Source organism: Pan troglodytes, chromosome 19 (genome assembly GCF_028858775.2).
Source record: "Pan troglodytes isolate AG18354 chromosome 19, NHGRI_mPanTro3-v2.0_pri, whole genome shotgun sequence".
Taxonomy (NCBI): Eukaryota; Metazoa; Chordata; class Mammalia; order Primates; family Hominidae; genus Pan; species Pan troglodytes.
In genome coordinates, this window is record NC_072417.2 from 23,195,230 (window position 1) to 23,338,101 (window position 142,872).

General features: G+C 46.1%; 3 protein-coding genes and 1 long non-coding RNA gene across 15 annotated transcripts; 3 read left to right on the plus strand and 1 right to left on the minus strand.

The window, feature by feature from the left end:
- The first annotated feature begins 9,738 nt into the window (after positions 1-9,738).
- LOC100613381 (uncharacterized) lies at positions 9,739-12,068 on the plus strand. The gene is given in 4 exon segments (XM_054671379.1): positions 9,739-10,454; positions 11,289-11,418; positions 11,489-11,634; positions 11,637-12,068. Coding segments are annotated over 4 exon segments (1,155 nt in total). The 5' UTR covers positions 9,739-9,748; the 3' UTR covers positions 11,810-12,068.
- On the minus strand, positions 12,067-58,071 carry MEIOC (meiosis specific with coiled-coil domain). 7 transcript variants are annotated; one of them, XR_010152827.1, is made up of 15 exons: positions 57,657-58,071; positions 56,995-57,129; positions 51,777-51,931; positions 48,772-48,876; positions 46,028-47,885; positions 44,738-44,872; positions 40,716-40,896; positions 40,168-40,286; positions 37,177-37,313; positions 35,208-35,314; positions 26,465-26,563; positions 26,190-26,359; positions 25,920-26,035; positions 24,769-25,301; positions 23,878-24,596 (listed from the first exon to the last, which is right to left on the minus strand). XR_010152827.1 is itself a non-coding variant. In XM_063798461.1 (10 exons), exons 3-10 carry the CDS (start codon positions 26,207-26,209, stop codon positions 12,459-12,461), a joined length of 912 nt encoding a protein of 303 aa, XP_063654531.1. In that variant the 5' UTR covers positions 26,210-26,359; positions 26,465-26,563; positions 35,208-35,297; the 3' UTR covers positions 12,372-12,458. The 7 variants fall into 7 exon arrangements, 4 of the variants coding, with proteins under 4 accessions (XP_024206018.1, XP_063654531.1, XP_511553.3 ...); XR_010152829.1 differs by lacking the exons at positions 51,777-51,931; positions 56,995-57,129; positions 57,657-58,071 and adding an exon at positions 49,123-49,226; XR_010152828.1 differs by lacking the exons at positions 23,878-24,596; positions 24,769-25,301; positions 25,920-26,035; positions 26,190-26,359 and having other exon boundaries at positions 26,435-26,563.
- CCDC43 (coiled-coil domain containing 43) lies at positions 24,222-36,823 on the plus strand. 2 transcript variants are annotated; one of them, XM_001149581.8, is made up of 5 exons: positions 24,222-24,659; positions 30,283-30,370; positions 32,119-32,254; positions 33,614-33,672; positions 35,214-36,823. In XM_001149581.8, the coding sequence occupies exons 1-5, from the start codon at positions 24,222-24,224 to the stop codon at positions 35,399-35,401; spliced, it is 909 nt and encodes a 302-aa protein (XP_001149581.2). In that variant the 3' UTR covers positions 35,402-36,823. The 2 variants fall into 2 exon arrangements, with proteins under 2 accessions (XP_001149581.2, XP_016787134.1); XM_016931645.4 differs by lacking the exon at positions 30,283-30,370 and having other exon boundaries at positions 32,091-32,254.
- LOC107969061 (uncharacterized) lies at positions 57,046-67,913 on the plus strand. Of its 5 annotated transcripts, none has more exons than XR_010152830.1 (4): positions 57,046-57,307; positions 65,377-65,498; positions 66,891-66,992; positions 67,573-67,913. It is a non-coding gene; the product is annotated as an uncharacterized LOC107969061 (long non-coding RNA). The 5 variants fall into 5 exon arrangements; XR_008540519.2 differs by lacking the exon at positions 57,046-57,307 and adding an exon at positions 58,072-59,370; XR_008540520.1 differs by lacking the exon at positions 65,377-65,498 and having other exon boundaries at positions 57,049-57,307.
- The last annotated feature ends 74,959 nt before the right edge of the window (positions 67,914-142,872 follow it).

Here is a 142,872-nt window from a genome sequence, read left to right on the forward strand (position 1 = left end):
GATCTCCAGAACTCTGTTTCTTTCTTTTTTTTTTTTTTTATTGATCATTCTTGGGTGTTTCTCGCAGAGGTGGATTTGGCAGGGTCATAGGACAATAGTGGAGGGAAGGTCAGCAGATAAACAAGTGAACAAAGGTCTCTGGTTTTCCTAGGCAGAGGACCCTGCGGCCATCCGCAGTGTTTGTGTCCCTGGGTACTTGAGATTAGGGAGTGGTGATGACTCTTAACGAGCATGCTGCCTTCAAGCATCTGTTTAACAAAGCACATCTTGCACCACCCTTAATCCATTTAACCCTGAGTGGACACAGCACATGTTTCAGAGAGCACAGGGTTGGGGTAAGGTCACAGATCAACAGGATCCCAAGGCAGAAGAATTTTTCTTACTACAGAACAAAATGAAAAGTCTCCCATGTCTACTTCCTTCTACACAGACACGGCAACCATCCGATTTCTCAATCTTTTCCCCACCTTTCCCCCCTTTCTATTCCACAAAACTGCCACTGTCATCATGGCCCGTTCTCAATGAGCTGTTGGGCACACCTCCCAGCCGTGGTGGGAGACATGCACCACCACACCTGGCTAATTTTTGTATTTTTAGTAGAGGCGGGCTGGCCAGGCTGATCTGGAACTCCTGACCGCAAGTGATCCACCCGCCTTGGCCTCCCAAAGTGCTGAGATTACAGGCGTGAGCCACTGCACCTGGCCCATTGATTGAAATATATATATATATTTAGTTTTAATGTATTGAGGGGGTATAAGTACGAGTTTCTCACATGCCTATATCGCATAGTGGTGAAGCCTGGGTAGTTCATTGATCTGGGTTATCAGAAAACTGTGTTCAAGAGGACCTGTTAGAGTTTTCTCCATGCAAAGCAAATTTGGGGGAAGGACGCAGTGGCTGACTGCTGTAATCCCAGCACTTTCGGAGGCTGAGGAGGGCGGATCACGAGGTCAGGAGCTGGAGACCAGCCTGGCCAACATGGTAAAACCCCATCTCTACCACCACCAGTTAGCTGGGCGTGGTGCTGGGCGACTGTAGTCCTAGCTACTTGGGAGGCTGAGGCAGGAGAATCGCTTGAACCCAGGAGGCAGAGGTTGCAGAGAGCCAAGATGGCACCACTGCACTCCAGCCTGGGTGACAGAGCCAGACTCCATATCAAAAAAAAAAAAAAAAAAAGGTATTTACTAAATTTTTGTATCAAAATAACAAATTATGTATGTTTTGGGGAAAGAAATCTGGTTATTAAATCTTCATTTCGATTGAGTTCTATGTAAATTAAAATTCACTCTAAGAACTATTTTTTGGTATAAAACTTCATCTGCCCAAGTGTTCAGGAGATAACCTGAGATTTTAGAATAGAAATGTAAACAATCAAAACCAAGAAACCAAGTTTCCTGAAACTTGCATTAAAATATTAGAAATATTAATAATTCTAAAATGCCATTTTGCCACTGTTATTCATATTAACCAAAATATTAGAGAAGTAATATTTCAGACTAGATCTGAAAAAATGTCTGAATACAATTCAAAAATAATCATTGATAATTTTTTAAAAAGTGGGTCTATAAATAGTAGTAATTCCTCAAAATGAAGTGCATAATTGGCACATCAAATATTTTGTCTGCAGGCAATTCTGTGCATTTTAGGTAAAAAATGTGGTCCCTTTAAGAGAGTCCTTGACTTCTCATTTCTCCGGGGACCCTTCTGTGGCACTGGTCCCCTTTGTATATAAAATGGTGAAAGCTGACTTGAATGTGCCGTCACCGCTCTGCTGGGAAAAACAGATGAAGGTGGCCCAGAGAAAACCACAGACTCCAGCGTAAGCTGTTCTCCATTGAACAGGAACAAGGCTGAAGTTGGTTAGCTGGAACAGGGAGAGTGAGTCCATTAGGGCCACATGGAAACCAAAGCCCTGAGTTCATATTACTGAGCAGGCGGAACTCACCTGTACAAAGGGCCAGTACATCAGTCCGCTCTGGAATTAAAAAAAAAAAAAAAAAAAGCAACAACTTAATTAGAATGCCTTTTATTTTTTATTTATTTATTTTGTTTTTTATTTTTTGAGACAGGGTCTCACTCTGTTGCCCAGACTGGAGTGCAGTGGTGCAATCTTAGCTCACCGTAACCTCTGCCTCCTGGGTTCAAGCAATTGTCGTGCCTCTGCCTCCTGAGTATCTGCGATGACAGATGCACACCACCTCACCTGGCTAAATTTTGTATTTTTAGTAGAGACGGGTTTTCACCATGTTGGCCAGGCTGGTCTCGAACTCCCGACCTCAGGTGATCCGCCCACCTCGGCATCCCAAAATGCTGGGATTACAGGTGTGAGCCACTATACTCGACCTAGAATACCTTTTAGCCACACAAAACAATTGCACAGTTCATTCCATAAAAGAGTAAGAAATACTAGGCCAACAAGATGCCAAGGTAGTATTATATTTCAGACTAAGCTGATTAAATTAGAGTACTAAGGCCTCTAGAGTGAGGGGGTTGGGGAGTTGTGGGGAAAAAAGCTATTAGGTACAAGACATTTCTATTAATTATATTTTTAACATCAGAATGAAAAGTCTACTAGAATCAGTACCAATTCTGGAAGAGAGCCGCTTTGGAAATGACAGCATGTATTTATGCATTGCAATTTCCTGGTTACCATGAACAAATGATGCAGGAATATATTTGTAAATACAGAATCATCAATGAATTCTCTTTTTTAAAATTAATTATATATATATTTTCTGAGACATGGTATCTCTATGTTGCCCAGGCTGGTCTTGAACTCCCAGGCAAAAGCAATAGTCCCACCGCAGCCTCCCAAAGTGCTGGGGTTATAGGCATGAGCCACCTCATCCTGCTGAATTATTTTATTTATTTATTTTGTTTGAGATGGAGTCTCATTCTGTCGCCTAAGCTGGAGTGCAGTGGCAAGATCTCGGCTCACTGCAACCTCTGCCTCCTAGGTTCAAGTGATTCTCCTGCCTCAGCCTCCTCAGTAGCTGGGATCACAGGCGCCTGCCACCATGCTCGGCTAATTTTTGTATTTTTATTAGAGACAGGGTTTCACCATGTTGGCCAGGCTGGTCTTGAAGTCCTGACCTCAGGTGATTTGCCTGCCTCCTCCTCCCAAAGTGGTGGGATTACAGGCGTGAGCCATTGTGCCCAGCCTTGAATTGTTAAAACTATATACCAAACCATTGTTTATGGAATGATTTTCAATAATATATTCAAACCATGGGATGCTATAGCACAAGTTTAGCTGAAATTTTCATATATTACAAAATATCTTAGACATTTTAACAAGCTTTATCCTATACAGTCCGATAAAAAAGTCACCATTATGAATTTTTTTTTTAAAAAAAGTCTTGGTATGTAAATTATATCTCAAAAAAAAGCTAGAGGTTTTTAAAATAGTTCTTAAAAGTGGTATTACAGACTTATTTTCTTCTTTTTACTAATTTGTACTTTCTGAAGTTTCTAAAATGAACAATTGCAATAAAAGCTTTATAATATTTATGTTTATATTTAAAAGTAGATATTACATATAATGTGTGTATATATATATATATTTTTTGTTTTGTTTTGTTTTGTTTTATTTTGTTTTGTTTTTGAGGTGGAGTTTCGCTCTTGTTGCCCAGGCTGGAGTGCAATGGTGCGATCTCGGCTCACTGCAACCTCCACTTCCCGGGTTCAAGGGATTGTCCTGCCTCAGCCTCTGAGCAGCTGGGATTACAGGTGCACACAACCACGCCCAGTTAATTTTTTGTATTTCTAGTAGAGACAGCGTTTCACGATATTGGCCAGGCTGGTCTTGAACTCCTGACCTCAGGTGATCTGCCCGCCTCGGCCTCCCAAGGTGCTGGGATTACGGTTGTGAGCCACCATGCCTGGCCATAAAATATATTTTACATATATTTTTGAGACGGAGTTTCGCTCTTGTGCATTTCAAATTCTCGAGCTCAGGTGATCCACCCACCTCGGCCTCCCAAAGTGCTGGGATTACAGGCGTGAGACACTGAGCCTGGCCCTTAATTTTTAAATATACTTTAAATATAAAATATACCCCTGTAATCCCAGCACTTTGGGAGGCCAAGGCGGCCGGATCACCTGAAGTCGGGAGTTTGAGACCAGCCTGACCAACATTGAGAAACCCCATCTCTAATAAAAATACAAAAATTAGCAGGGCGTGATGGCAGGAATCTGTAATCCCAGCTACTCAAGAGGCTGAGGCAGGAGAATTGCTTGAACCTGGGAGGCAGAGGTTGCAGTGAGCTGAGACTGCACCATTGCACCCCAACCCGGGCAACAGAACGAGACTCTGTCTCAAAAAATAATAATAATAATAATTTAAAACTTTAGCAAAAATAATCAGAAGACTAAACTCATCCAAACATGGCTTTCCTTCTTTCTTTTTTTTCTTAATAGAGATGAGGGCTCACTATGTGGGCCAGGTTGGTCTTGAACTCCTGGCCCCAAGCAATCCTCCTGCCTCCGCCTCCCAAAGTGTTAGGATTACAGGAGCCACTGTGCCCGGCCATGGCTTTATTTCTTATGGCTGTGTTTTTTCCTGTCAGAATGTAGTATCATGTAGTAGTATATTTTGTTCTCAAACCATTCCCCCACAAAAAGGAATCAGGACGCCTCAGAGAATTGGCTGATTCTAGGGCCAGGGCAGGGCAGGTGCAAGGTACAAGATGGTCCTGGAACACACTGTCATGCCAGGAAGGAAGTGGCTTATGAAAGAAGAAAAGGAGAAAGAAGATGGGTGATGTCACAGGACACAGGAACCAGCGTGGAGGGACTCCAACTGGCCGAATCTGGGACATGAGAGCACTAAAAATAATTAAACCCCGTCATGAACTCTCCTCTGTGCTTCGGCAATCTCCCTCTGAATAGGCCAAAGGCATCTGGCATTCAACATTTCCCAAACTGAACTCACCTCATCTTTTTTTTGAGACAGAGTCTTGCTCTGTCACCCAAGCTGGAGTGCAGTGGTGCAATCTCACCTCACTACCATCTCTGCCTCCCAGGTTCAAGTCATTCTCTGTAGGGACCAGCCCCACAGGGTCGGTGGGTCTCTCCCTATGTGCAGCGACGAGAGAGTGTAGAAATAAAGACACAAGACAAAGAGACAAGAGAAAAGGCAGCTGGGCCCGGGGGACCACTACCACCAATGTGCAGAGACTGGTAGTGGCCCCGAATGTTGGGCTGCGCTGTTATTTATTGGATACAAGGCAGAAGGGGCAGGGTAAAGAATGTGAGTCACCTCCAATGATAGGTAAGGTCACGTGGGTCATGTGTCCACTGGACAGGGGGCCCTTCCCTGCCTGGCAGCCGAGGCAGAGAGGGAGAGGAGACAAAGAGAAAGACAGCTTACGCCATTATTTCTGCATATCAGGGACTATTAGTATTTTCACTAATTTACCACTGCTATCTAGAAGGCAGAGCCAGGTGTACAGGATGGAACATGAAGGTGGACTAGGAGTGTGACCACTGAAGCACAGCATCACAGGGAGACGGTTAGGCCTCCGGATAACTGCGGGCGAGCCTGACTGATGTCAGGCCCTCCACAAGAGGTGGAGGAGCAGAGTCTTCTCTAAACTCCCCCGGGGAAAGGGAGACCCCCCTTTCCCGGTCTGCTAAGTAGCGGGTGTTGTTTCTTGACACCTTTTGCTACCGCTGGACCACGATCCGCCTGGTAACGGGCGTCTTCCCAGACGCTGGCGTCACCGCTAGACCAAGGAGCCCTCTGGTGGCCCTGTCCGGGCATAACAGAAGGCTCGCACTCCTGTCTTGCAGTCACACCTCACTATGTCCCTTCAGCTCCTGTCTCTGTATGGCCTGGTTTTTCCTAGGCTATGATTATAGCGCGAGGATTATTATAATATTGGAAGAAAAAGTAATTGCTACAAACTAATGATTAATGATATTCATATATAATCATATCTAAGATCTATATCTGGTATAACTATTCTTGTTTTATATTTTATTATACTGGAATAGCTCGTGTCCTCTGTCTCTTGCCTCAGTGCCTGGGTGGCTTGCCGCCCACAGAGGAAGCTCTAGGGCCTGCCTGTGCTGTCTCCCTGCCAGCCAGCACCCTTTGTCTCACCATTTTCTGCTGTGACCCCCAGCCTCCACCCAGTGGGCTCCTCTCCCCAATGCTCCCCTCCTTGAGCCCCTCAGGCCCCTCACATGTGAAAACCTCCCAGGACGGCCAGGCCTGTGATCCACCTGCCCAGCCACAGTCCATCTGGGCTCCAGGACAAGCATGGTCCATTGAGCAACTGAGCTGGTACTGGGGGCCAGAGCCTGGTGTGGGAATGAACAAAACTCTGATGATTCCGCAGAATGAGGAGGGGACACCATGGCTCATGCCTGTAATCCCAGAGCTTTGGAGGCCCAGTGGGGAAGAATCACTTGAGCCTTGGACTTTGAGACCAACCTGGGCAATACAGCAAGACCCCATCTCTAGAAAAAAATATATTTAAAACTGAGCTGGGCAGCCAGGTGTGGTGGCTCACACTTGTAATCGCAGCATTTTGGGAGGCTAAGGTGGGGCGGATCACCTGAGGTCGGGAGTTCAAGACCAGCCTGACCAACATGGAGAAACTCCTTCTCTATGAAAAATACAAAATTAGCAGGGTGTGATAGCGCATGCCTGTAATCCCAGCTCCTTGGGAGACTAAGGCAGGAGAGTCGCTTGAACCCAGGAGGTGGAGGTTGCAGTGAGCTGTATCATGCCACTGCACTCCAGCCTGGGCAACACGAGCAAAACTCCGTCTCAAAAAAATAAAAAATAAATTAAAAATAAGTTTAAAAAATTAGCTGGGCATGGTGGCTCTCTCCTGTACACCCAGCTACCAGGGAAGCTGAGGCGTGATTATCATGTGAGCCCATGATTTTGAGGCTGCAGTGAGCTACAATTTGGCCACTGCACTCCAGCCTGGGTGTCAGACCCAAGCCTTGTCTCAAAAAAACAAAAATAAAAAAGAAAGAAGGGAAGCCAGGCTGGAGTTCCCCTAGTGAAACTGGATATCTGTGGGGAAACAGCCAGTATGGCAGAGGCCTTGGCTGCTGGAATGTTGGCTCCAAAAGCTGAGCAGGGTGAGGGCGCCCTGGGCCATTCCACTCTGGTACTCACCTGAGCTTTCTGGAATTTTGCTCCCTTGCCCTGGTGGCTGAGTGTGGGGTGTGTGGAGCTGTTGTCTGCCCTGAGGGTGTGGTAGGTCTAATGTGGGAGGGATCCGGAGTCGGGACCAGACTTGGGTTTGCTCCCGGAAGGAAGGGGTGGGGTTGAGAGCGAGGGAGCTTCTCCATTAGCCTCCTCAGCACCACAGCTGCAGCCAAGCTTAGAGTGATCTGCAAAGCCAAGATGTGAGTTTAGTGTTTAGTTGTGATTAGAAAGCACAAGAATAAAAGGCAAAAGAGCCCAATGTATAATTTATTTATTTATTTATTTTGAGATGGAGTCTTGATCTGTCGCCCAGGCTGGAGTACAGTGGCACGATCTCGGCTCACTGTAACCTCCACCTCCTGGGTTCAAGCAATTCTCCTGCCTCAGCCTCTTGAGTAGCTGGGATTACAGGCATGCGCCACCACACCCGGCTAATTTTTGTATTTTTAGTAGAGGCGGGGTTTCACCATGTTGGTCAGGCTGGTCTTGAACACCTGACCTCAGGTGATCCGCCTGCCTCGGCCTCCCAAAGTGCTGGGATTACAGGCATGAGCCACTGCTCCTGGCAGCTTTTTTTATTTTTTGAGCTGTCACCGGGCTCTTGAGCTGCCCTCTGAACTCCACCCTGCAGGGCAGGCCAACAGAAGAGCTTTTTCTAATTGACCCAGCCAAGGGAAGTGAGCCGGTGAGTGGGGAAAAATGGGTACTCACTAGACAGAAACAGGGCAGGTCATGTTTCCCAGGGCAGTCTTGAAGGCACCAATGCTTCTAGTCCAGTGCAGCCTGCATGCAAGCCCCCAGCAGCCCAGGCATTCCAGGCTCTGACTACAGGGCCAGTCTGGAGTAATATGTGTGGGCAGAGTTGAAGGGGCAGCGGTGGAGCAGAGCATGGATGCATAGAACAAGAAAGAACAAAGACGCTGGAGTCCCATCACCCTGGGAGCCAGCCCCAGTTTCATGGCTCTCAGGGGAAGTTACAGAGCTTCGCTAGAAGATCCTAGAAAAACAGCAGCCCGTGGCAGGTGCTTTTGTTTCCCTGGGTTTGAAGGAGGCTCCACAGACAAGAGACCAGAGGAGGTTGAGGCTTGGAAGCCACAGGGCCCTGTGGAAGGAGGGCATCCCCCTACCCTCCTCATTCTTTGTCTTCACTATTTAAAGTTCAAGGTCAAGCTGGGGCCAGGCATGGTGGCTCACGCCTGTAATCCCAGCACTTTGGGAGGCCAAGGTGGGCAGATCACGAGGTCAGGAGTTCAAGACCAGCCTGGCCAACATGGTGAAACCCTGTCTCTACTAAAAATACGAAAATTAGCCAGGCACGGTGGTGGGCACCTGTAATCCCAGCTACTGGGGAGGCTGAGGCAGGAGAATTGCTTGAACCCGGGAGGCGGAGATTGCAGTGAGCTGAGATCACGCCACTGCACTCTAGTCTGGGTGACGCAGCAAGACTCCAACTCAAAAAAAAAAAAAAGGTCAAGCTGGGCACGAGACACGAGACAGGTAACCATTTGAGTAAAGGTGAGTCTCCCAAGGCTTCCAAGAATTGTGTGAGTTCAGAGGCAAGCGGGCAGGTGGGAGTGTGGGAGAAGCTGAGGCATCCGGCTTCCAGGCAGAGGAGAAGCTGCTCACATGCTAGGGCCACAGGCCCCTCCTCCCTCCTCTGGAAGCCCCTTGACTGGCAGGACCACAGGCAACTAGCTCTGCCTCCGCCCTCAGCAACCAACAGAAGGCACCCTTGACTCAGACTTTGTGTTGCATTCCAGTAAAAAGCCCCAGACCTGCAGTGGGTGGCATAGAAAAAAGGTGGGAGGGGGGTTACACAGCTCAATCCTGTGAGGCAGGGGCGACTATTATTCACATCTTAGAGATGAGGAAATGGAGGTGGGGGGGGTAAAATCCTTGCCCCCAGGGACTAAGCTGGCCAGTGTCCTGTGAGCATGAGCAGTGATTGACTGAGTCACAGCCTCACCCCTGCAGCCAGATCTGAACTTCCTCATAGCTCAGCAACCCCCGCCAGATCACTGAATCTCTGCAGGGCAAGCCCTTTACTCACTCACAGTAGAGGCCAGGACCATCGTCTGTTATTTCATTAACTGTTTCTTGGCCATTGGCTCTATGTGGGACTTTGTTCTACAGCAGTGACAAGAGCTGCCCCCAGGCAGTTTAGTACACAGGTTCGGAAGGGGTTTAATGAGATGCATAAAATTTGTAGTATGGCAGAAAATAATAAGGGTTCAGGAAAGGGGGGCGGGCAGGGAAGTGCACAAGAAAGAGCCGCAATTTTATTGTATTTTATTTTTTTAGAGACAGGGTCTTGCTGTTTCCCCCAGGCTGGAGTGCAAAGGAGTGATCATAGCTCACTTCAGCCTCCAACTCCTGGGCTCAAGCGATCCTCCCACCTCAGCCTCCCCCGTAGCTGGGACTACAGGCATATGCCACCATGCCCGGCTTCTCAGAGCTGCAATTTTAAATTGGGAGCCAGGGAAGACCTCCCTGTGGAGGTGGCAGGTTATCAAGACTGAAGATGTAGAGAAGGACCTTCCAGTCAAAGGGAAAAGGCAGGTCCTGCTGTGCTCAGGAATGGCCAGAAGTACTATCATCCCCATCTTAGAGATGTGGACAGGGCCGCAACAGTGTCAGGGCGTTTCCTGGCTCCTCAACAGCAGGATCCGAAGTCGTCTGGAGGATCTGGAGGATGTGCCGCTCTGCTTGGGGCGGACCTCCCCTGGAGCGCACCTCCCCCTGGAGCGCGCGGGCGCGCAGGGTGCACACAGCCCTCTTGGACCCCGGGACCGGCTCAGGCTCAGGCTCGGCGTCAGCAAAGGGACCTGCGCGGCGCCCTGGGGCGGAGGAGGCCCGAAGGTCAGTGGCCAGTGCCGTGCGGCTGACGGAGGTCGGGGCGCAACGGGACCGGGAGGAGCGCCCAGGGCGGGGGTGCCAGGCCCCCTCCAACCGCGGCGGGGTTGGAGTCAAGGCGGCTCCGGGCGGGGGTCGGACCCCAAATCCAGGCCACAGGCCGCCGCCCGGTCTTCTTCTTTACCCGAAGGGCGGCCGCGGCGGATGGGAAGCCGTGCACGACGAGCACAATCTCCATGGGGAGGAGAACAGGAATGTTCCTGTGAGCCCCGCCGCGCCCTACCGCCAGCGCAGCCCAGCATCGCGGGTCCCCTCCTATCCCACCGGAGAACGGGGTCCTCACTCCCAGCTTCAGCCGAGCCCTGGCCCCGCAACTGCCTGAAGGCACGCCCCCTGCACCTGCCCACCTCAGGTCCCGCCTCCAGCCCAGGTACCCACCTGTTCTCATTCCTCTCCCTCCTGCGCTCCACCCGACCCCAGCGTGCCCACCAAGACCCCTGCGCTGGACCCCAGCCTGGATCATCACCCTCGCCTCAGCCAGCTGCTCTCCGGAGTTCCACCGCCGAGATTCCCAGGGCACCGCCTCCCCGTTAGGCTCCTCCCCTGCGACAGCCTCCCCCCACCAACCGGCCTCGCCCGGGACGTCCCGCGCACGTCACAGGCCTAGTGGGTCCCTCTCAGCAGGCTTGTGCCCCCCGGTTCCGCCTCCTCCAGGGAGCCTTCCTCCGGGCACAGAGACCCTCCCCCTCTTAACAGGGACCTCGGCCAATGGTCCGCCAAGCCCCGCCTTTTTTGCGGCCACCATTGTGCTGCTGGACGAACAGGGTTGACAGTGAGCCCCACGTAGACAGGGCCCGGGTACCAGGGATTCAGGCAGTAGAGCAGCTGGACGCTGAAGAAGCACCCGGCCTCGCCCCGATTCCCGCGGGACCCTTCGAATTTTAGGAACTTTTCACTAACGAAACACACTTCTGTGTCAGCACCGACATCAAGAAGAGAACCTCACCAGCACCTCAGAACCCGCTTTGTCCCTCCCTGGTTCCTTCCCCTGGGTGCCTGGTGTGCTGCCGTCTCACCCATATGTAGTTGAGCGCCCCAGCCCCTGTAGGACACCTGGCAGATCAGGTCACAGTCCTGCTGTGCCCTCGGGCTCACTGGGGAGCTGGGGGCTCCCAGGTGCTCCTCCAGCAGCTCAGTTCAGCATGCTGGGGGGTCAGGGCCAGCCCCTGTCCCTGGGGCCTCAGGCCTCCCTTTCTTCCCACAGTGGCCAAGATCACGGGTCTCTACAATGACTCGGAGCCACCCCGGAAGACCATGCACAGAGGGGTGCTGATGACCCTGCTGCAGCAGTCGGCCATGACCCTGCCCCTGTGGATTGGGAAGCCTGGTGACAAGTGAGGGCAGCAGCTGCGAGGGAGGGGCTGGTGCCCAGGGGCTGGGACTGACCCTTTGTTCCACTCACAGGCCCCCACCCCTCTGTGGGGCCATCCCTGCCTCAGGAGACTATGTGGCCAGACCTGGAGACAAGGTGGCTGCCCAGGTGAAGGCCGTGGTTGGGGATGAGCAGTGGATCCTGGCCGAGGTGGTCAGTTACAGCCATGCCACCAACAAGTGAGTGACACCAGCCCCGGGGCTGCTCTCTGCCCTTCCTGCCCACCTGCCCCACAGCCCCAGGAGGACTACTCTATCCTGTTTGAAGACACCTCCTATGCAGACGGCTACTCCCCTCATCTCAGTGTGGCCCAGAGGTACCTGGTAGCTTCTAAGGAGCCCAAGAAAAAGTGACACTGCCCGGCGGACTCGATGTCCTCCACCATCTTGGGGCAGGACAGCAGAGGATGTGCTTGGATTAAACAGACATCCCCCCTCCACACATCTCCTGGGTTTTACTTCTCCAAACCCTTCTCCCCTCCCCAGATATGGTGACCTGGGGAGCTGAAGGCTGAGGGAGAGGTGACCATATGTGGCCCCACTGGGCATTCACTCTTTCAGCTCAGAGTTTCTCTTCCTTTCCAATACAGGCTCTACATGAACACAAATCATATTTTATTTTAATTGAGCTTTATTTTCTTTGGAGGGAGGGTCTTGCTTGTCATCCAGGCTGTAGTGAATGGGCATGTCATAACTCACTGTATCCACAACCTCCTGGGCTGAAATGATCCTCCAGCCTCTGCTTCCCAAGTAGCTGGGACTACAGGTAAGTGCCAGCACATGTGGCTAATTTTTTTACATCTTTGTAGAGATGAGGTCTCACTATTTTACCAGGCTGGTCTCAAATTCGTGGCCTATTGTGATCCTACCAGCTCAACCTCCCAAATCGCTGGGATTGCAGACATGAGCCACTGTGCCTGACTCAAAAATCATACTTTATTCTTGAGCCCATTGGTCAGGGTAGATTCGCACACTCCCTCTGCAGTGACTCCAGGAGCCCCTCTCACAGCTCAGAGCGGAAGCTGAGGCTGCAGCCTGCCATCTTCTCCGCATAGTCCGCATCGAAGCGCTCATTCTGCGCCACGGTGAAGGTGGTCTTCCAGTCCCCAGCCATGCCTGGGGGAGGAAGGCAGGGAGCAAAGCTGGAGTCTCATCCCAGGGGAGGCCCCGAGTGCCTATGGGGAGGCTGCAGCTGCTGCTCCCACCCGCCCCAAACCCCCGTGCTGGCCGGCACCCACCTTTCCTCATGAAGGGGGAGGTGCTGTGGTCCATGAGCTCCTGGGGGACGGTGGTGTAGTTGGTCATAGGGTTCTTCTTCATCTCCTTGAACGACGTGTGCTGAACCATGAAGTCCATGGTCTCCTCTGGCAGGGAGTGCCCCACAAACTCCAGGATCTTTTGAATCTCCCTTTTGGGGTTCTGAGCAGCAGAGGGCTCCTCAGTGGAGCAAAACAAAACGGGTCCCCCTCTCTAACCTCAGAGGGGATCTGGCCACTTCCCCTAGAAACCCCAAAGAGCCTCAACCCCTGGGGCCCTAGTCTCTGGAGTAAAATGAATTGATCTCTGCCCTGTGATCCCATCATGAACAGGGCTTGGCGCCTATGGGTGAGGACCGGGATGGTCTTCTTCCGTGACTGTGGCCCTGGGTAGCACACCCTTTGGTGAGGATAAGCAATAGGACTAAGTATCTGATCCGTGGCCACCCATGCAGCTGACTCAGGTGCAGAAGATGAAAGCTGTGCCGAGCCTGCTGCCAGGTGGGGCTGCAGTGGGGGGGCCTGGGCCAGGGAGGTAGGATGGGGAATCTGGGCTTGCTGTGGGAGCCGCCCAGGGACGGGGCTGGGTGGCCTTGGTGGGTCCCTGTGAGGTGCCTGCCCCCAGGTGTCACATGGGGGGAAGCATCACAGGCGGTCTCACCTCCTTCATGTCTTCATAGAAGAGGTAGAGAACAGGGTGGGTGCGGCTCAGCTCCCACCACTCCTGCATGTGCTGGTACCAGGACCCGTAGGACACTAGAGAAGCGGGCAGGGGGCACCGACACAGGGTTGCTGTACGTTATAGCCACCACCCCTCGGCTTCACACCCTCCTTCCTCCAGTCAAGCCCACCTTCTCCAGCCATGAACTTTTCCAGGAAGCTGTCCCAGGTCCCAGGCTCAGGGTGCGCCTTTTCCATACGGTGGAAATGGTAGTAGGAGACCGCCACGTCCTTTGGGTTTCGGGCAACATAGACCACCTGCAGGGGCAGAGGACCCAGCCCCAGCACCATCACCACACAGCCCACCCCAGGCCAGCTCATCTGTTGAACTGGCAAAGGAGGAACCTGAGGCTTAGAGGCTGACTTGCTTGAGATCTCACTGCACAGGTAGGGCCAAGCTGGGATCTGAACCCTGCTCGGAAGCCAAAGTCCTGCCTGGTTCCTGAGACCATATTCTATACTAATATAATCTGCACCAATGCCATCATACCCTGATCTGGAGCAAGGCATGCCTGGTCCCCACCAGCTCCCCGTCCTCTGCTGACCTGTGAGCACCCACATGCTGCCTTTCTTAAGTGTGCACTGTAGAGACTCACTATCCTTGCATCAGACCCTCATCAGAGCAAGAGGCAGACAGTGTCCTCTCTCAAGATGTGATGAAGGCTGGGCGTGGTGGCTCACGCCTCTAATCCCGGCACTTTGGGAGGCCAAGGTGGCCAGATCACCTGAGGTCAGGAGTTCAAGACCAGCCTGACCAACATGGTGAAACCCCATCTCTACTAAAAATACAAAATTAGCCGGGCGTGGTGGCAGGTACCTGTAATCCCAGCTCCTTGGGAGGCCGAAGCAGGAGAATTGCTTGAACCCAGGAGGCAGAGGTTGCAGTGAGCTGAGATCGTGCTATTGCACTCTAGCCTCGGCAACAAGAGTGAAACTGTCTCAAAAAAAAAAAAAAAAAAAAAAAAAAGGGCCAGGCGCGGTGGCTTACGCCTGTAATTCCAGCACTTTGTGATGTTGAGGCAGGAGGATCACAAGGTCAAGAGTTTGAGATCTGCTTGACCAACATGGTGAAACCCCGTCTCTACTAAAAAGAATACAAAAATTAGCCGGGTGTGGTAGCGCACGCCTGTAATCCCAGCTACTCAGGAGGCTGAGGCAGGAGAATCACTTGAACTGGGGAGGCGGAGGTTGCAGTGAGCTGAGATCATGCCACTGCACTCCAGCCAGGGTGACAGAGCAAGACTCTGTCTCAAAAAAAAAAAAGATGTGATGAGCCTGGCAGAAGCGAGGAGGCCCTTCCAGAAGAACAGGAACATGGCTGAGAGGGCACCTGAGCCCCCCTTCCTGGCTTTCCTTGCCAGTCAGTGGGAACTTTTTTTTTCGTAGAGATGGTTTTGCTGTGTTGCCCAGGCTGGAGTGCAGCAGCAGGATCATCAGGGCTCATTGCAGCCTCCTATTTGCATAAACAATCCTCCCCGCTGAGCCTCCTAAGTAACTGGGAACAGTCTATGCCACCATACCAGGTTGTTAATTTTATTTTTGTAGAGATGGGATGTCATCTCTACAGCAATGTTGCCCAGGCTGGTCTCCATCTCTCGCCTTCAAGGGATCCTCCCTCCTCAGTCTCAAACTGGGATGACAGGTGTGAACCATTGAGCCCGGCCTCACCTTGACCTTCTGATCCAACAGAGTCTGAGGGAGCAGAGCCAGGGGCAGGTGTGACTTGATGAGCCGTGGGGGCGGTGTGTCTTTCAGAGTCTCCAGCCCTGAGTAGTGGGTCAGGGAAGGTCTGGTGAGCTGAAGCCCCAGCCCTGTCTTCCTCCACTTCCCTTACCCCCAGGACCCAGCCATGCACCTGAGGGTTCCCCTGGATCATTGACCTCAAGGAAGGGCACCCGTACGTAGATGGGAACCCGGTTACACTTCTCTAGGTCGCCGCCCTGGTAGATCATGTCCAGTATCTGGCTCACCCAGGTGGTGCCTGGAGAGGGAGGGAGATAGGAGGTGAGCAGGCTGAGGGCACGACCTTGCTGACCAAGGTGGGGACTGCCGCCTGGGAGAGGGTGGGTGGCCCTCCTCACTTACCAGACTTGGGGTAGGTGTTGATGAGCAGGTCATCAGGTCGGGCTTGGAAGCTCTGCAGGGGCCCCAGTGCCTCTGCAAAGTACTTGATGAGCGGGACCCCCTTCACGTACTCCAGTGGCGGGCGGGAGGTGTCCTGGATCAGCTCCATGTTCCTGCGTCAGGGGCCAGAGCCAGGCCCGTTCCCTTACCACCATCACAACAGCAAGAAAGCGGGATTCTCTCTTTTTTTTTTTTTTTTTTGAGATGGAGTCTCACTCTGTCACCCAAGCTGGAGTGCAGTGTGGCACAATCTCAGCTCACTGCAAACTCCACCTCTTGGGTTCAAGCAATCCTCCCGCCTCGGCCTCCCAAGTAGCTGGGATTACAAGCATGTACAACCATGCTCAGCTAATTTTTTTTTTTCTTTAGTAGAGATGGGGTTTCACCATGTTGGCCAGGCTGGTCTAGAACTCCTGGCCTCAAGTGATTTGTCTACCTCAGCCTCCCAAAGTGCTGGGATTACAGGTGTGAGCCAGCACCCAGCTGCCCCTTTGCAGAGTTTTTGCTTTCAGGGAAGTCACTGAGGCCTAGGGAGGCTGAGTGACTTGCCCGCACTCACAAAGTCCGTCAGTGGCGGGGCTGGGGCTGAAACCAGGTCGTTCCCCAGCCTGGCCGCACCTTTCAGTCACCTGCAGAGCTGTTCAAAATCCCAGGGCCTGGGGCATAGTGCAGACCAGTGAAAGCACCCTCGTAGCGCGGGGCCCAGATATCAGGGTGTGTGAAGGTCTCCAGGACAGTCCAGCTGTGCTGAGGAAGCTCTAGGGCCTGCCTGTGCTGTCTCCCTGCCAGTCAGTGCCCTTTGTCTCACCATTTCCTGCTGTGACCCCCAGCCTCTACCCAGTGCGCTCCTCTCCCCGATGCTTCCCTCCTTGAGCCCCCCTCATGCCCCTCACATGTGGAAACCTCCCAGGCCGGCCAGGTCTGTGATCCACTTGCCTGGCCACAGTCCATCTGGGCTCCAGAACAAACACAGCCCATTGAGCAACTAAGCTGGTACCAGGGGCTAGAGCCTCGTGTGGGAATGAAAACTGTGACTCATCAAAAGGAGGGGCCCAGGCAGGGTGACTCCCGCCTGTAATCCCAGAGCCTTGGGAGGCCAACGGGAAAGGATCCCTTGAGCCCTGGAGTTTGAGACCAACCTGGACAACAAAGCAAGACCTCTACAAAAAATATTTTTCAAAATTAGCTGGGTGTGGTGGCTTGCTCTTGTAACCCCAGCTACTCAGGAGGCTGAGGCGGCAGGATTGCCTCAGCCTAGGAATTTGAGGCTGCAGTGGGCCAGGATCCCACTACACTCCAGCCTGGGTGACAGAGCAACACCCTGTCTCAAAAATACACAAAGGAAAAGAAGGAACGCAGGGGGATTCCAGCCAGGCTGGGTTGTCTAATTGAAATGGAATATCCATGGGAAAGGGCAGGGATGGCAGAGGCCTCGGCTTCTAGAATGTTGGAGCCACAAGCTGAGCAGGGTGAAGGTGCCCTGGGCCATTCCAACGTGTCACTCACCTGAGCTCTCGGGAACCTGACCTGTTCTCTCCTTGCCTGCAGGGGCTGAGTATGGGTGCGGTGTAGGGAGTGTAGGGCTGCTCTCTGCCCTGAGGGTTTTGAAGGTCCAATGTGGGAGGGATCTAAAGTCAGGGCTGGGAACTCCAGGAAGGAAGGGGTGGGGTTGAGGGTGGGGAAGCTTCTCTATTACCCTCCTTACCACCACAGCTCCAGCCAAGCTTGGAGTGATCTGCAAACCCAAGATGTGAGTTTAGTGTATAGAAAACACATGAATGAAAGGCAAAAGGGGCCAACATTGGTATTTGGGTTTTTTTTTTTTTTTTTTTTGAGCTGTCACTAGGCTCCTGACCTTCCCTCTGAACTCCACCCTGCAGGGCAGGCCAACAGACAAGCTTTCTTTCTTTCTTTTTCTTTTTTTTATATGAGATGGAGACTCGCTCTCTCGCCCAGGCTGCAGTGCAGTAGCACGATCTCCGCTCACTGTAACCTCCCCCTCCTGGGTTCAAGCGATTCTTCTGCCTCAGCCTCCCGAGTAGCTGGGATTACAGGTGCACACCACCACATCCGGTTAATTTTTGTATTTTTAGTAGAGACGGGGTTTTGCCATGTTGGCCAGGCTGGTCTCAAACTCCTGAGCTCAGATGATCCGCCCGCCTCGGCCTCCCAAAGTGCTGAGATTACAGGCATGAGCCACCATGCCTGGCCAACAAGCTTTCTCTAATTGACCCAGGCAAGGGAGGTGAGTGAGTGGAGGGGAAAGGTGGGATAGGCAGGCCTGGGAAAAGTCACCTACCTGCTGGCTACAGGCCAGTCTTGAAGGCGGCAGGGGTTCTGGCCCAGTGCAGTCCACAGGCCCCCAGCAGCCCAGGCATTCCAGGCTCTGACCACAAGGCCAGTCTGGAGTGATGTGTGGGGGCAGAGTGAAGGGGCAGAAGTGGAGCAGAGCATGGACATATAGAACAAGAAAGAGGCTGAGCGTGGTGGCTCACGCCTGTAATCCCAGTACTTTGGGAGGTCGATGCAGCAGGATCACCTGAGGTCAGGAGTTCGAGACCAAGCTGGCCAACATGGTGAAACCCTGTCTCTACTAAAAATACAAAAATTAGCTGGGCATGATTGCGGGCACCTGTAATCCTAGCTACTTGGGAGGCTGAGGCAAGAGAATCACTTGAACCCAGGAGGCGGAGGTGTCAGTGAGCCAAGATCACACCACTGCACTCCAGCCTGGGCAACAGAGTGAGACTCTGTCTCAAAAAAAAAAAAAAAAAAAAAAAGGAAAGAAAGAACAGAAAGAATAAGAAAGGACAAGGACACTGGAGTCCCATTGCCCTAGGAGCCAGCCCTAGCTTCATGGCTCCTGGGGGACCTCACAGAGCATCAATAGAAGATCCTAGAAGAAAAACAACCCTGGCAGGTGCTTTTCTTTCCCTGGGTTTGAAGGAGGCTCCGTAGACAAGAGACTAGAGGAGATTAAGACTTGGAAGCCACAGGGCCCCGTGGAAGGAGGGCATCCCCCCATCCTCCTTGGTCTCTGTCCTATTTGAGACAGGGTCTTGCTCTGTCACCTAGGCTGGAGTGCAGTGGCGCAGTCTTGGCTCACTGCAACCTCCGCCTCCCAGGTTCAAGCTATTCTCCTGCCTCAGCCTCCTAAGTAGCTGGGATTACAGGCGTGCGCGACCACGCCCAGTTAATTTTTGTAGTTTTAGTAGAGATGGGGTTTCACCATGTTGGTGAGGCTTGTCTCAAACTCTTGACCTCAGCTGATCCGCCCGCCTAGGCCTCCCAAAGTGCTGGGATTACAGGCATGAGCGACTGCGCCCGGCCCAACATGGGTAAATATTTTAAACGACCTTGAGTGAAAAAGCACATTGCAGAATGAAAAGTACAGCATGCACACCAATGTGATATATTATGGATACATCCATATGTTGTAATATGTATTATATATGTAGCAATGTGTACTATGTTTAAAAACATTCAAGAAGAAAATAAAACACCAAATTCAGGAATAGTGGTTACATCTGGGGAGAGAGGGGAGAAAATGAGGTTGGAGAAAGGGCTTCAAATTTGCTTTCTTTTACAAAAAGATACAAAGTAAATACATATAACAGTTCAAAACCAGTCTCCTTCAGTTCTCCTCCTCAGTGGACAACCATTCTCACATATCCCTGGTGTATCTTTCCAGAGATAGCCTATGCACATACAAGGACACATATGTACATGTATTCCCCTACCCTAACTTCTTTTTAAATAGTGATGGTGGCAAGCATTACACATTGTTGATCTGTACTTTTTAAACAATGTATCTCGAACTTTGATACATGTCAGTGCATAAAGAGCTTCTTTGTTCTTTTTTTTTTTTTCCGAGACGGAGTCTTGCTCTGTAGCCCAGGCTGGAGAGCAATGGCATGATCTCCTCTCACTGCAACCTCTGCCTCCTGGATTCAAGCGATTCTCCTGCCTCAGCCTCCCAAGTAGCTGGGATTACAGGTGCTTGCCACCATGCCCAGCTAATTTTTGTATTTTTAGTTGGCCAGGCTGGTCTCGAACTCTTGACCTCAGGTGATCCACCTGCTTTGGCCTCCCAAAGTGCTGGGACTACAGGCACCAGCCACCGCGCCCGGCCTCTTCGTTCGTTTTTTTTTTTTTTTTTTTTTTTTTTTTTTACAGCTGTGCAATACTTCTTTTTGTGGCTACCAGAGTTTTTGAACCAGTCTCATATACATAAAATGTAGACTATTCTTTTACTACAAAAAGCTTCACTACAATGAATATCCTTAGAAAAATGTGATTCTACACAAATGCACAGTTTTATTTTTTAAAGACAGAGTTTTGTTCTGTTGTTCAGGCTAGAATGCAGTGGCATCATCATAGCTCATGTAACTTTGAGCTCCTGGGCTCAAGTGATCCTCTTGCCTCAACCTCCTGAGTAGGTAGGACAAAAGACATGCACCACCACTTTTTTTTTTTGTAGAGCTGGGGTCTCATTATGTTGACCAGGTTAGTCTCGAACTCCTGGCCTCAAGCAATCCTCCCTTGTCAGCCTCCCAAAGTACTGGGATTACAGGTGTAAGCCAGTGTGCCTGGCCATTATACAAAATATTAAATCAAAATTTTTTTCTTTTTTTGGGACAGAGTCTCACTCTGTTGCCCAGGCTGGAATGCAGTGGCATTATCTCAACTCACTGCAACCTCCATGTCCCGAATTCGAGTGATTCTCCTGCCTCAGCTTCTCAAGTAGCCAAGTAGCTGGGACTATAGGCATGCATTACCACACCTGGCTAATTTTTATATTTTTAGTAGAGACAGGGTTTTGCCATGTTGGCTAGACTGGTCTTGAACTCCTGACCTCAGTGATCCACCCACCTTGGCCTCCCTAAGTGCGGGGATTACAGGCATGAGCCACCATGCCCGGTTTAAACCAAAAATTTTAAAAATAATTAATACTTAACACTGTTAAACCGTATACTTAAAAATAGTTAAGATGGCAAATTGTGTATTTTACCACAAGTAAAGATAAAAATAAATGAATAACTTATGAACAAATTCCCAGAAGCAGAAATGCTGGGTCTTTTCAAACAAACAGTCCTCCAACAAGACCAGATCCATTTACTTTCTGCTCTAACATTTTCCAATGTCTTTTACCCAAGCACAGTTCAATACAGCATATTATCAGACTTTTTTGATCTGAAAAGCGGACGTGGTATTTCACTGCAATCTTAATTTGCATATTTTATTTTTTGTAAGCTTTCAATTTGTCGCTTATCCATTTATATAATTTTTTCTTTTTTTTTGTTGAGACAGAGTTTTGCCCTTGTTGCCCAGGTTGGAGTACAATGGCGTAATCTCAGCTCACTGCAACCTCTGCCTCCTGGTTTCAAGCAATTCTCCTGCCTCAGCCTCCCAAGTAACTGGGATTACATGCGCCTACCACCACAGCTGGCTAATTTTTTTGTTTTTTTGGTTTTTTTTGAGATGGAGTCTCACTCTGTTGCCCAGGCTGGAGAGCAGTGGTCAGATCTCGGCTCACTGCGAGCTCTGCCTCCCGGATTCGCGCCATTCTCCTGCTTCAGTCTCCCTAGTAGCTGGGACTATAGGCGCCCGCCACCGCGCCCAGTTAATTTTTTTTTTGTATTTTTAGTAGAGATGGGGTTTCACTGTATTATCCAGGATGGTCTCGATCTCCTGACCTCATGATCCGCCCGCCTCGGCCTCCCAAAGTGCTGGGATTACAGGTGTGAGCCACCGCGCAGGGCCATTTTTTTGTATTTTTTTAGTAGAGATGGGGTTTCACCAGTTGGCCAGGCTGGTCTCGAACTCCCGACCTCAGTTGATCTACCCGCGTTGGCCTTCCAAAGTGCTGGGATTACAGGCGTGAGCCACCGTGCTCGGCCTTATATAATATTTTTTAAAGCATGAGCTATGTTACTTTTGTAGTAAAATAGCCATTGAGGATATTCTTAAAATTTAGGGTCTGGAGAACCTTGATTCAGTTTTTGAGAAGCTTGTTGATGCTTTCAAAAAACCTTATTGCATTATGGCCAGGAGCGGTGGCTCATGCCTGTAATCCCAGCGCTTTGGGATGCCGAAGCAGGTGCATCACCTGAGATCAGCAGTTTGAGACCAGCTTGGCCAACATGGCAAAACCCTATCTCTACTAAAAATAGGAAAAAAATTAGCCGGGTGTGGTGCTGGGTGCCTGTAATCCCAGCTACACGGAAGGGTGAGGCAGGAGAATTGCTTGAACCCAGGAGACGGAGGTTGTAGTGAGCCGAGATCATACCACTGCACTCCAGTCTGGACGACAACCGTGAGACTCCACCTCAAAACAAAAACCAAAAAAACCTTATTGCATTATACCTATATCAATTTCCTGATTTACTATTATACTGTCTTTATGTTTGATGTTACTATTGGGGGAAACTGGGTGAAGGTGTGCAGGACTCTATGTACTATTTTTGAAACTTCTTGTGAGGCTGTATTTCTAAAAAACAAAATTTTGTGATGTTTTTCTGGTTTGGGGGCTCTGCACTGACCAGCTATCATCCTTGAGCCATGATGGCACCCAGGTCTGTGAACTGACAAGCCCTACCTGCAAGACAGCTACTAGATTAGAAAGAATAACTGAGGACTTGAAAAAGAGGCAAGCTTTTGGAGGCTGACTCTGGCCTCTGACTCTGTTAGTGTCACATTCTATCTAACTCAGCGAGCACACAGAAGCCACGCAACTAAAATTCACACTCTGCCATATTTCTTACATTTGTATCTGTGCCATTCATTTAGTGTCCATTCATTTACATAATCCCAATGCCACTAAGGGTAGACCTCTGCAATAAGAGGACCTCTGCAAGGTATACAAACTCCTTTCCTTCTTTTTTTGTTGTTATCCCCTGAATATCTTCTATTTGAATCCTGTAGCTCAAGCCATACATGACTCTCTGGAGGCCCCCTAGCAAGCCTTTGAATTCACAGTTCCCCTGCATCTGGATCTACCCCCTTTTTCCCTCCAGTCCCTTTATGTAAAGAACTCCTACCATTCTTCAAGAAAGTTCAAGCATCATCTCCACTGGGAAGCCTTCCTGGATTTCCTATGACCCTCTCCCCACCTGCTTCCAACTCCACTCCAACAGGTAAAGTTAACTCAATCTTCTAGGCATCCTACTGCAACCTCCGCTAGATAAAGCTCCATTAAAACATTTATATCACTATATTGTCATCATTTGTTTAAACATGTCTGTTCCTAATGGATTAAAAACCCCTGAGGACATATATTTTGTGACATTCATTTTTGTGTTTTCAGTGCCAGCAACAATGCCATACTGAAGGTACTCAGTACATATTTGAGGAAGGAGTTAGCCAGGACCTTGCCAGCTTCCTCTGCACTTCAGCTAAAGCCAACCAAATTCTTGGGTAATTCATTCCAGCCCAGAGCCAGGTGTTTTGACGTCAGCTGAAGCTCTCATAACTCTGCCAAAGAAGAGTTCTTGCCACTGGTTAGGCGCCCTCTAGTTGTGTGACTCTCTCCATATCTGTCTCCTTATCTTTAGTGTTTTTGTTTGTTCGTTTGTTTGTTTGTTTGTTTGTTTGTTTTTGAGATGGAGTCTCACTGTCGCTCAGGCTGGAGTGCAGTGGCGCGATCTTGGCTCACTGCAACCTCCGCCTTCCGGGTTCAAGCGATTCTGAGTAGCTGGGATTACAGGCCCGCGCCACCACACCTGGCTTTTGTTGTTGTTGTTGTTTGTTTTGAGACGGAATTTCGCTCTTGTTGCCTAGGCTGGAGTGCAATGGCACGATCTCTGCTCACCGCAACCTCCGCCTCCTGGGTTCAAGCGATTCTCCTGCCTCAGCCTCCCACGTAGCTGGGATTACAGGCATGTCCCACCACGCCCGGCTAATTTTGTATTTTTAGTAGAGACGGGGGTTCTCCATTTTGGTCAGGCTAGTCTCGAACTCCCGACCTCAGGTGAGCTGCCCACTTTGGCCTTCCAAAGTGCTGGGATTACGGGAGTGAGCCACCGTGCCCGGCCTTATTTTTGTATTTTTACTAGAGACGGGGTTTCACCATGTTGGCCAGGCTGGTCTCGAACTCCTGACCTCAGGTGATCCACCCGCCTCGGCTTCCCAAACTGTTGGGATTACAGGCGTGAGACATGGCGCCCGGCCTGTCTCCTTATCTTTAAAATGTGGACAATAAAAGCATCTCCCCACAGGGCTGTAGGGAGGATTACAAGAGATAATGCATGAAAAGCTTTTGGCACAGTGCCTAGCAGAGGGTGGAGTACGCTTCTCAAAGAATAGTCCCGTGCACGCGTTGAATCAATGAGTGGAAGAAATAACTTGAGGTTGCCTGTTTATTTACTGAGTGCCTACCATGGAATCAGGGAAGGTTTTCTGCAACCTTTACTTTGACAGGGAAGGGCTTGTACAGGTGAAGGTGGTAGCCGTCGGTAGCGACGACGAGGGTATTCCAGGCTGTCAGGAGGTTCTTGCCAGACAGCTGTGTGGGAGTGGGCGGCCAGCATCCCCCGAAAGCGCGGGGAAGGCAGCTCGGTCGGGTGGAGGAAGCGATGGAATCCACGCTGAGCTCCAGTCCTGGGTAGTTATTAGCCGCGTGACTTTGGCCAAATTACTGCACCTCTCTCAACTTCCCGAACTGTAGAATGAGTCTGTTAAGAATACTCACATGCCAAGCATCTTGTGAGATCACGCGACCGCACGTATGCGAAGACGCGCTTCATCTAGAAAGCACAAAACTCTCAAGCCGGCCGACACGGCTGCGCTCTTTGCACTTACGGGCCTGGGCTCCCTCTTCAGGCATGCGCGGTGGACCTGCGGCGCGGCCCGTCAGGCACTGCGGTAGGCGCCCTAGGGGCTTGCAGGACCCTGACCCCAAGATGGCGGCGCCCAGCGAAGTGGCCACGATAGCCCCTGGCGAAGGCGATGGCGGAGGCAGCGGCTTTGGCTCCTGGCTGGACGGACGGTTGGAGGCACTGGGAGTGGACCGAGCCGTTTATGGAGCCTACATCTTGGGTATCCTGCAGGAGGAGGAGGAAGAAGAGAAGCTGGACGCTCTGCAGGGGATCCTCTCTGCTTTCCTGGTGAGTAGCCTGGACACATTCCTTCAGCCTCTGGCCAGCATCTGAGGACCTGTCAGTACTTTGCACCCTCCCTCCCCTACCGGGTATCCCAGAGGCTCAGTGGTCTCACCTGGGAGAGGTATACTCCTCTGATATCTGGGCGGCGGGGGAAGGAGGTTGCTCCCCAACCAGGTGTGGGAAGCCTGAAAGCTGCAGGTACACAGAGAGGAAGGGCTTTCTCGTATTCTTGGGGACAAGGCCCTCTCCGATGCTTGTGAGTGAGCCGAGGAGGGTTCTTCCGAAGGCATTGAAATGTCAGAATGGGAATGTTATCATAAATATCTGACGACCAATTCCATTTCCATCCGTTTACAGTGTTCACTGGGGGTATTAAAATGCACTTGGGAGGTCTGTGCCTATTACAAGGCAGTTCCCAGGGCTGTCCCATGACAGAAGCCTGCAGGAAGTGCCCTTTTGATTCTTATATGGATGTAGGAGTCCATAAAAGGTAAGCTGGTGGTAGAAGTCTTTTCATGCCCACGCAGAACTGAAGCAAACGTCGTGCTTGATCCATTACAGTATTTACAGTAATCATTGGTGGTGGGAAGGAGGGTATGAGAGAGATCAGAGCTTTAACGAAGAGAGATAAACTTAGTCCTTAGCCTGTTAGAAGCAAGGTATTCAGAAATGTGTACTTTAAGCTATGTTTACATAGTAAGTCACCCAGATGTCCACTTTTTCAACCTGATCATTTCTGCTGCCTTCATCTTCACTTCCCACACCTCCAACATACACACTTATTAGACTGGTTATTACAGATTAAATTGGTTGCAGGTGCTACCTGTGGCTGTCTAACAAATTGTTTCCTTTTAAATAGAAGCTTAAAAATAAAATTTACTTGAATCATCACTAAATGCTGTAGAAGCTAGAGTTGTCTCTGCATTCATGGATTAGAGGAGATCCTGGATACCTGACTGCTACTGTGAGAGCCACCTGTCTGTCCATCAAAGGCTTTATCCTCTGGCATTTATTACAATGGACAGGTTAGGAAAATGGGTTCTTTGTTATTCTCAAAACCAATTTTGAAAGGCTAGTAATAGAGAGAATCAAAATGTACCATGAGGTGGGGCACAGTGGCTCATGTTTGTAATCTCACCACTTTGGGAGGCTGAGGCGGGAGGATTGCTTGAGGCCAAGAGTTCCACACCACATTGGGCAACATAGCAAGACCCTGTCTCTACAAAAAAATTTTAAAAATTAGCCGGGTATGGTGGTGCATACCTGTAGTCCCAGCTACTCAGAAGTCTGAAGTGGGAGGATCACTTGAGCCTAGGAGGCTGTGGCTGCAGTGAGCCGTGATTGTGCCACTGCACTCCAGCTTGGGTGCCAGAGTGACCCTGTCTCAAAGAAAAAAAAATTAGTATAAATATATATAGATATAAATGTACATATTCATATCTCATTTTTTTAAAAGGGTAGAAGGCAGAAACATTTTCAAATCCAAAAGTGTTTTGTGAAAGCGGAAACAAGTGCTAGGAAAAAATCACTCACATTTGGTGGAAGCAGTTCATAGATTGGGTACATGGTTGAAATATAACACTAGTGCAGCTGTCCCAGATTCTTCTGGCAGTAACCCATTTGCGTTCCAGAGCCTCTTCTGGCAAGATTGGCTTATAAATGGGAAAACTTTAACACAGCCTGTGAGGAAGCTCGGAAGTTCACTGGAAATACAAGACAGTGGAATCAGTTCTTTTTTTGGACCACAACATTACAGATTATAGGGAGAAAGAGTAGGAGGCAGGCAATTTAAGGTAGTTTTTATTTACAGCTGGGAAGTTTCCAAACACTCCATGAAGCTGTTGAAATAACTTCGAGACTTCTTGGTACCAGCTTCTTGATCAGTCCATCATTATTTGGAGCTGTTTCTGTTGATAAAGGTAGACATTAGTTTGCCTTTTTTTTTTTTTTAAGAGAGTCTCGCTCTGTTATAGTAATGTGATCATAACTCACTGTAGCCTTGAACGACTGGACTCAAGCAATCCCCTCTCATCAGCCTCCCAAGTAGCTAGGACTACAGGCACCTGCCATCACATATCATGCCTGGCTAACTTTTTTTTTATGTTTTATGTTTTATTTTTTGAGACAGAGTCTCACTCTGTCACCCAGGCTGGAGTGCAGTAGCAAAATCTCGGCTCACTGTAACCTCTGCCTCCTGGGTTCAGGTGATTCTCAGCCTCCCGAGTAGCTGGGATTACAGGCATATGCCACCATGCCTGGCTAATTTTTATATTTTTAGTAGAGATGGGGTTTCACCATGTTGACCAGGCTGGTCTCAAACTCCTGACCTCAAGTGATCCACCCATCTCAGTCTCTCAAAGTGCTGGGACTATAGGCGTGAGCCACCACACCCAGCCATGCCTGGCTAATTAAAAAAAAAAATTTTTTTTTTGTAGAGACAGGGTTTTGCCATGTTGCTCAGGGTGGTCTTATGCTCCTGGGCTCAAGACATCCTCCTGCCTTGGCCTCCCAAAGTGCTGAGATTACAGATGTGAGCCTCTGTGCCTGACTTGGGCTAGGATTTAATATGAGGAATTTAGAAGTTTGTTAGCAATAATCTGAGGTAAAATTCAAGAACAGTGGCATATAGTTAGGAGCAAATAACAGTAAACAAAAACTTCCTATCATCCTTCTCTTCAATAGTACTTGCATTGGTTGATTGATTTATCAAATTTTTATTGATGGATTACCGTATGCCAGGCACTACCCTAAGTGCTTGGGGCACTTCAAAGAATAAAACAGATAGAAATTCCTGCCCTCATGCGGTTACATTCTAGCATGGAAAAGCATCACTAGTAAATTATATAGTATGTTACAAAGTGATAAGTGCCAGGGAAAAAGGAGCATTGTAAGTAGGATAAACTTTCCTCTTAGTGCCTTGAACATAGCAGGCACCTTCTGTATAAATAAATGAAGGAATGGATGATTGAACTACATTGATTTGGATGAGGAGACTGAGGAAATAAACCACTTTGTCCTCTTAAGAGTTCCCGTTCTCTTTTGCCTCTCTGCTGCTCCTTTTCCTGCCATTCTTTTTCTTTTGGTGGGGGATTTTAAAAGAGCTGTACCACTTCCTCATCCTTTTTTCTTTTTCTGTTTCTTTGCTTTTCTTGCTGGTGGGGGTTGGGGGAAACCCATGAACTATTGAAACTCTGGACCAAGGAAGTTCTGTGTGTCTAGCATATATGCTAAAAGGATGCAAGGTAGAGGAAGAAATCCTTTGCTGGGTACAAAATAAGGATATACATAATAAGTCTGTGTTCTGACTCTCCACTTTTCTTTGGGAGATGGTATATATAATGGTTAAGAACATGGGCTCGGCTGGGTGCGGTGGCTAATGCCTGTAATCCCAGCACTTTGGGAGGCCAAGGCAGGCGGATCACGAGGTCAGGAGATCGAAACCATCCTGGCTAACATGGTGAAACCCCGTCTCTACTAAAAATACAAAAAATTAGCTGGGCGTGGTGGCGGGCGCCTGTAGTCCCAGCTGCTTGGGAGGCTGAGGCAGGATAATGGCGTGAACCCAGGAGGCAGAGCTTGCATTGAGCCGAGATCGCGCCACTGCACTCCAGCCTAGGCAACAGAGCGAGACTCCGTCTCAAAAAAAAAAAAAAAAAAAAAAGAACATGGGCTCTAAGCCAAACTGCTGGGGTTCAAATTGTGTTTAATCCATTATTACTTGTAAGACCTTGGGCAAGGTAATTAACCTCTGTGCTTTGGTTTCCTCTTCTATAAATTGAGAGTAAAATAGTACTTAATGGCATTATTTTAATAATTGAGAGTTCTCATGTAAAGCTTTTAGAGCAGTGCCTGGCACATGGTAAATGCTTAATAAATGTGAATGCTGACAGCTTGCCCTGAGAGGTAGAACGTGAAGGTGGGGAATGCAGCCGTAATGAAGATGGAGGGAAGTGCTCGTGTTTATTAGATGCTTGTTCTTTGACAAGTAGGGTAGGCATTTATATACATTTTCATTTATCCTCAGTAAAATCCTGGGAGGATGTGAAGATCAGAAAGTTAAGAAACTTCCTCACAGATCTGGGATTTGAACTTAAGTATCTCTAACACTAAAGACAAGATTTTTGTTATATCATGCTGAGGAGGGAGATTGGTTGGTATGCAGAATATGTATGCTTCTCTAAAATGGACAGCGGGATGGTTGGACAAGAGACCATTTTGTCATGTATCTCCTCTTTATTATGTGTCAGCAAGCTAATGGATATGATCTAGCATGAAAGTTGATAACCTTAGGGAAGGTTCTGAATTGTATACATCAGCCAAGGAATATTTCACAGAGGAGTTTTGACTTAGGGAACAGGTTTTTGCTCCAAAAGAATTGGGGGAGGTGGATGGGAAAAGGGAAGATTGTTGATCAAAGGGTACAAAATTGCAGTTAGACAGAAGGAATATACTTTAGTGATCTGTTGCATAGAATGGTGACTATAATAAGTAATAATTGGCTGGATGTGGTGGCCCAGGCCTGTAATCCCAACACTTTGGGGGGCCAAGATGGGAGGATTGCTTGAGGTCAGGAGCTGGAGACCAGCCTGGGTAAGATAGTGAGACCCCATCTTTTAAAAAAAACAACAAACTCAATTAGCCAGGTGTGGTAGTACATGCTTGCAGTCCTAGCTACTTGAGAGGCTGAGGCAGGAGGATTGCTTGAGCCCAGGAGTTTGAGGTTACAGTGAGCTGTGATTGCACCACTACACTCCAGCCTGGGTAACAGAGTGAGACCCTGTCTCTAAAAAGTAATAATAATAAATAAATAATAATGCATTGTATACTTCAAAATTACTAAAAGAGTACATTTTAAATGTTTTCTTTCTTTCTTTTTTTTTTTTTTTTTTGAGACAATTTCTCTCCCCTCTCCCAGGCTGGAGTGCAGTGGCGTGATCTCGGCTCACCACAACCTCTGCCTCCTGGGTTCAAGTTATTCTTGTGCCTCAGCCTCCCGAGTACTGTGATTACAGGCGTGTGCCACCACACCCAGCTAATTTTTGTATTTTTAGTAGAGATGGGGTTTCAGCACGTTGGCCAGGCTGGTCTTGAACTCCCAGCTTCAAGTGATCCGCCCTCCTCAGCCTCCCAAAGTGCTGGGATTACAGGCATAAGCCACTGCACCCAGCCTTAAATGTTTTCACCACCAAAAAAATGAGAAATATGTGAGGTGATAGATTTGTTAATTAGCTTGATTTAATTATTCTACAATGTGAACATAATATTGAGACATCACAGGGTACCCTACATATATATAATATATACAGTTATTATTTGTCAATTAAAAATAAAATAAATATTTTAAGAGAGAATGAGGAAGGCTGCCCTGAGTTGGTATGAATCTTCCCTTGGAGCTTATCAGGATGGAGTGGCTGTTCTTGATGTAGGAGGTGTGGGTTCTGGGACACACAAGCAGGATCAATTCTGTGTCCAGAGCCTCAGAAAAGAAACATACTCTATTGTGGCTCCCAGACCCTTCCATAATTTCACAGCATGGAGAGCTGTGCTTTCTTCATAGGCTTTTTTGAGGTTACTATTGTTTTTGAGGGCTCCCTCAGGAAATTAATTGGTCTGCTTTTCCAACTAGGAAGAAGATTCCCTCCTTAATATCTGCAAGGAGATTGTGGAACGATGGTCAGAAACTCAGAATGTTGTCACCAAAGTGAAAAAAGAAGGTAGAGTCAGAGTTTCTGTGTTTAACTTCCTGAGCCTTTTCCGGCAGCCTTGACTGTATAGCTGTTAGGAAGAGATCTTTTCATTTTCCCCTTGGATGCTCATTTTCCCGAAGATAGTGTACACTGGCAAACACCCAACAGCCTGTGTTAACTTTACTGAACATTGGCTTCCTTTTCTTTTTTTGCATTTTTCCATTTCGACTGACCACAGTTTTCTTCATTGTGGTTTTTTACTTTTTCTTTTTCATCATCTTTCCACTGCTTCTTGTAGATTTGCATTGCAGGTATGGAGTCAACTATATTTTTACCACTTCCTACTTTTTTCATGTTGTCTTTTTTTTTTTTGAGACAGAGTCTTGCTGTGTCACCCAGGCTGGAGTGCAGTGGCGTAATCTCGGCTCACTGTAACTGCTGCCTCCCAGATTCAAGTGATTCTTGTGCCTCAGCCTCGTGAGTAGCTGGGACTACAGGCTCATGTCACCATGCCTGGCTAATTTTTGTGTTTTTAGTAGAGATGGGGATTTCACCATGTTGACCAGGCTGGTCTCGAACTCCTGACCTCATGTGATCTGCCCACCTCAGCCTCCCAAAGTGCTGGGATTACAGGCATGAACTACAGCACCCTGCCTCATGTTGTCATTTCATAACACAAATTATGGTTGGTATTTGGCTTTATTCAGCTAAACACTTTACCCTTTAAAATGGAAGAGAAATGGGCGAATATACCCACCACTAGGATGGTAAATTAGCTACAGAAAACTCAAATCATAAAAGCCAAATTTGGAAAGATTCTGAACTCTGTACACTGTTGGTTCTCAGTTTTGGCTGTATATTAGAATCACTTAATGTACCTGGGTTGGGGCCCAGGCATTTGTATTTTTTAAAAGCTCCTGTAGGTGATTCTAATGTGCAACCAAGTGTGAGAACTACTATTTTACACCATTGTTTCCTTTTCTTGAGACTGGAGAACTTACTAGTTGATTTTATTTTATAGCATGGCAAAATATTCTTTTTTTTTTGTTTTTTTTTTGAGACGGAGTTTCGCTCTGTCGCCCAGGCTGGAGTGCAGTGGCGTGATCTCGGCTCACTGCAAGCTCCGCCTCCCCGGGTTCACGCCATTCTCCTGCCTCAGCCTCCCGAGTAGCTGGGACTACAGGCGCCCGTCACCACGCCTGGCTAATTTTTGTATTTTTAGTAGAGACGGGGTTTCACTGTGTTAGCCAGGATGGTCTCGATCTCCTGACCTCATGATCCACCTGCCTTGGCCTCCCAAAGTGTTGGGATTACAGGCGTGAGCCACCGCGCCCGGCCAAAATATTCTTAATCTAAGAATTCCACCTGGCATAATCAGAAACATAAACAGGACCAGCTTAAGTTGATTTTAGATTCCTGCTTAGGTTTTTGGGATGCCATGGGGAGGAAGTTGAGTGTTCAGAGGCTTAGTTTTCTGTGGTTCTAATGCAGTGCTTTTCAACCTTTTTTTTTTTTTTTTTTTAAGGCAGCAGAACTTCAGTATATAAAACAAGTAAAATCAGGGCTGCTCTGATTGAAGATGGATACAAAGCTTGGCCTGCATGGCCTTTCCTTTCCTTTCTCAATGGCCCCCGAGCCATGTCCTTTGAACTGCCGGGCTCTAAGGAGGCAGCAGATGCCAATGTCTTTAGTACAAGTGCTGCCTATGTGGACTAGTGGTTCAGTGAGCTTGTTCTCTCTCATACAGCCTTGTTCTTCCTTCCACCACCTCCCAGATGAAGTACAGGCCATTGCCACCCTAATTGAGAAGCAGGCACAAATCGTAGTAAAGCCAAGGATGGTGTCAGAAGAGGAGAAGCAGAGAAAAGCTGCCCTCCTGGCCCAGTATGCTGATGTGACAGATGAAGAGGAATATCCTTTCTGGAGTCTCGGCACCATTCCCTAAAGCTCAAGCCAGACATATTTGTGGGTTTACAGTGACCTTTGGCAAGTTGCTAATCCCCCTCTGTAGCTTAATTTTCCCCTCTAAAATGGCAGTAATCTATGGCCCTTTGTGGATATGCGGAGTGATATTGGATTAGTTGATACTGGACTTATATTTTTCAACACATAATCAGTATATTCCTGAAAACTTTGGTGTAAAACAAATAATGTCTTAATAGTCCATTTATATTATGCTTTCAGAAAATACAATATAGCTGTAATTCTTTATATTTGTATAATGCTTTTCTATACAGTGTAGTATAAAGTATAATCCATCTTTATGTTCTTTCCCAGTCAATAAGGAAACTGAGACACCAACAGATGAATGGGTGATCAGAGGCATTCAGAAGATTAGTGGCAAAACCAGGACTAGAACCTGGGTATTTTTGGGTGAAAGATTCTCTAAATTTAGAGCAGTTTGCATCTTTTCTTTCTTATGTGACCAGGTAGTTAAAAGTAAGGCTGAACCTCCAAAGCAATACCAGAATAATTCTGGACAGAGTCTCGCTTCGTTGCTTAGGCTGGAGTGCAGTGGCACAATCTCGGCTCACTGCAACCTCTGCCTCCCGGGTTCAAGCCATTCTCCTGCCTCAGCCTCCCGAGTAGCTGGGACTATACGCACGTGCCACCACGCCCAGCTAATTTTTCGTATTTTTAGTAGAGACAGTGTTTCACCATGTTAGCCAGGCTGGTCTCGATCTCCTGACCTCATGATCTGCCTGCCTCACCCTCCCAAAGTGCTGGGATTACAAGCATGAGCCACCGCGCCTGGCCTCTCTTCTAATTTTTTTTTTACGAGTTTTCTTGCCAGGGTTGGCAGAGCTATGGTTCCGGTGACATAATTTCTCATCTTGGGCTAGAAAAGGACTTTTAAAGCAGTGGTTCTCCTGGAGGACTTGTTAAAACACAGATTGCTGGGCTTCACCCACAATTTAGTAGGTTTGGCATAGGTCCCAAGAATGTGTATTTCTAATATATTCCTGGGGGTTTTGTGAACCACACTTTGAGAACCACTGTTTAAAGGTCATCTGGCTTCCAGGTAATGTGGCAATCCACCCAGACCAACTTAAGTTTCTTTTCAGCCTCCAAGAAAAGGATCTTATAGAAGATATATCAATCTTTCCTAAGTTGAGGTTTCCAAAGATGGATCTCCTGGGTTTATCGCCATATCCCTGATAATGTGCTCCCTCCATTCAGTGTGCTTTTCCTACTTACCAGTCTATTGAATGTTTTCTAATGTTAGGTTGGGATGTTGTTTTCCATCTGACTTTCCTTAACATCACTTACTGAAGCAGATGAGAAGGATGATTCAGGTGCTACCACAATGAACATTGGTTCTGACAAACGTATCCTTCTGGGTCCCTCCCTATGTGTTTCTCCATAGAGTCCTCTTGAGATCAGTTTTTATTTTGCTGTCATTGCTGGCGGCTCCCCTTTACCTTCAGGAACTCATGTCATGCTAACATTGGGAGCCCTATTCCTAGGACAGCCCTAGATAGTCAGTTTAGCAAGAACTTTCCCCAGAGAAAACAAGTTAACAAGTACTGTAAAGGGATTAGTTTGGAGGAAGGATTTCTAAGGGAAAAATAAAAATCTATACTCTGAGTTGCCCAGCATTAGGGAGAAAATTAAAATAATATTGAGGTCAGGCGTGATGGCTTACACCTGTAGTCCTGGCACTTTAGGAAGCCGAGACAGGTGGATCGTTTGAGCCCAGGAGTTTGAGACCAGCCTGGGCAACATGGCAAAACCCTGTCTCTACTAAAAAAAATACAAAACACTAGCCAGGAGTGGTGGCATGTGCCTATAGTCATAGTCCCAGATACTCAGGAGGCTGAGGTGGGAGAATCACCTGAACCCAGGAAGTCAAGGCTGCAGTGAGCCGAGATCTTGCCACTGCACTCTGGCCTGGGATATGAGAGTGAGACTGTGTCTCAAAAAATAATAAAATAATGTTGAAATTTTCTCTTTTTCCTCAGAAACCTTATAATTTGTCAGAGAATACAAACACCAAACACTTTTTTTTTTCTTTTTTTTGGGACAGAGTCTCGCTCTGTTGCCCAGGCTGGAGTGCAGTGGTGCAATCTCGGCTCACTGCAGCCTCCGCCTCCTGGGTTAAAGTGATTCTCCTGCCTTAGCCTCCCGAGTAGCTGGGACTACAGGTGTGTGTGCCACCATGCCCGGCTAATTTTTTGTATTTTTAGTAGAGACGGGGTTTCACCTGTTAGCCAGGATGGTCTCGATCTCCTGACCTCATGATCTACCTGCCTCAGTCTCCCAAGTGCTGGGATTACAGGCATGAGCCACTGCGCCCAGCCTAAACTCATTTTCTATCTCTTATAAATTCAGTGTGTATGGTTATTAGAATGTGGTTTTCACTTCAGCTTTAGTAGTCTAGGAACAAAAGCAAATTGATAAGGTTTAATAACGTTAAACATCTTATTTAACTCTTTTAAGGCATTTTAACAGAGCCAAGTACATAAACATTTAGTCAGTTACATTACTACTCTGTTCACCAAAACTAGCCTAGATTCTCTAATATTCTGCCATTGAATGATATAAGTACTTATTCTAGAATGAAATTTCATTTTGATGAAATATTTTGTTTTCTTATTTTTTTGTTTCTTTGGTAAAATATTTTAAAATTCAGATTTAGGTAAATCTGAATAAGAGTTTTATTCCAAAGGACATTTTAAAACTTTTGTAATATAGCTTTAGGATTTCTCTGTTAGACCAAGGATAAACATAAGGGTTTTTTTAAAAAAACCAGGAATAGATAAAGACGATTCAGGACTCAGCAGGTGGAGAGAGGATAAGTAGAATGAGGAAAGGCAGCAGTAGGTGTGATCTGTGTGACCTGTACCCTAATCCCTTAACTCACCTGTAGTTCTGTTCCGAAACACCAATGTGGAAGATGTCCTTAATGCCCGAAAACTGGAGCGAGACTCACTTCGGGATGAATCCCAAAGGAAGAAGGAACAGGACAAGCTGCAGAGGGAGAGAGACAAACTAGCCAAGCAGGAGCGCAAGGAAAAGGAAAAAAAAAGGACACAGAGAGGGGAGCGAAAGCGATAACCTTGGCCTACACTATTCTTTCCTCCCATGAACTTATCAAAGGGAGAACTGGTTGTGTATTTAAGAGAAATGAGAGTGCATTGCAAAGTAGTTTCCCAAGGCATTTCCCCTATTGTTTACATGGTCAAAAGGAAAATCAAAATCACTTCTAATTACAAAATGTGCTATGTTTTGGTGGGGTGGGCAATCAGATTATTATAGTTGATGACTGTACCAAAGATCTGGAATGGGGGCCACCTTTATATTTTAATACTCAAGTCCTGTGCTCCTTTTGGCCACTTTAAAAAGTCTTCCCTCACCTTGGATAAATAGGAGGATTCAGAAAGCTAACAGTTTTCATTCTGAAGGAGCAGAAACATAATCAATCCCTCCCTGAGATAAAATGTGGGCATGCACATTGCTTTGGAGTCAGTATTCAGCTGTAAGTGTAGTATTGTTTTATGGCTGAAATAGAAAGCTAATGAAGAGGCCTACCTGGATCCAGATTTTATGTTAACATGGCAGCAAAACTAGGAAAATGGGAAGAAATTACTTGCGGGGTGTTCTAGATCTGATTTTTTTTTTTTTTTTGAAAGTTTCAGCCTGTGGGAGGAAAAGAGGTATCTTTTAAAATAGAGATAGTTACATATTTTTCCTCATCTAGGCTGTGTCACTATTGGGTGCAAGGATATCATTGTTGGCTAGATTCATTTTGTATAATCATGTATCCTCTTGAGTGCTGGTAGAGATTTTAATCCTGATTTTTCCATAAAACATGAGTATTAAGAAATAATTCCTGGTTTGGAGAAACTGGAGAAATCACCCTTTTAAGGAAGAAACACTGGAAATTTCTGCTAACACCAAGATATTTAAGAGTGTACATAGTAGGTGCTCAACAAATTTATTGAATGAATGAGTGAATGGAAAAACTGGGAGAGTCAAAAGTGAGCAGAAGCTCTCCATTTCTACTTCTGTCGCAAACCACATTAAATTGTAAATAAGGCCCTTCTCCACTTGACTTCAGGCAGCAGATTGTCTAGAAGCCTAAGGACAGCAATTTCTCTGATAAGACAAAGTAGATATTTTATACCAGGGGTTGGCAAACTACTGCCCACGGGCCGAATTTGGCCCAGTCTGTTTTTGTATGGTGCAAACTAAAAATGATTTTTACATTTTTAAAGAGTTATAAAAGAAAAAAATATGTGGTCTGTAAAATCTAAAATATTTACTACCTGGCCTGTTGGAGGAAAGGTTTGCCAATCTCTGTTTTATACCATTAACTATGAGATTAACAAAAACTTTTACCTTTGTGCAGAAGGTTAAAAAAAAAAAACATGGTTAAGGAAAAGGAGACATGTTACCTCTTCATACACTCCTATAACCGTGGCATTGCAAAAAATAAAAATAACCACCTTTAAAAAAAATAAATCTTATTTAAATTGCTGTCTTCTGACTTATTTTGATTGCTTCTACGTACCCATGGAAATGAAATATGTGTGAGTAGTTACTTAGGAATGTGTTGATTTTTATTTTATGCTTTGTTTTGATTCGCCCTATAATTTACATTCCACTAGTGGAAGCTCTTCCTGGAATCCATAAATCCTCTTTCTCAATTTTCCTTTTTGTGAAGTAGGAATTAGATCAGAAAGATTAGCATGTTTTTTGGAACATCAGGAAATTGGCTTAGAGGTCCTTACTATTACAGTCTTAGTCCTTTATGTGGTGGTAGCGATAGGGTATGATAGAGCCTATTTTAATTTAGTAATCCTTATTTTGGGATTTTGGGTTGTTCTCACCTTGATTTTTGTCACTGAAGGAGTCAGGTTATATCCACGGTCCCCTGAAGGGTACTTGTTTCAATTTGTTAGTAGTCAGTTCTTTCTTCTGGGACTCTGCTATGTATGTCACAGTTAAGTATACTCTCAAACTAATGCTTAAACAGAAAATAGAGGATCAGCTCATTAGGCTTTGAGTTTAGTTATCCACTTGACTCAGGTGCTAATAAATCCTTTACATCTAAAATGTTCAGTATTGCAAAGGGCATATTTTTTTTGTTTGTTTTTTGAGACGGATCACTCTGTCACCCAGGCTGGAGTGCAGTGGCGCCATGTTGGCTCACTGCAACCTCCACCTTGCGGGTTCAAGTGATTCTCCTGCCTCCCCCTCCCAAGTAGCTGAGACTACAGGCGAGGGCCACCACACCCAGCTAATTTTTTGTATTTTTAGTAGAGATGGGGTTTCACCGTGTTAGCCAGGATGGTCTTGATCTCCTGACCTCGTGATCCACCCGCCTCAGCCTCCCAAAGTGCTGGGATTACAGGTGTGATCCACCGGCGCCCAGCTGCAAAGGGCAAATTTTAAACAACCATATCTTCTATGGTAAGATTGAGTTTTAGGCCAGATTTTGGATTTCAGTCATAAATTCTCAACCCTCTAAAACTTTATAGTAGCAGATTATTCAAGTGAGAAGGGCACTGATAACAACTCAAGGTAATTTTGCTTTTTCCATTAAAAAGAATGAGTACACCAAGTTCTTTCAGATTAGAAATGGCGGGAGCATCAGTTTTATCAATTTCACTGCAAATTTTGTAAAAGTTTTATAATGTTTTCATAGGTTGTAATTCAGAAGTACAATGTTTTATAGGTTGTAATTCAGAAATACAAGTACATAAGAACCATCTGTTAGAGGATATGCCACTGAAAGGGACAACCAACTAATTTAAAAATTATCTATTGGGTGATATGATTAACAATATTTCAAAGAATTTTTTTAAGTGTTTGGTTCTTATTAACGGACTGGTATTTCATTTCTGACCAGTATCATGTAAAAGCTTCCCTAAAATTTTTATTCTGGTTTACATGGATTAGCATAAAGATAGAGCAAAAATTTCATCTTTGAAGGAGATCTGGTTAGATCCATGGATATCTGAATGGCATTGATTTATAAACCAACATTATTACTTGTGCGTTAATAATGAAATCTAAAACTTAGTATAAGTTCTTAAATGAAATTCATTTGACTTTCTGATATGAGTGACTCTTAAGGTTAGAAACTAATATGAATTTAGAAAAATGAAACCAAATGTTTTCAACAAAGTAATTTATTTTTTTCCTGAGACTAAATTCAGTACAGTATTTGTTTTTATAACATCCAACATGTCTTATATTAAACTTAACCACTTTCTATGCAGTGACTGTGGTGAGATGATCTATTTTATTTGACTACCCTCAATGTAATTCATTTGGGTAGTTCTAAGGCATATCAGTGATCAAAATGTTTCTCCCTACAGTTACTCTTGCATTCTCAATCAGTTTCTTCTGCACATCATCTAAAGAAAATTTATGTGGTATGATTACACTCTTTTTTTTTTTTAATACCAGAATTTCTAAAACTAAGAAAAACACTAACATTTAAAACATCAGTGTTTCTAGTCAAGGATATTTCAATTAAATTTCATCAGTACATTATAGTTTAACTCATGCTAGAAATGTTAAAACCCAAGATCTTCTGAGTCACATAATACCAACATTTCATATTAACGAATAAATTACTCAAGTTCCATACAAAGATACTAAGTGATGAGAAACAGAAAAAGTTAAGCTTTCAATAGTTTTAAAAAAACACAGAAGCAAACTAATGAACACAACTACGCAAAATATAGGCTAACCAATTGCAAGCTAAACTAGTTAGAGATTAACCTTTAAAAAAATACATTTTAGAACTTAGAAGCAAACTAATGAACACAACTACACAAAATATACACTAACCAATTGCAAGCTAAACTAGTTAGAGATTAACCTTTAAAAAAATACATTTTAGAACTTCGTGACACCCTCATAAAAGGCAGCAAACTAAGGGTATTAAAACAGTAGTCATTATTTCAGTTACTGTGCATCAAGTCTAAAAGATCCAGATAAAGGGAATGTTTTGTGATTCAATTTAAATAACTTTAAAATTGGAAACATTTAATAATTGATAATATAATTAAAATTTAAAGAATATACACAAATGATCTGAATAGGTTTTATATTCAGTAACTTGCATGGTTTTTACACTGGCACTTTTATCATTAATTTAGGAGAATCAGATGCATTTCCCTCCATATACCTAGGCATTAAGATTTCAAATCTATAAATATGGTAGTATAATATTTTAAATATTAAGTTTGTACATGAATATTGGGTTTATCCGTATTTTCCTTTGTTTCCCAGGTATTATCCAGTTTTGTAAGGAAAACACTTTGATATCACAATCAAAACTTGTCTTGGTTACTAGGCTGTAGCCGTAATTGGGTTACAGTCACTTAGATTCATATTTGGAATTATACTTAAGACAAACCTAAATGAAATTTATCTCCTAGAAGAATTTCACATTTGCATTTACCTGCATGGCAGAATGAGTTTAAGCACATTTTAGCTGTTAGGAAATATTTAATTTACTTAAACTTGTTATCTGACTACTCAGAACTCTGAGTAGTCAACTGTACCTTTGCGTTTACTTAAAACTATATCGGATTCACTTCAAATAGAAGATTTTTAAATAGAAGTTAGACTTCATTAAGGTACTGGTATTAACTTTAAATCTGAAAGAAAACATACTGAAAGTTTGACAAGTTCATTAAAACATTTTTAGCATGTCTTGATATATTTATCAGCTTTTTATTCTTCTTTCTGCTGGCATTTCCTTAATGTTTGTTTGTTTCACCTCTCTGGTTCATTGGATTGCTACTATTTATGCTTTCATGGACTTTATCTTCACAGTTTACTGTATCTTGTAAAGGCTTTACCACATCAGCTGTACTGGCTGTTTTTGGCAAGGTCATCTGCAGTGCACACCACAGGGCAGTGCGTGTTTTCCGAGTAGCCACACACATCTCTTTAATTGCTGAAGCAAGGGCAAAAACATCTGTAAAATAAACATTCAGGGTCATTTCATATTAAATGCCATTTAAATATCTGTTAAATCTTACAAAACCCAGTGCTTTTGCTACTAAATGATCAAATGTTATTTTTGTAAAAAAAGGATAGTTATTGATTGAACCAAAGTCCTGTCCTTTATCATTAAAATATTTAAAAGTATTGATACTTTATTTCTGACTTGTACAATAGTGACTATAGTTTGAGTAGAACACAGACTGTCTTGAAACAGTTATAACAGACAAAATTAATAAAATGGAAATACTTTTGGAGTAAATAATGTGGAGATTATTTACCAATTTATTCTGTAGGTAAGTGTTAATTTTAGAAATCTAAGCTTTCAACCTGAGAATCTGATTTTATCAATACCTAAATTATCACACTGACTTATCACAAGAATATGCATTAATATTTGTACCTCTGTCATCTTGGCATCTAGGAACTCCTTGCCTTTGCCGATTGGAAGCATTAACAATTTCATCCTTTCTACGTGACTGTACAATGTGAATAGACTCCAAGTGTCTATCAAGAGCAGTAGAGATACTGGCATGAAGAAGAGAACTCCGAAGACGTTCCATTTTGCCTAGTAAAGTCACAACCTGAGGGAAGCATTTTAAATTTTGATAAGACATGTCCTGCCATTAACTTAAGTAAAAACAAATCTTCAGTGAAGCAGAATAGAGATGACAGCAATAATATTCATTCAATAAATCAAAGAATGCTTACTGTGTCCTGACACCATGCTGGGGGAAACAAAAATGGAAAGTGTTTTCTATCTACTTGTCTATGTTAATTCTAAAAATATGTGGTAGTTGATTACTGAAAATAAGCATCAATGAAAATGTTAAATATTCAAACATTACCATGTCATTAACTGCAAATACAAGATCTGATACTGTTTTTGACAAATAAGAGACCAGCCTGCAAACAGCATTGTTAGGAAGTATTGTAATCTAATGGAAAAAGTTTTGAGCTAAAAAGAGAAGTGCTTGACTGATTAATCCTGACCTCAACAAGTCTTTAATTTTTCTGGGCCTCCAATGTTCCCTTTTTGGAAATCAGAAATATTCAGATAGTAATACTGACTAGTGATAGCTTTAAGGAATCCATAATACAGAAAATACTGATTTAAATTTACATTAAAATAATACAAAATGACTCCTGTAACTGTCAAAACTGCTAAAGAAAATTAGGATGCTTCTCAATCCTCTGGATGATGAAACTTAAAAAAGGGCACTGATATATTAGGTCAGTAGGGGGAGTATGTTTCATATGCCTAACTTGTTTCAAATTCTAAACTTGGAAAGTATATGGAAAGAGAACTTTTTGAATAATTGCAATTTGAAGATCAAGTAAATACAGTAATTGTCTTTGGGAGTTAAATGATTTAACAATTGATAGCAGAACTTGGTGTTCACTGATTGGAGAATATAGGGGGAAAAAGCTTCTCAAGAAACCAATGGCACTGGAATTAATGTTTCTCTAACCTCAAACTCGTATTAAGTTTCTTCATAATAAGTCTATTCCGTATGTTAAATATTTTCCTCTCAACTGTGTATCAGCCAGATCCTTCGGGGAAAACAAAACACACAAAAAAAACCTCCAGGGAACTACTAATTATTTTTAAATAAGACAATAATTTTGAGCAAATGATAAAGAAAGAGTAAAGAAATGTGCAAATTGGGGCTGGGCACTGTAGCTCATACCTGTAATCCCAGCACTTTGGGGAGGCCGAGGCGGGCGGATCATTTGAGATCAGGAGTTCGAGACCAGCCTGACCAACATGGTGAAACCCTGTCTCTACTAAAAATACAAAAAATTAGTCGGGTGTGGTGGTACACACCTGTAATCTCAGCTATTTAGGAGGCTGAGGCAGGAAAATCACTTGAACCCGGGAGGCAGAGGTTGCAGTGAGCCAAGATCTTGTCAGAGTGAGACTCCATCTCAAAAAAAGAGAAAAGTCTGCACAGGTGATTTTTAAATAAAGTTTAAAAAATATTTTTTTTTTCAAAATTCTACAAAGCTAGCAAACTAGAAAATAGTAATTTTTTTTTTTTTTTTTTTTTGAGACAGAGTCTTGCTCTGTCGCCCAGGCTGGAGTGCAGTGGTGCGATCTCGGCTCACTGCAAGCTCCGTCTGCCGGGTTCACACCATTCTCCTGCCTCAGCCTCCCGAGTAGCTGGGACTACAGGTGCCTGCCACCACGCTCGGCTAATTTTTTATATTTTTAGTAGAGACCGGGTTTCACCGTGTTAGCCAGGATGGTCTTGATCTCCTGACCTTGTGATCCGCCCACCTTGGCCTCCCAAAGTGCTGGGATTACAGGCATGAACCACCACGCCCGGCGAAAATGTAATTTTTAAATCCTCTGTTAATGAAATAATGTTGCTAAGTATAGATAAAATGAATTTTTTTTTTTTTGAGACAGGGTCCCACTCTGTCCCAGGCTGGCATGCAGTGGCATCATCTCAGCTCACTGCAACCTCTGCCTCCCAGGCTCAAGTGATCCTCCCACCTAAGCCTTCCGAGTAGCTGGGACTATAGGTACATGCCACCATGCCCAGCTAATTTTTGTAAAGAAAATAAAATTATTGTAACAGGCATAAACATATCCTTCTAAATTAATGTGAAGCATAAGCAAAGCTGGGAAAAGTATATCACTAACCACAGTATGTCATCCTTCATTTCCTAGAAATGTATTACTGAGATAAAGAAATTTTAATTTGGAAGTTTTTTTTTTAAATAATAAAAGATTGAAGTTTGTATTAACATCTGGCTGTACCTCATATGTTAGGCTCTGAATGTACCATGGATAAATTCCATTGTACAGATTTACAAATTTGACCCATGTTGATTTTTCTAATTCCTAAAATGGTTTTATTCAATAAAAGAGGTAATCCGTTTTGCTGCATTTTTTTTTCCCAGGAAGAATCTTTATCAAATTTTATTTGGAAAACTAAGTTTTTAAGAGAGGAAGGTCAAAAAAGGAAAAGTTTACCTACCCTAAGTTGCTTAGAAAATTCTGAAATTATAAAGAAGATAATAGGAATAATCATTAAATTACAAAATGACTTAACGAGGATTCTTTACAACATTTGACTTGAAGTCATATCCTACTTCGCCAAAACAAAAGTATTTTGTTGACTGGTGGTGGCTCACACCCAGCACTTTGGGAGGCTGAGGCAGGTGGATTGCTTGAGCTCAGGAGTTTGAGACCAACCTGTGCAACACGGCGAAACCCTGTCTCTATAAAAAATACAAAAATTAGATATGTGTGGTAGCGTGCATCTGTAGTCCCAGCTATTTGGGGGCTTAGGCAGGAGGATCTCTTGAACCCAGAAGGTCAAGGCTACAGTGAGCATAGATCATGCCACTGCACTCTAGCCTGGGTGACAAAGTGAGACCCGCCTCAAAAAAAAAAAAAAAAAAAAAGGAAAGATAGTAATTCCCTATTAAGTTACCATCTTATGTAAGCACAGCTTGCTCATCAAGCTGGAAAACAAATGTGACAAAGAAATGAGACTTTCTCCATAAATAATACTCAAAATGATTTTTGCTTTTTAAAAAATTCTTTCAGTTGAGGATTAGCTCCACTGCCAATTTGAGCTTCAAGAGGAACCATTTAAATTATGAAAATTACTTTTAAAATGATTGAGTGGGACTATTTTCCCTTTCCTTTTTCTTTTTTTTTCTTTGAGACAAGATCTTGCTCTGTTCCCCAGGTTGGAATGCAATGGTGTGGTTATGGCTCACTGTAGCCCTGACATCCCAGGCTCAAGCTATCTTCCCACCTCAGCCTCCTGAGTAGCATAAGCATGTGACACAATGTCCAGCTAATTTTTAATTTTTAGTAGAGACAGAATCTCCCTATGTTGCCCAGGATGGTCTCAAACTCCTGGACTCAAGTGATTCTCCCACCTCCACTTCCCAAAGTGCTGGTATTACAGGTGTGAGCCACTGCACCCAGCCCCTTTCCTAAATATTATAGTTCTAGGACCAAACATGAAAAAAATATATTTCAGAGAGTTAGATGTAAATGTGATTTTAAAACCCTTCAAAGCTCTAAAACTTGATGAGAGTTTTATTTATTTATTTATTGAGATAGAGTCTCGCTCTGTCACTCAGGCTGGAGTAGAGTGGCGTGATCTTGACTCACTGCAACCTCTGCCTCCTGGGTTTAAATGATTCTCCTGCCTCAGCCTCCCGAGTAGCTGGGACTACAGGCGCATGCCACCACCCCCAGCTAATTTTTGTATTTTTAGTAGAGACGGGGTTTCACCATAATGGCCAGGCTGGTCTCGAACTCCTGACCTCAGGTGATCTGCCTGCCTCGGCCTCCCAAAGTGGTGGGATTACAGGAGTGAGCCACCACGCCTGGCCTGAAACTTAAAAAAAATTTAACAAAAAATCCATCCACTGTTATCTATTTTTACAGCTTACTCTGGCTAGTTCTCGAAGTTCATCCACAATTAAGCGATCAACTCTAGATGGGTTGGAAGTCAGCCTTGGAACTGGAGTGTTGTTAGTACTGGATACTTTTTTTCCAGGATAATTCTTGGCAAGGGCTAATTCAGTCTGTAAAAAATTACATACTTTTTAGATGTAGAATTTTCTAAATATGATTCAACCATGAATAATAGTTTTCGTAAGCCTAATAAATAGAGTATTACCACTTTAAATGAAAATTCTGTTTTGGTATCAAAAGACAACAAATGTAAACCACAATACCACAGTATTTTTCTATCTTTTTTTTTTCAGATGGAGTCTCACTCTATTGCCCAGGCTGGAGTACAGTGGTGCAGTCTCGGCTCACTGCAACCTCCGTTTCCCGGGTTCAAGCGATTCTCCTGCCTCAGCCTCCCGCGTAGCTGGGATTACAGGCGCCTGCCACCACGCCTGGCTAATTTTTTGTATTTTTAGTAGAGACTGGGTTTCACCATGTTGGCCAGGCTGGTCTCCAACTCCTGACCTTGTGATCTGCCCACCTTGGCCTCCCAAAGTGCTGGGATTACAGGCGTGAGCCACCGCGCCCAGCTATCGTCTTAATACAAATAAAATACCTGAGTATACCAACAGGTTAACACTAAAAAATTCAAAGAAATAAACTTGTAACCACTAAGGGGGTAAAAAATCTACTTCAGGGCAAGTCAACTTAGAATAACAATAACTTTAAAATGTCAAGCATTTTTCGTCTTCATTTATTTAAGCTTCCCATTGGCCAACCCCATCCATTTTTAGTTTTTAAGTAACCCACTTAATTCCTTACAGTAATGAACTTACAGCAAATCCTGGACATTATAGAATTCAGCTCAGAAATAAGGCAAGTTAGCCGGGTGCAGTGGCTCACACCTGTAATCCCAGCACTTGGGACATCAAGGTGGGAGGATGGCTTGAGGCCAGGGGTTTGAGACCACCGTGGGGAACATAGTGAAACCCAATGTCTACAAAAAATTAAAATTAGCCAGGCATGGTGGCATGTGCCTGTAGTACTAGCTACTCAGGAGGCTAAGGAGGAAGGATTGCTTGAGCCCAGGAGTTTGATTACAGTAAACTATGATTCTGCCACTGTACTCCAGCCTGGGCAACAGAGCGAGACTCTGTCTCTTTAAAACAACAACAAATAAAGCAAAAAGAAATAAGGCAAGTACTCTTACACTACACTAAGGTAAACAGAATGAAGACAGGCAAAAGGAACATACTGTTATTCCTAAGTGGTTAACTTTGTGTTACCTTTTTTCTCTCTTTTTCTAATGCTCTCCATTGTTCACAGCACTCTTCTAGACGAATATGAAGTTCACTGGCTGGTCCACTACGGGTTTTAATTGGTCTTTGAAATCCAAAAGTTGGCATGAGACCAGAAAAAGAATTATCACCATACATCATATTAAAATAAGGGTACAAATGGCTTAAGTCATCATAAGAAAGTAAGTCATAGGAATCCAACAGTGGAACAACTGAATGGCCAAATGGGTGGGTGGATCTTAGGGGAAACCCATTTGAACCAAGTTGTTGAAAACCCTGATTATGCCTTAAATCTCCCATCATATAATTATTAGAAAAGCATGACACTTGTGTGCGATTCACACGGCTATTGTCTCCACCTCTCGTTCTGTGGCTATTAGAATGACCCTGTGACTCCAGTAGATCTTGGTATGTATTTTGTGATAAGCCATCTAAATGCTTTGGACCTTCCTCAGGATCATAATGTCCACTCTGGGGCTTGGCTTGAAAATTATGTTTGTTTACATTTTCAATTATCCCATACTGCTGAGCTGAATAGTTATCACAAAATCCATTTGGCTGCTTTATTTTTTTATCCGTGACCAATTTGAAGAGATTTTCTTCTCCAGGCTTTGTTAGTCCTTCTATGTGATTGACAGATTGGATTCTTTCTGCACCACTGTAACTAAAATCAAAACTAGAAAATGCTGAAGGGTTTTCTTGGCAATATTTCTGAAATAAATTGCTATTTGGGGTTAAGTTTGTGGATGATAGTTGGGGGAAATCTGAAGAATGGTTAGAACCTTTTGAAGCTGCACTTAAATGACTATTTAATTTCATGAAGTTACCTTGATTTCGATAAGGAATAGGAGTGTTATTTTTTGTTTGAACATTCATCCAAGTTGGTCTGTTTAAATTGATACCTCCTGAAGATGTTGCTGAGTTTGATAATAAATTCACTGATTTAAAATACTCAGAATGTGGGGGATCAGGTTTAGCAAACTGTTGCTTTTCTGTGACGTTAGCAAAATCATTAGCGGGACAAGCTGTGTGCGGTTTTAGTCCATATTCTGATGTTAAGCCAAAATCAGCAGTGAATACTGCTTCCTTTGCAAACTGTTTCTCTGTCAGATGTGGCGTAGTTTTTGGAAATGTGAAATTCTGCTGATCAGGGATTGTCTCCTCCATTTTTTTCTGATTCGCTGGCTTAACCTGAAATAACTTTGTGTAGGTGTCTGCTTCTACAGTTGGTGTTTCAGGTATGCCATTGGCTAATTTTTTGCTATCTTGGACACTAAAATTTGAACATTTATTAAGCTTAGCCTTATTAGGATGAACATACTCTGGGTCTCTACAATAATCTACATTTTCATTGTATCTATTAAATTGAGAAAGAAACATCTCTGCCCTTTTTTGCTGTAGTGGTGCTTCAAGACCTTTAGTACATATTCTGTCTCTTCCATAAGGGTAGATATCAACTCCTGATTCTTTCATGATATCAGACAGACCAGTTTGGGGTGTAAAACAGTTTTTGATAAGTGGATATTCTTGGAATATTGTCTTAGCTGTATCATTTGTCTGAATATTGTGACAGTTAGAATGATCACTTCGTGAGGGGTACATCCATTGTTCTTCAAGATCTAAACCAGTAAATCCATGATAAAGTTCATCTATTTTTTGTTGTGGTGTGAGATTACTGTTACGCAGGTATTGCTTTTCCATTGCTGACACAGATTCACCACTATAAAAAGCTTGCTGAGAGATGACTGTATCTATTGGCCTTTTGGTTTCTGTTAAGAGGTCATGGTGATCTGCAAATCTGCTTGTGTTCATTGGCCAAACTGACTTTAAATTGGAGGAGCAGGTCCTAGAACAAATAAATATATTTAATTACAACTTAGGTTTTAAAGACTTTATTTCCTCAGTGGAAAAGGGAGAAAAGGTCTTCAAAAACATTTATCTTGCCCCATGTCACCATTCTCTAATCCCTTTCAACTCTGCTTTATAAGCTACCATTAGCTCCAGATAATTGTCTGTCACATGAAATGTGCTGTATGTTACATAAATATGCATTTTAATGTCTTCACTGTACTTTCCCAAGAGACAATAACTAAGGCCTAATATGTGACTTCATGGTCTTAGATGAATTATTTATCTATAGTAAGCAGAAAATAAGTTTTTCCTTTGCTTAGGTTATTACATAAAAGCATTGTTGACCACAGTTTTTTTAATGAAAAAAATGTGTTTTGCTTAAACTTTGTGAAATTAAAATATTTTAATTGGTTATATGTGTGCTACATACTTCCCTATTTATGAAATAGTATATTTGGGTAATATAGCTTCCACACTTCAATAAAACAATTGAAACATTACAAAATTTTCTAACACATGAATAAAATCCATATGTATTTCTGCATAGTAGTAATGAGTTTTATTCTTTGGGATCTATGTATAAAAGTTCCTTTGAATTTATATTATTTAAGCCAATCTTTAGTTCATGAACTCAAGGGAAATAGCTCTGAATTATGCAAGAATAATTTTTCAATGAAAGTCCTTATACAAAACCTTAGACTGAACTTCCAATTATATAGCAAATACTTCAGCAAAATCAAGTCTCCTTGAAACAATATTTGAATTAAGATACCTACTGTCAGATGATCCACTATTAAGTAAAAATAAAAGTTAATAAACAGGGTAAACTAGTGTATGTTAGTTTAAAAGCCTGTTATATACTATATAGATTATATACTAACCCTTCAGCAAAATATGGCTGTGACTTATCTTGTTCTTCCAAAATGTTAGACACAAGTCCATATAAGTCTGTTTCACTGCCATAGTCATTTCTTTCTGTTTGAATCCTAAAAATAAATGAATTCATGCTGAAATACAATATATTGATTACTCTTTCCAGACTTATCCTACCTTACCATCTTTATCTATAAAATATGTGGACTGAATCTACACCATCATTTCAAATAAAGAAGAGACTAGAACTCAAGAATATTTTCTTTTCTACATAAATATTTTTATGTGGAAATGTCTTTTCCACATAAATATTTCTCCTTCATTTCAAATCCTATATCTAACTTACAGTGTATGCTTACCTCTTATTTCTCCACAACACATGGTTTTCATTTTAGGTGACCAAGATATAAATCTCTCATCTATGATGTCACAGACATGCTTGGTATCATAGCTGCTCCTGAAAGCAAGTCTTGTCTTATTATACATTATTCCATCAACACCTGCTCAGCTTCCTCATTTGCAATTTGAAAACCATATGAACCTGATACTCTATTCTATTTTTGTGACTCTATATTAATATTGGATAAAAAAGTGAAATGCGATATGGTCATCCTAGACACCACAGCAATTTTGCAGTTGTCACTTAAATGTAACAGATTTGGGAGCCATCCCTAATGCTTGCAAAGCATGACTGGATGGAGTTCCTTTTATCCCAGAAATCCACCTAGTGACTGATACTGACTAAATACAAAATGTAAAAACCACAAGCACGTGGAAGACTGGTACCTTTTACCTGTTACAGTTTTTGGGTAATTTCTTCCTTGAAGTAATACAGGTTGAGTATTCCTTATCCAAAATGCTTGGGATCAGAGGTGTTTTGGATTTCAGGTTTTTTTCTTGGATTCTGGAAATATACATTATACTCCAAATATATAATGTATACTTGTATATTTGGTTGAACGTCCCTAATCCAAAATCTGAAATGCTCCAATGAGCATTTGTTTTGAGCATCATGTCAGCGCTCAAAAACTTTTGGATTTTGGATCAGTCTGGATTTCGGATTTTCAGATTGGGATGCTCAACCTGTACGTCTATTTGTTGGTTTGTTTGTTTGTTTATTTATTTATTTATTTTTGAGATGGAGTCTCGCTCTGTTCCCCAGGCTGCAGTGCAATGGCGCGATCTCTGCTCACTGCAACCTTCGCCTCCCAGGTTCAAGCGGTTCTCCTGCCTCAGCCTCCCAAGTAGCTGGGACTACAGGCGCGTGCCACCATGCCTGGCTAATTTTTTTTTGTATTTTCAGCCTGACCATGTTGGTCAGGCTGGTCTCGAACTCCTGACCTTGTGATCTGCCCACCTCAGCTTCCCAAAGTGCTAGGATTACAGGCGTGAGCCACCGATCCCGGCCCTGTACGTTGTTTTATAATAAATTGTAACTTCCGGTTTTTTCATATTTCAACATTTCATAGTGTTGGGATATTTTCGAAATAAAATACCTTATATTTGCATAACACTCATATTTAATTGATCTTCATAACATTGGAAAGGTAAGCATTAGTAATCATTCGTTATTATCTGTTGAATAAATGAATGATCATTTAAGATATTAAGAAACTTGTATTTTGCAAGGGTATATGACTTGCCAAACTACTACATACTTGCTAAATAGTCTCCCTGTAAGTCCAATACCTTTTCTACTACATGTGTTATCTCATAAAAGTTCAATATAAAAGCTTTTTTGTGTAATTATGTATTAGTATATATCTAAAAAAAATTCAATGTAATATATACCAAACTGCTAGCAGCTGTTATTGGGTGGTGGGGGGAGAAGGTTAAGACAGACTTTCACTTTTCTTGATATATATTTCTGAAAAGTTTGAATTTTTTCACTTGATCTTAGCCAAAAGCGAGAATAGGCTTGAATTTTTTCAATAGCATGTATCAACTTTAAAAATATTTTTGTTTTTTGTAGAATTATATATTACATAGACTTTCTAATAAAATTATTTTAGAGAATTTGCCAAGAATTTTAATTTTTTAACACTTTTCTAATAAATACAAATAACTATTTCCTGGTTAGACTAATGAGGCATCAGCCTCTATAAATAGCTCCCATATATAATTAAAGATAGATGTCACTCCCTTAGGGCTCCTCTTTGCAATAGGCTCCCATAATATCCTAGTTATCGTCGTCATCATCATCATCATCATCAAGATTATAAAGGCAAGGATAATATTTGCCATGTTTAAATTCTGGTATCCCCCATAGAAAAGCATCTGATGTACAGGGGGCCCTTATTATTTGTGGAATTGAACAGAAAAATAATTTAAAATATCTTATGTTTGATAAAACCCTGTTTGTTGTAGAGTTGTGAAGGAAAAAAATGGAAAATTTAGAACTGGATGACAAAAACATCTAAAAGTTTTAACTCATTCATATATAAGTCATCTTTAGAAAGAAGAACTTAAGATTTATGCACTAAATGTTCCCACTAATGAATTTTTTTAAGTAATAAGCTAGCTGGGCAGAGGCTCATGTCTGTAATTCCAGCACTTTGGGAGGCCAAGGTGGGAGGATGGTTTGAGGCCAGGAGTTCAAGACCAGCCTAGGCAACAAAGTGAGACCTCGTTTCTTAAAAAGAAAAGGCAACAAATTTTTTTAAAGTTAGCTGACCACCGTGGTGCATACCTGTAGTCCCAGCTACTGTGGAGGCTGAGGCAGGAGTATGGCTTGAGCCCAGGAGTTCAAAGTTGTAGTGAGCCATGATCTCGCCACTGCACTCCAGACTGGGTGACAGAGCGAGACCCTGTCTCAACAAAACAAAACAAAACAAAACACCGTAAAAACTATACACAAATAACTGCCCAGTTTACACTTTCCTAAAAGTTTGAAAAACACAAAATGCCACAATAGTAAAATCATGATGTAGGGAACAGAGAGCAAATAAACCTCAGTTCCTATGTAATTAAATTTAAAAATACCTCAATTACCTTGAGAAATGAATTAATTTACCTGTTCTTTATACTGATCTGAGAATTAGAAGGTTGTTTAATGTCATCTCCATAAGTAGACCATGGTGCACAGAAAAGTGAAGAATCTACAGAACTTGAATATTCTGTTGAAGAAAATGGAGTATAGGTCTGCCTTAGGTCTACATTGTCTTCACTCTGAAAGTTTTAAGAAATGTTTATCAGACACATCAAAACTTCATTTGTTGTAGAATATGAGAAAAATAAGAAAGCGGAAATAACACAGATGTAAGAGTTGGGAGAATTACATTCAAATGCAGACTTAGTGACTTAAGCTTGCTTTATACCAGGGATTGGCAAACTTTTTCTGCAAAAGGCCAAATAGTAAATATTTTAGGCTTAGCTGGCCATTAAGGTTGCTGTCAAAACTCTTCAACTCTAATGCTGCAGCACTAAATCAACCATAGACAATAAACATATGGGTTTGGCTGCATTGCAATAAAACTTTATTTACAAAACAGGTATCGGGCAGCTCTGGCTCCTTGTTGCTGGTCTGTGGTATAAAATACCTATAATTATTGTAGTTTTTTGTAATTTTTTGAATAGATAAGCATTATGTGGATACTAGCAATGTTATTTTTAATACATTATATATAAAATTCAGTCTTGGGGCCAGGCGAGGTGGCTCAAGCCTGTAATCCCAGTACTTTGGGAGGCCGAGGTGGGCGGATCACGAGGTCAGGAGATGAGACCATCCTGGCTAAACCCTGTCTCTACTAAAAATACAAAAAATTAGCCAGCTGTGGTGGTGATGGGCGCCTGTAGTCCCAGCTACTTGGGAGGCTGAGGCAGGAGAATGGCATGAACCTGGGAGGCGGAGCTTGCAGTGAGCCAAGATAGCACCACTGTACTCCATCCTGGGCAACAGAGCGAGACTCTGTCTCAAAAATAAACAAATTAATTTCAGTCTTAATGTCTCCAATCTCTGAAAAAAGTTAATGTATATTTATATGGAATTTTACACTATTCAAATAAATTTCACATATATTATCATATCCAGTAAACCTTGTGACATGAGTATTATCTCTACTTTAAAAACAAGGAAACTGAGGCTGCAAGTCACTCAGCCAATATGTAACAAATCTAAAACCAAAACTGAAGGTCTTTTTCCTCCTATTTGAGGACATTTTATACACTATCTTTTTTTTTTTTTTTTTTTTTTGAGACAAGAGTCTGGCTCTGTTGCCCAGACTGGAGTAGAGTGGCGAGATCTCGGCTCACTGCAACCTCTGCCTCCCGGGTTGAAGCGATTCTCCTGCCTTAGCCTCCCAAGTAACTGGGATTACAGGCACCTGCCACCATGCCTGGCTAATTTTTGTATTTTCAGTAGAGAGTTTTAGGGTTTCACCATGTTGGTCAGGCTGGTCTCAAATCCTGACCTCAAGTGATCTGCCCGCCTTGGGCCTTCCAAAGTGTTGGGATTACAGGCGTGACCCATTGCACCCAGCCTCGGTGAATGCTTCTGTAATGAGCCTGAGTAAACAAAAACTTTGGGTGTTAAGTTTCTTTTTTTTTTTTTTTTTAAATAGAAATGGGGTCTCACTGTGTTGCCCAGGCTGGTCTTAAACTCCTGGCCTCAAGCGATCCTCCTGCCTTGGCCTCCCAAAGTGCTGGGATTACAGGTGTGAGTCACTTTGCCAGGCCTTGGGTTTTAAGATTTTAATGATTTAAACCCTGCCTCCTTCCAAAAGGGACCATGTAGGGAAAGTGAATTTAACAAACAAAAAAAGATTAAGCTAATTTATACATTGTTTATTCTAGAAAATGCTTCCTTAAAGAAGACTGAAAGTATAAATTCAAAATTTTTAACTCTCCAGATAAGTAACTATTAAAACCTGAGATGCAATAACTATAAATACCCAGACATAAACACAATGAAAATAGTATTTTCTTATAAATACAGAAGAGATGTAATTCTGGCCGGGTGCAGTGGCTCACACCTGTAATCCCAGCACTTTGGGAGGCCTAGGTGGGCGGATCACCTGAGGTCAGGAGTTTAACTCCTGATCAACATGGCGAAAGCCCGTTTCGACAAAAATACAAAAATTAGCCAGGTGTGGTGGCAGGTGCCTGCAATCCCAGCTACTCAAGAGGCTGAGGCAGGAGAGTCACTTGAACCCAGAAGGCGGAGGTTGCAGTGAGCCAAGATTGAGCTATTGCACTCCAGCCTGGGCAACAGAGGGAGACTCCATCTCAAAATAAATAAATAAATAAATAAAATAAAATAAAATAAAGAAAAAAGGAAAAGATATAATTCTGGCTAAAAGTATTTTCTAATTGCTTTTATTCTGTTAATATTTCTAAATTTTTGTTCCTAATAGATATGATCACTGAAAAACATTTAAACTATACAACGTTATATGATACCAACAAAATGTGAACATTAAGAAATACCTTCCAATCATCCATCTTCAAGAATCTCAAAATATTTTACAGCCATTTGTTTAAGTTCTGGTTATGATTCTATTTAAAACCCACACATTATAATTTTTCTGTTTATAGTTTATATTACGACTATTCTCAAGTTGAGGAAATGGAAACACAGAAGGGATTTTGCTGAGAGCTAAAACTAAAAACTACCTTTCCAGAATTTGTTGGTTAGCAGCAACTTTTACAAAGGCTTTTTATCTTTCTTTCCTAATTTTATCCTTTGAGTTCTAAAGTTATCATCATAGGCCCACTCTTATGTGTGAAGTATCCAAAGTGACATAAATAATTGTTCATCTTTTTGAAATAGTTGCTTAAACAAAAGGAACATTTTCAGATTATGTAATGTGAAATGAATAAACAGTATTGGAAATTGAAAATATTTTGGGAGTATTCTTTCAAGTACATTTTACATTTTAAAATACATTTTGAATATTACAAATAAAAATCCTTTTAAAGGACTGACCTAACTTTTGTATTCTTGGGTTAAAACAACTAGAGTAATGTGGTGGATTCAAACAATCATACTTGAAATATCTGCATCCCTTTCGTTAACAGAGGCCAGGAAATATGCAAATATTTGAGTGGGTATATTAACTGGATTAACTTTAAAATGTATCACTTATATCCTTAACATACTTAAAACAGTGAACTGAAATTAAATCCAAGTAAATTTTAGTCCGGATGTAAACACTGCAGAGAGCAGTGGAACTATGGTCTGGGTTCCACTTGAGCTTTGTCATTTAGGGCACAAATCAAGCTCTCTGAGGCTCAGTTTCTCAATCTGTACAGTGGCATAATAATATACAAGATTCTTAGTGTGGATTAAATAAAATAATTTATTTCTAGATACTGTTATAATTCAAAGTACAACAATATCAACATTGATGTCCTGGTTAAATAATTTCAAATGAAAATTACTTACATTACCCAAGCTTTATTTCCTTTGATTAATAAATCTAAATGTCTTGGTGAGGTAAGTGGTAGCATATAATTTAAGACATTGTTAAAACCAGAAAATAAAGGAGTAAAGTGAAATTTTCACCTTTAAATTATCAAAAATATGTTTGTACCAACTTGCAATAAATGCCTGAAGGAAAAAAAAACATATTTTAATCTTACTAAATAATGGATTTTCTTACATTTCTGGCATTATGTTATGCTAAGGACAAGATGCAAACGAATCAATGAAAAATCTTATTCCTCAATTTGTTTTCTTTTTTCTTTTTCTTTTTTTGAGAGGGAGTCTCACTCTGTCACCCAGGCTGGAGTGCAGTGGCATGATCTTGGCTCACTGCAACCTCCACCTCCCTGGTTTAAGATTCTCCCGCCTCAGTCTCCCAAGTAGCTGGGATTACAGGTGCCTGCCCCCACACCCGGCTGATTTTTGTATTTTTAGTAGAGATGGGGTTTCGCCATGTTGGCCAGGCTGGTCTTGAACTCCCGAACTCAGGTGATCCACCCGCCTCAGCCTCCCAGAGTGCTGGGATTACAGGCACGAGCCATGGCGCCCGGCCCTTAACTTATTTTCAAAGCAAAGTATGTATTCTGCAAACACTGTATTTAAAAGATTGTAGCCGGGCGCGGTGGCTCACGCCTGTAATCCCAGCACTTTGGGAGGCTGAGGCGAGCGGATCACGAGGTCAGGAGATCGAGACCATACTGGCTAACACAGTGAAACCCCGTCTCTACTAAAAATACAAAAAATTAGCCGGGCGTGGTGGCGGGTGCCTGTGGTCCCAGCTACTCGGGAGGCTGAGGCAGGAGAATGGCGTGAACCTGGGAGGTGGAGCTTGCAGTGAGCGGAGATCGCGTCACTGCACTCCAGCCTGGGCGACAGAGCAAGACTCCGTCTCAAAAAAAAAAAAAAAAAAAAATTGTTCCTGGGCTGGGCGCTGTGGCCTGAAATCCTAGCACTTTGGGAGGCCAAGGCGGGAGGATGGCTGGAGCCCAGAAGTTCGAGACCAGCCTGGGGAACATGGTGAAACCCGGTCTCTAAAAACAATACAAAAATTAGCCGGGCATGATGGCAGGTGCCTGTAATCCCAGCTACTGGGGAGGCTGAGACGGAAGAACTGCTTGAACCAGTGATACAGAGGTTGCAGTGATCCGAGATCGCGCCACTGCACTCCAGCCTGGGCAACAGAAGGAGACTCCGTCTCAAAAAACAAAAGAAAACGGCTGGACGCGGTGGCTCATGCCTGTAATCCCAGCACTTTGGGAGGCCGAGGTGCGCGGATCACCCGAGTTTGGGAGTTCGAGACCAGCCTGACCAACATGGAGAAACACTGTCTCTACTAAAAATACAAAATTAGCCAGGCGTCGTGGCGCATGCCTGTAATCCCAGCTACTCCGGAGGCTGAGGCAGGAGAATAACTTGAGCCCGGGAGGCAGAGATTGAGGTGAGCCGAGATCGCACCACTGCACTCCAGCCTGGGCAACAAGAGCAAAACTCCATCTCAAAAACAAAAAACAAAAACAAAAACAAAACAAAACAAAAACCAGCCGGGCGTGGTGGCGCGTGCTTCAGGAAGCTGAGGCACAAGAATCGCCTGAGCCCGGCTGGCGGAGCTTGCAGTGAGCCGAGATGGCGCCACTGCACTCCAGCCTAGGAGACAGAGCAAGACCCTGTCTCAAAAAAAAAAAAAAAAAAAAAAGTTGTCCCTGGTTTTCTCTTCCTTAACTGTGGAGCCATTAAACACCTATGAATCGGTGGCTCGAGTAAATCAATTTGAGAATAAATCGTCTAACAGAGGCAGAGTTTACTAAAGGACCTGCGATGTGTAGCAATCGTAGAAGGAAGCGGAGCCAGTCAACATCACGCTGCCGAAGACGTCGGTTAACCTGCTGCCGGCGTCGGCGCCGAGGTTCCAACAGCGATTCGCACCTCCGGGGAACGCGACTTTGGGCTGCAGCACACGGGAACAGGAAATATCAGAAAGCGGTCACGAGGGTGACGCCGGAGCTGAAACGGCCCGACACCTGTTCTACCTCGGCTGTTCGGCTCAATTCCGAACCCTCTCAGAGGACACGAATTTGGGGGCCCGCGCTTCCAGCCTCGGGATTCTCACTCTCCCCTCGGGCCCCGTGAGTGCTGACCCCGAGGGGCGCCCCTCCCCGGCCACCGCCTCGGCGCGACGGCTGCTTCCCGGGAATAGCGGCGACCCCTCAGTGCCGACCGACCCCGAGGTGCGCCCCTCCCCGGCCACCGCCTCAGGGCGACGGCTGCTTCCCGGGAATCGCGGCGACCCGGGCTCCGTCCGGCCCGTCCAGTCAGCCCGCGCCGCGCCCCCGCCCGCCCGCCCCGTCCGGCCTCCCCACCGACGACCCGCCTCTGCCGCCCCGTCTAGGGACGCGCCCCCTCCTCAGCCTCTCCTCCTTGTCGCCTCTTGCAAGTCTGGCCGCCCCCTGGACCCTGCCCTTCCTCATCCATTACCTCAAGTCCTTCCTCCCTCAGGCCTGAGGAGTGAGGGCGCGGGCAGGTGTCTCCGCGTCTCACCTCCATGGGGCGCCCCCCAGCCTCTCCTGGACTAGGCACAGCTCCTGGGGTACGGGGGTGATGGGGGGGGCGTCCAGGCCCGGCTCCCTCAGCCCGCACCCCGCCGTCTCCGCAGCCGCCTCCGCCGCTCGGGCGCTGCCTGGAGCCAGTGTGCGGGTAGGGGAAGCCCGAGCGGGGAGGGAGGGGCGGGGGCAGAGGCCGTTACCTGGCCTGACTGGGGCTCGCGGCTCGGCACGCGACACGGCACAGGCGCGCCCCGCCCCGCTGTGAGGCCCGCCCCTCCCGTTTCGCACCCCGCCATTGGCCCGATGCCCATCCAATGGGCGACCACTCCAGGCTCCGTTACCCCCCAGAGACAAGGAGAGGAAGGGGCGGTTAGCGGACCACGCTCTCTCGCCGCTTCTGAGCTTTTCCCGCTCAAAGTAAATGTGTTCGGGATTGGCCCGGACTGGCAGGCACCGGCCCGATGATTTGCTGATAGGGCAGCGGAGAGGCCGGTCGTGGAAGGTTGAAAGAGCTAAAGAGCGCAGCCCTACCGGGTGGGAGAGGTGTTGGAGGCACTTGGAAGATTTGAGAAGTCGCTCAGCAACTGGCTTATCCTCCAAAACCTAGCCGTTGCGCACATTTCATTTGTCCGACATTTCATATTTGTTCCTTAGTCCCTCCCGTAGCTCTCAGAATCCGTTGGAGCTGCCCAGAGACTGATACATCTTGTACCGGTTTGGGGAGGGCGAGGAGCAACTTGTGGATTGGGTGTTGTTGGGAGACCCCTTTTTGAGGGAGAGCTGCCCTGTGTCCTAAGCCCGGGCTTTCAGTCCGGGTTAAGGCATTTAAGTGTTAATGTGACTTTTGAACAAAGTTCGCTGTGACCTTTTTGTTCGTTTTTGTTTGTCTGTGTAAAACAGGGTCTTGCTCTGTCGCCCAGACTGGAGTGCAGTGGCGCTATCATAGCTCGTTGCAGCCTTGAACTCCCGGGTTCAAGCGACCCTCCCGCCTCAGCCTCCCGAGTAGCTGGGGCTGCAGGCACGCGGCGCCACCACTCCTGGCTAATTTTTAAATTTTTTTGTAAAGCTGAAGGGCGGGGGGGTTGGGTCTCCTTATGTTGCCCAGGCTGGTCTCAAACTCCTGGTCTCGAGCGATCCTCCCGCCTCAGCCTCCCGAGTAGTTGGGGCTACAGGCGCGTGCCACCACTCCCAGCTAATTTTTTTTTTTTTTTTTTGGTGAGACGGAGTCTCACTGTCGCCAGGCTAGAGTGCGGTGGCGCAAAGGCTCACTGCAACCTCCGCCTCCCAGGTTCAAGCGATTCTCCCGCCTCAGCCTCCCGAGTAGCTAGGACTACAGGCCCACGCCACCACACCCCGCTAATTTTTGTATTTTTAGTAGAGACGGGAATTTCACCATGTTGTCCAGGATGGTCTCGATCTTTTGACCTCGTGATCCGCCCGCCTCGGCCTCCCAAAATTCTGGGATTACAGGCGTGAGCCACGGCGCCTGGCCCTAACTAATTTTTTAATTTTTTTGTAGAGCTGGGGTTGGAGGTGGGGATGGGGGTGGGGGGTTGGATCTCCTTATGTTGCTCAGGCTGGTCTTGAACTGAACTCTTGGCCTGAAGTGATCCTCCGCCTCGGCCTCCCAAAATGTGGGATTACAGGTGAGAGCTTACATAAACAAGCCATTCCAGGCACCCAACAAACCATTCACATAGCAGTCAGATTGGGGATGTGATGGTCTCAGAGAAATGCTAGTTTTTGTCCCCAGACACTGCTAAAAAATCAGATAGTTGAAATATAAAAGAAGTAAACACAGTAAGCACCTTTAGGCTGTTTTTATATTTAAAATCAAAACTTGAGAAATGAGCACTTAAATGGAAGATACTGTTTCAACTCAGACACGAATGGAAGTAGGAGGATGAGTTTTATTGACCCATATTGTCCTGATAGTTACTTCAGGTCTCTACTCAGCTTTGAGTTCAGAAAGCTCACCAAGGCTGGGCGCAGTGGCTCATGCCTGTAATCCCAGCACTTTGGGAGGCCGAGGCAGGAGGATTGCTTGAGCCCAGGAGTTGCCCAGCCAGGGCAACATAAGGAGACTTCCTCTCTACAAAAAAATTAACAATTAGTTGGGTGTGGTGGTGTGTGCCTGTAGTCCCAGGTACTTGCACTTGGGAGGCTGAGATGGGAGGATCGCCTGAGCCGGAGAGTTGGAGGATGCAGTGAGCCATAATCACTCCATCGCACTCCAGCCTGGGCAACAGAGCAAGACCCTGTTTCAAAAAAAAAAAAAAAAAAAGGAAGAAAGAAAAGAAAAAAAGCTGCTGGACTCACACTTGTAATCCCAGCATTTAGGGAAGCAAAGGCAGGAGGATAGATTGAGCCCAGGAGTTTAAGATTTGCCTGGGCAATATAGTGCTCCACGAAAAGGAAAAACAAAATGTGCATGCACACACACACGCACACACACTTAAAAAAAGCTGACCAGGTGGTGTGGCTCTAACAGTTACATTTCTCTGCCTCAGCCTTAAAGTTGCTGGTGTAGGGCTCATTGCATTGAGGACTACTGGCTTTTCCCCCCTCTCCTATACTCCCTAGAAGCATTTTGAAAAGCTGTGAATCCCCTTATGTATCTTTATAGTAAAATATACATAAGATTTGTCGTTTTTAAGTGTTTGGTTAAGTGGCATTAAGCACATTCATAATGTTGTGTAACCATGACCGCTCTACAGTTTCAGAACTTCATTAATCACAATCAGAAACTCTGCAGCATCCCATAAATAATTATTCCCCATGCCCCACTCTCCCAGTTCTGGCAACCACCATTCTACTTTCTATCTCTATGAATTTGACTACTCTAGGTACCATATGTAAGTGGAATCATACAATATTTATCCTTTTGTGCCCGTCTTATTTTACTAAGGTAAGATAAACCTTGTCATCAAGGTTCCTTCATGTTATAGCATATACCTGAATGTCATTCCTTTTTATGGCTGACTAAGGTTCCGTTGTATGGATATACCACATTTTGTTCAAGCATTCATCTGTTTATGGACACATGGGTGGTTTCCACCTTTTTTTTTTTTTTTTTTTTGAGTCAGAGTCTTGCTGTGTGCTGCAGGCTGGAGTGCAGGCACAATCTGGGCTCACTGCAACCTCCCCCTTATCGGAGGAATCATTCAAATGATTCTCCTGCCTCAGCTTCCCCAGGAGCTGGGATTACAGGCATGCGCCACCAAACCTGGCTAATTTTTTTTTTTTTGAGACAGAGTCTTGCTCTGTCACCCAGGTTGGAGTGCAGTGGCATGATCTCAGCTCACTGCAACCTCTGCCTCCTGGGTTCAAGTGATTCTCCTGTCTCAGCCTCCTGAGTAGCTGGGATTACAGGCATGAATCACCATGCCTGGCTGATTTTTGTATTTTTAGTAGAGACAGGGTTTTGCCATGTTGGCCAGGCTGGCCTTGAACTCCTGACCTCTGGTGATCCGCCTGCCTCGGCCTCCCAAAGTGCTGGGATTACAGGTTTGAGCCACCGTGCCCAGCCTAATTTTTGTATTTTTAATAGAAATGGGATCTCACCATGTTGGCCAGGGTGTTCTCGACCTCTTGACCTCAAGTGATCTGCCTGCCTTGACCTCTCAAAGTGATTACAGGCATGAGTCACCGCGCTTGGCCCTCAACTTTTCACTATTGTGCATAGTACTGCTAGAAACATTGGTGTACAAGTATTTGATTTATTTTTTTTCCAATTATTTTGGGTATATACCTAAGAGTGGTATTGTTGGGACATATGGTAATTGTATTCGATGTCTTGAGTAATTCCAAAATGTTTTACACTGTGGCTGCACCATTTTACATTCTCACCAACAATGCATGAGAGTTCCCATTTCTCCACATCCTCACCAACACTTGTTATTTTCTTTTTCTTTTTCTTTCTTTCTTTCTTTTTTTTTTTTTTTTTTTGAGACAGAGTCTCCCTCTGTCACCCAGCCTGGAGTAGAGTGGCACAATCTTGGTTCATTGTAACCTCTGCCTCCCAGGTTCAAGGGATTTTCGTGCCTCAGCCTCCCGAGTAGCTGGGATTACAGGCACGCACAACCACGCCTGGCTAAATTTTTGTATTTTTAGTAGAGACAGGGTTTTTCCATGTTACCCAGGCTGGTCTTGAACTCCTGAGCTCAGGCAATCCGCCTGCCTCGGCCTCCCAAAGTGCTAGGATTACAGGCGTGAGCCACTGCACCCAGCCTATTTTTCTTTTTAAAATTTCTCTCTCTATAGATATACATATAGATAGATATAAATAGATATAGAGAGATCTATCTCTGTATATCTATCTATATATATCTATATCTATATATAGACAGGGAGATATATCTATAGATCTATAAATATCTATATATCCCTGTATAGATCTATATATAGTAATCTATGGTAATCTGAAATTACTATATATATATGTATTACTGTATGTGTGTGTATATATATATATATGTATACACACACACACACAGAGATTGAGAGAGAGAGATGGGATCTTGCTCTGCTGCCCAGGGTGGACTGGTAGACCACAGTGGCATGATCATAGCTTACTGAATACTCAAACTCCTGGCTTCAAGTGATCTTCCCCACTCAGCCTCCCAAAGTGCTGGGATTACAGGCACCACACCCAGTCTCTTTTTCTTTCTTTTAAAAAATATATATATATATATATATATTTTTTTTTTTGTAGAAACAGGGTCTTTCTGTGTTGCCCAGGCTGGTCTTGAACTTCTGGCCTCAAGCAATCCTCCCAAAGTGCTGGAATTACAGGTGTGAGACATTGCACTCAGCCTTTTTGTTTTGTTTTCTTTCTTCTTCTTCTTTTTCTTCTTTTCTTTTTTTTTTTTAGAAAGCCAGTTGGATACAGTGGCATGCTCCTGTAGTCCCAGCTAGTCCGGAGCCTGTAGTGGGAGGATCCCTTAAGCCCAGGAGTTTGAGGCTGCAGTGCACTGTGATCATGACGCTGCACTCCATGCTGGAGTGCATGAGAGATGAGAGACCCCATCTCTCAAAAAAAAATTTTTTTTTAAAAAGATGGCTATCCTAGAGGATGTGAATTGGTATCTCATTGTGGTTTTGACTTACATTTCCCTAATGACTAATGATGTTGACCATCTTTTCATGTGCTTATTGGTATATCTTCTTTGGAGAAATACCTATTTAAGTTCTTGGCTCATTTTTTGAAGTCATACTGTCTTGTCGTGTATTAATATGGTTTGTCGTAGAAATAAAAATTACTGGCAAATTTAACACTCCATTGAATTCAAGTGAATACATTAACAAAGAAAACATTTTGGTTATGAACAGAGTAAGTATATAATATGCAGTTAGTTCTTTCAGTTCTTTCATTCTCTTTTGGAAGATCTCATTTTCAACGTGTGTGTTGAGGGTTGGGTGGGGTTGGTTTCCCAGTCTTACTCAGACATATATACAAACCTCAGATTAAAGCGAGAAAGAGTTAGGAATACTCAAATAATTGTTTTATGTCTTCTCTGCCTTGATCTGAACTTAAAATTTTGTGGAGGGAGAGACTATTGACCCTCTTTCTCCATTTATTGTTTCTATACAGGGACAATGACGAAAGACATGTTTATACAATAAGATTAATTACATTTCAGTAACTTTGATCCAATTCAGAATGATGCTGCCCTCAAGTAAAAAAAACTTTTTCTTTTTCTTTTTTTTTTTTTTGGAGTCTCACTCTGTTGCCCAGGCTGGAGTGCAATGGTACGATCTCGGCTCACTGCAACTTCCATCTCCCGGATTCAAGCAATTCTCGTGCCTCAGGCTTCTGAGTAGCTGGGATTACAGGCACACACCACCAGGCCCGGCTAATTTTTCTATTTTTAGTAGAGACGGGGTTTCACCATGTTGGCCAGGCTGGTCTTGAACTCCTGACCTTGTGATCCGCCTGCCTTGGCTTCCCAAGTAAAAAACTTTTTTTTCCACTTACTATTTTGGGGATATTTAAGTGAATCTGAAATTACTATTGGATTTTTTTTTTCTCTTGAAACAGAGTTTTGCTCTTGTTGCCCAGGCTGGAGTGCAATGGTGCAATCTCGGCTTGCAGCAACCTCCACCTCCCAGGTTCAAGTGATTCTCCTACCTCAGCCTCCCAAGTAGCTGGGATTACAGGCGCCCGCCACCACGCCCAGCTAATTTTTGTATTTTTACGGAGACAGGGTTTCACCATGTTGGCCATGCTGTTTTCACCATGTTGGCCGGGCTGTTTTCGAACTCCTGACCTCAGATGATCCATCTGCCTCCCAAAATGCTGGGATTACAGACGTGAGCCACCTCACCCGGCCCTACTATTGGATTTTTAAAGAAAGATATTTAAGAACATTCTTTGCTAGAACTGAGGACAATTTAAACTTATTCCATTCAAGAAAACTTAGTGCAGAATGCAGACTTTCTCTTTCAAGTATATGTAAAAGTTAACTTCTTTTTTTTTCCACCTCTGGAAGACAATGTACAATGTAGTACTCTTCAGATACACTAATGAGACCCTTTTTATACTTTAACAGGGACGTAAACATTTCCTTTTGTAACAAAAATAAATTATGGGTTTCATTTTAAAAAGCCTATCCCCAAGAAATGTTTTGAGTGTTAATCTAAGTAAGATTTCATTATTCTCATAAGTAAAACTTTGAGTTCAAATAAAGTTTTTTTTTTTTGAAAATTGAAGGTATATGTAGGGGCTCAACCTAAATGCCAGGGAATTAACCCTCCATAGGAAGCAATCATATAATTCTAAGTCAGTATATAATTGAATTGATGTAGGATTTTTAAGTATTCTCTCAACTATATTAAACGAATTGTTTTTCCAGTTTTCTAGTGGTCCAAAAACTCAAATAGGCTGCAAATCTGCTGTGATTCAAACCGTGCAATTCCTCACAGGCATCTCTGACTTGAGGGACTAAGTTCCTGTAATTATGTGTCCTGAAATTAACTGGGTTGCCAGATAGGTTTTCTCAACCTTTAATAGCTTGTTGGAAGCCTTACAGAATGCTCTTTATTAGAAATATTTGGAACTACTTCCCCCTTTTTGGATACTCAAATTAGTGTTTTTCTAGTTCTCTGGCATAATTTGTATAGCTGCTTCCTTTGTAGAAAGTAAGCTTATGTTCTGCTTTTCCCCTTCTGGTTGGCTGGAGTGCTAGGTCACTCTTATCTGTGCTCTAGGAAACTTTTAGATTTCTACTTAGCTTAGGATGACACCCTGAAAGATTTAGGGTCTGCTTCTGTTTGGGTTAGGGGGTAGACACTTGAATTCATTGGTCTTTTTTTTGGCTCACTGCAGCCTTGACCTCCAGCACTCAAGGGATCCTCCCACTTCAGCCTCTAGAGTAGCTGCAACTATAGGTGCGTGCCACTATGCTCACTAATTTTGTGTATTTATTGTAGAGACAAGGTCTTACTGTATTCCTAGGCTGGTCTCGGACTCCTGGACTCAAAGGATCTTCCTTCTTCAGCCTCCCAAAGTGCTAGGGTAACAGGCATGAGCCACCATGCCCGGCCAAATAGATTGGTTTTTATCAAAGATGCTGTAATATTAATATGCATCTTCCTGCTATCCCTTCAAAAGTGAGAATTAATGTTGTTTTCTTTTCTTTTCTTTTTTTGAGATGGAGTCTCTCTCTGTCACCCAGGCTGGAGTGCAGTGGCGCGATCTTAGCCCACCACAACCTCTGCCTCCCGGGTTCAAGCAATTCTCCTGCCTCAGCCTTCCGAGTAGCTGGGATTATGGGTATGCACCACCACACTCAGCTAATTTTGTATTTTTAGTAGAGATGGGGTTTCTCCATGTTGGTCAAGCTGGTCTTGAACTTCCGACCTCAGGTGATCCGCCTGCCTCGGCCTCCCAAAGTTCTGGGATTACAGGTGTGAGCCACTGCGCCCAGCCCAAAAAAGACTTTATTTTTTAGAGCAGTTTCAGGTTCATGGCAAAATTGAGAGGGAAGTACAAAGAGTTCTCATATACAGATTTGCTGCTCCTTCACAGATGCAGCCTCCCCCAATATCAGCATCCTGCACTAGAATGGTACATATGTTATCATCAATGAACCTACGTTGACATATCATTATCAATCAAAGTCCATAGTTTACTTTAGGATCCACTCTTGGTGGTGTACTTTCTATGGGTCTAGAACAGTATATAGTGACATGTATCCACCATTTTGGTATCATACAGAATAGTTTCACTACCCTAAAAATCCTCTATGCTCTGCCTCTTCATTCCTCCCCGCCCTCAACCCCTGGCAACCACTGATTTTTTTTTTCTATCTCCGTAGTTTTGCCTTTTACAGAATGTCATAGAATTGGAATCATACCATATGTAGACTTTTCAGATTGGCTTCTTTTACTTAGTAATATGCATTTAGGGTTCCTCCATGTATTTTCATGGCTTGATAGCTCATTTCTTTTTAGCACTGAATAATATTTCATTGGATGTACCACAGTTTATCTATTCACCTACTGAAGGACATCTTTCAGTTTTGGCAATTATGACTAAAACTGCTATAAACACCAGTGTGCAAGTTTTTGTGTGGACATAGTTTACAACTCATTTGGGTAATACCCAAGAGCACAATTGCTGGATCATATGGTAAGGGTATATTTAGTTTTGTAAGAAACTGCCAAATTATCTTCCAAAGTGTCTATACTATTTTGCATTCCTACCAGCAATGAATGAGAGTTCCTGTTGTTCCACATCCTTGCCAGTATTTGGAATTGTCAGTATTTTGGATTTTAGCCATTCTTTTTCTTTTTTTTTTTTTTTTTTTTTTTGAGGTGGAGTCTCTCTCTGTCACCCAGGCTGGAGTGCAGTGGCACGATCTCAGCTCACTGCAACCTCCGCCTTCTGGGTTCAAGCGATTCTCCTGCCTCATCCTCCCAAGTAGCTGAGATTACAGGTGCATGTTACCACGCCCAATTAATTTTTTTTTGTATTTTTAGTACAGACAGAGTTTCACCATGTTGGACAGGGTATTTTCAAACTCCTGACCTCAGATGATCTGCTCACCTTGGCCTCCCAAAGTTCTGGGATTATAGGCGTGAACTACCATGCCTGGCCTAGCCATTGTAATAGATGTGTAGTGGTATCTCATTGTTTAGTGCTTTTTTTTTTTTTTTTTTACAGGGTCTTGCTCTGTCACCTAGGCTGGAGTGCAGTGGTGTGATCACAGCTCACTGGAGCCTCGACCTCCTGGGATCAAGCGATTCTCTCACCTCAACCTTTGAAGTAACTGGGACTAGTCATTATCATGCTTTGTTGATTTTTAGGTTTTTTTTTTTTTTTTTTTTTTTTTTTTTTGTAGAGAGGGAGTTTCCCTGTGTTGCCCAGTTTGGTCTCAAACTCCTGGGCTCAAGTGATCCTTCCACCTTGGCCTCCCAAGGTACTGGGATTACAGGCATGAATGAGCCATCTTGCTTGGCCTAGTTCTTTTTTTTTTTTTTTTTTTGAGAGGGAGTCTCACTCTGTCACCCAGGCTGGAGTGCCGTGGCACGATCTCAGCTCACTGCAGCCTACTTCTCCCAGGTTCAAGCAATTCTCCTGCTTCAGCCTCCCAAGTAGCTGGGATTACAGGCATGTACCACCACACCCATCTAATTTTTGTATTTTTAGTAGAGATGGGGTTTTCACCATGTTGGCTAGGCTGGTCTCATACTCCTGACCTTAAATGATCCACCTGCCTTGGCCTCCCAAAGTGCTGGGATTACAGGCGTGAGCTACCACGCCCGGACTTTTTTTTTTTTTAAACCACTTTCTTTTACATATCCCTGGCTCCTAATTGCTTTTCTACTTTTTCTTACTGCTCCAGCTTCTAGATAAGTGGTTCTCAAAGTGTGGTCCTTCAACCAACAGCATCATCACCACCCAGGAACTTATTAGAAATGGAAGTTATTGCACCCTGCCAAAACCAGAAACTGCGGATGGGTCCCAGCAATCTTTATTTTAACGACTGTTAAAATCAGAATCAAGTGATTCTGATGCAAACTTAAGTTTGAAAACATTGTTCTATTAAAAGTAATGGCAGAAACCGCAATTACTTTTGCACCAACCTAAGAGCTCTGCACTGTTCAATATGGTAGCCTCTAACTATTGAATTTTTTAATGCTATTATCTCCTTTATTCAAAAATAAATATTTCACTTTGATTCAACATATTTCAAATCACATTAAGCACAGAGAGGAAATACATTCCCTTTGGAAATTGTGAACACGTGTTGGAAAGAGGCATGATCCAAATAATGGGGATGAGGTGAGTGCGGATTCCAGCTGCTTCATGACCCAGAAGTTCTGCCCCTCTTCAGGTGGAGCTACTTATCGATTTTTAGGCGAGAAAAAGACACACACACACACACACACACACACACACACACACACTGCTTTGAACTCTGAAAGGCATATGAGTGGACCATAAGGTATATGGCACGTTCACTGATAAAACATCCCCTACTCCCTCCCAAGAAAAGCAGAGACACTTTAATCAAGTCAAAGGCCAGAGAAGGGCCTGGTGCGGTGGCTCACGCCTGTATCCCAGCACTTTGGGAGGCCGAGGCAGGTGAATCCCGAGGTCAGGAGTTCGAGACCAGCCTGACTCATATGGTGAAACCCTGTCTCTACTAAAAATACGAAAATTAGCTGGGCGTGGTGGCGTGTGCCTGTAATCCCAGCTACTCATGAGGTTGAGGCAGGAGAATCGCTTGAACCCAGGAGGCAGAGGTTGCAGTGAGCTGAGACTGCACCATTGCGCTCCAGTCTGGGTGACTGAGTGAGACTCTGTCTCAAAAAAGAAAAAAAAAAGGCAGCGAAGACAGGGTGCTCCTGCTTACAGCTCAGCAGCATGAACATCTCTGAATATGAAAGCCATTTTTCATTTGCTTCTACCTCCTGTGCCTCCTTTCCCTGCCGACTGGGTCCGTGGATGCCCGCGGTGCTCACTTGGTGATGGTGGGGCGCGTGGCTGCATACACAAACACCACAATCAGCAGCATGACCGCGGCCAGCGTGGGCAGCACCACCGTGGTGATCTGCTGCCGGGCCTCATGCATGGCTTGCTTCTGCTCCTTCTTGTCCTTCCATGTCTCCTTCCTGGGCTTCCCTTTGAGCTGCCTCATCTTTCCTAGAAGATGCTGGGAGGCTGTGTCCAGAGGGATTCCAAAAAGGGCCACAATCCTCTTGTCAAGGCTGGAACCTCCTTTTCTTCAACTTGATTCAATAATTTCAGCAAACTGATTTCCAGTACAGGTGACTTGACTTATTTGTTGTAACAGATCATGTCTTCAACATGCAACACTCTCAGATGGTGCAGCTGGGAAAATGGACAACATCTTTACTGATCTTTAGCAGTCTGTAACTATTGAATTCTTATAATATATTTAGAATGAACCGAGATGGGCTATAAGTGTAAGATACATCCTGGATTTCAAAGGCTTAATATGAAAACAGAGAAAGTAAAATATCTCACTGGTAATTTACATATTGATAGCATTAAAATCATATTTTTCATATACTGGGTTAAATAAAATATCAATCTTACCCTTTTAAAAGTTTTTACATGAGATTACTAGAAAAATTTAAATTACATATATGGCTCTCATTATATTTCTTTTTCTTTTTATTTTTTTAGAGATGGGTCTCACTATGTTGCCTAGGCTACATCTAACTCCCAGGCTGAAGCAAATCCTCCCACATCAGCCTCGCAAGTAACTCGGACTGCAGGCATGTTCCACTGTGCCTGGCTTCAGCTCTTATATTTCACACCATTCTCCTGCCTCAGCCCCCCGAGTAGCTGGGACTACAGGCGCCCACCACCACGCCTGCCTAATTTTTTTGTATTTTTAGTAGAGATGGGGTTTCACCATGTTAGCCAGGATGGTCTCGATCTCCTGACCTCATGACCTGCCTGCCTCAGCCTCCCAAAGTGCTGGGATTACAGGCATGAGCCACCGTGCCTGGCTTTCTTTTCTAAGAGACAGAGTCTCACTCTGTTACCCAGGCTGGAGTATAATAGTGGATGTAATAGCTCACTACATGCTTGAACTCCTGAGCTCAAGCAATCCTCTTCCAGCCTCATTCTCCCCAGTAGCTAGGACTACAGGTGCACACCACCATGCCCAGCTGATTTTTAAATTTTTTTTGTAGAGATGATCTCTTGCCATGTTACCCAGGCTGGTCTTAAACTCCAGGGCTCAGGAAATCATCTCACTTTGGCCTCCCAAAATGCTGGGATTACAGGTGTGAACCACTGTACCCAACAGCTCTCATATTTCTATTGGACAGCGTTGTTCTAGACCATGGGTCTGCAAACTACAGCCTGTGGGCCAAATCTGGCCTACCACCTGTTTTTGTGCAGCCCATGAGCTAAGAATGGTTTTAATTTTTTAAGTGGTTGAAAATAATTTTTAAAAAGAATGATGTCCTCTGACATGTAAAAATTATATGAAATTCAAGTTTCATTGTTTATAAGTAAAGTTTTATTGGAACACGGGCACACTCATTTATTTGTTTATCATCTATGACTGCTTTTGCTTTACAGTGGCAGAATTGAGTAGCTGTGATAAGGATGTGCAGCTTGAAAGTCTAAAATATTTACTATCTGGCCCTTTATGGCAAATGTGTGCTGATCCCCGTTCTAGACCATCAGCTTTCATATATTCCCTGGAAGAGGACCCTGCTTTTAACTTACTCCTATTTTTTTGTTCTCAATCTTTGCTTAGCTTTTAGGCCCAACTCCTTGATATGCCACTGCCCAAATCTCAGTGGTATTTTGGGGTTACAAGAGCTGACCTATGCATTCTTTAGACTACAAAGAAGTCAGCCAAAAATGTTCTTGCCTTCCTAGAGCTGCACAGGAACTGGTGGATCTAGCAAAAGAGAACAGAGAGATGTTCAATAGCTTCTTTCTCCAAAGGTAGGGACTTCCTTCTCAGAGGACAAGCAAATCCAGGATTGATACTACATCAGACTGAGAGGGGAGCCTATGATTTGGCTGGCCAGTTTCTTTTCACAGCTCAGTGATACCTCTTTTTTTTTTTTTTTGGATACAGAGTCTCACACTGTTGCCCAGGCTGGAGTGCAGTTGCCTGATCTTGGCTCACTGCAACCTCTGGCTCCCAGGTTCAAGCGATTCTCATGCCTCAGCCTCCTGAGTAACTGGGATTACAGGCATGCACTGCCATACCCGGCTAACTTTTGTGTTTTTAGTAGAGATGGGGTTTCACTATGTTGGCCAGGCTGGTCTCAAACTCCTGGCCTCAAGTGATCTGCCTGCCTCGGCCTCCCAAAGTGCTGGGATTACAGAGATGTGAGCCACTATGCCCGGCCAGCAACACCTCTTGAATTAAATCTTCTCTCTCTTCCTCTCTCCCTCTCTTTCTTGCTCTTGCTCTCGCTTATGCTCACTCTCAGTCAGTGTAGTTGGCTTCTGCATGGTCTGTTCCTGCCAGATATTTCGTGGAACTCACTATGACATTTTTTTCCACTCCAATGAAGCAGACATCTGGATCCTTTAGTGAGCTTCTTGATCCCAGTGTGCAACCAAAGCCTTGTTGGCTTAGTGAATCTTTATGTTCTCATGTTATAGGATTCCTAAGGAAGAGGAGTAAGGCTATGGTTTCAGAATGTTAATTGATAACGGTTCTTGGCAACAGTGCTCTTCCTGGCTTTTCCTCCATAACCTGTTTCTTCCACCCACAATAATAACATTTATTCTTAATAGATTAGTACCAGTCTGGAGTTCTCTGTCATTCCCTCTCTCTTACGCGCGCACGCACACACACACACACACACACACGTCCTTCATTCCTTTTTTCCTTGCTCTATTGATTATATTTAGGACTGTTTAACTCACTCACTCACTCCCTTCCTTCCTTCTTTCCTTCCTTCCTCTCTCCCTCTTTTCCCCTCCTTCCCTCCTTCCCTCCCTTCCTTCCTTCCTTCCTTCTTTCCTTTCCTTCTTTCTTTCAGACAGGGTCTCACTCTGTCACCCAGGCTACAGTGCACTGGCATGATCTTGGCTCACTGCAACCCTTGCCTCCTGGGCTCAAGTGATCCTCCCACCACCTCAACCTCCTGAGTAGTTGGGACCACAAGTATGCACCACCACACCTGGCTAATTTTTTATATTTTATGTAGAGACAGGGTTTCACCATGTTGCCCAGGCTGGTCTTGAACTCCTGGATGCAAGTGACCCACCCATCTCAGCCTCCCAAAGTGCCGGGATTACAGGTGTGAGCCACCACACCCGGCCAAGACTGTTTAATTTTCTAATATTAGTTTCTAAGTAAATTCCCTGACCATTATAATGATGTTATCCTGGTTATTGATGGAATATTAATGGTTAAAATGTAAACTGTCAAAGTTAGGGAGGGATCTTATATCTCTCTTCATTTAAGAACTCTTTCCTTTAGAGAATTGCCTTTAGATTTTATAGTAGAGTTGAATTTAGGCATGGGGTGGGGAAAGGCAAGAACCCTATAACATAGGAAAATCCTAAAAACACTTGAGTTTCTCTATCTAGCTTATCCTACATTTTGGGCACCATGACGGAAATCTATTGAGGGCTTCTAGCTGATTCTAGAATTTATGTTTCCTGCAAGGATTGCCTCCTGAGAAAGAGATGTCAATAAGATCACAATTACTTTGTTTTCAATCCTTAGTCTGTAGTAAGGCCTCATAATCTTCTCAAAATGTTGGAAAGTAAGCTGGGGGATCAGGGAGCCTAGTATTTTATTCGTACTCTTATCCAGATGATCTCCATATTTCTGGCCTTTACCTTCTCTGGGTCTCACTTTTCTTTCTTTCTTTCTTTCTTTCTTTCTTTTTTTTTTTTTAATTTGAGAGGGTTCTTGTTCTGTCACCCAGGCTGGAGTACAGTGATATGATTATAGCTCACTGCAGCCTTAACTACTGAGCTCAAGGGATCCTCCTGCTTCAGCCTCCCAATGTATTGGGATTACAGGCATGAGCCACTGCACTGGGCTTGGTCTCACTCTTCTCATCTGTAAATTAAAGGGTCTGATTAATCAACTTTTAAAGTTCCTTCCAACTTCAAATTGTTCTGATTCTGCATCCCCATTGATAGCCTAGAGACAATAATCTCTATTATTCTCATTCGAAGATTGAGTAATGCTAATGAAATACCAAAAATAAAAACTTGTTGAATTCCTCAGAAGAGAGATAGATTATCGAACTCCCACTTATTCAGAATGAGCAAGAAACGAGATATTTCAATTAATTCCATGTGTTGGTTAATGGAAGTTGTTATATACTATATATGGTTAACAAATATTTAGATAATTAAATATTATCTAAATATTTAGGTATTTATTCTAAAATATGCAATAGAATTACAATAACCATAATAAATTTTTTATTCAGTCTGTTACAGGGCCCTCACAACAGAATTCTGAACTCATAATCATTGTATGGCACGGCAGCTACAGATAAGATTGAGCTAAGTTAACAATATATAATTGTAGACTGGATGCAGTGGTTCACACCTGTAATCCCAGCACTTTGGGAGGCCGAGACGGGCAGATCACTTGAGGTTGGGAGTTCAAGACCAGCCTGGCCAACATGGTGAAACCTCAGTTCTACTAAAAATACAAAAATTAGCTGAGTGTGGTGGCACATGTCTATAATCCCAGCTACTGGGGAGGCTGAGGCACAAGAATCGCTTGAACCCACGGGATGGAGGCTGCACTGAACTGAGATCATGCCACTTCACTCCAGCCTGGGCAAGAGCATGAAATTCTGTATCAAAAAAAAAATATATATATATATAAAAATATATATTTTTTATATATACATATAAAAAATATATATATTATATATATTTTGTATATATATAAATAATATATATATTATATATATTTTGTATATATATAAATATATATAAATATAAAATATAAATATATTTATATATGCATACTTGTTTCTTGAAAGTTTTGTTTATTTGTAATTTTTCCTTCTTATAAAATTGGAATATATAAAAATTCAAGTTTTTTTTTCTTTTCTTTTTTGAGATGGAGTCTTGCTCTGTCATCCAGGCTGGAGTGCAGTGGCACAATCTCGGCTCCTGCAACCTCCACCTCCCAGGTTTAAGCCATTCTCCTGCCTCAGCCTCCCAAGTAGATGGGACTACAGGCACCCGCCACCATGCCTGGCTAATTTTCTTTGTATTTTTAGTAGAGATGGGGTTTCGCCATGTTGGCCAGGCTGGTTTCAAACTCCTAACCTCAGGTGATCCACCTGCCTCGGCTTCCCAAAGTGCTGGGATTATAGGTATCAGCCACTGTGCCCAGCCAGAAAAATTCAAGTTATTGGAAACATAGAATTACAAAATTTTAGATCTGGATGGGCCCTTGAGAATCATTTGGCCCAACTCTCAAATGTACAGATGAGAATCCTGAGGCTCAGAGAAGTCCAAATCACACAGCTAGTGGTGCCACGGATGGTTCTAGAATTCATGTTTCCTGCAAGGGTTGCCTCCTGGAGAAAGGGATGCTAATAAAATCATGATTACTTTGTGTTTAATTCTCAGTCTGTAGTAAGGCTTCATAATCTTCTCATAATCTACTCATGTAATCACCATTATAATCATTTATAATTGAGATAATTTCCTAGTACTCAAAACAATGTTGCCATCTTTTGAAAATAATCCGTAAAATAAGGGGCAGAGAGGGATATAGTAAAATTGTTTTTTTTAAAGAGATAAAATGTAAGTTTTTGATACCAACATTTTAAAGCTTATATAGGCAGGGTGAGGTAGCTCATGCCTATAATCACAACACTTTGGGAGGCTGAGGTAAGAGGATCACTTGAGCCCAGGAGTTCAAGACCAGCCTGGGCAACATAGTGAGACCCTATCTCTACCAAAATTTAGCTGGGCTTGGTGGCGTGTGTCTGTATTCCCAGATACTCTGGAGGCTGAGGTGGGAGGATCGCTTGAGCTTGCCTGGAGGTTGAGGCTGCAGTGCACCTCTATCACAACATTGCACTCCATCCTGGGTGACACAGTGAGACCCTGTCTCTTAAAAAAAAAAAAAGCAGCAAATATCTTATTCGTAATAATTTTCTTTTTTTATGCAGGTGTTTTGGCATCATATATGTCAGACTCCCTAACTAAGTTAGGCATTTGCCCATAAATTTAGGAACAATTGTCCCGAGTTTCCTCCAATTTCTTTGGTAGGAAGGAGAATGTAAAATATATTAATGCTTTTTCTCACTCTCCTTTGCTCTTTCTCTTTTTTTATATAATAATTTTTCTTGGAGGTGGGAGGTTTTGAGACAGGGTCTCAATCTGTCACCCAGGCTGGAGTACAGGCGCATTCTCAGCTCACTGCAGCCTCAACCTCTGGGGCCCAAGCCATCCTCCCACCTAAACCTCTCAAGTAACTGGGGCCACAGGTGTGCGCCACCACACCCAACTAATTTTTGTATATTTTGGAGAGACAGGGTCTTGCCATGTTGCCCAGACTGGTCTCAAACTCCTGGGCTCAAGCACTCCTCTTGCCTTGGCTTCTCAAAGTGCTGGGGTTACAGGTGTGAGCCATCATGCCCAGCCTCTCTCTCTCTATATATAACTAGGGTTTTATACCTAGCACATTCGAAGACTTGAGGACAATAAAAGTGGCTCTTCAACATACAAATGCTGGAGACCTTTGAAATAAGACATAAGTTTGTGACTATACCCATAAAAATTTTGGAAATCAAACACATTGTAAAAATTGTGTTCTGTGCCAATCACCTTGTTTTGATCTGCCGCAATCATATTTTTTTTTTGTCATTAACAACATGGCTAGCTTCAACCATCAGTTGAATAATTTTATCTAAATTAGTGGATCTCACACTTCAGCCTACATCAGAATTACCTAGAGCAGGGGTCCCCAACCCCTGGGCCATGGACCAGTCTGGTGGAGGTCCGTGGCCTGTTAGGAACTGGGCTGCCCAGCAGGAGGTGAGCAGCAGGCAAGCCAGTATTACTGTCTGAGCTCTGCCTCCTGTCAGATCAGTGGTGGCATTGGAATCTCATAGGAGTGCGAATCGTATTGTGAACTGTGCATGCGAGGGATCTAGGTTGGCACTCCTTGTGAGATCTAATGCCTGATGATCTGGAGTGAACAGTATCATCCCGAAACCATCCCCTGCTCACTGTCTGTGGAAAAACTGTCTTCCAGGAAACTGGTCCCTGGTGCCAAAAAGGTTGGGGACCACTACCCTAGAGCATTTGTTAGAAAACAGATTGGCCCAAATCCCAGAGTCTCAAATTCAATAGATCTCGGGTGGGGCCCCAGAATTTGTGTTTCTGAGATGATATTGATGTTCCTGGCTAGGGGACTTTGAGAAGTTCTGTTTTAGCCAGGTGCCGTGGCTCATGCCTATAATCCCAGCACTTTGAGAGGCTTCTTGAATGGACTGCTTGAGTCCAGGAGTTCGAGACCAGCCTGGGCAACATGGCCAAACCTTGTCTCTACAAAAGACACAACAATTAGCTGGGTGTGGTGGCCCGCGCCTGCAGTCCCAGCTACTGGGAGGCTGAGGCGGGAGCACTGCTTGAGCCCAGGATGTCGAGGCTGCAGTAAGCTGAGATGGTGCTACTGCACTTCAGCCTGGGTGACAAAGTGAGACCCTGTCTCAAAACAAATAAATAAATAAAAATAATGATCTCTTGAACTGAAAATCAAAGTAAGTTATTTGGTATTATGTAGAGTAGGCCAAGACACCAGTATCAAAATGTTTCACTTTTACATAGTGAGACCCCTTCTCTATCAAAATAAAAAGGTGAACTTTTTTTTTATAGGGACGAGGTCTCACCACTCTGTCACACAGGCTGCAGTGCAGTGTCACGATCATAGCTCATTGTAGCCTCGAATTCCTGGGCTCAAGCGATCCTCTCACCTCAGCCTCCTGTAGTTTCTACTTTTTAATGAGTTGTGTTAATATTTTATTGACATACCTATTTATTTTTGTCAATTGAGTGAATTCCACCAATTATGGAGCTGTTTTGGTGTTGTACAGATAAAACCTCCAAATAAACAGGTAGCTGGATGGGACTGGCCCATCCAGTCCCATCCAGCTACAGTTAGATGCAGTTTTGACTGGTTATTTGTGTGGTTGTTGCACTGTTCTAATTTAAAAGAAAGGAGGACTCCCATCTGATTAGCCTGGTGGAAAGCTATATTCTGTATTGGTTAGAGCTCCTAAATGATCTCCAAAGGGAGTTAAGGGGATTGTGGTGATGTGGTTTGCAGGTCAGCCCACTAGCTATTAAGATCAAACCACGCCTGGAGAGTTTGACTGTTTCTGTTTACTCAGTACTCCCAGGCTCACACTCCTCCTGCCGTCTTGGTTATTATTTTTGTTGTTTGAGCTTTCAATTTGGCTTTAGGAAAATGTCAAACATTTGGTGAGGGAGTTGCATGGGTCATGACTTTGACCAGTGCACTATTAGAAAACATTTTCAGGAATTTCTCACGCTGGGAGCAGTACTGAAAAACTAAAATTATATATATATATAAATAAAATTATGAGCGTATAAAAACTGTATATATGTAGTTTTTTAACCTTAATTTCCACTTCTTTCTTAAGTATGGTTTTTACATTTTACAAAGAAAGCACTGCTGGTTGTAGAAAGGTTAAGTAATACACAATGGGTTAAAGAAAAAGAAAAAAATCTCCTAGAGATTGCACCATACTGTTAAAGAAAAGCCTTCAGTCACACACACACAGAGAAACACTGAGGCACAATTTTAACTACCACATGGTAGTGGTAAATATCTCCATGAGATGGTGCTCACAGATTAGTTTTAGTTTCCATCCTGACTATTGTGAAATTACAATCAAAATTTATGTAGGTGAGTTCATGCCCTTTAATGTTCATACACATCTTTGTGTGTGTTTTATTGTATTTAGGGTGATTATAAAATTTCGCCCCTTTGAGGCTTTTGGTCATTACATTGTTTCTTTGGAAAATGTTATAAAAGAGATGAGGAGGACATTATAATGTGTACCCAATTTTCACCAGACAATATTTTATGGAAATCTTTCCAAGTTAGAATATACATATATATGATATTTATAATCCTTTTAGATTAAAGTCTTTCCTTATTTGAATATTCTGTAATTTATCATTAATCTTCAGATTTGTTTTATTTGATTGTAAAATTAATACATGCTTGCTGTAAAACATTTTAAGACAGTACACAAATGTACAAAGTAAAATTTAAGTTTCTTCCCCCATCTTCCCCACCCCCTTCCAGAAGTATCCAGTTAATAGTTTGGAATTATTCCTCCAGACCTTTTTTACCTTTGATACAAACAAAAGTAATATATAGTTGGATATTTACTTATTTATTTATTTAATTTTTATTTTTATTTTTGAGACACAGTCTCGCTCTGTCACCAGGCTGGAGTGCAGTGGCACGATCTCGGCTCACTTCTGCCTCCTGGGTTCAAGCAATTCTCATGCCTCAGCCTCCTGAGTAGCTGGGATTACAGGCATGCACCACCACACGCTGCTAATTTTTGTATTTTTAGTAGAGACGGGGTTTCACCATGTTGCAGGATGGTCTCGATCTCCTGACCTCATGATCCGCCCCCCTCAGCCTCCCAAACTGCTGGGATTACAAGCATGAGCCACCACGCCTGGCGGATTTTTAAATTTTCATTTTTTTAAAACAAAAACAGAGTCATAGTATAATGTACTATGATTCTGCAACCTTTTTAACCAACAATAAATATATCATGGTACAAATATCGAGGTATATGGTTTTTAAAATTAATTATTTACCTGTTCTTCTTTTTTTTTTTTTTTTTTTTTTTGAGATTCTGTCACCCAGGATGGAGTACAGTGGCGCACTCACGGCTCACTGCAGCTTCCTTTAGCCTCAAGCTCCTGGGTTCAAGTGATTGTCCCGCCTCCGTCTCCCAAATCACTGGGACTATGGGCATGCACCATCACACTTGGCTAATTTTTAAATTTTTCATAGAAATGAGGTCTCACTATGTTGCCCAGGCTGGTCTTGAATTACTGGGCTCAAGTTAGCCTCCTGCCTCTGCCTCCCAAAGTACTGGGATTACAGGCATGAGCCACCGTGCTGGGCCAGGTGTTTTTTTTAAAATGACTACATCATATCACAGAATATGGAGTAATCCTCTATTGATGGACACAGGGTTTTTTCCTTAGCTTTCACTTATTATTTTTGTTTACTTGTCTTATTAACTCTGAATGATAAAGTTATAATAGAGTTATAATAGTTATAATAGTGGGATTTCTGGGTTGAAGGGTAAACTCATTTAAAATGTTGATACATGAGGCTGGGTGTGGTGGCTCACGTCTGTAATCCCAGCACTTTGGGAGGCCAAGGCGGGCAGATCACTTGAGGTCAAGAGTTCGAGACCAACCTGGCCAACATGGTGAAACCCCGTCACTACTAAAAATTCAAAAATTAGCTGGACATGGTGGCAAGCACCTGTAGTCCCAGCTACTCGGGAGGCTGAGATGGGTGAATTGCTGGAACCCAGGAGGCAGAGGTTGCAGTGAGCCAAGATCGCGCCACTGCACTCCAGCCTGGGCGACAAAGCTAGACTCAGTCTCAAAAAACAAACAAAAAAATGTTGATTCATGAGACAAAATTGCCCTCTAGGAAAGTTATACAATTTTATACCTTCACTAGAAGGGCAGAGAGGGTTGTTTCTTTATCAATCTGTTAAGCAATAGAAACAGAGGCCAGGTGTGGTGGCTGACTCCTGTGATCCCAGCACTTTGGGAGGCTGAGGCAGGCAGATCATCTGGGGTCAGGAGTTCAAGACCAGCCTGGCCAACGTGGCGAAACCCCACTTTACTAAAAATACAGAAATTAGCTGGGTGTGGTGGTACATGCCTGTAATTCCAGCTACTCAGGAGGCTGAGGCAGGAGAATTGTTTGAACCCAGGAGGCAGAGGCTGCAGTGAGCTGAGATGGCGCCATTGCACTCCAGACTGGGTGATGGAGTGAGACTCTGCCTCAAAAAAAAAGCAATAGAGACAATATCATTGTTAGTTTCATTTGTATCGTTTTTCTGGATTACTAATGAGGTTAAACATATTTTCATATGTCTATTGACCACTCAGAATTCCTTTCTAAATTATCCATTCTTATTTTCTTTTCATTTTCTTTCTTTTTTCTTTTTTTCTTTTTTGAGACAGTCTTCCTCTGTCGCCCAGGCTGGAGTACAGTGGCAATGGCGCGATCTCAGCTCACTGCAGCCTCCACCTCCCAGACTCAAGCCATCCTCCCACTTCAACCTCCTGAGTAGCTAGGAGCACAAGCACATGCTACCACACCTGGCTAGTTTTTGTATTTTTTTGTAGAGACAGGGTCTCACCACGTTGCCCAGGCTTGTCTCAAACTCCTGGGCTCAAGCAATCCAATCGACCCAGCCTCCCAAAGTGCAGGGATTACCATGCCTGGCCTCCCTGCTGATTTTAACGGTCTTCGTTAGCATATACTAAATCCCCATATAAAAAAATAAATAAAAAGAAACAAACAAAAGAATCCCCATATATATTTAAATCTGCCTCTGGACTCCATTCTTTCCTTTCCTATTTCTGTACCAATCTCATATTGCTTTAATTTGCATAGGTTAAAAAAATTTCTGATATCTGGTAGGGGTACTCCTTTAAAAATTGTTTGTTTGAGACAGGCTCTCACTCTGTCACCCAAACTGGAGTGCAGTGGCGTGATTTCGGCTCACCGCAACCTCCATCTCCCAGGTTCAAGCGATTCTTCTGCCTCAGCCTCCCGAGTAACGGGGATTACAGACGCACGTCACCACGCCCAGCTAACTTTTCTATTTTTTGGTAGAGACAGTGTTTCACCATGTTGGCCAGGCTGGTCTCGAACTCCTGACCTTAAGTGATCTGCCCACTTTGGCCTCCCAAAGTGCTGGGATTACAGGTGTAAGCCACTGTGCCAAGCCAAATAGCTTTTTTAAATTTTTATTTTTACTTTTTTTTTTTTGAGACCAAGTCTCTTTCTGTCGCCTAGGCAGGAGTGTAGTGGCGCCATCTCAGCTCACTGCAACCTGTGCCTCCTGGGTTCAAGCTATTCTCCTGTCTCAGCCTTCAAAGTAGCTGGGACTACAGGCATGCGCCACCACACCCAACTAATTTCTATATTTTTAGTAGAGACAGGGTTTCACCATGTTGGCCAGGCTGGTCTCAAATTCTTGGCCTCATGTGATCCGCCCACCTCAGCCTCCCAAAGTGATGGGATTACAGGTGTGAGCCACCACACCTGGCCTATTTCTAAATTTCTATGAATTTTTAAATTGAGGTGAAATTGTAGCATAAAGTTAACCATTTTAAAGTGAACAATTCATTGATATTTAGCACATTCACAATGTCACGTAACCATCACCTCCATCTAGTTCCAAAACATTTCATCGCCCCAAAACAAAACTCTATATTCATTAGGCAGTTTTTCCCATTTCACCCTCTCCACACATTTTTAACACATAAAAAATAAACTTGTTATAAAATCCCAAGCTTCAGGTTTACCAGGTATTAAGGAAGCTTAAAAATCAAGTCCCAGTTCAGAATCATACAGGTTTTCCAGATTTAGATCGTCCTCCGGCAGGGTGTCTGCATCCTCCAAGCATGATTCTACATCCCCAGTAGCCCAAGACTCAACTTGGATTCTGAAAATTTGCTGCTAAATTGCTTTGTGATTCTTCTCAAGTGTCTATGACTTCTGTTGTCTCTTGAACAACCTTGTTTTTGTTGTTGTTAATGTTTTTTGTTTGTTTTTGAGACAGGGTATCTCTCTGTCACCCAGGCTGGAGTGCAATGGTGCAATCGAGGCTCACTGCAGCCTCCACCTCCCGGGCTCAATCAATCCTCCTGCCTTAACCTCCCAAGCAGCTGGGACTACAGGTGCATGCCACCATGCCTAGCTAATTTTTTATTTTTATTTTTAGTAGAGATGAGGTCTCACTATGTTGCCCAGGCTGGTCTCAAACTCCTGGACTCAAGCAATCCTTCTGCCTCAGCCTCCCAAAGTGCTGGGATTACAGGTGTGAGACACTGTGTCTAGCCTTGAACAATCTTGCAAACCCTCTACTTTTTTTTCTTTTCCCCTGCCCACCCATCCATAGCATCTGGCACTGGCTTTGTACCATCACATGCCCATCAAATTATTGTTGATTGATTGCTTTCAAAATTTCCATATTAGACCCTCATCAGCGTGTCAGGAGACTGTCTGGGGCATGATTTAAGTGGGAGTTGAATTAAGAAATTTCAACACACTGTATCTTACTTTCAGATAATATGACACTACTGGCTGCCATTTATTTAAGTGCCTATTAATTGTCATACCCTACAAATGGTTTTATTTAATTCTTATAACAATCTCATGCAGCGGAAGCTTACTGATGATATTCACAGAGGTTAAGTGACTTGCCTAAAGTCCCTGGGCTTAATTGTCAGAGCCAAGCTTTGAACCCAGTTTTGTCTGACTACACAGCACTTTCTAACATGCTATATTGCCTCCATATACTTTCTCCATCAAAGCCCACCCATCATGTTATCCAGGTTTGTTTTTACTTCATTGTCATAGTCATGTTTGCCTAGAGGGAGCATCCAAGCCCTCCTGCTGAGGTATATGATGGAGATACTCAAGAAGCACCACAGAATCATTGCTTCTCTCACAGGTGACCTTACTTCCTGCCCTGGCCAAGCTATCAAGGATCAAGTTAATTCCTCGCTTTACTATGTTCTAGATAGTAAACCACGTTGGGCTGGCACGGTGGCTCATGCCTGTGATCCCAGCACTTTGAGAGGCCAAGTAGGGAGCATCCCTTGAGTCCAGTTCAAGACCAGCTAAGGCAACATAGGGAGACCCTGTCTCTACAAAAAATAACAAAAAATTAGCTGGGTGTTAGGCATGCATCTGTGGTCCTAGCTACTCGAGAGGCTGAGGTGGGAGGATCACTTGAGCCCAGTTACTTGAGCCAGGGAAGTCGAGGCTGCAGTGAGCTGGGATTGCCCCACTGCAGTCTGGCCTAGGCAACAGAGGGAGACCCTGTCACCAAAAAAAAAAAAAAAAAAAAGTGTGCCGGATGGAGTCCCATACTGTCTGGCCCACGTGTTATAACTGTCACCTTAGCTAGAGCTGGAGCAAGAATACGGAATTGAATCCAGGCTCAGCCTCCACTGTAAGGATGGGAGACATTATTTTCCTAAGGAAGAGAATCCCAGTGAGTGCCTGGGAGCTCCATCTCTTCCCAATCTGCCCATACTTGGCCTCTTCCTATTTCCTGTCTTCTAAAAATGTATGAAATTCAGGGATGTTAGAGAGTGCTATTTGGAGAAATTAAGTTTAAATGAATCAGAAACACATGGATTGGCTTTCCCTCAGAAGAGACTCACATTTTAAAACGGAAAGGAAAATATATGGGACGAAGACCAGATGGGATTTTAAGTATGGAAGAAGGGTTGGATTGTTTCAGCAAATCCTAATCAGTTGGGCACACCCAGCTCTAGCTCCCCTTCACAGCTGCAAAGACAGGTCACCTCTGGGATGGTACGGTCCTGGATGTGTGTTCTCAGAGGACAGAGGCCCTGGATGTGGAATTAGAGGGCATGAGTTCATGATGAAGCAATGTCACTTAGCAGCTCTTATGGCCTTGCCACTGGACATTTGGCCCTTGTAGGGCGTGGTGGCTCACGCTTGTAATTCAGCACTTTGTGGGGCTGAAGTGGTCAGATTGCTTGAGCTCAGGAGTTTGAGACCAGCCTAGGCAACATGGCGAGCCCCCTTCTTTACAAAAAATACAAAAATTAACAGGGTGTGGTGGTGTGCACCTGCAGTCCCAGCTACTCACTCAGGAGGCTGAGGTGGGAGGATGGCTTGAGCCTGGGGGGCGGAGGTTGCAGTGAGCTGAGATCGCACCACTGCACTCCAGCCTGAGCAACATAACAAGACCCTGTCTCAAAAAAAAATTTTTTTTCTTATCTGCTTTAAAAAAGGGGGAGGAATTTATAATAACATCTTTACTACCTACTTGCATGGCTTTTGTGACATCATGGTTCCAGTTTGCCAAAAACTATTAAACCATTATTGTAATTTAGCTGCATAATAAAGACTTTGAGGAGGGTAATAAGTGATGAGAATGACCACATTAGGGCAAATAGGTTGACAATTTATAAAATGGCTTTAAGACTTTTCCTTCAAGGGGATGTTAGTGTAAGCACTAACATCAGTAACTGGTTTTTGTTAGGTGATCCTTATCAAGCCCAGCCTCCTAGGTCACAGTCATTCAGTCAATAGCGTCACTTTTAGATGACTTGCATGCAGGAACCCAGCCCCTGGTGCTACATATGAGTATGTTTGGGAGTGGGGTAGTGGTGGGGATATGGAGCACTGGGACGATGAGCAAGAAAACTAAATGCTAGAAGGATGCTTAGAAATAATTATGTCCAGTTTCCTCCTTCTCCAAGATTAGAAAACTGTTAGCTAGGCACCGTGGCTCATGCCTGTAACCCCAGTGCTTTGGGAAGCTGAGAGGGGAGGATGGCTTGAGGTCAGGAGTTTGAGACCAACCTGGGCAACATGGAGAAAGCCCTGTCTCTACCAAAACAACTTTAAAAAAAAATTTTTTTTGGACAGGGTCTCACTCCATTGCCCAGGTTGAAATGCACTGGCCTGACCACTGCTCACTGCAGCCTGGGACTTCCTGAGCTCAGGTGTTCTCCCACCTCAGCCTCCTGAGTAGCTGAGACTACAGACGTGTGCCATGGCCGGCTAATTTTTTCTGTATTTTTTGTAGCGATGGGGTTTCACCATGTTGCCCAGGCTGGCCTCTAACTCCTAACCTCAAGTGATCCTCCTGTCATGGCCTCCCAAAGTGCTAGTGAAATGGGAAGAGTTCCCTTGTCCCCCTTGCAGGGCATACGATAGGGGTGTGGCTCGCTTCTTCAGTGCCCCGCTGCTCAAACTTCTAGGGGAGACATACAGACAGGCAGGCTGTGGGGCTCCGGCCCTACCGCAGTGTCTAGGGGTGAATGCTTACAGCTCCTGGCGCCCCAGTGGGCGCGTGTTACAGGGTGCTCTTTCAGCTTTGCCGTCGATAAGTGGCTTGTCTTACCAGCTCAATTAGACTTCTTCCTTGGCGCAGAAACCGAGAACAGAGGGCTTTCTGTATCCCGGGGTTCTTCCCTTGGTGTACCAGAATCGGATCACATGTGGGCTTGGAGTATGAGTGCAAGGTTTTATTGAGTGGAAGTCGCTCTCAGAATATGGGACAGCCAGAAGGTAAATGGTTGTCGCCTAGGAATCAGGCCGCTCGGTGGCCCGCGCTCTCCTCTGACTGCCTCAGCCAAACTCTGTGTTGCTCTGCCTGATCAGTGGCCTGCCAGCATGCCGGTGCCTATCAGTGCGTTCCTCTCAACGCCTAGCCGCTTGTGTGTGCCTCCGCTGACGTGCTCCTCCTCAACATCCAGCGGCTTGGCTTGGCTTTGCTCGGGGGGGTTTATAGGCACAGGATGGGGGCGTGGCAGGACAGGGTGGACTTGGGAAACGCAACATTTGGGCAGGAAAACAAAAATGCCTGTCCTCACCTAGGTCCGTGGGGGTGGAGCCCTAGCCAAGGACTACGCCCTCCTGTACCCAGCACTTCCGTTACCCCTTTCTGTATCATTTAAAGGCACCACACACTTCCCTTCCTAGCACTTACGTATCAGTTTCAACAGAAGAGAATGGTTTCCTGGGTTCTCAGTTTTTCTCCCTGACTTCGGGTGCCAGCCCAGTGTCTAAAGGCTCTTCGGGGTGGCGGTGGGCCGTGTTTTTCTTTCTCTCTCTCCTCTGATTGGGACAGAAATGTCTTACTCGCCTGAGTGAGCAGGGCCCACAAGCAGGCGGGCTCTCTCTCCGGCCCGCTTTGAAGCCGACTAATTAGGGCTTGGGCTGTCACAGCTGGCTTCCCCTGCGCCTCCCCTGCCCCTGCCCCTGCCCCTGCCGCTGCCCCTGCCTCCCAGCCTGAGAGCTCCTCCCCTGCTGCCTTGTCTTCCACGGCCCGACTGGTGGCTCTGCCAAGCCATCCGGCAAGGCCCTGGGATCTGAGGCCTGGAAGGGCCAAGGCAAAAGCAACCGAGAAGGGACAAGATGAGGCGTGGGACATGGAGCGAGCCCACAGACCACGGGGTTTCTAGAGGACTGCCTCTTTCTGGAACCCCTCATTCATAAGGAAGCCTGGAAGAGAGCCGCCTGGGCTAGGGACTGAGCCGTGGGCCCTTTATTTGAAAGCCAAAGCTTTCCGAAGGCTCCAGCCTCCCAGCCTGGCCCTTATAATTAGCCCCAATCAAAGTGTTTATGTCAGGGCCTACTGCGGAACTCAGGGCCCCATGATTTCATTCCAAACCTGGGGGGAGGAGAGGGGAGTGAGAGGGACTTGTGTTGGTACAAAGAAAACAGAGGGATGGGTAAGAAAGTTGGTGAGTGAAGAGGAGGCCGTCCTGGAGCAGGGAGGACAATCAGCCTCCGTTTGGCCATCAGCACAGGGGTCAGGAATCCACCTAGAGGAGCTGGTGCCCCAGCATCCTGACCTGGGCCCGGCCTGCCTGTCTTCTGGGCAGGCTCTGTGGGTGGGTGGGCTTGTGCCAGTCGGAAATGGCTCGGATATAATTAACCCAACTAATCACCAGCCTCAGCCCTGTGGGAGGGGAGGGCACAGCCCATAGCCACGGCCCCCCCAGGAAGCTCCCATCTCCCCATGCTCCCTCCCCTGACTGGGGCCTGGGGGTGTTCCAGGCTCTGCAGCTGCTTTGGATGGTAGAATCAGAGGGCGGGCAGGGAAGGGATGTGGGAAGAGACATGTTGCTTATTCTTATCTCTGGCCTCAAGGGGGATGTGACCGGAGGGAGTGTGCCTGAGTGTCTGAGCTGGCAAGGGTGGGTGGGGGGTGACTGAAGGGATTGTGGGGGAGGGCTTGGAGAGAGACTCCCAGCCATGGCTCCCAGGTGGCACTGGCTGTGTCCCACACTCAGTTAGCACTGCCCTCCTGTCTAGCCCTCCCGGGGAACTCTCCCGAGTGGGATACAGCTTGTAGGGAATTCTGTGTACTGGGTTTCGTGTCCTGGGCGGGGCAGGTGGAGTGTGGCGTCTGAGTTCATATCTCCCTTGCGAACAGTCCTGCGAGGCCTCCAAGGGGTATCCCAACACCCTTCCTCCCTCAGCAAGTGAAGCTTTCCAGGATCTGGACCTGGCTCCTCTCTCCAGTTTCACTTCTCTGCACTTCTGGGCTCCGGCCTCGGGACTCTCACCTTCTCAGACCAACCATACCAGTGGCCTGAATGCTCTTCCCTTCCTCTGATCTGAACATTAACTACCAGTAGCCTCAGAACTTGCCTCAGGTCAGGTGGCGCCTCTGCCGTCAACCACACCTGTCCAACCCTCTGACACCCTCTGTCCCTAGCATCGTGTTCTCACTTGCCAGAGCACGTCACATTCTTTTTAGTTATTTGTTGCCTTTCTTCAGTGTGACCTCCTTAAGGAAAGTCTGTGTTTGGTGTGTCTTTTATCTCTGTATATCAGAACCTAGCAAGATGCCTGGCGCATATGGGTGCCCAAGATCATAGGCTCAGGAACCAGGCTACCAGGGCTTGAATTCTGCCTCAGCCACGGCTAGCTGTTGACCTTGAGCAAGTTCATTCACCTCTCTGTATTATGTGTAAATGAGGATAGTAATTAATTGTACCTACCATGTAACTAGTTTGAGGATTAAATTAAATAAAGTGTTTAAAACAATGTTCAGCACATAGTAAACACTTAGTAAAGTCTTGCTGGGCTTATTCATTCATGTGTTGGCTCAGTGGATGTGTCTTTAGTACTTACCATGAGTTAGGCACTTGCTAAGCTCAAAAGAGGCACAAATGCAGTCCCTGCCACATGCAACTTCCTATCATTGAATGAATACATGGATAAGTATTTGGTGTGGTACTTATAGGTTTGTTATATGTTTTGTTAAACAAACTCATATAAATGTTTGAGAATGTGTCCAGCTCAAATATTGAATAATTATGTATCTATTTGGATGGCATAAAACAAGCAATGAAGTGGGGGTAATCCCCTATAAACCTGACAGATGAGCCGGACATGGTGGCTCATGCCTGTAATCCCAGCACTTTGGGAGGCCAAGACGGGCAGATCATGAGGTCAAGAGATTAAGACCATCCTGACCAACATGGTGAAACTTTGTCTCTACTAAAAATACAAAAATGATCTGGGTATGGTGGCGTGCACCTGTAGTCCAAGCTACTCTGGAGGCTGAGGCAGGAGAATCGTTTGAACCTGGGAAGCGGAGGTTGCAGTGAGCCAAGATCGTGCTACTGCACTCCAGCCTGGAGACAGAGCAAGACTCCGTCTCAAAAACAAAACAAAAAAAAACAACCTGACAGATGTAATGGCGATTGGAGCCTGTGGAAAAGCTTGTCCGGGGCAGAGGGTCTTGGAAACCTCCTTCCCAATCTTCATTGTTAATGAGAATGTCAAAAAAAAGGTTTTTTTTACAAAGCAAAATAATTACTCTCATAGAAATATACAATAATCGTGTCAAAATTTTTATTTAACTCATTAATTAGTGAAGGAACCAGTAAGATGTTACAGTCAGTTCAAAGGACGATCCAAAGAGCAGAGACGTATTTAGGCCATCCAGAATGATGAAATAGGCTGGGCGTTGTGGCTCACACCTGTAATCCCAGCACTTTGGGAGGCTGAGGCAGGTGGATCACTTGAGGCTAGGAGTTCAAGACCAGCCTGGCCAACATGGCAAAACACTGTCTCTACTAAAAATACAAAAATTAGCCAGGCATGGGGGTGCATGCCTGTAATCCCAACTACTAGGGAGTCAGAGGGATAAGAATCACTTGAGCCTGGGAGGCGGAGGTTGCAGTGAGCCACGTTCGCACCACTGCACTCCAGCCTGGGTGAACGGAGTGAGACTCTGTCTCAAAAAAAAGAAAGAAAGAAAAAAAGAATGATGAAGTAGCAACCTGGGCAACATAGTGAGACCCTGTCTCTTCCAAAAATTTTAAAAATTAGTCAGGCATGGTGATGTGCACCTGTAGTCCCAGCTACTCGGGAGATTGAGGCTGCAGTGAGCTAAGATCATGCCTCTGCACTCCAGCCTGGGTGACAGAGCAAGACCCCGTCTTAGAACAAAACAAACCAAACAAAAAGAGTGATTAAGTAGGCACAGCACAGTGGCTCATATCTGTAATGCCAGCACTTTGACAGACCAAGGTAGGAGGATCACTTGAGCCCAGGAGTTCAAGACCAGCCTGGGCAACATAATGAGATCCAAAAAATAATCTACAAAAAATTTTATCTACAAAAAATAATTTTAAAAAATTAAGGATGGTGATGCACACCTGTAGTCCCAGCTACTCAGAAGGCTGAGGCAAGAGGATCACTTGAGCACGGGAAGCTGAAGATGCAGTGAGCCATGATCACACCACTGTACTCCAGCCTGGGCAACAGAGCTGTCTCAGAAAAAAAAAAAAAAAAGATGAAGTAAATCTGCTTAATAGATGCTAAATTGGTCAATAACCACTGAGCAATAATCAATTGCATATGCACCAGGCAATTTGCATTTCTATGGACAGAATTATTTCCATTGATTGGGTGGTAAAATAGCTCGATGACAATAAAACTAGAAAATAACACACAAGGACAGACAATAATCTTTTTGACCATATTGGAGTCTTTCACAACTCTCCTTGAAAAGAAGTTCTGTACTCAGGTATTTCAAGATGACAAGTGCCACTCACCTCTTTCAAAGAGCTTTAGTGTCAGTAGGGAGCCCAGGGCCAACCAGAGAGAGCTGGGAATCTGCCCACAGTCTCAGGCAGGAATAGCCTTTGTCACCTATTCTTCCCCACCCCAGCACTCTGGCTCCTGTCTCCCTCTCTTCCTCTTTCCCATTCCACCACCATGTCCTGTCAAACTGTGCAGGCAATATATTCACCCCTCTACATGGTAGTCACCATTTATTTTATTTTATTTTATTTTATTTTATTTTATTTTATTTATTTTTGAGACAGAGTTTGGCTCTGTTGCCCAGGCCAGAGTGCAGTGACAGGAGCTTGGCTCACTGCAACTTCTGCCTCCCGGGTTCAAGTGATTCTCCTGCCTCAGCCTCCCGAGTAACTGGGATTACAGATGCACACCACCACACCCAGCTAATTTTTTGTATTTTTAGTAGAGTTGGGGTTTTGCCATGTTGGCCAGGCTGGTCTTAAACTCCTGACCTCAAGTGATCCGCACTCCTCAGCCTCCCAAAGTGCTGGGATTACAGGCGTGAGCCACCGTGACAGGCCTAGCCACCATTTATTGAATATCTGCACATTCTATGTGCCAGACACTTAACCTTCATAATATCATTTAATGTTCTTTGTTGTTGTTGTTTTAATTGAGACGAGATCTCACTCCATCACCCAGGCTGGATACAGTGGCGTGATCATAGCTCACTGCAGCCTTGAACTCCTGAGCTCAAGAGATCCTCGTGCCTCAGCCTCCCAAGTAGCTGGGACTACAGGCGTGTACCACCAAACCCGGCTAATTTTTAAAATTTTTTTGTAGAGTTGGGGTCTTGTTATGTTGCCCAGGCTAGTCTCAAACCCCTGGGCTCAAGCAATCCTCCTGCCTTGGCCTCCCAAAGTGCTGGGATTACAGGCACGAGCCACCACACCCAGCCTCATTTAACATCCAAAACTACAAAATGAGGGCTCTCTTTACCTCAAATTACAACATATTAAAATAACTGACGTTCATGAAAGCTGCTGTAAGGGCATCAAACTAGCCAGAGTGGAGCAAAAGCAGTCAGACTCTTAACCACAGTACCAGAAATAGCAAGTGGGGTTATTTCTCATGCCAACTGTAATTAATTGGGTGACTACCTGGAGTACTGTGGTGAGATGGATTCTGAAGCATCCTTTTGGCTTAGTGGGAGATAGTGCTGGGATCCACTAGTGATGTCTGCCATGGTCACAGAATCAAAGAATGGAAGGGTAGGCACACGGGCCAGATTTTTGTCAGGCTTGCTTTGTGTATTGTCTCCTGCATCATCTTCTGAACATTTTACTGATGTTGCTGATGGCAGCTACTCCCTTTAAGGGCTGAATCCTCAGCGTCTGGATCATAATGCTAGTTTTCTAGGTCTTTGCTACTCAAAGTGTGATTCCAACTGCATTCTGGCCCCTCCTCTACCCTTCCAACAGTGCCATCACCTGGGAGCTTGTTAGAAAAGCAGGATCTTGGGGCTGACCTCATACCTTCTGAATCAGAAGTTGCATTTTAACAAGATTCCCAGGGAATTTGCACATTCAAGTGTGAGGAGCACTGATCTTTTATTTAATTTTTTTTCAGATGGAGTTTTGCTCTGTCACCCAGGCTGGAGTGCAGTGGTGCAACCTCGGCTGACTGCCAACTCCGCCTCCCAGGTTCAAGTGATTCCCCTGCCTCAGGAGAGTAGCTGGGATTACAGGTGTAAGCCACCACACCTGGCTAATTTTTGTATTTTTAGTAGAGATGGGGTTTTACCATGTTGGCCAGGCTGGTCTTGAACTCCTGACCTCAAGTGATCTGCCCACCTCGGCCTCCCAAAGTGCTAGGATTACCGTGCCCAGCCAGCTTAATTAATTTTTACATGTGTCTACACTCATGTAAACACTACCTAAGTAACGAGAGAGAACATTTTGCTCCTGCTACCTTCCAGTGAGTACTGTGCTACAGGTAACCACTATTCTGACTTTTATCACTATTGATTAATTTTGCCTGTTACAGAACTTCTAGAAAAGGAATCATGTAATGGTTGTATCTCTTTTGTATCTAATGTCTATGATATTTATTCACATGGTTGAGTCCACATGGCCACATAATTCCTTACAGTAAAACTCCCCACTTCATATTCCAAAATTAGCTTCCTGACCTGCTGCAGCTTTTAAACCAACTTACCTTTCTTCTCTTTCTCTCTCCTCCTTTTCTTTCTTCCTCCCTCTCCTTTTCCTCCCTCCATCAGTAAGTAGTAAGCACCTTTGCACGGGTGTTAGGGAAGCAGCAGGGAGCATCACAGTCTTGGTTCCTGCCCTGTTGGAAGTGTATGCTATGGTGGGAGGGACAAGTGAAGAACCAGGTAAAGACAATAGAGTGTGAGGCTGGGTGTGGTGCCTCAACCTGTAATCCTAGCACTTTGGGAGGCTGAGGCGGGAGGATTGCTTGAGCTCAGGAAATCGAGACCAGTCTGGGCAACATAGCAAGACTTCATCACTACTAAAAATTTAAAAACTCAGCCTGGCGTCATGGTGCACATCTGTGGTCCAGCTACTCAGGAGGCTGAAGCAGGAGGATTGCTTGAGCCCAGGAGTTCAAGGCTGCAGCAAGCTATGATCGCACCACTGCACTCCAGCCAGTGCAACAGAATGAGACCTTGTCTCAAAACAAAACAAAACAGGCCAGCACAGTGGCTTATTTCTGTAATCCTAGCACTTTGGGAAGCCAAGGCCGGTGGATCCCTTGTGCCCAGGAGTTTGAGACAAGTCTGGGGAACATGGTGGAATCCTGTCTCTACAAAAGAATACAAAACATTAGCCAGTATGGTGGCATGCACCTGTAGTCCCAGCTACTCAGAAGGCTGAGTCAGGAGGATCAACTGAGCCCAGGAGATCGAGGCTGCAGTGAGCCGAGATTGCGCCACCGCACTCCAGCCTAGGTGACAGAGTGAGACCCTGTCTAAAACAAACAAACAAAAAGACGGTAGAATGTGATGAGCAGAATGCTAGAAAAGTCAAGGGCACTATGGGAACTTGTAGAAGAGACATCAAACCCCAACTTTATGGACCATGAAATACTTCCTGGAGGAAACACCTGAGCCGAGACCTGAAGAATAAATAGAGTGTTGTGAGCAGTCACCTGTGCAAAAGCTGCAAGCAAGAGAGAATTTGTACTTTCAAGGAAATGCAAGAAATTCACAGAAGTTCGGCTCGACTGGAACATAGAGCGCAAAATTGAGAAGAGTGCCTGCAGGGCCAGGCGCGGCAGATCTTGAAAGGTATCTAAGCTCCATTGAGAGTCCAGATTTTATCCTGGGAGCCATGGACCATCACTGAGGAGTTTCCAGTAGAAGAGTGACACAGTGAGGATCTGGTTTATTTTATTTATTATTAAATTTGATTTTGAGTCAATTGTTTTGTGTGTGGGGGGGTTTGTTTTGTTTTGTTTTTTCAGACAGGGTCTCACTCTGTTGCCCAGGCTGGAGTGCAGTGATGTACTGCTCACTGCAGCCTTGACCTCCTGGGCTCAGGTGATCCTCCCCCCTCAGCCCCCACCCTCCCTCCACCATGTAGCTGGGACACCACCACCATGGCCAGCTAATTAAAAAAAAACTGTGTAAGGCTGGGTGCGGTGGCTTATGCCTGTAATCCCAGCTACTTGGGAGGCTGAGGCATGAGAATGACTTGAACCCGGGAGGCAGAGGTTGCAGTAAGCCAAGATTGTGCCACTGCACTCCAGCCTCGGTGACAGAGCAAGACCCTGTCTCCAAAAATAAAATAAAATAAAATTACATAAATAATTTTTTTTTTTTTTTTTTGTAGAGACAGGGTCTCCCTGTGTTGCCCAAGTTGGTCTCAAACTCCGGGGGCTCAAACGATGCTCCTGCCTCGGCTTCTCAAAGTGCTGGGATTACAGGTGTGAGCAACTGCACCAGGCCCTAAAAGTCATTTTAGCTGTTGCAAAGGTACACACATGGTACAAAAGAGCACATATTAAAGCACAAGTCCCCCTGACTTTCCTGTCCCCGGCCATCCAGCACCCCACAGGTGTAGCCTTTGGAATGCTCATTTTGGCTGCAAGTTGAAAAGCAACATGGTATTGAAGCAAGAGTGAAAACAGGAGACCCTTTAGGAAGCCGTTGAGCATTCTGGATAACAGCGGATGGTAGTGACTGTGAGAATGATTTTACACTCTAGGAGGCCAAGGCGGGTGGATCACTTGAGGTCAGGGGTTCGATACCAGCCTGGCCAACATGGTGAAACCCCATCTCTACTAAAAAAAAAAAAACTACAAAAATTAGCCGGGCATGGTGGCACGCCTCTGTAATCCCAGCTACTCAGGAGGCTGAAGCAGGAGAATTGCTTGAACCCGGGAGGTGGAGTTTGCAGTGAGCCGAAATCACCCCACTGCACTCCAGCCTGGGAAACAGAGCAAGACTCTGTCTCAAAAGACAAACAAACAAACAAACAAACAAAACAAAAAGAAAAGGGAAGAAAAGAAAAGGAAAAGAAAAGAAAATAGAAAAGAAAAGAAAAAGAATGATTTGAGAGACATGGAGGAGGCATTAATAACAGAACCTGGGGACTGATTGGACATGGGGTATAGGAGAAGAAGAAGGACGACATTCCAGAGAGGAGACAGTGCTTCAGTGTGCCAAGGAGGAACAAAAGGCGAGCCAAGTTAGGGGGATGGCGGGGTGGTCCGCGAAGATGGGCCACCAGCAATGCCGTCCCCTCTTGCGCATGCTGCTCCGTTAGTGCATTTTCTGTCTCCTTAAATCCAGGGTGGAGCCGGGCGCCTGATTACATGCCTGTAATCCCAGCATTTTGGGAGGCCGAGGCGGGTAGATCACTTGGGTTCAGGAGTTTGAGACCAGCCTGGCCAACATGGTGAACCCCATCTCTACAAAAAATACGAAAAATGACAAAATCCAACAAAAAATACATCTCTACAAGAAATATGAAAAATGAGCCAGCCGTGGTAGTGAACACCTGTAATCTCAGCTACTCGGGAGGCTGAGGCATGAGAGTGGCTTGAACCCAGGAGGCAGAGGTTGCAGCGAGCCAAGTGCGCCACTGCACTCCAGCCTGGGTGACAGAGTGAGACTCTGACTTAATAAATCAATCAATCCAGGGTGGCCTGTGATTTGCTCTGACCAATGGTGGCAGCAACACTGATGCCCTGACAGGTGAGGTCTAGGTCTTTTTTTTTTTTTTTTTTGAGACAGGTCTCTGTCACTCAGGCTGGAGTGTAGTGGTGTGATCATAGCTCCCTGTAACCTCCGCCTCACAGGCTCAAGTGATTCTCCCACCTCAGCCTCCTGAGTAGCTGGGGCTACAGGCCTGTGCCACTACACCTGGCTAATTTTTCTTTCTTTTCTTTTCTTCTTTTTTTTTGAGACAGGGTTTTGCCATGTTGCCCAGGCTGGTCTCAAACTCCTGGCCTCAAGTGTTCCTTCCACCTGGCCTCCCAAAGTGTTGGGATTACAGGCGTGAGCCATCGCGCCCAACCTGAGGTCTAGGTCTTAAGAGACCTGACAACTTCTACTTCTTCCCTGTTGGAAGCCAGTCACCATGTAAAGAGGTCTGGCCACCCTGGAGGAGAGGGAGCTATAGGGAAAGAGAGCGAGGGAGAAGCACCAGAGGATGAGAGACTATGAAGGAAAAGAGAGAGCCCCAACCAGCCCCCTTCTCCTCCAGCCGTCCCAGCAGAGGGGCCAGATATATCTGTGAAGCATCTTGGATGCTCCAGAACCAGTGTGGCAAGCTGTCCACACTGAATCTTGCCCAATTTGTAGAATTGTGAGCAAAGAAAAACTTGTATTATTGGCTGGGCATGGTGGTTCATGCCTGTAATCCCAGCACTTTGGGAGGCCGAGGCAGGCAGATCACCTGAGGTCAGGAGTTCGAGACCAGCCTGACCAACATGGTGAAACCCCGTCTCTACTAAAAATAAAAAATAAAAAAATTAGCCAGGCATGATGGCACATGCCTGTAATCCCAGCTACTTGGGAGGCTGAGGCAGGAAAATTGCTTGAACCCGGGAAGCAGAGGTTGCAGTGAGCTGAGACGTGCCACTGCACTCCAGGCTAGCCAACAGAGCATGACTCAAAAAAAAAAAAAAAAGAAAGAAAGAAAAAGAAAAGAAAAGAAAAAAAAACTTGTATTGTTGTAAGCACTCAGTTTTGGGGTGGATTATTTACTCAATAGATAACTGAAAAATGAAGGGAGTGGGGAGTAGAGGAGAGAGGCTTTGGGTTCAGTTTGTTGCCTTAGGGTTCTAGACCTCAGAATTTCACAACCATGGCCGGCTGCTTCCCTCCTTTCCTGTTTCCCTGCTAAGCGTCTACAGCTTTGTAGTCCAGAGCTTCAGCCTGGGAAGTTCAGGCGTCTGGTCTGCTGTTTCTCTGGTGCCCAAATAAACAGCTCTAAAATTCAATAGCATGTTGATGGCTCTGTTTCTTTGGTCAGTCTATGGTAGGTTCCAGTCCACCTTTGGTTTGGGGGAAGGATTTTTTTTCCTCTGATTTGATACCCCTGGGAGAAATGTTATTTCTTTGTATTATTCAGCTTCTATTAATAACACAAGTCTGAATACAAAGTAGGTGTTCACGAAATGCCAGATGAACAGCTAGATGAGGCTCACTTGGATAGAGTCCTAAATGGGGTCCAATTCCTGAGTTCCCGTCCCACCCAGAGCCCTTCAGTTTCTCCATGTATGCAAAGGAGGTCTCACCTTACTGTTTCCCTGCAACTCAGGAGCTGGTCCCATAGCTGGGGGTGGGGTGGGGAGTGGAGATACAGGTCAATGATGAGTTAAAGGGCTCAAATGCTGTGAGAGTGTCATTCCCTCTGTGCCTCCATGGGGAAATGGCCAGGACTGCGAGGAAGCAGGTGATGTGACATGCATGGGCAGTGTGATTGATGGGGACCAAGACCTGGAGCGGTGGGTCTGCATTCCTCGGCCTGCAGAGGCCTGAGGAGGGGCCGCATGTGTTTGCTGTGTGCACGTGAAAAAAAGAGAGTAGAGAGTAAACAGATCCTTGTTGTTTGGCTCAATGGCCCTCTTCCCCTTCAACCCAGGACAGCCGCCAAGAGCTCAGCCAATTGAGATCACCTGCCTTTATCTGTCTCCATGTTGTGGTGTACTTGGTTTCCCTGCAGAACGGGACTCCCCAAGACAGGGAGCACACCCCTTTCTCAATTTCCTCTTCAGGGCCAGAGAGACTAGGGACCCTCTACGCAGTCCCTGTAGGCTGCTCTTGGTGGCCCCTCCAGAGCCCCTTTCTTGCAGCTCTGAGAGGATGTAGCATCCTCCCGTGTCCCCCAACCCAGCTGTCATCACAGTGGAATCCAAGAAGGGACTCAGGAGAGACTCTTGTCCAATCTTCTCTTATTCAAGGGAAGGATACTGATCAGGGAAGTGAAACATCCAACGTCCTGGCTGGTCTCTGGCAGAGTTGAGGCCAAGACCTACGTTTCCTAACTCCCAAGTCAGTGCCTCGGCTGCCCGCACAGCCTCCCTCAGGGCTCTCGCCTCATCAACCTTTTGTTTTTTTGAGACGAAGTCCTACTCTGTCGCCCAGGCTGGTGTGGAGTAGCGCGATCTCGGCTCACTGCAACCTCCGCCTCCCTGGTTCAAGCAACTCTTCTGCCTCAGCCTCCCAAGTAGCTGAGATTACAGGCATGTGCCATCACGCCCAGCTAATTTTTGTATTTTTAATAGAGATGAGATTTCACCATGTTGGCCAGGTTGGTCTCAAACTCCTGACCTCAAGTGATCTGCCCGCCTCTGCCTCCCAAAGTGCTGGGATTACAGGCGTGAGTCACCACTCCCAGCACTACCTCTCTTTTGTTTGTCCTCTACTTTCTCTTCTCAGCCTCTCTCTGGCGCATGCCCCGTGGGAGGGACACTTGCAGCTTCAGGGAGGGGTGGCCAGCAGGCAGCCTTTCTGAGTGAGCGTGGAGCTTACGGCGTTTTCGAACACAGAGAGGCTGACGTGCACTGGCGCACGCACACACACTGCCACATCCACATGCAGGTGCTACTTGACTCAGCTGCTTCTGCTTGGCCAGGGAGACACAGGCACACACACAGCCACACACACCTCTGTTAGGTGGCGTGCTCTCCACTAGTCCCTGCTCAGATGGACCCTGGCACCAACAGGAGTCATGGGACTCCTTCCATGGCCTCAGCTCTTGGTGTCCACAGCAGGCGTAACTGGGGGCAACAGATCAAGGACAGATCAGGGACAGCGGAATGACTGTACCCCTGTGGCCTGGGATCTGGGAAGACAGGTTCAGAGCCATCATCCTCACGGGCTCATCTTTGTCCACTTAGGATTCCTCCCACTGGGGCCCTGAGTGTCACTCCTAGCTGGATAATGGGAGGGTGAGAACCCCTACTTTCCTTCTTCCTCTTGCTCCCTTTGCCACCCCTTCCCCCTGCTTGATAAGAATCTGTTTAAACTCAGCTGCTGCCAGGCCATAGATTCCATGGAGACCCAGCTGGATCTCTTAAAACACAAGGGGAGATGTTTATCTTTTCTCCTAGCCCTGCCTGGGTTACCTCCTCCTGGCACTGCCAGCCAAGGGCCCTGCCTGGTGAGACAAATTAGGAAAGACCAAGCTGGGCCCTGGCACCTAGGCTAAGGGTGTGAGCAGTGTTGGGGGAGGGGTGGGCCCGGCAGGCGGGGGAAGGGCAGGTAGGGAGGTGTCCTTTCAGAGTTTACTCACCTCTTCCCGTCCCCTCACCTCCCACCCCAGCCCCAGTCACTCCACTGCCCCCCACCTCTGGAGAAGCTGAATTGGGATTCGATCCCCAGCCAGTTGCTGGAGTTCCGGAGCAGCTGGCCCAGGCCTTGGGGGAGGGGGCCAGGAATGCTGGGGCTGAGGCCTGGGCCGCCCCAGACAGAGCCGGCTCTGAATTCTGGGAATGTTTGTGCAGCTGGAGCCCATTAGGGGAGGGAGCCAGGCCGCTTATTAATCCCAGCCTTGTTCCCCGGGAGGGGCCAGGGCCCTGCACACGAGTAGAGGGGGAGAGGGCTCTGCTAAGGGAGGCCAGCCCCCAGCCCCCAGCCCCCAGCCCCCAGCCCTCAGCCCTCAGCCCCCTGCTTGGTGGAATCTCAGACAGGAGCTTGGAGATCTGGGGCCCTGCACTTCACTTGCATGGTGCACATGTGTGTGTGGGTGTATGTACCCACATGTGTGTGGGGATGAGTGTGGAGGCAGGGGTGTGGGCACAGTGAGGGGGCAACTGGGGTATGGGGAGGTACAGAGGGTATGGGGGGTATGGCAGAAAGCGCTCCTACATGGAGAGGCAGGGAGCACAGGGTGGTCCTGGGAGGTGGTGTGTACACTCCTCAGGGATCCCCACCTGCCCCCAAGAGCTCCTGCTGCCTGCCACTCTGGCTAGTGGGAGAAGAGGAGAAGGAGGGGATGGATTTGTGTGGCCCAAGTGTTGAATGTGTGCACAGATTGCTGAGGACTGAGTGTGGAGGCAGGACCTCCACGTGGAGCCGTGGGGGTCATGTCCTGCAACAGCTACAGGGGACGCCATCTGCCCTGACCTCAATGTGAGGAGCACAATCCTGGGGTTGTGCAGTGTATGACCTGCTCAGCTACACACGGTGCTCCTGGGAGTAGGCTGGGAGTCTGGGGGCCTGAGTTTGGTTCCAAGCTGGCACTGCTGTAAGATGTGGCACAAAGGGTGGTGACACTGAAACCAAATGTAGGCCTGGCATGACGTTCCAGCTCTTCTGAATAGCATGGGGCCTTGCATCTATTTCTTTTCTTTTCTTTTTTTTGAGACAGAGTCTCGCTCTGTTGCCCAGGCTGGAGTGCAATGGCACGATCTCGGCTCACTGCAACCTCCGCCTCCCAGGTTCAAAAGATTCTCCTGCCTCAGCCTCCTGAGTAGCTGGGATTACAGGTGCCTGCCATGACACCTGGCTAAATTTTTTGTATTTTTAGTAGAAACAGGGTTTCACTATGTTGGCCAGGCTGGTCTCGAACTCCTGACCTCAGGTGATCCACCCACCTCAGCCTCCCAAAGTGTTGGGATTACAGGCGTGAGCCACTGAGCCCAGCTTAATCTCTCTGAGCCTTACTTCCTTTATCCACAGATGGGCATTGGGTCTGTCCTATGTACCTCATAGTAGTGTTCTAACTTGGTGCCATGGAGGGTGGCAGAGGAAGCACCGCTTGCCCGCCTGTTATACGTGTGTTCTCAGGATGCCATCTCGGCAGCAACCTGTCTCCTGTCAGGCCCAGCGCCGTGTGGTAGACAGCTGTGGGGGGATGCTCTGGTACATCTGGTACAGAGCTGAGGTCCCCTTGTACTTACTGCTCTCACTCAGGCCCTGCCACATCTCCAGCTGCGGGCTAAGACTGTTAGATGCACGGGGTGATGATACCAGAAAGGTTCCAGGAAGAATTCTACTGGAACTTGGGAAAGTTGGGACCTGTGACAAAAATCCCAGCACCCCGTTTGGGAAACAGGGAGGAAGACGCCATGACCATTCCTTAGAGAGAGGGTTCACTTGGACGGCCTCTGCTGAACTGCCGTCCAACCCTTCGTGGGAGAAGGTGTGACCTCGGGCTGGTATATTAGAAGGAAGGTCAACGCGGGACAGGGGCGGGGTGGAGGGTGGCTTTGGAGAGACGGTCATCGGCCTTAGCCATCCCCAGAAGCCTTGGTGAAGGAGAAGAAGAAAACCCTCTCCTCTAACCCCTTGTTTCCACAAGCCTCCCTTTGTTCAGAGGGTCAGCTTAGGTATGGTGAGTTCTCTTCAAAACTTCAGAGAGGATTTCCCTGGAGGGTTGGTGGAACAGGAACCACAGAACACCAAGGCTGGTGATTACTGCGACAACAAGTGGAAATCTCGGGATGCGCAAAGAATAAGAGCTGTCCGAGAATCCCCAATCATGTCCCGAGGTGGTAGTCCCAGTGGCTTCAAATGCCAGCGGCATTTCTGTCATAGGTGGTCTCTGAACCAGGCACTCTGAGGGCCTCCTCCTGTTAAAGTCTAACACCAGGGCTGTCTCAGTTGAAGAGAACTGCGGAGGTGGGAAGGAGACCCACAAAATTCTGGAGGCTCAGCTCCTGCCTTCAGGGAACCCCAGTCTAGTAGGGAAGACAGTCCCTGCCCTCAGGAAGCTCCTGTTCTAACCGAAGGGAGACACCATTTGTCCTCTAGGAACGCCTAGTGTGATGGTGGAGACATACCCTCTGTCTAAGAAACCCCCTCATCTGATGGTGAAGGCAGGACACACACATGCACACACACACACACACTCTCTCCCTCTCCCTCTCTCCTACGACAGAGAGTTTTAAAGATGAAGTGGGCCGGGCGTGGTGGCTCACACCTATAATCCCAGGACTTTGGGAGGCCAAGGCGGGTGGATCACCTGAGGTCAGGAGTTCGAGACTAACCTGGCCAACATGGTGAAACCCCATCTCTACTAGTAATACAAAAAAATTAGCTGGGTGTGGCACATGCCTGTAATCTCAGCTACTTGGGAGGCTGAGGCAGGAGAATTGCTTGAACCCAGGAGGCGGAGGTTACAGTGAGCCGAGATTGCGCCATTGCACTCTAGCCTGGGCGACAACAGCAAAACTCTGTCTCAAAACAAAAACAAAAACAAAAACAAAAGATGGAGTGAATGTGAGATGAACTAATGGATCAAGTTCTAGGCAGTTGTGAGTAGTGGAATGAGTGATAGGGGAGAAGAAATGAGGCGTCCACTGGGGCAGCTCCCTGGAGGAAGATCTTGTGTGATGGCGTGGGCTGCAGTAGTGTAGGCTGCAGCTTTTCATTGAACAGTTACCCCTGGCTACCTTTCCCCTCTGGGTGAGGTCTGGAAAGAGCATTGGCCTGGGAGATCAGGTTTGTGCTGGGCTCTGACACCAATTTGCTGTGTGACACTGAGCAAGACACAACCTCTCTGAGCTTGTAAAAGTCACGAGCTGATCCCTCAGATCCCTTCCAGCTCCCACATCCTAGACTTCCTGGCCCCAGCCCTTTCGCCCCCGCTTCCTCTCCCCCAGAGCCTCCCCACCGCTGCCCTTCCTCTTGGCCTTCCATTTGGTCTCTCCTGGGGCAGGTGGTCCAGGCAGCTGCCTGGCCTGTGTGGCGATGGGATCCTACCCACAGCGAGGGGTGCTGTTCGGTGGGAGTGGCTGTGACCTGAGGAGCTAGGTTTGGGGCTCAGGTTGGGGGTTCTCGGGTGAGGACCTGACTTTTGGCAGCTTTTCCCAATGCCCTCCAGAAGAGGATATTTGAGGGGAGGGAGAAAAGGGTTCAGGAGATGTCTTGGTTCAGGCTGTGGTGGGTCTGGGTTCCTTGGGGAGGCCTGGGAGGAGCAGTCATGGAAGAACAGGTTGAACTCCACTTCCCCTGAGCTTGGGGACATTGGGGCCAGCATTGGGCCAGGGTGGTTCCTGCAGCTGCTGGGTGTGCTTGTTGTGAGGGAGTTGGGTGGGGGGGGTGGGATGTGGATTGGAAGGGACAGCTGGGTCTGCAGGAAGCCTTGCCTGACATCCCTCCTGAGACGCTTCCTCTCCCATCCCCACACTCATGGACGAGAATGAGGGGGGTACTCTCCACCCACCCAGAACAAGAGGCTAGACAGAGACTGGGGAGAGAATCAAGAGGGGCAGGCCTAAGACAGCCAGGTCATGTCCATCTCTGCGCCTTTCCAACAAAAAGGCTTCCATGAAAATGGCTTGGGTGACATAGAGGAGGTGGCAACAGATGACAGCTGGATGGAGGACTCAACTCCTGTTGTCGCTGATTCAGCCTTGAGCACTTCCAACATTTTGCCCTCTCCAGTGTGGGTCCTTCAACTTTAGCAGTGCCTGAGTATCACTTGGTATGCTTGTGAAAACACACAGTATGCTGTAAGGCTGGCCTCACTTCAGAGATTTTGGATCAGCAGGTCTAGGGTGGGGGCTAAGAATTGGAATTCCCAGTGAGTTCCCAGGCGATGCTGCTGGTGCTGGTGCACAGGCCCCACTTTGAGTAGCACTTGAATGCTTCTTTCTCCCCTCTCTGCTCGGCTGTCTCATCCCTTTCCCCTCCCTAAACACAAGCCACCCCAGCTGTTAGGGGCTAAGCACATGGTGGGCATGGCAGAGAGCCAGGGTCAGACCCTGCGGTGGGAGGGACCCTGTGTGGGAGTCCGAGTGGGGAGGTGTAGAACAGGGCTCAGCCTGGTTTCTTCTGTCTGGCCCAGGCCCCTGCAACACACTGGGGTGACGCTCTATTCCCTCCTTTCCTCTCTTCTCCAGCACAATGGCCCTCAATCTGCACAGATTCTGGGAATTATAAGTGGACCAAGCATCCTATGTGGACCATGCATTAATATTTTCCACTCTTGCCCAGGTTTGTGCCCCATTGTTCTCCAAATATGTGTGGAGGGTGTTGTGGTGAAAAAAACCATAAAATTATTTAAAACTTCTTGATTAATTTATACTTTCTGGCCGGGCACGGTGGCTCATGCCTCTAATCCCAGCACTTTGGGAGGCTGAGACAGGAGGATTGCTTGAGGCCAGGAATCGGAGACCAGCCTGGGCAACATGGTAAAACCTCATCTCTACAAAAAATAGAAAATTTAGCCAGGCGTGGTGGTGCACGCCTGCAGTCCCAGCTACTCAGAAGGCCGAGGTGGGAGGATCACCACAGCCCAGAAGAGCAAGGCTGCAGTGAGCCACAGTTGCACCACTGCACTCCAGCCTGGGCAGCAAAGACACAGTCTCAAAAAAAAAAAAAAAAAGATAAATTATACTTTCTTAACTTCTAAAAATTATACGGCTGGGTGCAGTGGCTCACACCTATAATCCCAGTGCTTCGGGAGGCTGAGGTGGGAGGACTGCCTTTGGCCAGGAGTTCAAGACAAGACTGGGTAACACAGCAAGACCCCATCTTTACCAAAAATTTTTAAAAAAATCATCTAAGCATGGTGGAGCATGCCTATAGTCCCAGCTATTCAGGAGACTGAGGCAGGAGGATTTCTTGAGCCCAGGAGGTTGGGGCTGCACTCCAGTCTGGGTGACAGTGACCATCTCTAAAGCCAAAAATTATAAAATAGATCACACTTATAAAACATATTGGCTTTTTAATCAAGATGATTTCCGTGGTGATGAATGACCCTTAATGTAGCCCAGGCTACTGTTCCAGCCTCATCCAGATCCCCCTCTCTTCCAGGCCTTATTTCAGTTACACAAATGGACTTTGTTCCTCTGGCCTCAGGGCCTTTTCACTTGCTATTCCCTCTGCCTACCACCAGCTGCCTCATGCACACTCACCCCCTCCACTCCTTGGCCTGATTAACTCTTGCTTTTCCCTCCAACCTAGGCTATCACTTCCTTACGAAACCTTTCCCATCCTCCTGACTATGTTAATTCCCTCATTAGCGGCTCTTATATACAGGTATTTACCCCTCTGTCTGCAGCCCTTAAGTTACTTTTACATTTGTGTGTGACTTTGACTAATTTCTGACTCCCCATCAGTCTGAAAGTTCTGCAAGGCAGAACCCATTCATTTCTCCCGCTTATTGCCCACCACGGTAGCTCTAGAGCCAACCACAGTGCCTGGCACAAACCAGGTGCTTAATCAATATAAGATAAAAGATGACATCAATTAGCCAGTTGGTGAATGAAAGATCACCTCCATGTTGGAGGTAATGGCCAGAGACTTGCAGCCAACCTGGCATCAAAGGATAAAAGTTAATAAAAACCTGCACCATGGCCTTCGGGATTTTCTGACCACCTGTTCTCATAGGTAGACCACAGCTTTGGCTTCTGCAGTGGAGATAAGAAAGGAGACAGGTGACTGGCAGGCCGCCAGCTGCAAAGTAATGGGAGTTGGGAGGAGAGAGAAACATGGAGGGAGAAGGGCAAATGAAAAAGAAGGCAGAGAAGAAATTGTGGAGACAGAAGAGAGATGGAGAGGAGAAAACAGAGCCTGAAGAAGAGAAAGAGGACAAAACCCCCTTAGGACAAAGCTGAGGGAAGAGGGTCTCCAGGAGGGTCGATGGAGTGGGGTCAAAGGGGCATCATTTGACGGCCTTGCTTTGTGACCCCCGCCACCCGTCTCAGCCACCTTCTCTCTTTCCCCACCCCCTGCGCCCTCCCCCTCTGCCCCAGGAGCTGGGCTAGTTTATTTTCCTTGGGCAGGCTTCCTGAAAGGGGAGCCTGGTTTTCCTGACACATGAAAAGTGTCTCAGACTGCCGTCTGACCCTTCCTGCAGAGCCCTAGCTCCAGGGAGTTTGTTTGACAAGCAGTCACACACGTGGACACATGCAGACATCCTGGCACATGGCACACACATGCACCCGGAGACCCCAGGGTGAGTCTGGGAGTTGCGCGGCCACAAGCATGTACGCACACATGCACCCCCACATGTAGAAATAAAATGTAAGGCACATACACCCCACATGTACTCCCCACATGGGTGCCAGGTGCCTGCGCTTGCAGGCTCAACGCAAACTGGCTCATTCACACGTAACACGTTATTCCCAACATCCACGTGTTCCCGTTTCCCCTCTTCACTGTACCGCTGGTGGCGAGAGGAGTTAGAGTGATGTACACAGGTTGTGTGTGGGCCATGTAAGTGGCTGGTGTGGCCCAAGGCCAGCTGCGGCTTCTCCTTGAGTCAGAGGAGGAGCCCTGGGCCAGAGCCACCACCCACTGCGATGTCAGGGATCCTCCCCTGCTTGTGGGTGGGAGGTGGGATGTCTGTGTCCCCCGCGCCCCCTGACTTCAGGCTCTTGGAGTCAAGTATACCATCGCCTTCGTCGCTGTGCTTCCATTGAGGGCTCCTGGGACTGGCATTCTCCCCTGCAGGTGCTTCCTCTGCCCAACCCCGCTCTCCAGGGGCAAGCCTATGCCACAGGGCCCACGGCTCCTGCCTTCTGAGACAGACCTTGGCAGAGAGAGCTCAGAGACGGGGATGGGACTGTGGCAACAATTATAATCTCAGCACCTACCAAGGCTGGTTGCCAGGTATTTCATGAACAATGTCTTATTTATTTATTTTTGAGACAAAGTCTTGCTCTGTCACCCACGTTGGAGTGCAGTGGTGCGATCTCAGCTCGCTGCAACTGCTGCCTCCTGGGCTCAAGTGATTCTCCCACTTCGGCCTCCCAAGTAGCTGGGACTACAGGCGTGCACCACCATGCCCAGCTAACTTTTGTATTTTTGGTAGAGATGGGGTATTGCTATGTTGCCCAGGGTGGTCTCAAACTCCTGGCCTCAAGTGATCTGCCCGCCTTGGCCTCCCAAAGTGCTGGGATTATAGGTGTGAACCACCACGCCCGGCCAATATCATTTATTTTATTTTATTTTAGACAGGGTCTTGCTCTGTCACTCAGGCTGGAGTGCAGTGATACGATCATGGCTCTTTGTAGCCTCGACCTCCCAGGCTCAAGTGATCGTCCCATCTCAGCCTCCCACATTGCTGGGACTATAAGCATGCACCACCATGCCCGGTTAATTTGTAAATGTTTTGTAGAGAGGAGGTCTCCCTGTGTTGCTCAGGCTGGTCTTGAACCCCTGGGTTCAAGTGATCCTCCCATCTTGGCCTCCCAAAGTGCTGGGATTACAAGTGTGAGACACCACACCCATCTTATTTAATACTTCTAACAACTCTGTGGAGGGCTGTACATCCTTCCTTTAGGGATGGGGAAACTGAGGCTTGGGGGAGGAGAGGTAAAGAAACTTGCCCCATTCACAGAGCTGATGAGGCCAAGAGCTGGGATCTGGTCCCGGGTCTGTCTGCCATCCAAGTCCATGGTCTTGATCAGTGTGCCATACTCGCCTCGCTGTGTCTTCAGCTGTAAACTCTCACAAGCTTTCCAGGAAGGAGCTGAGATATTATTTTTGTAAAATGGCCTAGCACAATGCCTAGCACAGAGGGAGCATTTGACAATTTGGTTTTCTCTCTCCTTTGGGTTCCTATGTGGAGGAAAGGGGGGTGTGCAACACTCCCCCGGGCCAGTGGATGGGGCATCAGCAGCAAGGAGGGAGGTGGGCAGGGTGGGCAGAGAGGCAGTCATAGAAACCAAGCCCCTGCAGCCTCTGGGAAGCCAGAGAAGCCAGCGATCATCACCCTGCGCCCCCAACACTCACCACATTCACCCACCCGATCTTGGGCTTAAGAGGCCCAGGAACATCCCCAACCACCGCATGTCCCCCCTTCTCTGTGACACCCCCAGGTAAAGGAGCCATTCCCAGACTCCCAGACAGAAGGAGGAGAGGAAAGGGCTGGGGGAGGAAGGGGGAGGGGCTGTCACACACTGAAGCCTTTGTGGGATTCCCAAGCGTCTAGGTGGAAACACTTCATATATCAAGTGTGTTTGTCCCTCCCTGGGGAAAGTGGGGGCAGGAGAGGGGAGGAGAGGCTGGGCCATCGGCAAGTGCGAGGGCCTGAAATAGGGAACACCAGTGTGTAACCCGAGAGGATGGGGAGGGGGCTGCCGAGAACCTTCCTTGATGAACTGACCTGGTCTGGGCTTCTGGGAGCCTTTGATTCTCCAGGCCTCTGTTGACTGAGCAGAAACATGCCCCCCACACGCCTCACTCCTTCCAGAGCCCTGGGCTCTTCCTGCAGGGGTCTACCACTCCCTTCCCTGCTTCCACTCCTGCTCACTCCCAGGCCTGCCCCTTGGTCCTCCCTGAGCCAGCTCTGCCCTCCCCCTCCATCCCTCACCATAATCCTGCCTCTCCTCCCCCTCCCTCCTGCCTTCTAAACCCTGCTCTGTTGAGTCACTGAGACCCCTGACCTCCAATATCACCCGTTCCAAGATCCTAGCCCAGTCTCCTCTAAGTCATGGCAGGTTCCCTGCCTCCACTCTCGCCAGCCCCCACTCATGCCCTGACTCAGCCTCCAGCCAGCGTGCTGTGCTGAGAGCGGCTGTCCTAGTAACCCTTGTAATGAATATGACTGCAATGGTGATTTTGGAAAAGTCAGCATTATTCATTTACATATTCAAGAATTTCTCACTGAGGGCCTACTAAGTGCTAGAGACTCCACTAGATGCTGAAGCCCTCACGGAGCTCTCAGTTACTGTAATACCACACTGAGGCTCCAGGCAAGACAGGTCCCTGTTCTGCAGCCTGTTCTGGGAGCTTCTGGTTGCTCCTAGCCCCACAGAGCAAAGATTCCCTGGGATATGCATGCCCAGAGCCTGCAGAGCCCACTTCACCCTCCCTTCTACACATGCTCTGGGTTCCTGGCCCAGAGCTGTGTAAGATCTTATTGGAACCTGAGGCAAAAATAAATAAATAAATAAATAAAATAAATCAGTAATACTGATCCTGTCTTTAAAATTTTGATATTTTGTTTATTATGGATTTTTACATTAATTTTGATTTTTAAAATATTGCATTAAGGTATCATCTCTATCTGCTGGGCGCAGTGGCTCACCCCTATAATCCCAGCACTTTGGGAGGCTAAGGCGGGAAGATTGCTTGAGGCTAGGAGTTTGAGATTAGCTTGGGCAACATGGTGAAACCCCATCTCTACCCCAACAACCAGAGAAATTAGCCAGGTGTGGCAGCATATGTCTGTAGTCCCACCTATGTAGGGGGCTGAGGTGGGAGGATTGCTTGATCCTAGGAGATAGAGGCTGCAGTGAACTGAGATTGCGCCACTGCACTCCAGCCTGGGTGACAAAGTGAGACCGTGTCTCAAAAAAAAAAAAAAATCACCTACGTTTATTACTGAGTTTTGTTGTATGTGTGTACCTTCAATTTTGCACCTGGGTGAGGGCCTCAATGGACTCACTCCAGTCCTGGCCGTCTCCTGGTCCCCAGAATTCCCCATCCAAGTGACCTCAGCCTATTTCCAAGGCCTGAGGAAGCCTTTGCCCCGTCCATCCTCCTGAGGGCCGACCAAGCTGCAAGTGCGCATGCCCTTGGGCTGAGGGGTGGTCTAGGGATGGCTGTCGTACAGGGGTGGGAGGAGTTTGCCCACAGGGCTGAAGTGTCCCCTCAGGGGCACAGCAGAGGAAAGTGGGGGTAGGCCAGAGGGTGGAGGCAGCACCACCATGTTCCACTGCACAACTCCAGTCATTATGAAAGGATATTTGTCAAGGTAAGAGGATAGGATACATTTTTATTTAAGTTTCTTTGCTTGATTTATATGTTTTGAATATTTAGAAATTTTGTTTGAGGCCTCTTATGTGTACTTTTGCCCCAAGTCCTCAAATGTGAAAGGTGGGCCCATTTACAGGGTTGGGGAGTCGGGGGACAGAAGTTGTCAGGACGGAGTGAGCCAATCTGATGGGCTCACTGCCGTGTGCACCGTGAACCTCTGCTCCTGCTCTTCCCACACTGCCAATCCAGCCCAGCCTTTATGTCCCCTTCTTCTGTGCAGTCATCAGTGGTCCCTGCTGGCCTTGGTGGCCTTCTTCCTCCAAGCCTGTGACATTTACTGCCAGTCCCACTCCCGGAGCCATCACCCACACTGCTTGGTAACAGCCCCCCAAAAGCAATGTCATGCTGTTATTTAACTATTAGCGTGTGTGCGCCATGTCCGGGCTGCTGGGTGATCCGTGTTTTGACAGCACTGACTATGTATTCTTTTATTCTTCATGTTCCCTACAGTGTCAAGCCTGGAAAAGAATGGGTTTGAAGTTAGCCTGAGACCTAAGGTTGCTGCTGGCCTTGCCTCCTATTAGCTGTGTGATTGAGCAAGTTAACCTCTCTGAGTCTGACTTCTCATATATAAAATGGGATAATACACTCCAGCCTAGGTGACAGAGTGAGACCCTGTCTCAAAAAATGAAATGAAATGAAATAAAACTAAATAAAATGGGACAATAAGCCCTGCTTGGCAGGGTGTTGTGAACAAAAGAGGTAACGTATAGAAAAGGTCTGACAAAGTAGGAAGTCAATAAAATGTTAACCATAATTGTATTATAACTCATAATGTATTAATATATAGCTTACATGTATTATGTGCCATATATGTATATACATACATATATATATTTCAATTTGAAAGCAGTAATTGTTTATTAACTGACTGAATTACAAAAATGATGGTGGTGGACCCCTTCCCAGTTCATCCTTCTAATGAGCCTGTTAATCTGGTCTTCCCTGTTACTAGTATCTCTACTTTCTACAAAATGAGTGGTCGTCTTCTTCATTCCACCTCGTTGGGAAGATAATTTGAATAGCCCTGGGAAGTTATTTGCTTCTTTGAAGTGTTTTTGTTTTTTAACAATACAGATCTCATGAATCAGATCCTTCATGCAGGTGACGCCACATTTACAAAGAGATCAAGCAGTAAAGTGTTATCTGTCATGGAAATTTGCTGCTGCTGCTTCATTTTTTTTTTTTTTTTTGAGATGGAGTCTCACTCTGTTACTCAGGCTGGAGTGCAGTGGCGCGATCTCAAGTGATTCTCAAGTTCAAGTGATTCTCCTGCCTCAGCCTCCTGAGTAGCTTGGATTACAGGCATGCGCCACCACACCCGTCTAATTTTTTAATTTTTAGTAGAGATGGGGTTTCAAAATGTTGGCGAGGCTGGTCTTGAACTCCTGACCTTAGGTGATCTGCCCACCTTGGCCTCCCAAAGTGCTGGGATTACAGGCCTCAGCCACTGTACCCGGCCCTTCCTTGCCTTTTGGATTTTTTTTTTTTTTTTTTTTTTTTTTTTTTTTGCAATGGAGGCTTGCTCTGTTGCCCAGGCTGGAATGCAGGGGTGCGATCTTAGCTTACTGTAACGTCCACCTCCTGGGATCAAACCATTCTCCTGCCTCAGCCTCCTGAGTAGCTGTGATTACAGGCATGTGCCACCACACCCAGCTAATTTTTGTATTTTTACTAGAGACAGGGTTTCACCATGTTGACCAGGCTGGTCTTGAACTCTCAACCTCGTGATCTGCCTGCCTTGGCCTCCCAAAGTACTGGGATTACAGGCATGAGCCACTGTGCAAGGCCCTCTCCTTGCCTTTTGAAGTGTCTTCTGGGCAAATATTTTTCTCAGGCACTTGATCTTCACCTCTGAGAAATTCCTTTTCTTAACGATTTCTGGCACAGCCAGAACCTTCCTTTTCTTCTCTTTGACATTCTCCATGGTTCCAGGTGGGAAAGAGTCTATCATATTATTTATTTATTTTTAAAATTCGATTTGGCAGGTGAGTTGTCACACATTCCTTAGTGGAATTTTATTATTAATATGTCAGTTTTAATTATATATTACTAGAGGCATTATATAAATTAAATGATTGAATGGGACAGGCAGGAGTGGAAGGGGAGGTGAGGAACTTAAGGGAGTGGAAATGGGTCCCTTCCAACTTAAGGCTCTTCTAAGAGAGAATGAGGGGCCAGGAGCGGTGGCTCACGCCTGTAATCCCAACACTTTGGGAGGCTGAGGTGGGCGGATCACCTGAGCTCAGGAGTTCGAGACCAGCCTGACCAACATGGAAAAACCCCATCTCTACTAAAAATACAAAATTAGCCGGCCATGGTGGCGCATGCCTGTAATCCCAGCTACTCGGGAGGCTGAGGCAGGAGAATCGCTTGAACCCAGGAGGCGGAGGGTGCAGTGAGCCGAGATCCCACTATTGCACTCCAGCCTGGGCAACAAGAGTGAAACTCTGTCTCAGAAAAAAAAAAAGAGAATGAGGAAGCCTCGAACGGACCCTTGGAATACACAGTTCCTCCCTGGGCATTTGGCACAGGGGTGAGCAGTACAGGGCTCAGAATTAATCCCTCCATGTAGCTAAAGCATCCTGACCCTGGGCACTTCATTTAACCACCCAAGCTGCACACTTGGCACAACCCTGTCCCTGTCCTGCTGGCAGAGGCAGCTGTGCACCAGGCACCACCTCCCTCTGCTGAGGTATTGGCCGGTCTCCCCAGGTGGTTGCCCAGCCCCAACACACCTCAGAGTCTTGCCCAGGAGAAACCACAAGAACTGCGGGATCCAACAGGAGATGACTGGATCCCAGCTCCCAGGACCACCCACCCTGACCTCCTCCCCTATGATTATTACAAACATACTTCCAAGGGATTAGCAACCGTGCCAGGGATGTTGATCGTTAACCCTCAGTCCAACCAATGGTTTTAATCACCAGCTGCAGCCGTAGTAACATTACTAACTAATAAGCAGTCTGCTAAGGTGGGGTGGGCATAGAGTGAGGAATTGGGCTGCAGAGGGAGGCACCTGCTGTACAACCGAGCCAAGGGGCCACCCTGGGAGAGGGTGGCTCAAAACTGCATTCCGCCTAATCAGGAGGTCAGCTCCTTAGGGCATTAAAGATACTGGTTTGAAGACGGGGAGCCTATGTTCAGGGATTCTGAACTCCCACATCTTGCAGGGGGCCCCCAGTTAGGCTCCCCCATGGGAGAGTCCACACAACAGGACGCTCAACCTTGTCTGGCCAGGTTCCTAGATGGGAGCTCCCTGTAAATGCTGACCTCTTGGGTCTCAGTGTGTGCAAAAGTGTGGGAGGCTCAGGCTCGGAGCCTTTCTCATTGTCCCATGGCAGGGACGACAGCTGAGTCTACTCCTTGTCTTAACTCCATCTCTCCTAGCTGGGCTCTCATTCTTAACAAGCAACTCTAAAGTATTATCCAATGGGGGAGGTTAAAAGGTGGCCACTGGGCCCGGCGCTGTGCCTCACGCCTGTAATCCCAGCACTTTGGGAGGCTGAGGTGGGCAGATTGCCTGAGGTTGGGAGTTTGAGACCAGCCTGGGCAGCATGGTGAAACCCTGTCTCTACTAAAAATACAAAAATTAGCCAGACGTGGTGGCAGTTGCCTGTAATCCCAGTTACTCGGGAAGCTGAGGCAGGAGAATCACTTGAACCCAGAAGGTGGAGGTTGCAGTGAGCTGAGATCGCGCCATTGTACTCCAGCCTGGGCAACATAGCGAGACTTTGTCTCAAAAAAAAAAAAAAAAAAAAAAGGTGGCCACTGGTACACCAGGAGTTCCCTTTGTCTGGGGACATTGACAAAGCAAGGGGGCAAGAAGGGCATAGCCCAGGAAGATGATAGGAGTAAAAATCAGAGGCAGATGAGGTGGTAGGGGGAGGGTAGAAAGGTTGAGGGGAGTCCGGAGACCCCCTCTGACTCCTAGGAACGTTCGGGAAAGTGAACGTCAGTCCAGAAGGAGTCTGTCCCTGTAGATCATGGTTGTAAGCTTTTTGTAAGCCAGGTCGTAACCTGGCCCTGTTACACATACACATCCTCATCCCTTCCTCGCTCTCTCTCCCTCCTTCTTTCCCTGTGTCTCTTTCCTTCATTCGTTCTTGTTCTAGACAATGGCTGAGACCTAGAGTTGGCTTCTTCATCTACCGGTTTTTCCTGGGGAGACTCCTAGGAGCTCTACCTCCACCCAAACCATGAGCCGCACCTCCTCGCTGTCAGCCCCATCCGCCTCAACTTGAACAGAGCATCCCCTCTTCTCTGTGTGTTCCCCTGTGCTAGGCACTGAGGAACAAGTTGCAGGAAGGAAGGGACCTGCTGGAACCTGCAAACTCAGAGGCAAAAAGGTGCAGATTCCAGAGCCAAACGGAAATTCCAATAGCCCAAGTAGGCATCCAGCTAATCAGAGTGAAAGAAGAGGAAGAAAAGGCCCTTCTGAAGGAGGGGCATGCAGGTGAAGGAGCTGGGACCTGGCCCAGGCATGGAGGGCTAAGCTGATGCTGGAGATGGAGAGCTGTTTGCTTGGAGTGAGCTCATAGGTTCTAAGATGAGGGCTGGGATGGGAGGGCAGGGGGTGGCATGGCCTCGACCCCTGGGAGCCCAGACTAAAATGTCTGGCATACAATTGAAGGGAATAGAAGCTCCTCTCTGGGGCCTTGGGCAGGGAAGAAGGCAGCCTCCCTTTCTGTGCACCTATGCCCCAGGTAGAGGCAGGCATGGGGGAGATAGTATCCTGGGGGCAGTTGTCATGGAAATTGTCCCTCTACCCGCCTAACCTGGTGTCTCTGAAACCCAAGGGCCTCCAAAGCCCCTCCTGCCCCACCCCATGCAGCCAGTGACAACAGAACCATCTCTGAAATAAACACCATATAAGAACATCAATCCCCAGAAACTCCAAAGGGGCTTTGATGTTGGGGCCAAGGATTTCGACTAAACAAGCTGGAAGCGATTTAGGCCAGGAAGGCTGCAGCGGTGCTGTAGCAGCTGCCCTGGGGAACTGAGTCAGATCGCCAGAAGCAGGGAGGGTCGCTACCCCCACCCTACCCTCCCCAACCCACCACCCTGGGCTCTCAGAGACCCATCTGGAGAGGCAAGGGCATGGGTAACTCCGTCGTGATTCTTTTTCCTGCCAGGGGGGCTGGACCATCTGAGGACACCGTGTCTCCCAGCCAATGCCAGGCTACGAAGCAGATGAGTGGGCAAGCAGGCCACTGCTGTGTCCTCTCCTCCCCTCCACTCTCAAGCCCCCAGAACACAAATCTATCCCCCTCCATGTCTGCCATGCCTTCTCCTCCCTATCCAGTCCTCACTGGAAATTTCTTTATGAGGAACAGCTAATCTGGGGAGTAAATCTTGCCCCAGTCCAAAAAGTCCTCAGCCCCATAACAGCCACCGCTGCACTGGCACTGGGAATGGTCTGCCCCAACTAAAGAGTGAGAAGAATTTCAACCTCTTTCCTTCCTTCCTTTTTTCCTTCCTTCCGTCCCTCCTTCCTTCCTTCTTCCCTCCCTCCCTCCCTGTGTCCTCTGTCTTTTTTCCTCTCTCTCTCTTTTGCTCTCTCACCCTATCGCCCAGGCTGGAGTAGTGCGATCATGGCTCACTGCAGCCTCAACCTCCCAGGCTCAAATGATCCTCCCACCTCAGCCTCCCGAGTAGCTGGGACTGCAGGTGTACACCATCATGTCCTGCTAATTTTTAATTTTTTTTTTAGAGATTTGGTCTCGCTATGTTGTCCAGGCTGGAGAACTTCAATGTTTGAAGCATCGATTCCCTCCCTAGAGAGTGGATTCTGTGAGGGCAGGGACTATGTCTCGTTCACCTCTGTGTCCCTCATATCTAGCGTAGTGCCTGAGCAGATAGGTATTCAATACATGGGGGCCAGGCACAGTGGCTCACACCTGTAATCTCAGCACTTTGGGAGGCCAAGGCAGTCCATTGCTTGAGCTCAGGAGTTCGAGACCAGCCTGGGCAACATGGCAAAACCTCGTCTCTACAAAAAAAAAAAAAAAAAAAAATTAGCCGGGCGTAGCGGCGCACGCATGTAGTGTCAGCTATTCAGGAGGCTGAGGTAGGAGAATTGTTTGAGCCTGGGAGGTGGAGGCTGCAGTGAGTCAAGATCATATCATTGTACTCCAGCCTGGGTAACAGAGCCAGACCCTGTCTCAAAAAAAAAAAAAAAAAAAAGTATTCAATACACATTTGTTGGATGAACAAATGAACTATCACCATGAAGGATTAAAGTCCTTACTCATCTATCATAAGCCTCAGTTTCCTCTGCAAAAAGGTAATAACAAGCTTATGAGTGATTTTACACACACACACACACACAGATACAAAAACACATGTAAAGTACCCAGCTGGAGTCTGATGTGCTGCAGGTACACCATGGCTAGCTGTGGTTGTTGTTATGAGAAGACTACTTCCTAACTGGTCTGCATGTCATTTATAGCAAAATTCGCATTAGTGAATGTGCACGTAGGCCTTTAGAAGAAAGGGGCTTGATTCTTCTTCCAGGGTAGAGATTCAGGCAGGAAGGCAATAGGAGCCCCTCCCCTGCCCAACCTTCATGGGTAGAGGCAGCTAAACCGCTGTGGAAGCGCGTGTTGCCTTTTTCCATCAGAGAGATGGGGGGAAACTGGGGCCTTGTCTGTACCTCCTAAAAGAGCCCCTCTGCCCTGCAGGTCCCCTTCACCCTTGGCTGTCTGCTCTCAAGGCACTCTGGCTGCTTTCTACCCCTCATGTTATCTCCCCGAAGGCCATCTGCCTTCCTTCCTTTTTAAAAAAAAATCTTAATTATTGTATTACATTTAATCACCAAGTCGTGAGTAATAAGATCCTGAAAGGACTGGTGGGGACTCTCCAAGCCAGACTGAATCTCACAAAGGAAAAAAAATTAAACAAAACAAGGGAGCCACTCACAGAGCCCCAGACACACACTTACATACTTTCTCACACATACACATACACGCGGAGTCTTAAACACTAAAGATGTACAAGGAGCACAGGTACCAAACACACATGCACACACTAGACACAATACACAAACACACATGAACACACTAGACACAATACACACAAACACACATGCACACAGTAGACACGATACACACAAACACACATGCACACACTAGACACAATACACAAACACACATGAACACACTAGACACAATACAAACACACATGAACACTAGACACAATACACACACTAGACACAATACAAACACATGTGAACACACTAGACACAATACACACAAACACATGCACACACTAGACACAATACACACAAACACACATGCACACACTAGACACAATACACAAACACATGCACACACTAGACACAATACATACAAACACACATGAACACACTAGACACAATACACACACATGCACACTAGACATAATACACACACGCACACACTAGACACAATACACAAACACACATGAACACACTAGACACAATACAAACACACAAGAACACACTAGACACAATACACACATACTAGACAATACAAACACATGTGAACACACTAGACACAATACACACAAACACATGCACACACTAGACAATACACAAACACACATGAACACACTAGACACAATACACACAAACACACATGCACACTAGACACAATACAAACACACATGAACACACTAGACACAATACATACAAACACACATGCACACACTAGGCACCATACAAACACACATGCACACACTAGACATAATACATACAAACACACATGCACACACTAGACATAATACATACAAACACACATGCACACACTAGACACGGTATATACAAACACACATGCACACACTAGACACGATACAAACACACATGCACACACTAGACAATACACAAACACACATGAACACACTAGACACAGTACACACACATGCACACACTAGACAATACACAAACACACATGAACACACTAGACACAACATATACAAACACATGCATACACTAGACACAATACACAAACACACATGAACACACTAGACACAATACATACACACACATGCACACACTAGACACAATACACAAACACACATGCACACACTAGACACAATACACAAACACACATGAACACACTAGACACAATACATACAAATGCACATGCACACACTAGACACAATACACATATGAACACACTAGATACAATACACACAAACACACATGCACACACTAGACACAATACACACACTATTTCCAATACAAGTATCTGCACACACACACAGATACACATATACGTAATAAAAAACCCCAACCAAGCAGTGTGCACTCACACACACGAACTCACAGGAGGCCTGACGACTGTATTTCAAACTTCACCTCCCAACCCAAGTCCAAAATCTGTCTCCAATTATCTGGCCCGTGTTGAGAGCAACAGGAAATCCAGAGCTGCCTCTGTCTTCTGCGGGAGATGGCGGGATTTCAGTCATCTCTCCATCGTTGAAAAACAAAAGCCTTCTGGCCTTGCCTCCCTCTCCCTGCCTCTAAGTCAGCTGGGGCTAGGAGGGTGTGGGTGGGAGGGGTAGGCAGGATAGGGGAAGAGAGGTGTCAAACCAAGCCTAGGAACAGCATGAGGAGCCTGGGAAGCCTGAGTCCTGAGCATGAGTCTTTCCGCCTTCCCTCAGAACACTGAACAGGGCACTTGTGTGGGTCAAGGATGGGGCAGATAGTGGGGACTTGGAGACTCAGTAATGACTCTAGACACCAGCCTCATAAGTGACCAAGCAGCATAGCAGAATAACCACTAGACTTACGTTCAGAAGACCTGGGCTTGCCCCCGGATCAGTGAGCCAGCTGCCAGTGATTTCATTTCTCAGAACCTCACTTAGAAAATGGGGGTGATCATAGCCACATGCCCTACAGGGTGGTTGTGAGTGGTAAGTGACTTGTGCTTGTGTAGCTGGGAAAAATGACCACACCAACGTCATTATTAGCTATGAGATGGTGTCCCAGCCTGTGTGCAGGTGGCCGCTCTCCCCTCAAAGGAGGTAGTTCTCATTGCTTCTCCAGATGCCCTTGGCTAATCCCAAAGAAGAGAAAATACTGCTTCAAGAAACCTGGGTGAGTGGCCAGGTGCAGGGGCTCATGCCTGTAATCCCAGCACCTTGAGAGGCTAAGGCAGAAGAATTGCTTTGCTTGAGACCAGCAGTTCAAGGCCAGCCTGGACAACATAGCAAGACCCTGTCTCTACACTTTTTTTTTTTTTTTAAATAAAGGATTCTGGGACTTCCGTTATTCAGAATGGTTCAAAACTTGCTTCTGGACAGTCATGCCACAATGCTGATTATTCTCTGTAGCACCAGCATTTTGAAGGATTTGCAATTGTGACCATATTGCTCTGTCAGTCTTCCATTGCTTTAGTCTAAGTTCCTCCACCAGACTGGGGGTTCCCAGAGACCAAACTGTCTCCCCCGCACATTACAGTCAGGTCCTTGAATCCTCCAAGAATGCAAGGAGACCAGAACTGTCTAACGTGCTAGAATTTAGAGGGTAATAATTCAGCAGCCCCTCCCTGTGCCTTCAGAGTGGGACATTCTTATTTGCATTTCAGACTTCTACCGACACCCAAAATATAGGGAATCCAAAGAAGAAAAAGGAGTAAGACGGAAAAGGAAAACTCTTCCCCCTCCCCACCCACCCTTCTTGTATTGTGAAAGATTTGATGGGCTGATATGGTTGATGGGAAACAGGAGAATGCTGGGTGCCGTGGCTGATGCCTGTAATCCCAGTATTTTGGGAGGCCGAGGTGGGAGGATTGCTTGAACCCAGGAGTTCAAGACCAGCCTGGGCAACATGGCGAGACCCCATCTCTACAAAATTGAAAAAATAATTAGCTAGGCATCGTGGCGTGTACCTGTGGTTCTAGCTACTTGAGACGCTAAGGTGGGAAGATCGCTTGAGCCTAGGAGGTCAAGGCTACAGTGAGCTGTCTTCACACCACTCCACTCCAGCCTGGGCAATAGGGCAAGACCGTGTCTCAAAATATGAATAAAAATAAAGTCTGGGCGCGGCGGCTCATGCCTGTAATCTCAGCACTTTGAGAGGCCGAGGCAGGTGTTCGTGACTAGCCTGAGGTCAGGAGTTTGTGACTAGCCTGGCCAACATTGGCAAAACCCGGTCTCTACTAAAAATACAAAAAATCAGCCAGGCTTGATGGCAGATACCTGTAATCCCAGCTACTTGGGAGGCTGAGGCAGGAGAACTGCTTGAACCCGAGAGGCAAAGGTTGAAGTGAGCCAAGATTGCGCCATTGTACTCCAGACAGAGCGAGACTCTGTCTCAATAAATAAATAATATATAATAAAATAAAAACAGTAGAATGATGGAGAGAAACCTGAGAGGGAAGGAGGAGAGGGGAATGAGGAGAGAGTGATGTGAGTGCCTCAAGGTCGAGGAACAGCCTTCAGCAAAGGAAGAAAATAACCCCAGAGCTTGGGTTTGGGTCCCCACCGTGGGTCAGCAGAGGACAGGGTCCTGGACAGGGTCAGGAGCTCCGATGGGTCCTGCTTCTCTCTTGGAAAGCACAAACGGGGCAAGTTTTTTTCTCCCTGCAGGCTCCCAACACATAACCTTTTAACATGTGGGATTTTCCATGTGGGGTGAAGGGGAGGAAACAGTCCAGCTCTGGAATTAAGAGGCCCCCGCTCTGCCTGCCCAACCTGGAGCTCAGAGGGTTGCATGATCTGAGTGGCCCTCCTGGGAAGGCCAAGCAGAGAGGTTGAGCTTTCCAGACTGCAGAGAGTGAGTCACAGTCTAACAATGTTATCTGTCAAGTGCTGCAGCTCCCTGGTTGGTCATGCCCATGGCCTCTCTCAGCCTGCATTCTCATTGGGTGTCCTCAATCTCACAAATGTGGAGGTCACACTGGTGCCTTTCTGTGCACTCCCCACCGGCCCCAGATCCAGTTATTTTTTTCAGCATAGGCAATCTCATGGGGAACCCAGCTAAAGCGATGGGTCAGAGGTGCAAAATGCTGGAAATATGGGGCAACTTTTAAGCCCAGAACTCTTAGGGAGTTAAGAATCAGGGCTGGGTGCAGTGGCTCACGCCTGTAATCCCAGCACTTTGGGAGGCTGAGGTGGGCGGATCACGAGGTCAAGAGATCGAGACCATCCTGGCTAACATGGTGAAACCCCACCTCTACTAAAAATACAAAAATTAGCTGGGTGTGGTGGCAGGCGCCTGTAGTTCCAGCTACTCAGGAGGCTGAGGCAGGAGAATCGCTTGAACCAGGGAGGTGGAGGTTGCAGTAAGCCGAGATTGGACAACTACACTCCAGCCTGGCGACAGAGTGAGACTCTGTCTCAAAAAAAAAAAAAAAAAAAAAAAGAATCAGGGCAGGAAGACACCAAAGGAAAAGGAACCAAGGAGGTCTGTGTGGCAAAGAAGGCTGGATTGGTATGGCATTCAACACAAGAGGCTAAAGGCCGGGCACAGTGGCTCACACCTGTAATCTCAGCACTTTGGGAGGCCGAGGTGAGCAGATCACGAGGTCAAGAGATCAAGATCGTCCTGGCCAACATGATGAAACCCGGTCTCTACTAAAAATACAAAAATTAGCTGGGCATGGTGGTGTGCGTCTGTAGTCCCAGCTACTTGGGAAGTTGAGGCAGGAGAATGGCGTGAACCTGGGAGGCGGAGGTTGCAGTGAGCCGAGATCGTAGCACTGCACTCCAGCCTGGCGACAGAGCGAGACTTCGTCTCAAATATATATATATATAATTTGTGGCCAGGCAGGGTGGCTCATGCCTGTAATCCCAGCCCTTTGGGAGGCCGAGGCAGGAGGATCACCTGAGGTCAGGAGTTTGAGACCAGCCTGGCCAACATGGTAAAACCCCCTCTCTAGTAAAAATACAAAAAAATTAGCCAGGCAGGGTGGTGCGTGCCAGTAGCCCCAGCTACTTGGGAGGCTGAGGCAGGAGAATCGCTTGAACCCAGGAGGCGGAGGTTGCAGTAACCAAGATAGTGCTGCTGCACTCCAGCCTGGGAGACAGAGCAAGGCTCTGTCTAAAAATAATAACAATAATTTGCACAACACTCTCACATACATTTTCTCTTTTGATGCTCAGAAAAGCCCATGTAGAAGGTAAAGAAAATAAAACTATTTTCTATTTTTAGGCTGAGGGGGATTAAGGACCTTGGTCAAGGGCATCTGCTATGGAACGAATGGTGGAGTAAGAACTAGGACTCAGGTATTCTAACTCCAAGGTCCCACACTTTGCTGTGCAGAAGGTGCCAGAAGCAAGCCCTGGAGAAGGACCAGGTTGTCTTCTTCCAGCCTCGCCAGTGCATACATCACCACCTAATACCACACAGGTCATTAGCAGAGAGGTGACCATGCCTATCTGCACACGAAAGAGACCAGGGCCACAGAAGAGATGGCTTTTGATTTCTCCCTTTTCTGGCTGCATTCATTCCAAGAACTCAAAGTGAACAAATGTTCCGGCCAGACACGTAACCATGGTACCTACCTCAGGAAAAGAGCAAACGGGACAGTTTCATCCCAAGCCTTGAACACAGGTCCCCATTGATCTCTGTGGTGTTTGTGTCGGCTGGGGGATGGGACATAGGGTGGGGTTCAGGGCTGACCTCATCTCCTGACTTTAGAGGGGAGGCTGTGAGTTAAAAGGAGAGCCTTCATAGGGAAGGACTTGAAGGGGTGGCAGCAGCGGTTGCAGTGACAGGTTCCAAACTCTTCCCATTTCTCATACTCAAAGCGGAAAGAGGTGGCGGCAGCAGGGGAGGAGTCTCCAATTTCAGAGTGACTCAGATCAGACGATTGGCTGATACTGATCAGCGGTAGACAGTGCATAGATGACAGACACCTGTTTGGCTCTCCAGCGCTCACTGGGGTGGGGCAGGAACGAGGATGCAAGATAGAAGGGACTTGAGACATGAGAGGTGGAGAAACGAAGCCTGAGTGGGAGCCAGGCCAGGAAAGATCATCCCCTGAGAGGTGGGATGAGCAGGCAGCTGTGGGCCAGTTACCTTTGAGAAAGACCCTGAAGGATATGGGAAATTTATATATATATATATAATTTTTATTTTTTAGACAGAGTCTTGCTCTGTCTCCCAGGCTGAAGTGCAGTGGGGAAATCTCGGCTGACTATAACCTCCGCCTCCTGGGTTCAAGCGATTCTCCTGCCTCGGCCTCCTGAGTAGCTGGGATTATAGGCTTCCACCACCATGCCCGGCTAATTTTTGTATTTTTAGTAGAGACAGGGTTTCACCACGTTGGCCAGGCTGGTCTTGAACTCCTGACCTCAAAGTGATCCATCTGCCTCAGCCTCCCACAGTGCTGGGATTATAGGCGTGAGCCACCATGCCCGGCCTATATTTTTCTTAAAAAGAAAAACCTCATTATTCTTACTTTCTAAACAAAGCATGGCTGGGAAAAGAGAGAGAGAGGAGGGCATCCGCCATGGCAGAGGAGCAGGGGTACATGTTCTGGGCAGAGAAAGGACGACGGGGGCGAAGGCGCAGGGTGGGAACGCAGGCACACGGGGAAACACTGAGTCAGTCTGGAGCATGAGGTAGTGGAAAAAGGGACTGGGAATGTAGACCAGAGCCATATCACGGAGGCCCTTAAATTCCAAGCTAAGGAATTTGCACTTCATTTAGTAGGCCACGGGGAACCTCTACAAGTGACTGGATTAAAAGCGCGCTTTAGGAGGAAAATTTCAGGCTGTGGATGAACTGCAGGTCTCATTACATTAGTTAAGCTGCCAAAGAAAGATGTGGGCTCCTTCAGGTTGCCGTTCTTGGGAACTGGAACCGGGAAGAGAGTCATTCAAAGTTCCCAGGTGTTGATTCTGCCCTTATTCTGAGGAGGCCTCAACAAGGTGTGAGCCTCAGGTTGATCACAGGTTTATGAAGCAGGCAGGTGAGCAAGCAGTTACTCTGCCTGGTGGGCCAGGACTCCCTCCTGTCAAGGTGAAGTGCTCTGCACTGCAAAGAAACCTGCAAAGGTTTCCCACACAGAAGGGAACAGGAACCCTAGCTTTTTCTTGGTCTTACTTTAATCTAAAAGCGCTGCTAGCAAACACATTTTATGTTTAGCTGGCACCTAATCTGAGGAAGTTTCAACCTGCCAGTCATGAAGCAAACAACATCCGCTGAACACAGCCAAGTGTCCAGCTACCTACTCTTTGTCCACCATCCTGACACCACAGAGGGGTTAGGACGAGAAGACCGAAGCACTGAGTGGCCCACTGGACTGGGTGACTCTGGGAAGCCCTTGGACTCAGGGGTAACTCTGACCACAAGACAAATGTGCCTGGGCCAGGTGCAGTGGCTCACACCCATAATCCCAACACCTTGGGAGGCCAAGGTAGGAGGATGGCTTGAGCCCAGGAGGTCGAGGTTGCATGAGCTATGATTGTGGCACTGCATTCCAACCTGGGTGAGAGAGTGAGACCCTGTCTCTAGAAAAACAAACAAACAAACAAAAAAACCTGTGCCCCATCCCTCAGCTTTGCTTAATTGGGTTGCAGAAATTATTATTGAGAAACAAAGAAAAGGTAAAAACAAGAACAAACAGACAAAAAAACAAACAAACAAAAAAACCAAAAAAACACATTCTCCTCACTCCTAACCCTCTACAAGAGGTCAAGTGAGGTCACCCCTCCTTGACTTGCTGAGGATGGCCAAGCCATGAAAATGGCTTCCTAAAGGATGCAACAAGGCAAGACAGTACAGGGCAGGCAGGAAATGACACAGTGAGTTGGACCAGGGACAGATGGAGGAGTTTACCCCAACACGGTGCCTGGAGGTACCTGCTAATTATTTATGCATTGTATTAATGAATCTCAGAAATCAGGAAGCACTTATTATAAGAGAAATGCAATCAAATCTGCAGTGAGGGCCGGGTGCAGTGGCTCACGCCTGTAATCCCAGCACTTTGGGAGGCTGAGGCGGGCGGATCATGAGGTCAGGAGATCGAGACCATCCTGGCTAACACTGTGAAACCCCGTCTCTACTAAAAATACAAAAAACATTAGCCAGGCGTGGTGGTGGGTGCCTGTAGTCCCAGCTACCAGGAGCCTAAAGGCAGGAGAATGGCATGAACCCGGGAGGCGGAGCTTGCAGTGAGCCAAGATCGCGCCACTGCACTCCAGCCTGGGCGACAGAGCAAGACTCCGTCTCAGAAAACAAACAAACAAACAAACAAAAACAACTGCAGTGAGAAACCATCTTTTACCTATAGGATAGGCAAAGATCAGAAAGCTTGATAAAATTCTGAGTTGGTGAGGGTGTAGGAAACAGACTTGTGTGTCCCCCGACTGCAGCTGTAAATGGGTAGCTTCTGTGCAAGGTGATTTAGCAGTATTGATCAACATTACAAATGCGTGCCATTTCAGGCAAGCAGGTTCACTTCTGGGGATCTATCCTGCAGAAATGCACACGTGCAAAGCGATCTAGGGAGAAGTGTATTTATTGCAGATTTGCTTGTAACTGTACAGGATTAGAAAATAGAGGGCTGGTAAAATTGATTATAGTTAACCTATTCAATTAAATATTATGAATTATGATATGGACTAATCTGCAAGATAAATTACTTTGAAAAAGCTAGGGGAAGAATAGTGTGTATAGTATGATATCATTTGTGTGAGGCATAAATAATATGTGCATGTTTGTATGCTAACATCGACGTGGAAAACAATATATACTTGCTTATATAAGCATAAACTGTCTCTAGAATGAAACACTACAAAACTTCCTCAGCTTGCTCCAGGAAGGGGAACTGCATAGCTGGGAGGCAGGTACATTGCATATTCATTTGTACCTTTTAAATTTTATACTACGTACAAGTGGTACTTGCTAAAAAAACATCTGCAGTGGCTCACACCTGTAATCTCAGCACTTTGGGAGGCTGAGGCAGGCAGATTGCTTGAGCTCAGGAGTTTGAGCCCATCCTGGGCAACCTGGCGAGACCCCACCTCTACAAAAAGTAAAAAATTAGCCCAGCATGGTGGCACATACCTATCTGTGGTCTCAGCTACTTGGGAGGCTGAGGTGGGAGGATCACCTGAGCCGAGGAGTTTGAGGATGCAGCGAGCTGTGATCGCACCACTGCATTCCAGCCTGGGCGATGTAGCGAGACCCTGTCTAATAATAATAATAATCAGCAGCAGCAGCAAATGCCATGGAGATTCCTCCAACAGGGTGCCCGCCTGGCAGTGCCTGTGTGTTCATCTACAGCACCCCCTGATGCTGTTTGTGAGCATGCGCTGTGCAGGGCTCGGGGGGAGGTGACAGGGTGGGGGATTTTTTTTTAAGACAGAGTTTCACTCTTGTTGCCCAAGCTGGAGTGCAATGGCTTGATCTCGGCTCACTGCAAACTTGGCCACCTGGGTTCAAGTGATTCTCCTGCCTCAGTCTCCCGAGTAGCTGGAATTACAGATATGAGCCACCATGCCCGGCTAATTTTGTATTTTTAGTAGAGACGGGGTTTCTCCATGTTGGTCAGGCTGGTCTTGAACTCCCAACCTCAGGTGATCTGCCTGCCTCGGCCTCCCAAAGTGCTGGGATTACAGGCGTGAGCCACCATGCCTGGCCAGGGTGGTGGATTCTTTGAGGGAACACTGCATCCTCTTTAAAGAAACGCAGAGAGAAAAAATAGTGTATGATGCTGGAGCTGCAAGAGCCTTGGAAAGGACAGGATGAGCTGGGTGCCCTGGTGTGCGCCTGTAGTCCCAGCGCTTTGGAGGATCGAGGCAGAAGGACTGCTTGAGCCCAGGAGTTCGAGGCTGCAGTTAGCTATGATCGACACTGCACTCCAGCCTGAGCGACTGAGTGAGACACTGTCTCAAAAAAGGAAAAGAAAAAAGAAAGGACAGAAAGTATTGTTTGGCGTCTGAGATCCCAGGCATAGCAGAAGGGGCAGTGGGAACGGATGGTCCTGGATTTGAGTACTGAATCTGTCTTTGTCAGCTGTGAGCCCTTGGACACATGACCCTTCTAATAAGTCTCAGTTCTTGCCCCATAAATTGGGCTAATAATGCCTTCCCTAAGGGTTGTTGTGAAGATCAAATAGGGCACAGAATGTGAACAGTGCTTTAGAATTAGAAAAGTGCTATAAAAATGCTAGGGGATTATTTTTAACTAGCCCCCCTCATTTTATGAGGTAATAAGAGGAAGTATAGAGCAGTGGTTAAGACAGGGACTCTGGAGCCCAGAACTGCCAGAATTTGAAACCCAGCTTCACTGCCGTCAGGGGTGATCTAGGGTGAATTACTTAATTTGGAGACCTCTGTTTTTCACCTATGAAATAGGGTTAATAATAACATTTTCATAGGGTTGTTGTGAGGATTAAGTGAAGAAATATATATAAAGCACTTGGCATCGTGTGTGGCACACAGTAGATGCTGTGTAAGCATCTGCTATGACTAACTTTTCATCATACATGCAATGCTAATGTACCTTACATACCTTACATAGGGACTTGATAGGTGTTAACAAGCAGTACCATTTTACATGTGAGGAAATTCAGGCCAGGAGAGGGGACATAACTTGCCCAAACACCCACCCCAAAGAACTCTAGGCACCTCCTAGACTTAAGTGCTGTAGTTTAGAGGGCATTCCCAGGTAGGGGTGTTATTTCTTAATTGAGCTCAGAAGTTCGAGTCCTTCCTAGGCAACATGGAGAGACCCCATCCCTACAAAAAGTAAAAAATTACCCTGGCTTGGTGGCACATGACTGTCTGTAGTCCCAGCTACTTGGGAGGCTGAGGCAGGAGGATCGCTTGAGCCCAGGAGTTTGAGGATGCAGTGAGCTGTGATCGCACCACTGCATTCCAGCCTGGGCGACAGAGCAAGACTCCCTCTCATCATCATCATCATCATCATCATCATCATCATCATCGTCATAAGCAGCAGAAGCAGATAATGCTATGGAGATTCCTCCAACAGGGCACAACCTGAATTAACAACTTGAATTAAAGCAGGGATAGATGGAGAACAGAGGAAGGGGGACCATGAGGAAGAGAAGCTTTGGAAGAAAGAGAGGACAGGGTTTGTGGGGAGACAGATGGGTATCCTGCTTCAGGCTCTATGAGAACTTAGCAAACAGATGTGGCACTAATAGGAAACTGAATTAGAATAACAGGAAATGAGAATTAGGGTTGCAGGACCCTGGAAGACCTTTAGGGTACAGAATCAAGGATAGGAGATTTTCAGCTAAGCTCTTGTGGGGGGTGCAGAGGTGGGTAAGAATTGAGAACACGATGAAAATTATTCATCTGCCCTATGAATAACTATTCCCCCAAAAAGGCAACATGGTATAATGGAAAGAGCACTAACAAGTATTTATTGAGTATCTACTATGTACCAGGCTATAAACCAGAGAGTTAAAAGGCTACTGTTTGTTAACTGGGTGCCCTTAAGCAAATGACTAAATCGCTGAAGCTCCGTTTTCACAACAGGCATAGCAATACTTACCTGGCAGGATTATCATAAAAAATGAAGTTAGGTGATAATTAACATGGAGGCCAAGCACAGTGCCTGGCATCCCGTTGGCACTCACACACATTAGATGCATCTAAGTTGAATATCTCTACGTAAGGCACTGAGCCAGGTACTAGGAGGAATACGAGAAGCTGTCAGATGGGAAGCCTCTTGCCAAAGGTGTTTGGGATCTAGTTAAAGAAACAGGACAGATGCATGAAAGACTTAAACAAATAAACAGAAAACAGTTACCATAGTACATTCCACAAACTGGAAATGAGAAGCTAAAGAGTTTGAGGCGTGGGCATTCATCAGGGGCTGGGCTGAAGGGGGCTCCGGGGCTCCCTGAAGACATGACCTTGAGGGACCTACTGAGGTTGAGAAGAATGAGGTGCAGGGCAGGCAGAGGAGTAGAGGAAATGTGCTGGCCCCGAAAGCAGTGAGCAGGAACAAGGGTTTACTGAACGCTTTGGTCAGTTACCTGCCAGGGGCTTTCCAGGACCTGTTCCTACTGGATCCTCACAGCAACTTGTGAGACACTTATCTCTATCCCCATTTCATAAATGAGAAATGTTGAGAATCAGAGAGGCTAAATAACTCACTAAAAGTTTGGGAGACTGAGGCAAGACAATTCCTTGAGGCCAGGAATTTGAGGCCAGACTGGGCAACACAGCAAGACCCCATCTCTAAAAATAAATAAATAGCTAGTGTGGTGGCGAGCACCTGTAGTCCTAGCTACTCAGGTGGCTGAGGCGTTCAAGGTTACACTGAACTATGAGCTCACTACTACACTCCAGCCTGGGTGACCGGGAGAGACTCTGTCTCTTAAAAATAAAGCAAAACAAGGCTGGGCACGGTGGCTCACACCTGTAATCCCAGCACTTTGGGAAGCTGAGGTGGCCAGATCACCTGAGGCCAAGAGTTCAAGACCAGCCTGGCCAACATGGTGAAACCCCGTTTCTATTAAAAATACAAAAATTAGCCGGGCGTGGTAGCGCATGACTGTAATCTCAGCTGCTCGGGAGGCTGAGGCACAAGAATCACTTGAACCCAGCAGGCAGAGCTTGCAGTGAGCTGAGATGGCACCACTGCTCTCCAGCCTGGGCGACAGAGCGAGACTCCATCTCAAAAAAAAAAAAAGGGGGGGGGACAAAACAAAACTGGATTTGCGAAAGCCATAAGGAAGAAACTAAAGATCCTGCGAAGTATTACTAAAGCAAGACGGGTGCTGAGGCTGGGTGCGGTGGCTCACATCTGTAATCCCAGCACTTTGGGAGGCCGAGGTGGGTGGATCACCTGAAGTTAGGAGATCGAGACTATCCTGGCCAACATGGTGAAACTCCATCTGGTGCTGAGATGGGGCTAGAGAGGTAACACAGTCTGCCATTCAGACTCTCATACACCAAAATTAAGAACTTTGGATTTGATCCTAAATACAATGGGAAACTACCGAACAGTTATAAGCAGGGGATCCAACTGATGTTGGGGAAAAAGCATTCTGGGCTGTTGTGTGGAACAGGATTGAAGTGGCCAAGAGCAGAGAGAGAACCAAATTCCAGTTATCTCAGAAGATTGGTGGTGGCTTGGACTGGGGTGGCAGTGGAGACAGACAGAAGTACATGAAAGTCTATTTTAGGAATAGAAGTGTGAGATGTGGCTGAATTGGGTATGAGGAGAGTTAAGAGTGTTTGAAGACAAGGCTGACTCTGAGATCAGGAAATGCCACTTCTGAGATTGAAAAGATTGAAGGAGGAAGCAATTTGAGGCAGGAGGGAGTAGATCAGGGGCTTAGTTCATGTGGCAAAGAGAAGACTGTAATGTAAATTTACCCTGAGAATACTCAACCCTGCTAGAAAAGATAAGTGTGTAGTTTGGAAAACATGGGTGAAACATTTTAAGATGTTTCAACAAAATGTTTTTTAGACATAGGCAGAAGGGTGTGTTAAATAGTTAGCAAGTAGAGCATCTGTGTGTTAAACATAGAAAGGACCAAGAGATGCCTAACATTCATGAGGCACCTGGGTACTAAACAGCCATGCTATACTAAATGCACAAAAGGTACTAAAGATTCCTAATATCCTAAACATGCATAAGACATACAAAGCACTAAATACACCAAAGGCACTAATATTCAGGAGACACTAAATATGTATGAGCACTAAATATTCATGAGATTTTGTGTTGTTTTTTGTTTTGTTTTTTTTGAGATGGAGTTTCGCTCTTTTTGTCCAGGCTGGAGTGCAATGGCACGATCTTGGCTCACCACAACCTCCGCCTCCTGGGTTCAAGCGATTCTCCCAGCCTCCTGAGTACAGGCATGTGCCACCACCCTGGCTAATTTTGTATTTTTAGTAGAGACGGGGTTTCTCCATTTTGGTCAGGCTGGTCTTGAACTCCCGACCTCAGGTGATCCACCCACCTCGGCCTCCCAAAGAGCTGGGATTACAGGTGTGAGCCACCGTGCCCGGATGTGTGTGTGTGTGTGTGTTTTTTTTTTTAGATGGAGTTTCACTCTGTCACCCAGGCTGGGGTACGGTGGCACAGTGGCACGATTTTGGCTCACTGCAACCTCCGCCTACCAGGTTCAAGCGATTCCCCTGCCTCAGCCTCTGGAGTAGCTGGGATTACAGGTGACTGCCACCACACCCAGCTAATTTTTTTGTATTTTTAGTAGAGACGGGGTTTTGCCGTATTAGCCAGAATGGTCTCGATCTCCTGACCTCGTGATCCGCCTGCCTCGGCTTCCCAAAGTGCTGGGATTACAGGCATGAGCCACCATGCCTGGCCTGTTTTTGTTTTTGTTTTTATTTTTGTTTTGAGACAGAGTCTTTTTCTGTCGCTCAGGCTAGAGTGTAGTGGTGCAATCATGACTCACTGCAACCTCTGCCTCCCAGGCTTAAGTGATCCTCCCACTTCAGCCTCCCAAGTAGCTGTGACTACAGGTGTGCGCCACCAGGCCCAGCTAATTTTTGTATTTTTAGTAGAGGTGGGGTTTCGCCATGTTGCCCAAGCTGGTCTCAAACAATCTGCCTGCTCAGCCTCCCAAAGTGCTGGGATTACAGGTATGAGCCATCGCACCTGGCCCGTGAGGTTTTTTAAAAAATAAGTTTGATTTTAATTGACACATAATAATTGTACATATTTATGGGGTACAGTGTGATGTTTTGATACATATACACATTGTGTAACCATCAAATCAGGGTAATTAGCATATCCATCACCTCTCATAAGGTTTTTTTTTTTTTTTTGAGGCAGGGTCTGGCTCTGTTTCCCAAGCTGAAGTGCAGTGGTGTGATCTCAGCTCACTGCAACCTCTGCCTTCCAGGCCATCCTCCCACCTCAGTCTCCCGAGTAACTAGGACTACAGGCATGCACCATCACTCTTGGCTAAATTTGTTTTGTATTTTTAGTAGAGATGGGGTTTTGCTGTGTTGTCCATGCTGGTCTCGTGAACTCAAAGCAATCTGCCTGCCTTGGCCTCCCAAAGTGCTGGAATTACAGGTGTGAGACACAGCGCCTGGCCCCTCTCATGAGGTTTTGTTTTTTTTTTTTTTAATTTCCAACTTCTGAGTTTAGGGGTGTGTATGCAGGATGTGCAGGTTTGTTACATAGGTAAACGTGTGCCATGGTGGTTTGCTGCGCAGATCATCCCTTCACCTAGGTATTAAGCCCAGCATCCCTGAGCTATTCTTCCTGATGCTCTCCCTCCTCCCACACGAGGTTTTAATTCAATCTATTGGTGACATTTATTCTGGCCCATGTGCCCTCTGCTCAAGATATACAAATATAATTGTGGCTGCTCATCAAACTAATTAGCAAGCTACAGCTACGCCCCTGCAAACTTGACTTCCTCTGTCTGAAAAAGCAAGTGTGTCATTGGACCAGGACATCTATCTGTGGGTACCCCTGCTTAAATGTCAACGCTGGCCCTTGTAACATCCTCATCAGGGAAGGAGATGCAATAGAAAAAGATACAAAACAGATGAACCTGTGCACCCTAGATTCAGGTAGTATGGTCCTTCCACCTAGCTTGCACCCTACCCTAACTTGGTTAAATAGCCCCATCCCTTTTCCCTTGCATCTTGCTCTGTGTTTTAAGTTGATTTAATAAACCATGTGATTCAAGCATTTTAGCTTTGTCTAGGAGCCTTTCCGTTGTGTGACCTCAGGGATAGCTCTGTGGTCATGAACTTGGAGGCTACTATTGCAGCAAGATAATTTCCCACATGACAGAAGTCATGGGTGTATTTTTTTTTTTTGGCAAGTGAGGTAGCATGTTTAAAGTGGTGTTTTGGCAAGATTATGTGGCAGCTGTGTGTGGCATGGATTGAAGCAGGGAAGGCTGAAGGCAGAACTAAGACAAGTGCTGGCTAGAATCTCTGAGATCCTAAACCAGTGTAGGAGCACTAGAAATAAAAGAATGGGGTGTATTTTAAGAGACATTTTTAAAGGAAACATCAGTAGGATTTGGTGATTTACTGGAATTAAGAAAGAGCCAATGGGCCGGGCGCAGTGGCTCACGCCTGTAATCCCAATACTTGCAAGGCAGGCGGATCATTTGAAGTCAGGAGTTCAAGACCAGCCTGGCCAACATGGTGAAACCCTGTCTCTGCTAAAAATACAAAAATTAGCTGGGTGTGGTGGTACACACCTGTAGTCCCAGCTACTCGGGAAGCCGAGGCAGGAGAATCTCTTGAACCTGGGAGACAGAGGTTGCAGTGAGCCAAGATCATACCACTGCACTCCTGCCTGGGTGACAGAGCAAGACTCCATCTCAAAAAAAAGAAAAAAGAAAAAAAAAAGGAAAGAAAGAACATATGAGTAGAATCAAAGACCATCCAAAGTTTCAAATGCAGATGGCTGAGGGAGTGACAGAACCACTGAATGTAACAGGTGGCCTAAATCTGTTAAGTTTTAGATTCGTTGGTTGTAGCTGCCCATGGGGTGATCCAACTGGAGATAACCTGATTACATCCAACAATGGCCTTGGCATTGATTAATCCTTCTCTCCTTTCCCTCTATTTAGTTTCCAAGTGATATTGCTCTTTTTCATGAAAATACCTTGTTTCTGTCTCTTGCTTTCTCTTATCTGTTCACTGCTGTCTCTCCAGTTCAGGTTCTTGTCCTTACGTTCCAGATTATTATAATAACCTCCTAACTGGTGCCTGCTCACAGACATCATTGAAACATTCTGGTCTTGGTGGGAGCAGTTTGAGTAATTGTTTCAAATGGACAAAATGGCTTGTTATACCTTTCCTCCTTCGATGCCATGTGGATGGCTACAGGAAATAATCATCCTGGTTCCATTCTCTTCCCATGCAAAGTGCTGGGTCCAGGGGAGTTGAGAGGATTTAGCAGCTTTGTTGCATTCAAGACAATTGGTCTGAAATTCTATTGATGATTGGCTGTTGTGGAGGGAATTGAGGCTATGAAAGATAGGCCATGTCCTGCAGCCACAGCCCAGTAAGGACACCAAGTTACTCTTAAAGAGTGACAAATGAAGGCAGGGTACTTGGTGAATGGTTATCTCACCCTCTTTTTCTTTTTTTTTTTGAGATGGAGTCTCGCTCTGTTGCCCAGGCTGGAGTGCAATGACATGATCTCAGCTCACTGCAATCTCTGCCTCCTGGGTTCAAGCGATTCTCCTGCCACAACCTCCCAAGTAGCTGGGATTACAGGCGCCCGCCACCACACCCAGCTAATTTTTGTATTTTTAGTAGAGACAGGATTTCACCACGTTGGTCAGGCTGGTCTCGAACTCCTGACCTCATGATCTGCCCACCTTGGCCTCCCAAAGTGTTGGGATTACAGGCGTAAGCCACCGTGTCCAGCCTCAGCCTCTTAACTTGTCAGTTTGGAGCTGGAGCTAAGCATCAGAACATGAAGTAAGGGTGAAGCAGGAAGAGTCACCCCAGAAACTGAGGAATAACAAGAACATAGTGGTAGGAGGAGCCGGAGTTAAGGGCGGGCAGGCAATGCAGCTAAGTAAGTTGGGAGGACAAGAAATCACAGGAAGTAAAGGACAGAAGGAGTATCGTGCATGAACCATGGGGTAAGCAAGCAAGAGGTCAAATCCAGGGATCCAGGATCCCTGGAGGGTAGCTGAGTGTAGGGAGACGATTGAGGCATGGCCTAGGAAATCAAGGGTCAGGAAGCAGGAATCCAGACTGGGAGACTGGAAAGCAACAGGCCAGGTACCAAGCAGAGGGCTGAACATTAAGGGTTGAATCCTCAGGCCAACAAGTCCCAGAAACAGATATAAGCAGCAAAAATGGAGCCCAAAATTTTATAAGTCAAGGGTTCTCAATTTCCCAATTACAGCCAGACCTGCCTCAGGGCATGCACTCCTTGTAACTTGAATGTGGCTTTAAAAATACGATTACGGCCGGGTGTGGTGGCTCACGCCTGTAATCCCAGCACTTTGAGAGGCCGAGGTGGGCAGATCACCTGAGTTCAGGAGTTCAAGACCAACTTGACCAACACAGTGAAACCCCATCTCTACTAAAAATACAAAATTTTAGCTGGGTGTGGTGGTACATGCCTGTAATCCCAGCTACTTGGGAGGCTGAGGCAGGAGAAATCACTTGAACCTGGGAGGCGGAGGTTGCAGTGATTGGAGATTGTGAATTGCACTCCAGCCCAGACAACAAGAGTGAAACTCTGTCTTAAAAAAACAAAAACAAAAACAAAAAAAAAGTGTTTTTTGCCTAGCCAGAGATGTAAAGAACATATTCCTAGTATTTATTCCTATGCTGGTCTGAATCCAAGAGTCATTTGGGCACTCCTTTAGGAATGGAATCAGCCTGAGTATCTCTCTAGGGTGAGAGGCAGGGAGAAGGAGCAGGAAGGGATAACATTTGGAGTTGGCCAGGTCCAAGAGCTCACGATAAAATGTTCTAAATGGCCAAATGCTGGCAGTCATGGCTCATGGCTGTAATTCCAATGCTTTGGAAGGCTGAGAGGATTGTTTGAGGCCAGGAGTTCAAGACCAGCTTGGGTGACATAGCAAGACCCTGTCTCTACAAAAAAAAAAAAAATTTAGCCAGATGCCGTGGCATGCGCCTGTAGTCCTAGCTACTCAGGAGGCTGAGGCAGGAGGATAGCTTGAGCCCAGGAGTTCGAGGTTATAGCACCACTGCACTCCAGCCTGGGTGACAGAGAGAGGCCCTGTCTTTAAAAAAAAAAAAAAAAAAAAAAAGAGAGAGAGAGAGATGTACTCCTTATTATCAAAAGCTTGAGATCTGATAAAGGCCTCAACCCAAGCAGGACAACTAAAAGTTTTAAAGGAGGCTAGTGGGGATTTTGTGGGAGCCAAGTCTTCCCTAATTTACCAATCAGGCATTTACCTCTGCATTCCCTGAGAACAGAAACAAAATTGGTACAAACTGACATATTCTATAATGTTTTCAAAGTGTTCTTTAATTAGTTCATATACGTTTATTCTTTTATTGACTTTAATTAGAGTATGAGAACCTGACGACAGAGTAGATGTCCCTTTAGAGTAGCAGTTTTTAGACTTTAAAAAATTATGAAGGCCAGGCGTGGTGACTCACACCTATAATCCTAGCACTTTGGGAAGCCGAGGCGGGTGGATCACCTGGGGTCAGGAGTTCAAGACCAGCCTGACCAATGGTGAAACCCCTTCTCTACTAAAAATACAAAATTAGCCAAGCATGGTGGCACACGCCTGTAATCCCAGCTACTCGGGAGGCTGAGGCAGGAGTATCACTTGAACCCAGGAGATGGAGATTGCAGTGAGCCAAGATTGTCCCATTGCACTGCAGCCTGGGCAACAGAGTGAAACTCCATCTCAAAAAAAAAAAAATTATAACCCATACATTTTATGTATGATCCAGGTCACATGCACTTATATAATCATATAAGTGGAAATCAAAGTTTCTCCAGACATTACTTACCTTTCCTATTGGTGCTGCACTGTGATCTTTTCTATTCCATTCTGTTCTAATTTTTTTTTAATGCTAGTTACATCTCACTAATTGATTTTGCAACTCACTAATGGATTACATATTGCAGTTTGGATAACTCTGCTAATGAGTGTGTGAAGGCATATGGAGAAAGACATTGTCAAGAGAATGAGAAAACAAGCCACAGACTGGGAAAAAATATTTGCAAAATACACATCTGATAAAGTACTGTTCTCCAAAATATACAAAGAAATAAGTCTTTTAAAATTTTTCTGATTTTTTATTTTTTTGAGATGGAGTCTTGCTCTGTTACCCAGGCTGGGTGCAGAGGCGCGATCTCGGCTCACAACAACCTCCTCCTCCCAGATTCAAGCAATTCTCATGCCTCAGCCTCCCGAGTAGCTGCGATTACAGGTGCATGCCACCACACCCGGCTAATTTTTTATACTTTTGGTAGAAACGAGGTTTCGCCACGTTGGCCAGGCTGGTCTCAAACTCCTGATCTCAAGTGATCTGCCTGCCTCAGCCTCCCAAAGTGCTGAGAATGCAGGCGTAAGCCACTGCGCCCAGCCACTATTTATTTATTTGAGACATGATCTTGCATCGGCACCCAGGCTGGAGTGCAGTGACATGATCATGGCTCACTGCAACCTTCATCTCCCTGGGCTCAAGTAGTCCTCCTGCTTCAGCCCCCCAGAGTAGCTGGGACTACAGGTATGCGCCACCATGCCCGGCTAATTTTTAAATTTTTTTTGTAGAGACAGGGTCTTGCTATGTTGCCCAGACTGGCCTCAAATTCCTGGGCTCAAAAAATCCTCCTGCCTTGACTCCTAAAGTGTTGGGATTACAGACATGAGCCACCATGCCGAGCCAAAAACTCTTGAAACTCAACAATAAGAAATCAAATAACCCAATTAAAAAATGGACCAGGCCGGGCGCAGTGGCTCACGCCTGTAAGCACTTTGGGAGGCCAAGGCGGGCGGATCCTGAGGTCAGAAGATTGAGACCATCCTGGCTAACACGGCGAAACCCCATCTCTACTAAAAATACAAAAAAAAAAAAAAAAATAGCCAGGCGTGGTGGCGGCAGGTGCCTCAAAAAAAAAAAAAAAAAATATATATATATATATGGACCAAAGACCCTAACACACATCTCAGCAAAGACATACAGATGGAAGGTAAGCATATAAAAAGACCTCTATATCCTATGTCATCGGGAAAATGCAAATTCAAACAATGAAATACTACTACGTATCTATTGGAATGGCCCAAATCTGGAATACTGACAATACCAAATGCCGTGGAGGATGTGGAATAACAGAAACCCTCATTCACTGCTGGTGGGAATGTAACACGGTACAACCACTTTGGAAGATAGTTTGGCAGTTTCTTACACCACTAAACATACTTTTACCATACAATCCAGCAATCAAGCACCTTGGTATTTACCCACGTGTTAAAAATTTATGTCTAGGTGGCCGGGCACGGTGGCTCACGCCTGTAATCCCAGCACTTTGGGAGGCGAGATGGGCGGATCACCTGAGGTCAGGAGTTCAAGACCAGCCTGTCCAACATGGTAAAATGCCGTCTCTACTAAAAATACAAAAATTAGCTGGGTGTGGTGGCAGGCGCCTGTAATCCCAGCTACTCAGGAGGCTGAGGCAGGACAATCGCTTGAACCCGAGAGGCGGAAGTTGCAGTGAACCTAGATCATGCCATTGCACTCCAGCCTGGGGAAAGAGAGCGAGACTTTGTCTCAAAAAAAAAAAAAAAATTATGTCTACATAAAAACCTGTACATGGATGTTTACAGCAGCTTTATAATTACCAAAGCTTAGAAGCAACGAAGATGCCCTTCGATAGGTGAATAAACTTACCAGACAGTTCTCCGGGTGGCCTTGGGCCACCCAGTTCTCCCCTTTCTCACTTATAGTATTCAAGAATAACCGTAGATTGTTCTGGGAATGCAGCATCCTGGGATAACGAGGGACTGGACAGCACAGCCTGAGCTCTATTCCAGACCCTCCTAAAAATAGAATATCCTTTTAAAAAAAAAAAAGAAAGAAAGAAATAGGACGTCCTTCAACATTTTAGCCCACCAAGTCCTGTTGTCCCTAGGATACAAAACCCAGGGCAGTTTGCTAGTGAGGTAAGCAAGACATACACACTGACAAGACTCCATTCACCCCAGGCAGCTTTTGTGAGCCTCGGGGGACTGGCTGAGTCCTAGGCTACGCTGTCCCTTGCTGCCTATCTGTAAGTAATACATCTGGTGCGTGTAGCTTATTTGAGTGGGGGGGGGGTTTTCTGTTCCACCCAACTCAAGCAAGTTGGTAGCCAGGGCATAACTAATCTGTTTTGAAAAACTGTGGAATAGCCAGACATTATTCAGTGCTAAAAGGAAACGTGCTATCAAACCACGAAAATGTGTCCAGAATTGGTGGGTTCTTGGTCTCACTGACTTCCAGAATGAAGCCGCAGACCCTCGCGGTAAGTGTTACAGTTCTTAAAGGCGGCGTGTCCAGAGTTTATTCTTTCTGACATTCGGATGTGTTCAGAGTTTCTTCCTCCTGGTGGGTTCGTGGTCTCACTAGCTCAGGAGTAAAGCTGCAGACTTTCGCAGTGAGTGTTACAGCTCTTAAGTCGACGCATCTGGAGTTGTTCGTTCCTCCCGGTGGGTTCGTGGTCTCGCTGGCTTCAGGAGCGAAGCTGCAGACCTTCCCGGTGAGTGTTACAACTCATAAAAGTAGTGTAGATCCAAAGAGCAAACAGCAACAAAATTTATTCCAAAAAGTGAAAGAGTAAAGCTTCCTCTCTCCGCCCGCCCTGGAGAAACGGGACCCGAGTACATTGCCACTGCCGAATCGAGGCAGTCTGCTTTTATTCTCCTATCTGGCCCCACCCGCATCCTGCTGATTGGTCCATTTTACAGAGCGCCGATTGGTCTGTTTTACAGAGAGCTGATTGGTCCATTTTGACAGGGTGCTGATTGGTGTGTTTACAATCCCTGAGCTAGACACAAAAGTTCTCCACGTCCCCACTAGATTAGCTAGGCACAGAGTGTCCATTGCTGCATTCACAAACCCTGAGCTAGACACAGGGTGCTGATTGGTGTGTTTACAAACCTTGAGCTAGATACACAGTGCTGATTGGTGTATCCACAATCCCCCAGCTAGACATAAAGGCTCCCCAAGTCCCCACTAGACTCAGGAGCCCAGCTGGCTTCACCCAGTGGATCCCGCATCGGGGCCACAGGTGGAGCTGCCTGCGGGTCCCGCGCTGTGAACCCACACTCCTCAGCCCTTGGGTGATCGATGGGACTGGGCGCCCTAGAGCAGGGGGCAGCGCTCTCTGGGAGGCTCTCTGGGCCGTGCAGGAGCCCATGGCGTGGGGGAGAGGAAGGGGTGGAGGCTCAGGCATAGTGGGCTGCAGGTCCCGAGCCCTGGGAGGCAGCTAAGGCCTGGCGAGAAATCCAGCACAGCAGCTACTGGCCCAGGTGCTAAGCCCCTCACTGCCCGGGGCTTGCGGGCTGGCTGGCCGCTACGAGTGTGGGGCCCGCCGAGCCCACGCCCACCCAGAACTCGCGCTGGCCCCCAAGCGCCCCGCGCAGCCCCAGTTCCTGCCCGCGCCTCTCCCTCCACACCTCCCCGCAAGCTGAGGGAGCCAGCTCCGGCCTTGGGCAGCCCAGGAAGGGGCTCCCACAGTGCAGTGGTGGGCTGAAGGGCTCCTCAAGTGCCGCCAAAGTGGGAGCCCAGGCAGAGGAGGCGCCGAGAGTGAGCGAGGGCTGCCAGCAGGCTGTCACCTCTCAAAAACACGTGGAGGAACCTGAAATGCATATTACTAAGTCAAAGAAGCCAATCTGAAAAGGCTACATATAGTATGATTCCAACTCTATGATATTCTAGAAAAGGCAAAACTGTGGAGACAGTAAAAAGATCAGTGGTTGCTAGGGGTTGGTGGGGCTGGGAGGGATGAATAGGTAGAGCATAGAGGATATTTAGGTCAGCGAAAATAGTCTGTGTGATACTTTAATGTTGGATATATGTATATATGTCATTATACATTATAGAAAGTACAACACAAGTCCAGGCACGGTGGCTCACACCTGTAATCCTAGCACTTTGGGAGGCCAAGGCAGGCGGATCACTTGAGCGCAGGAGTTCAAAACCAGCCTGGGCAATATGGCAAAACCCTGTCTCTACTAAAAAAAACAAAACAAAACAAAACAAAAAAACCACACATACACACAAAAAAATTAGCCAGCTGTGGTGGCACACACCTGTAGTCCTAGCCACTTGGGGGGCTAAGGTGGGAGGATCCCTTGAGCCCAGGAGGTCAAGGCTGCAGTGAGTCGAGATCGTACCACTGCACTGTAGCCTGGGTGACAGAGACCCTGTCTCAAAAACAAACAAACAAAAAAGTAAACCAACAGTGAACCTTAATGTAAACTGTGGACTTTGATTGATAATGATGTGTCAGTGTAGGTTTATCAATTGTAACAAATGTACTCCTTTGGTGGCCGGATGTAGTGGCTCATGCCTGTAATCTCAGCACTTTGGGAGGCCGAGACAAATGGATCATCTGAGGTCAGGAGTTCGTGACCACCCTGGCCAATATGGTAAAACCCTATCTCTACTAAAAATACAAAAATTAGCTAGGCGTGGTAGTGGATGCCTGTAATCCCAGCTACTTGGGAGGCTGAGGCAGGAGAATCGTTTGAACCAGGGAGGCAGAGGTTGCAGTGAGCTAAGATGTGCCACTGCACTCCAGCCTGGGCGACAGAGCGAGACTCCATCTCAAAAAAAAAAAAAAAAAAAAGTACTCCTCTGGTGAGGGATGTTGATAATGGGGAAGGTAGGTTATGTATGTGTAGGGACAGGGGTATATGGGAACTCTTGTACCTTCCTCTAAAAAAATTAGTCTAAAAAAAAAGCATAAGGACTAAAAGCTGGGTTTGAGCTCCAATTCTGCAATTACCTGTGAGCTTCAGGCAGTGTCTCTCTGGCCTCTGGGCCTCATTTTTCTTTTTCTTTTTTTTTTTTTTTTTTTTTTTTTTTTGAGACGGAGTCTCATTCTATCACCCAGGCTGGAGTGCAGTGGTGCGATCTTGGCTCACTGCAACCTCCGCTTCCCAGGTTCAAACGATTCTCCTGCCTCAGCCTCCTGAGTAGCTGGGATTACAGGCAAGCGCCACCACGCCCGGCTAATTTTTGTATTGTTAGTAGAGACTGGGTTTCACCATGTTGGTCAGGCTGGTCTCCAACCCCTGACCTCGTGATCCGCCCGCCTCGGCCTCCCAAAGTGCTGGGATCATAGGCGTGAGCCAGCGCACCCAGCCGCTCTCACACGGTTTGAAATGTGCCAATCAGACCAACTTTTCCTAGAGGTGCCATGTACACCTTTACCTTGACAGCCACAGGCATGGCTCAGGGCACCTTTCTTCACCCTTTCCCCTCCCAGCTCAGGCGCCCAGGCGTGCCCGCAGCAGGCAAAGACCAAGCCCAACAGCCAAGAGTGGGCGGGAGAAAGCCGTGGTGGTAGCCAAACAGGGCAAACGGATGGGCGCTTCTTGCCGGCTGCGCCAATAAAATCTTTCCTCCCCTGGCCAAAGAATTCAACACGGTCTGAACTAGAGGAAAGATATAAGGATTAGGGGGGCCCACTTGCAGTAAGCAAGGGGTTCTTCTCCCAGAATCCTCCTCTTTTTGGCCTTTTAACTGTTTTTCTTTTTTTCCTTTTCTAAGTGAGAGGGCTCCCCCATCCCAGCAGTTTCTGATAGGGAAGTTAACGGAGGAGCGACCCCTGCTGGCTGAGAACTGCAAATTCAGCAGGGCACATCTGAGACACTCTGAACAGATACAAACAGCCTCTAAACCAACTTTTCAATCCCAAATTCGATTCCAGGCTTCAGGCTGAGGCCCTAGAGAGAAAAACCAGGTCCGAGGGATCCAAAGCCAGGCAACAGGCACAATGTAAATGGGCAGAACCAATTCCTGACGAGTGAACCCCCCACCACATAGAAGGAGGCCATGTTCCATGGCACAAACAGGCCCAGGGAACTCAGTTTGCCGACAGCAGGAAGAAAGGGAGGGAGAAAGGGAGGTGTAGATGAGAGCAGTTAATTCCTGTTCTCCAGGTTTTCCCTGCTTCATGGGTACATACCGCATTGGTACCCATGGCTGGCACCTGACAAGGTCACCAGGGCTCAGGGACAAGAGGTGGAGGGTGCAGGGAGGATACTCGCTTTCTCTCTCCATCACACTCTGAGTATTCGCTGAAAGAAGGAAGGGAGTAGGGGACGCCTTTTTTCCCTGTCTTTCAGAATGGGCAACCAGTTCTCTTCACCACCCCCAGCTTATACTCTTCTGGAGTATAATGTATTCTGAACCATTGGGATTGCTTTGACCCTCAGCATCTGAAGGAAAAGCACCTCATAGCCCTCTGCACAAAGGTTTGGCCAAATTATGATTTATAGGAAGGACTGGCTTGGCCTCAGGAAGGGACCATTCATTTCAATACCATCGAACTAGGACCAAGCCCCTCAATTATACTAAATTGTCCATGATTGACCAGGGATTTGATGAAAATCCCACTGCCTTCCTGGAGAGGCTAAGAGGGAGCTTGGTAAAGCACCTCTCTCTATCTCCTGATTCAGTCGAGGGACAACTAATTCTAAAGGATCAATTTATTACTTGGGCAGCTCCTGACATCAGAAGGAAGATACAAAAACAGGCCCTGGGACCAGATAGTACTTTGAAGAAACTCCTGAAAGTAGCCACCTTGGTCTTTTATAATAGAGACTGGGAGGCCCAGGAAAGAGAGAGGAGATACAGGAAAGAGGCAAAAGCTTTAATGGCCATGGTGCAAGTCCACAAATCCCAGAATTCCCAGGGTGCACCTGTTAACTGCTAAAAGATATGGCAAGAACAGTTATCTCTTCTAAAGTTGAACTGCTCCTATATAAGGTTTAATTTCTTACAGCTCAGGGTACAATGTTGTTAGTATATTTTACTTCTTGTCTCTGGAATCTTTGGCACTAAATTCTTTCCTTGTATAATACACGTTTAATTTATGCACACTTAACCTTATAAAACTTGTTTTATTCTCTTGCGCCTAGAAGCCACCAAACTCCAAACGGTCAGGCAATCGGAGCCTCGGATGATGGCTCCCCTTTCCTAGGAACCCTTAGATAGACCTCTAGGAGGAGTCTGACTGCTGTTTTCCCCAAAACAATGCCCCCTATCAGCATGAAGCAGCTAAGACCAGTCATCGTCCATATTCTAAGGGCAGTTAGATGTACCTCTTCACACGGAGGAAATGATAGGGAAGTGCTGGGAAGGGAAGACTGTGGTCCTTTTAAATGATAGGGAACAGTTTAAAAACTATTGGTAACACTTCTCTTGTCAAGAAATGAGATCTTTTGATCCACTGATTTTATTTTTAGAAATGTATTCTAAGTGGGGGCCAGGCGCGGTGGCTCACACATGTAATCCCAGCACTTTGGGAGGCCAAGGCGGGCGGATCACGAGGTCAGGAGATCGAGACCATCCTGGCTAACCCGGGGAAACCACATCTCTACTAAAAATACAAAACAAAACAAAAAAAACTAGCCAGGCGTGGTGGCGGGTGCCTGTAGTCCCAGCTACTCCAGAGGCTGAGGCAGGAGAATGGCATGAACCCAGGAGGCGGAGCTTGCAGTGAGCCGAGATCGCGCCACCGCACTCCAGCCTGGGCGACAGAGCGAGACTCCGTCTCAAAATAA

What these genes read in the sequence shown, in the direction of transcription:
- MEIOC (XM_511553.7), bottom strand. Translation starts at nt 57,725, where the DNA reads ATGGAGGTGAGACGCGGAGACACCTGCCCGCGCCCTCACTCCTCAGGC. An exon ending in TGAGGGAGGAAGGACTTGAG is followed by an intron (nt 57,130 to 57,656) that starts GTAATGGATGAG and finishes CGTGTGCTGCAG; the next exon opens with CCCAAAGTCGCGTTCCCCGG. An exon ending in CAGCCATATTTTGCTGAAGG is followed by an intron (nt 47,886 to 48,771) that starts GTTAGTATATAA and finishes TATTTGTTCTAG; the next exon opens with GACCTGCTCCTCCAATTTAA.
- CCDC43 (XM_001149581.8), top strand. Translation starts at nt 24,222, where the DNA reads ATGAGTCTGTTAAGAATACTCACATGCCAAGCATCTTGTGAGATCACG. An exon ending in GGATCCTCTCTGCTTTCCTG is followed by an intron (nt 24,660 to 30,282) that starts GTGAGTAGCCTG and finishes TTTTCCAACTAG; the next exon opens with GAAGAAGATTCCCTCCTTAA. An exon ending in GATGTGACAGATGAAGAGGA is followed by an intron (nt 32,255 to 33,613) that starts ATATCCTTTCTG and finishes AACATCACTTAC; the next exon opens with TGAAGCAGATGAGAAGGATG.